Here is a 130,712-nt window from a genome sequence, read left to right on the forward strand (position 1 = left end):
CCCGAGACCGGCGTGGCCGCTGCCGCCCCCTCCCTCCTGCACTCCCGCCTGCCCCTCGGCAGCTTCGGGCTGGGACTAAGCACTGGGGCAGCGTGCTTGCATCTAAAGGGACTGACACCGAGTTATCTATTCTGTTCTGTTAGCAATTTTAACAACTGCTGTTGTTTTCTGCTTGTACAGTTAGATATATTAGTAAAAAAGCTGTTATTCCCACCCCCCTTGTCTCTGCCTCAGAGTCCTTGATTCAAACAATTATAATACTTGGGGGGAGTGGAACTAAAGACTCTATTTCAAAGGGAAACTTCTGCCCTTACTGGCAGTCACCTGCCCTTTCAAACCAGGACATATTCCTACACACATGTATGCAGCAGAGATTCTCACAGAAGTAGAAGAAGGGAATTTTTTTTTCCTTCATCCTGGTTGTAAGACACAGACATTCTACTTTATGAAATGCCTTAGAGCAACATACGCCACATGCTGATGCTTTTCTCTCAACCACCTTAGACTATAGTAAGTGCTTTCCTTCTTTTTCAGTTATTTTTCTTTTATAAATTCAACTTCTACAATTTGTGTACATATGTACTTTTTCTTCCCATTTTGGTTTTTTATAATTTCTATAGGTTTATTTGCTGAAGAGTAAAAGAGGAGCTTCAATTAGTTCTCCCCTCCTTTTTGTTTCCTTCTTCCTGTGGGCCCATCAAGCAAGTAGCAGAAGTCTTTGTGAGTGTGTGTGTGTGTGTCTGTGTGTGTGTGTGTCTGTGTGTATTCTAATCTGAGCCAAATGACCACAAATTACTCTGTCTGGCCTGGGCTGTTATTAGACTTTGCAGCAACTGTGGCTCTTTTGCAGCTAGTTTTGTTGATTTTCTAAAGATGCAAAAGCACAGCTCTCTCCTCCCTGCAGAAACTGCTTACCAGATAAAGGGATGTGTCCGGATCTGTTGCAAGACTACTAAGGTAGATCTGCTATTGCTGCTCAATCTACCTCCTGCAGACTTGTTAAAGCCTATCTCCCTTCCTAGATACCTCTATTATTTACGCACCTTTATCAGGTATCAAGCCAGTGATGTGTAGCATTTGATGAAAAACCTCTAGAGCTGTTTATCACTTGAAAATACCAACATAAATTAGAAGTGAGTTAAAGCTTACAGACAGAGCATGGATGAATGCATTTGGGACTCACTAGGAAATAATTACTTGAGGCACTTGAAATCTAAAAACCACTTCCAAATTTTAATGCTTGTGGCATTCCACAGGGGTCCATATTGCTGTTTAATATCACTCATGTGGACAGTGGCACTGAAGGTACCCAGTGAGTTCAGCAATGAACACCTAGCTCTGTGGTATGGTTGACAAGCTGTAAGGCAGGGATGCCACCCAGCGGGACCTGGAGACACTTGGGAGGTGGGTCTGTGCAATCCTTCTGAAGTTCAGCTAGGCCAAGTGGGATGTCTCACTCCAACCTGGGTCTCACAACTGGGGTTGGGATGATCCCAATGGGCATCATGGGCAGAGAATAAATCAAGACCACCCCTTGGGAGAAGGACTTCGGAGTGTTTGTGGATGAGAAGCCTGACATCTCAGCAATATGAGCTTGCAGCCCAGAAACCCAACCATATCCTGGGATGCATCAAAAGACAAATGGCTAACCTCCCCTAGTATGTTGCTCTGGTGAGACCCCACCTGGAGTGCTGTATCTGGCTCTGGGGTCCTCAGCACAAGAAAGACACAGACCTGTTAGAAAGCATGCAGAAGAGGGCCACAAAGATAACCTGAAGGCTGAAACACTTCTCCTATGAAGACAGCTGAAAGAGTTGGGGTTGTTCACCCTGACAAAGAGCAGACTTTGAGGATGCTGCACTGTGGCCTTCCAGTACTTTAAAGAAAGGAGGGAGAAGGACTTTTTGCATGGGCAGATAGCAACAGGACAAGGCAGATTGGCTTTAAGCTGAAAGAGGGTGGGTTTCAAGTAGATACTAGAAAGAAATTCTTTAATGAGAGGGTGGTGAGGCACCACAACAGGTTGTCCAGAGAGGCTGTGAATGCTCCATCTCTGCAAGTATTCAAGGCCAGGCTGGATGGGACTCAGAATAAACTGGTCAAGGGAAGCGAAGTTGCATTTGTCCATGACAGCTGGGTTGGAACTGGGGACAATGATTTTTAAGCTCCCTTCCAGCCTGACCTGTTCTTTTGTTCTATTACTGGTACACTGGCAGTGTGAGCATGCCTACAGATAATTACCCTGAAAAATTCTACCTACTAGTAAGCAACCTCCTTTTAGGGGGATTGAGCATTATTGAATATTTTTTCAAAAATTTCAGAAGTACGATTCAAGTATGTTATTGAATGTTGCCTTGCATTTTAATTTGTTTAAATGTTGTGAAATTTTCTTGTTTCCAGGAGTAGTGATTGGAAATTGTTTCTAGTAGTGTTTACAGGAATATGTTGGTTATTGCTACCTGTTGTATCCACATATGAATGGTATTTTAGTTTGATCTCTTCCTTTCTGGTGAAATCCATCTTCAAACAGTTACAGGCATTTTTTGAGTGGCTCTTCTAGCTCTAAATACAGTCACTGTTCCTTGTCCATTTCCAGTTGGCAGAGATTGATACCTTGGTCAAGAAGTTGCTTCATGGATTTTATCACTTTCTATAATTTGGTTATTGCACTTCAATTTTTAAATTGGACTTTCCCAGTGATCACTAAGGATGATTGCCAATGTTAAACGCTCATGATCACTCTATACTGTATTATGTGGTATTTTTGAGAATATTTTCTTAGTAATAGCTGGAGCTACTCTGTTCAGCCTGATTTTCTTAGGCCTAAGTTTTGTCCAAATATATTTTCCAATTTTATATGCTTGGAAGCCTCTGTTTCAATTTCATCAAGAGCAACAAAAGGAGGTTTAATCCAGTTTTTGAGGGCTTTTTGAATTTGTGTTATGTTCTATGGTTTATTTCTGCTTTTTCCTTCATAAATAATTTTATATTATATGAAGTTTCCTTTCTGCCAAACAGCAGTGAAACACATAGTATAAAAAGGAGATATTTGAGAAGTGGAAAGTGGATGGCCCTTGTTGTTCTTTGCGGTTAAGTGGAGTTTAGGAGCTGAATACAGGTGCTGCATTTTGGCTTCACAGCAGAGAACGAGAATACAAACAACACACAATTTGTTTTACATAGAAGAGTCTCTTCTGTCTCTCACACATGCATATTCCAACAGTATGTACCTATGACAGCAGTGCTTCATGTTGATCCTGCACTGAAATTTGTAAGGTGATTTCCTTGGACTGTCATGCAATCTATCCATGCAGAGGTCATCCAAAACATGAGGTTTTTGAGAACACATACCTGTATTGGAAGGTTTCATTTGTCTGTTCTACAGTCCTGCTGTACATTCAGTTTTATCCCTGGCCTTACATCTTTTTACAGTACAAAGCCTTATATCCTTCAAAGCATAACTGTTATACCACTTGAACACTAAGAGCTGCAGTGGAAAAAAGCCTCTTTTAAGGAAAAATGATTGCAAAGTCAAGCACTGAAACACTAAAAATGCACAGACAATCATGCATTGATTTGTATTCATGCATTATATATTTTTCAGTTTTACGATGGCTTTTTTTTTCAACCTGTACAATATGCTTTAATCGCTGTGAGCGTAGAAGGTGCTCAATGTATTAGCACAGATATTGCTCAATATTAGGATTACTCACTGTTTAGTTGCATCTTCCTGCTGTAATTTGTGGTCATATTTACATACCTACAAATTATATTGGTTTACTGATGTGATAATTAATAAAAGATTTGTGTTATTCATACAAGTATTGGGGTTTGTATAAACCAGAATGCTTAAGTCTGAAATGACGCATGACACTAGAGAAAGGAAAATATTTTATTAAATCAGTCTGTTTTAAATCCCCTGTTACGAATATTATGTTTTCTAAATAAGTTGTATCTACCACCAGTTTGCAAAACAAGGCTTTCCCACAGCCCAATAGATTTTGCAAGATCAGATTTCCTGCCTTTGTGTAATCAATTGCTGCCTATCTACTAAAGGCCAGACTTCCCGACTTCTGCTGCTCTGTATCTGCCAAGACCAGATGATTATCTATGAGACTTGACAAATCACCCAGAGACTTCACATCACCCAGAGATCTCACAGATGTTTTTTGACCACCACTGCTTACCTGGCAAAATTTTGACGGAAAAAAAAAACCCCAAAAAACAATTTTTGATTACTATGAGAAAACCATACTATAAAAAGTTGCTGCAAACTGAAGTTTGACAGATTGTGGAGTGGGCAGTGACCCCTCAGGCCTCCCCAGTGCTGCATTGCTCTGTCTATATAAAATAAAGCAATCTAAATTTTGCTGAATATCAAGACTTTTGTTTCTCATTTATAACAATTTTGGTGCCAAAACCCAGGACGTCTTTGGAGTCCTGAGAGGCACTATGATTTTGGGGAGGCGCCCCACTACTGTGGCCCCAGTTCATCAGTGGTTCTCGGGACCTAATGACCCCACAATATAAACAGAGCAAGGAAAGAGCTCCTCAGAAGACCGTGACAAAATCATCTGTAATTCTTGTGCATGAAGACCCAGACAGGAGCATCGAAGCTGTAAGTAATTGTCTGGTTTGGTGAAGATGACTGTGTGCTTGCCTGAATGAGATGGCTTTTGCCCACGAAACAAGAGTGGAATCCTTCTAACCGTGGTTCCAGTATCCAGCAAGGGACCCGGCAAGTGAAGGGACAAAGCGAGTGAGGAGAGGCTCCTAGTCCAGGCAAAGGCTAGGTACTTTTCCCAATCCCAGCCCAGGCAAATATTGGACCCGAGGTGGGGGGAAAAGTGGAGAGCAACTCATGAGTCACAGGGGGAAGAGGGAAAAAGCTGCTTTTTCCTATGCCAAGCCCAGGAAGAAGCTAAAGTTCATTCCCACCCTGACCCAGGCAGAACACAAGGAGAGCACAAACACCTCAAAATAGTCCCTTGAGGTAAAAATAGGTTTTAAGTCCAAACGACCGACAAAAGGGTCCAAGTTCCTGTGGTCCACAAGAAATCAAGTGAGTGTGAATGAATGCATATATATTGCCAATTAAAAATTTATTTTCTGAAAAGGTAGATTGTATTGTATTGTATTGTTAGAAAAGTTTTCTCTGCTGGGGGCTGGGAGGGGAGGATAAGTGATGTTTAAATTACCAAAGAAACTAGCTAAAGGGAGGCTAAGGCCAGGGATAAACCAACTGGCAAATATTCCCCCTGAGGCCTAAATTTGCCAGCCCTTAAATGTATTTGTAAATTCACAAAAACCCCAAGTAATCCAGAGAACAGGGAGTATGCCATCTGTGGGGCAGGAAACACAGAACTCATAAAGGTAAAAGGTTTTAAAATATCAGAAACCCCACAGACAGAACAAGAAAAGAAAAAGAAAAGAAAGGACTGAGACCCTCTAAAAACATTGCCTACCCTGTTATTATCGGGTTTCCCCAGCCCCGGTGTTTTTCCCAGTCCCGACACTGAACCTCTGGCGGCTTCCCCAGCTTCAATCCCAGCTGCTGTGGTTTTTTAGCTGGTTGCTCTGGCCGTGGCCCTGGCTGCCCTGGCCACCCCGGCTGTAGCCCCGGCTGCCCTGGTCTCCCCGCTCATGCTGGCATGGCCCAGGCTGGTTCCCCTGCCCCATCACTGTCCCTGCTAGGCACCATAGCCCAGGCGCCATGAGCCACATGTGCCCGGTTCTATGCACTGATCTAAGTTCTAACAAAAAGTTCTTTGGCGGTTCTGGCACCAGGCTCTGCCCCAAACCCTATACTTTGGAGGACCAAATCTCGATCCCTCTCTAAACATTCGTGTTTTAGAGATGAGGAGGGGGACTGAGGCCCTGACATAGTTGGGAAAGAGCAAGCTAAGGATACCTGTTTCTGCTGTGAAAAAAGGTGTTAAGACTTAGAGTAAATACGAGGATGAAAAGAACTTGTGTAGTAAATATTATAAAAAGATGTAATGTGTATAGTAACACTGTAAAAATAGCAAGGGCAAGGAAGAAAAGGAGTTTAAAGTTCCTATCCTTAAAAGTGTAACAATTAAGAATGAAACAAAGTGTAAAAAAGAAACGTCTTGCTGGTTCCTTATATAAGTTATATAATTTATATAACATATTGGGTTTTATTAATAGTAGTAGACCATCTGGCTAACTAAGTGAAAAGCGTAGAGTGTGTACAAGCTAGGAAAAAGAATAATAGTGTAGTGCCAATTGCCATTGTACACAAGGTGAAAAGTATAAATGCTAGATATGAAATTATGTGTGCAAATAGTTAAAGAGCTGGGATCAAACTTCTAGAAAATAAATAATTCTTTACAGTCTGTCAGTTCTAAGAAATACACCATAATTTTGAATAATGATCAAATGTGTGTTTGTATAGTTGTGCTTCTCAAATAGTGTAATCTTGACTGCCTAGTATGCTGGTTTTTGCGTGGAGAGAGGTTGCCTGAGAGGAGGAGCACAAAAGGACAGAGACACAGAGAGGCTGTTTCCTCTATCACAACTTCCTCTGTGAGCTGCAGGGACCAATTGGGAGGGCTGATTTAGTGGTTGACAGCCCGGGTAACCAATTAAAAAGTTATTTCACTTTCATAAATTACACTGGTAAAGTTAATCTGTCTCTTTTCACTTCTATCTGTGGCGCAGTGAAAACCAGCTGGCCTCCCTCCAGATGCAGTCTGGCCGGGCCGGGTTGGTGGAGCCCACCAAGGCTCCCCTCCCCCTGTTTTTGGCTGGGGGCCCTGGTGGCCATGGGGGAAGGGGTGGGGAGGCCTTTAATGGGGTCCTGGCTCTCCCCCAGTGTGGCCACGACTTGGCCAGGGCTTCTGCTGCTGTTTTGGAAGCAGCCAGGAGAGGGAGAGGCCCCCAGCTGACTGTGCAGCGTGGGGAGGTGCAGCTAGGCTTTGCTGTTTTGACTGGCCTCCTCTAAAGGCCTGTGAGGCCCGAGAAGCTCTGGCACATTTTCCAGCATAGCCTGGCCCAGCTCCTTCACCTTCTGGGTGCAATTTTAACCCTTCTAATGCCTGGATAAGACTGCAGATCTCATGAGCTCCCCTCAATGAGAGGAATAAAGCAAGGAGTATACTGAAGTCAGTGAAATGAAAGCTGAGTTTCCAGATGGTAAGAGATTGAATAGATACCACTGACAAATGGCTGAACAAAGCTTTTTTGTGGGCTATGGGGAACTGGACTACACCGAAATTCCTTTAAACTGTGAAATACTACCTGGGGGGTTTAAAGTGCTTGAGGAAAAAGATCCTTTGCCCTGGGGGAATGGGGCTGTCTGTTCTGGAGACCGGAAAGATGGACAGAGACATTTAATGGAAAAAGAGATGAAGAGAATTTTGTCTTTGAATAGCTTGCCCTTAAACGTAATATCCCATGTGTGTAGTATAACCCATAACACAACTCTGGAAAGACTGTGAAGATGGGAGAAAGTCCCACAATTTGCAAGTTTTCCCCGGGCAGATATGAGTTGTGAAAGTGAAGACATTCTCTCTGCCTAAAAAAACCCAAAAAACAAAAAAACAACTTTTCTCTCTAGAGTGAACTGAAATGATTATTTAAGTGGATAACTGGCTGAAGAGTTCTCTGTATGTTGCTGTTAAGAAATGTGGAAGGTGAGGAAGGGGGGAGGAGGGAATGTTCTGGAAATCTTATTCTGAATTTCTTATTCCTGTGTTATTAAAAAAATTCTTCTATATACCCTTTTAAGTTTTAGGCTTGCCTTGTCTTTGCTCCTAAATCCTATATCTAAAAGAAATTGAACATATTAAAATTGACAAACCCAAATCAAACCAAGACACCTAGCCAGCACTTGGAATCTGTCTGCTTTAGAATGTAAGCTGAGATACTCGTGTAGGACAGCAGCAGTGGAATGTGCTGCATTTAGTGAATCATAAAAATCACAAGATAACAGAATGCGCTGAGTTGGAAAGGACACATCAAAGTTAAGTCCAATTGTGTCTCTGTACAGGACACCCGAACATTCCCACCACGTGCTGAAGGAGTTTGGAAACTTCTTAAACTCTGTCAGGCTTGGTGCTATGATCATTTCCCTAGAGAGCCTGTTCAGTGTCCACTACCCTCTGGGTAGAAAATGTTTTCCTGATATCCAACCTAACCTACCCTGAGGTTTTAACCTCTTTCAGCTTCATGCCATTGACTTAAAAAGTCCTGGCTTTTGTGTAAGGTTTGCAATGATTTGCTAAGTCTTCTGTGAGTGCAATGCTACAGATAAAAGTAAATAAATGTGCTGTGCCATGTGTTCTAAACCCACCCTCCCTGAGCAGGGAGATAAGACCAAATGACGCACTGTGGTTCCTTCCAACCTGACACATTCTGTAATTCCCTGATTCCTTGAAATGTTTTAATGTTTACAGGAGAGTGTGTGTAAAGCACAGGAGCATCTAGTGCTCTGTAAGCACATCAAACTGATGTGGCTTATCCTGAAAACTAAATTAATGCAATAAATGAGACAATGCTGAAGAAAAGTTAGCAGCAGCTGCCCCAGGTGAGGCTGCATAGAATAAACCTTATAAGAACAATTTAAGAAACGGCAGTTAAAACTAAGAAAGATCTTGGAAGTTTCTTGCTCCTTGCAGTGTGCAGGAAAATGAGAAATAGGAGATGTTGTATTAGCATGACACACCTGCTACATATAAACTGTGATGGCTAGTTTAAAAGTCATTTCAGCAGCTTTTGTACAGTAGTTAAAATTCTAAGCAATTAGTGCTGTTAAATTATCATTTTTAATGTTGTTTTATGTGTATTTACTATTTCAAATGTCTTTAGCCTCAGTACTTGGGTTGCCTGCCTGTTTTGTGTACAAACAAGAACAATAGCAGCTGACTTTGAGCTTTTGCATCTGAGGAAAATTACTTCCACTCCAAACAAGAAGATCAGGACTGTTTCAGTCAGAAAGTTATCATATTCTGGCCTTAACCTATGACTTATATAATAACTTTGCTTTGTAAATGGAAATTTCTAGTACCTGTTGAATGGGAAATACCTAAGAAACAGTAAAAATCTACACCTGAGAAGTGTCAAAGATAATTTACCTGAAAATTAGCAAAAAAGTGTATCCATATTGTACTGAGTTGTGGTGGTGTCATTCCTATGGTGGGTATCTCCCATTCGCGTTATGTGTCCAGTGAAAAAGAAATTAATATAAGGAAACTGTTAAGGTACTTAATACCCTATCAGCACAAGGAAAAATGGAAATTGATGATCATAACTGGTTGGAGTTATTTAAGAATGGAACAAGAGGATAAAAGAAAGCCAAAGCAGAGATATTGGCATAAGAGTGCTGGAAAGGGTTGCATATACTGTATTATTACTGATGTACCTCATACTGGAATGTTAAAGCTAAAAGCTGGGACAAAATTAAGAAACGCTACCAAAAGTGGAAGACAAAGTGGGAGACCCCAGGACATATCCCCTGCTGCCAAGAAGATTAAACAAATCTCAGCTACTGGTAGCAACCCTGTAGGCCTTGAGGGAGGCAGAGGAATGAAAATAGTCATGGGAGTCATCCTATTGCTAATTATAATAAAAGGAAATAATGCTGATGCTTGTTCCAAGTGTTACCAGACAATTAGGTATGGCAGAGCACAGTATCCACCCTTACTTTCCACACACATATCAATTCGGCCTGCTATAATAAGCACAACTTAGAAACCTGCATGTCATGAGGAAAAGTTACTGGATAGCCACCAATTTGCGAGAAGAAGGGTGGGCTCTATAAGCATACCAAAGTTACACAGTAGGAGAAGCACACGTCTGCTTCACAAAAGAAAGTATGTGGGGATATTCAGATCAGGGAGGAGTGCAAGATCACTACAAGGAGAAATTAATAAAGAATATAACTAAAGTGTTCAAGGGAACAAGGACAAACCATGAGGGAAGTTTTAACTTGTACGAAAAATTAAAACAACTCAGCAAACTGAACTTACCCACCTTGGGAAACAAATTATTTATGGGATTAATGAAAGAAATTACTACTGAACTGAATTTAACTCACTGTTGAATCTGCGGGAAAAGATGGAAAGGGACATGTACTCTAGGGATTATCCAGCCTGCGTTTTTACGTTGCCAAAAAGAAAAAGGTAATAAAGTCTTAGGAGTTCGTTTGTATGAAACTTTGTATCAAAACAAAAAGAGCCCCTCCAGAGGGGGAACACAAATCGAAAAAGATGATGAGTGGGGCTATCACACTCCAATTTATATGCTAAACAGAATTATCAGTCTACATGCCGTAGTAAAAATTACTTCCAACCAAACAACCTGAGCAATGGAAGTGATAGCTAAACAACTTACTTAAACTAGAGCAGCAGTATATCAAAATCGACTAGCCCTATACTATCTATTAGATGAAGAAGAAGGAGTGTGTGGGAAGTGCAACAATTCTGAATGATGCTTAGAAATTAATAAAAATTATGAAGTAATTACTAAAATTACAAAAGAAATAAAACAAATAACCCATGTACCTGTACAAACACGTACAAAGTAGTTCAAACCACGGTAATGAACTCAGACCAAGATACATATCCTCCTAGCTGTGAACCAACGTTGGGGGTTGAGTGTTTTTCTATTACTTGCCAATTTAAAGACTTTTTCCCATTATCATGCTAATGAGCTGGCCGGGTTACACCCAGGACCTTTGATGACTCTAGACAAAAAAAGGGGTAGGTGGGAGTGGCTTCCGTAGGGGTTACTCGTGTTTTCCGCGAGCGGAGCCGAGAGGACTCCTCATCTCCAGCCACGCAGCTGAACGCAGCAGAGCCAGACGGTCTGCTATAACCTGCCCTGCATCTGCCCTGCTACAGCCTCCTATCTCTGACCACCAGAACCGAAACAGTGAGCGAGGAGCCGCCCGCTCCAGCCCGTTCCCACCTGAGACGAGCATGGCCGCTGCCGCCCCCTCCCACCTGCCTTTCTGCAGATGTCGGGCTTTGCTGCATCTGCAGCACCGGGACCGAGTGCAGAGGGAGTATGCCTGCAGCTAAAGAAAGGACTGGAACCAAGTTACCTGTTCTGTTTTGTTGGTAATTTTAACAACTGCTGTTGCTTCTGCTTGTAAGGTTAGATATATTAGTAAAAGAGCTGTTATTCCTACCGCCTTATCTCTGCCTCAGAGTTCTTGATTCAAACAATTACAATACTTGGAGGGAGTGGAATTAAAGTCTCTATTTCAAAGAAAAACTTCTGCCTTTATCGGCAGACACCTGTCCTTGAAACCAGGACAACCACAACTGCTGCAGGTCAAAAGTCTGCCTGCCCCCAACCCTCAACCTGTATATCAGGGCCACAATCTGCTGCACCTACAATTCCCCAGTACCGGGGCTCCCCACTTTCCAGATACGCAGTGCAACTGCCCTTCTCACCTCACAGAATCACAGAATTGTTAGGAAGTCATCTAGTCCAACCGTCCTGCTAAGGCAGGGTCATCTAGAGCAGGTGTGTTAGGGGTTAGGTTTCTTTTCTTTTGCTCCTTCTTACCTATAGGATTTTTCCCATGGGTTGCTGGGAAACGCTGACTGCTGGTACTTGCGGTTCTTAAGAAAACGAAGAGTTGGCTGGGCCCGGGTATAAGGAGGGTAGGGGGCAGCTACTACCTCTCCCGGGCTGCAGCTTCAGAGAAAGGACGTTCACTGCTGCTTGGGGAAAACGAATTCGCCATAACCCAGCACGGAGCTGCTTTTTCTTCTGCGAGGTGAGCCTCTGCTCGTGAGAGCAGCCACTGATCTGGGACCTTATTAACACCCACCTCCCGAAACCAGGGACCTATCAACCGGGAATCCTGAGCCCACCTCTCCCTCCTCTGCTCGGAGCCGATCATCGCTGCCCCAGCCCCGCCGCTTCTTCAGCACCGCTCTGGGTTTCTCTACGCTGTCGCCCCGCACCGCCCTGCCCTGCTGGGACGTCTGGCAGTTCCAATTATCGCCACGAAGTTTCTGATGCATGTCACCCACCAGACCGGGATCTTTTACTCATTCCTGCCGTTCCATCTTAGTGCTCTTCAGGGCACTAGGTTCTGCAGGGGCACTGGGATCTACTGCCCCAGCGCTTTGTGAAGCAAAGCCTCTCCTCCTTCCTTTTCCGTCTCGGCCGAGAAGGCTGTCACGAGGTCTCCGGTTCTGTTTGTTATTGATTTCATAGTTGTTATTGTTTTTGTTTGCCTTGTTATACATACTAGTAAAGAACTGTTATTACCATCCTCATATCTTTGCCTGAGAGCCCCTTAATTTCAACATTGCAATAATTTGGAGGGAAGGGATTTACATTCTCCAATCTAAGGCAGGGTCCTGCCTTCCCTAGCCGACACCTGTCTTTCAAACTGAGACAAGGTGACACAGGACCTTGTCCAGGTGGGTTTGAGTGTCTCCGGAGAAGGAGACTCCACGACCTCCCTGGACAATCTGTTCCAGTACTCTGCTACCCAGAGCGTAAAGACTTTCTTCCTCATGCGGAGGTGGAACTTTTTATGTTTTAGGCCATTTAGGTCATTGCACCTTGTTCTGTCGCTGGGTACCACTGAAAAGAGTTTGGCACCATCCTCCTCTTGGCAGCTTCTTGCCCTCGTTACGAGGGGAGGCACACCCCGTACCCTCTCACCGGAAGTCGTTTCTCACTTTTACGAGGAGGCCGCCTGGGTTCGTACACCCCGCTCGCTGCTGGGCGGTGCCGCCTCCGGGCCTCGCTCGCCGGCCTATCGCCGCGCGCTGCCCGGCGGAGCTGCCCGGCAGTGGCAGCCGGGTACCTCCCCCCGCGGACGCCTCCTCCACCCCCTTTTGTGGCGGTGCCAGGCGGCTGCCGGGCTTCCTGCTGACGCTGGAGAGCCGCGGATGGGCAGGAAAGGGTGCCTTTCCTCCCGCCTCGCCCCGGCGACAGCAGCGCGGAGCGGTCTCCGGAAGAAGCACGGCGGAGAGGGCGCAGGTACAGTACGGGCCCGGCGGACAGGAGGTCCGTGCGGCTGCCCCGAGGGGAGTGTGCCGGCCATGGCGGTCCCCGCTTCTTAAATGCTGCCAGCTGCCCCTCCACCGCCGATGGCCGAAGCCTGGAGGCTAGAGGAGGACGAGGAGGAGCTGTGGGAGCTCGGCAGGAGGCACCGGAGGGTTGCGCTGAGCTCGGCGGCAGGTGAGCGGGGAGGGTCCGGCGAGCCGTGGAGTCGGTTCCTTTAGGCTGTCTGTGGCCCGCTCCCTATGTCTGGATTCCTGTCGGGGGCAGGGCGGCATTGGCGGTGGCGCCCGGAGGTCTGGCGGCCTCGCCGCAGGGCAGCTCGGTTCAGCTCAGGTGCATCCAAGGCGTAGGCGTGTGCCCGCGGGCCGCCCCCAGAGCCTGATCCTGCTCCGAGCTGATCGTAGTCATATGGTGGTTTAAGTTAGAAGGGGAGTTAAAGATCACCTGGTTCCAACCCCCCTGCTGTAGACAAGGATGCCTTCAACTAGACCAGGTTCCTTAGAGTCCCATCTAACCTGTCCTTGAGCACGCCCAGGGACAGGGTATCCACAGCTTCTGTGGGCAACCTGTTCCACTGTTTTGCCACCCTGAAGCTAACATGGGTACGTGCTGACCAGCATAGACGTGTGCAGGTGCATAGGGTGCCCTATCAGGAAATTAAATGCCCTTGAAGTACCAAGGTAGAGGAACATCTAGATAGGAAAGTTGTTCACATTTAGCTATTTCTATGTATGTATAGACAACATGCCCTGCTGAGCAGGCAAGGACCAGTGCATGTGAGAAGGAACAGAGCTAGGGAGTGAGCAGATTGATGTGTCTTTGTAGAGAGACCTGGACAACAACAAGCTTTTGTTTGAAATTATGAACTCGAGTGGACTCTGGCAGCCACTGAAATGATTTAGTTCAGATATCATTGTCAATTGAGGTTCAAAGTGCATGTCACTCTCCTGTAGTCACTGGGATGTGAATGCAGCATTTCTTTTTCTGTCAGTGTAAAATCCCTTCCAGAATTAATAATTTTCATAAGGTCTGTTTCCAGTAATCTCAGCTATGCTATATATTTGAACTCCAAATATGCTGGTTTTTAATAATTATGATACAGCTGTAACAATATAGCACCTTGTGCAATTAATGTGAGTTTGCATCCATTTGAGCAACAAGAAATTGAGTGTCCCTTTGTAGTTGACAAAAACACAGCAACATGAGGGATCCTAGAGGAAAACTTTTGACGGGCAGGCCCTGTTGCATTCAGTGGCTCAAGTTATGTCAATGCCTATCTGTGCAGGTGTAGGTTTATCAGGACCCTATTGAAACCACTTTGGTTCGGCATGTCTGCAGGGTTTTGCCTTATCTAGGGTAGTGTGCAAAAAAACAGTGTTTATTCTCTAATGGTTTCCTCAACAACAAAGTGTTCCTGCTACTGGTTATGATATCTGTTTTCTAAAGGTATTTCTTCTAGAGGTTTTTATTAGCAGAAAATAAAGAATTAGTTCTACAGTTTGTGCATGTATATAAGCTTTGCCACCTTCTTGTGGAACAAAGCTTGTTCCCAGAATTTGTCTTTCACACAATGCTATTAAGCCTTAATGAAAGGTGGGTTTTTTTTCAATTTTTATTAGTTTTTTTTCCTAACAGCCACCCTTTGAAATGAGGCCAACATTCTTTGTTTACATTACTGGTGTAAGGTATGTGTGAATGAATAGCATTCTGCTTGAGCTGTCTCAGCTTCTTCCCATCTGTTTGCACATCTCTATGCTGGAAAACACCAGTAAGACTCTCAGCAGAGTATTCTTAAGGCCTCAGTGAAGAGCATTATCCAAAGCAGATGAGTTTGCTGATTTTCTAATACTTGACCTTTATTTACATACTTTAATTTACAAACCTATTGAAAATGAGTGGGGCTTTTTTGCATGTAATGTGTGGTTACCAAAATGGTAATACAAATAGGCGTTAAATAAGCCTGTGAGATATTTTGTTGTAGGGTTTAAAAGAAGTAGCAGATTTAAGTATTTCAGTCTGTTAAACTGATTGTGAATGCAAGCAGCTTAAATTCCTGTTATGTTCAGCCTGTGCATGGAAGTGCATAAAGGCAGTTGATCACCTTTGTCCTGCTGGTGCAAGGCAGGTATGCAAAGTGGGAGCTGAAAGGTGAAAGTTTGCAACTGCTTCTGACTTACTAAATGCTAAGACTTACTTAGCAGTGGTTTATTGGAGAAGCAGAGCAGAGGAGGCTCTGGAATGAAGTAGTATTTTCTCTTGAAGCCAGTTGCAGTTGTGCTGCTCCATGTACTGTAGGATGAAGCCAGCTAGACTAAACTAACAGCTTGCTGCAGCTCTGGAGGTGTGATCTCTTTTGGGGATGTGCATTTCTGCTGTCTCTTGTCTGTCAGCTTTGCTGCTTATCCACCCTGTTCGTGGGTAAAGTCAGTGTTGTGGTTTGGCAGTAACCTGGGCTGATGTACTGAGTGGCTGCCTCACTTGGAGCCCTTGTGCTTACTAGAACCTGCACCAACCTGTTCTGGTGTATTGTCCAAGCAGGGGGATATTTTCCTAGTTTTCTTCTGTCATTGGGAGTCTTCTGATTCAGCTCACTGAAATGGTTTTGAGTGAATGTTGAAGCTGGTGCAAGGGAAAGAGTAGGAACATGCAGCCAGAGGGAGGTAAGAGCCTATGCCAATCAGAAGTTAGTTTGGCTTAGATTGCTGTGAGACTGCAGCCTGAGAGCTGTTAGAGACATACTCACATGGTTTGGTTTTGTTTGTGTGTTTGTTTGTATTTTTGTTTATGTTTTTTAAATGTGATTCACTGGAGGGTTGCTTTGTTTGATTTTTTTGTTGTGTTGGGGTGGGAGCTTTTTTGCTGATATTATGAGCTGAAGATGCTTGCTTAAGCACTAGACTGCCAGAGCAGATGTTGAAGCAGGGAAACTTGGAGGAATGAGATAGGCAGAACCATTTATGCCCATGGGGTAGTTGTAGATAGCTCAGGTTACTTGTCTGACTGCCTGTATCTACCACACTGTGTATCATGATCCTATGTCATGGCATTATTTTCTCTGAATTCAAGAAAGTTTTTATCTGGCATTTTCTGGAAAACCTGTGGGAAGATATTAAATAGAGCAATTTGATAGTCTTCTAGATAAATTACTTTTTCTTTAAGAAAATGCTGGTTGAATTTGTGTATATATTTATTTTTTTTAGGCTATAGGGAGAAGAAATACACCATTTTCTTTTGAAATTGAGAACAATGAAAGTAGCTGCATGTTGGTGAAGGAATAGCAAAGACTTATGAATGCCTAACAAGTAGTTCTAAAACAATAGATGAAATAGAGATGTTAGCAGTATTTGACATAGATGCTGAAAATAGTTATGTTAAGGTTTGAGGCCTCTTCCTTTGTTTAGATAATACCAAATACCGCACATGCCAAAGAAATAGCAGATATCCTGTCCCAAGCATGGCAGGAAAGGTCAGAAGATAACGGTAAAGCCATAAAACATGGTAATTTAGTTGTCCCTATAGGTTGCATGCAAATATTAGGAAATTAGTATATTGTATTAGATTGGTTATTGGAACTTAGAATATTCATTATGGAATAATACTTATTGTACTGCAAATGGAAAATTCTTTTCTTCCTCTCTCCTCTTCTCTCTTGACTCTCTCTTCTTATCTCTAATCTCTAACCTCTCTCTAAGGTCTCTCTCTTATACCCATGCCCTATAATAAAATACAACCCTGACGAACAGAAAATAATAAGCTCCTGACTCTGTCCAGCAACCATCCAGAAGCCCTCCTCCCACAGCTGCATTGGTTCATTCAAACAGAATAATCTGGTCACCAGCTCTGGGAAAGGAAGCCACTTTTGTTTGAAACTTTTGAGGTTTTTTACTGCAATATCAATAATATGATAAATTTCTACCTCTCTTGTTGCTTATTTCTGTCACATGCATTATTGTTCTAAGAAGTTATATAGACCACAGGATCTTTACTGGACATTTTTTTGTATAGAATGTTAGTATTTTTACTTGGTTTGTTTTCAATAAAATGGAAACAAAAAAATTCCAAACAGATGAGAACAATCTCACTGCAATGCTATTTCTTCATAGATTTACAGGTTCACTCCAGTCTAACTCTGGGCCTTAATCTGATGTGCTTTCCTGTTTTCGCTACCTTCTTATTCTGTGACTAATGACTGAAGTGGACTTACAGGGAAGTTTATAGTGAATATATTAGATTTTAGTTATGAACTGCATTGATTGATTATCTGTCCTTGCTGTCAAATTGTGGCTGAGTAGCACAATATTCTGATATTATTTAAAGCACACAGAAAATTTTTCACATATTCAGTATCTGCATTATTTCACTTTGAATTCTGGCCAGTGTTCCAGAAAAATTAGCCCATTATAGATGTGGCAGAAATTTCCTTACTTAAAAATAAAATGAAATTGCCAAATATGGAAGACAGTATTGAAAATTATTTGAGTTGATAATGAAGTCCTATGTGATTTTTACTTTAATGTGTGGTTAGAAGTACAGGTGGTCAAGGCTTTTATTTAACTTAATATGACTCTGTTTTACGTATCACAAATGCTTGTCAGTGGTTTGTTCTCATACAATGGCTGTAAATTTTGCACGAGTTTTGCTATGCTTATTGAAACTTCTCTGGGGTTGAGTTTTGTTGGGGATTTTTCCTCTTCCTCTATTTCTGTTTCTCTGTATTATTCAGATGTTTCCTGGATTTTTTTCAACTCTGATGAGCAGTTTTAGATTATGATGAAATAATCTATTTTTGGTTTCTTGATTGGCTGAGTGCTTTTGGGGTTTTTTATGCCAAAACAAGATTTAGTTCAGAGTTGGATCTATTCATTACACCCCCATGACTCCCACATCAAACTGGCCCTGACTTATTTTTGAAGAAGAGTGAGCTATATCCAATATAACAAATTAAGGTTGAATATTTCACTGCTCAACATGCTGAGAGGTTATGGGAATACATTTCTGTAGTGTGTCTGACAAAGTTCAGTGGACCTTAATTTGCAGGTATCGTGGAGTTTTTACAGATAAATAAAGAATTTAATATAACAATGTTCAAAACTTGTTCCCATGTTAATGCAAAACAACGTATTTGGCCTTAAGAAGTAAATAATAAGGTGGTCTGAAATTCTGTATTGAATTCTTGAGTCTGAGACTGTTTTGGTGGTGATGTCCTTTAGGGTTCACTGAATTGTGACAAGAACAGCTCAAGCTGAGTCCTTCCCAAGAGGTGCCAGTGACCCTGGAGCTGGGAGAAAGCATGATTAAGAAAACGGTAATTCAAAAACTTAGTTGCTTAACCGACTCATATATTTAAGAAGTGGAAAGATCAGCATCTTGCAGAAGAGAAGTCAGCATTGTTCAGCTAGAAACTTCTTTATCTGCGTGTCTATGTCCTTCAGTGCTGATCTGGAAATTGTTATGCTTGTCCATACCAAGTGTTACAATTTAGCCTCTTTTATTAAGAGAAGAGAAAAAAAAATCCCCATAACCTATTGAAGTTACTATGCATATCTCTACTATATTTCATAGTCTTTGACTGTAGTTTGCTTGTGGTAAATATAAATACTAACTAAAGCTTTTCTGGAAGTTAAATAATGTAGCCTATACATGGAAATCCTCCAACATACCTTGAAATTCAAGTCAGTGGCAAGAAAAAACCTGCTTGCAGTTACTTGGCCTGGTGTGGAGACTGAACCATAAAGAATATTGTGCCTTCTGAAGAAACAACTCTTCTAAAAATGAAGGTTGGTCTTAGGAAAATAATTGCAAAACTTCTGGTAATCAATGGAGTGATTTCCTAGCCAAGGAAACTGTAGAAGGACAAATCATCATTATTAAGTGATTAAATGGGCTTTCTTCATTTAGATTAGAGCCAAAGCAAGGCACAGAAGTATGTAATTGCTTAAGGAGAGGTGGGTGTGTACCCAGTGAATGACCCATAGAACTATGATTTCCCATAGACTTTGCTGTTACTTGTGTTGTAAGCAATCATTTCCTGTCAGCACAACAAATGATAAGTCTGGGTTGTTGCATAAAGAATGCAGATGGGCAGCAAAGCATAAAATGAGTCATAACCTTATTGTATGAAGCTTTTACCGAGGTGGTTGTTGTTTACAGATGGAAAAAATGTAATATTTGTAAATAAATTTGTAAATATTTGCTTTTGAGAGTATAGCCTTTGTTCCATAATGGGTTCCTTCACCCAGTGTGTAAGAGGCCATTCTACACAGAGTCAAGGTATTTGATTTATTTCAAATACCTTTCAGCTCAGAAAGGGGTCCTAGATGGCAAATTCACAAAGCCAGTACACCAATTATCGAAAGTTTTTATTATTTATACATTTTGACAAGTGAAGGCATTAATGTTTATTGGCTATAATTTATACAGTTCTCTTGGTAATTTAACTAACAGAAATAGAGAACTAATTAATTTCTTGCTAATGCTAATCAGTTCACATTCTCAGTCTTCTTTTGAGTATGTGGATTTCTTGAGTTTGTGGCTGTAAGTGGTTGTGGTCTTACCCTGCCAAAGTTGCATTTTACCCAGTTAGCACATTAATTTGATGAGTTGGCTTAGTTTATTCCTCCTAATCTGGTTCCTGCCAGCATTATCTTGGACATTGTCCCCTGTATACTTGCAGTCTATCAGTTCAGCATTCTATTGTGATTCTGTTTCTCAAATTTTGTACGCTGAGGTTCTCCCTTTTTTTCTTTCTTTATAGCTGCAGTCACTGAGGAATGTTAAACTGCAGTTACAGAGATGTTAAATATAATTTGTCTATTTGGAAGCTGTGAATCACCTTGATTTAAGATCTGGAAACAACAGGGTAGTGGTGTTGATGCTCTCCACTAAAAGTTGATGAAGTTTTGTTTCAATAAGCATCTCACTAAATATGTGCTGTATGAAATTTTATTTCCATAGCTCTAAAACAATTTGCCATAAACTTCTTGATGTTAGTTATCTATAATGAAATATAATGCTTTAAGCATTCTTTAGTTTCTTTGCTTTGCTAACTTAGTGTTAATGGAAGTGTTGTTTGGAAGGGAATTCTGAGTCACCTAATCCAGCCTCTTTCTTGAAGCAGGCCTGTTGCCAAGGCTAGATCAGTCCAGACAAAGCTTTGTCTACCTGTGTCTTGAAGTCTCCCAAAAGAGAAAGATTTACAGCCTCTGCAGGCAACCTGTTTCAGAGCTTTACTTATTTCCTAATGGAAGAACTTCTGCTCATCTACAGCCTGAACCTCCCAAGTTACATTTGTGACCAGTCAGTATTGTCCATTAACACCAGGAGGAGTTTGCATTTGTGATCTTTGTTGCTACCCTACAAGTAGCTATATGCTGTAATTAAATAGCTTCTTTGCCTTCTCTTTGCTGTGGTAAAAGAGTCTGACTCCGTCAGCCTTCTCATTGCACAGTCTTGCCTTGCTTATTCAGATCCTCAGATTGTAAAAAAAATGTAGTGGAAGTGTTGTTTTCATACTCTGCTCTTGAAAAACAGTATGCACAAAAGACACTGAAGCATTCCAACAGCAGATTTGAGAACACAGTGTATCATCTGTTGGTCTGTGGTTTATGCTTGGCAGACATTTTACCTTTAGAGAAGGACAAAAATAAGTTTTATGGGAAAGCTTAGATTTTTTGGTTGATGCTGCATATCAAGAAAAATTCCCATTTTCCCACTCAATGTTATATAAACTTTGAATGACACAGGATCTTATGTATATCAGTATTTTTTAATTGACCACTTGATGTACTGCTGGTACAGTAATTGCTTCAGGTGATGTTTTAAAATCTGTAGAAATTTGTCTGGATTTTATATATTATTCTAAAAGGATAAATTTGACATTGCTACTTGACAATTTAGAGTCTTCTGTAAGAAGTTAATGGAATACTAAATAAGGTGTTTCAAAGATGAACATAATTGGTTTAGAAATTCTTGCATGTCTTGCAAAACAAATCTATCCCATGCTTTCCTGCTTTCTATGGCTATGTTGGGTCCAGCTTGAAGGGCTGGATGACAGCAAAACTGAAAAGGTTCACACTGGAGTAGAAGCCGAATGCAACAATTTTTTCTGTCCTTTTTTTTTTTCCCTAAGCTTTTAAAGAGGTCATAGCATTTATTTTCTGTGTGTATGTTGCTACCTCAGCCAGGTTGTTTATGCTTTTGAAGAAAATGCGATTGGATCAAAACATGCTAAAGATTTCAAATTGTTGACATCATTACTCCTGTGGTTAATAGTGGACACACTGTCATGTCAGCCTTTCAGAGCTGTGCTAGTAGCGTGTGCCACAGCACGCAAACTGAAAAAACAAATGTCTTCAGGAAGGTACACAAGAAACACCTCTGAGGATACCATTATTACTTCCAAGAGAAATTCTTTCCACTCTGCAGTCCATTTCTTAGCAACTTCTGGGAGGCTGCATATGAAAGGTCCTGCTAAGTTGCTGCTAATGGGATTATCTTTCCCTAATTCAATTGCTTTTTTGAATCCACTTACACTTTCAAGTCTTCAAATCTTACATGGTAGTAAGGAACACAATCATTCACTATATGGAATCAGTTACTGCCTTTTACATACTGGTTGGTACTTCTGCTGGATATTCACTGGTTCTTGAATTATGACGATAAATTTCTTATCTGTGTTTTGCTTTTTAATGTGGTCTTGATTGTGGTGATTTACTTCCTTAAAAACTTAGGTGAGTTTTCAAGCACTGTGTTTGATATAAAAGAGTCTCTGGTCCATTCTCCTTCTAGACAGAATATTGTATGTATAAAAGAAGCTATTTGACTTTTTTTCTTAAGTTAAAGCATTTTGATTCTATTTATAAGAGATAAGCTAAAATTAATATAATTTGTTTTCTCAAGGTGATAATTTTGTATTCATCATTAATTCCCTCTTGCATTATAACCTGAGTGCTCAATATCAGATCTATACATGAAAATTGGTTCAAGTTGAACACATCTCTGCTAAATAATTTGCAAGAATTTTAAGTGTATGGTGTGGTGTGATCTTGTTTGTTGTTAAAATACTGTTTCTTCATCCTGTTGGAGAGGTGAGATGTAAATGTCTGGAGACAAGATCAGCATTTCAATAACTGTCATATTAAATGACTCCATTGGAGTCCTTTATTCATTTTATAGCTGCACTGTAAATTTAGGGTACAAAACTAATAGAAATGTGGTACTTGTGATCAAAGTAGAAGATTTATAAGAAGTCTCTCTCCTTCTATCTAGTACTTGAAGAACAGCATTGTCAGGTACCACAGTTTAACTGATGTCAAATGGTATACCTTTTGTCATGTGTCTTAAGCTTGCCATTCTTTGCAACACCCAGTGAACTACAAAGCGGGATGGTAAAGTTCAGCTGAGAATGGAGTTCCTTAAGCTGGGCACCTGGCAAGTCCTACCTAGACAGTTTACCGTGTTCATTGTTTAAGCATGTCAGATCTGTGCTTGGGCAAGCATCACTGCCGGTGTGGAACAAGTATAACTGAATGATGAGATTGGGATAATGCTGTAGACCTCATGTATTCAGCGCTTATCAGCCTAACTGATATGTATGGAAAGAATTAGTTTTTTCTGTTCTAGTATGCAAAGCTTGCTGCAGATCACCGGTATCATCTCTGGAAATGCGTGGTAGCAGCTGCCATGATATCAGGCACGTTTCATTTCTGTTATTGTTCTCCACTAGCTTATGTTTGTGGATCTGTTATCAAGAACTGTTTGAAGTGTGTCATAATGGTATTTTGGCACCATAGCAATGTAAAGGTACTTACTAGTGTCTTTACAGAGACTGAATGCATCTGACAGGATTTGTAGGCCTTTTTGTTGAGTAGATAGGATTGGGGAGAGGTCTAGGAGTACATGACAGGGTGGTTATTTCCTCCAAGGTACGAAACAATTGGAACTGTTTCTGCCAGCATTATCAGCGTGTCCAGAAAACTGTTTATCTGTGGTAAGCACAGGATTCTTTGTTTTGGGAGTTTCTGAATGCTTAATAACTTTGCCACCCTTTTTCTTGGTCATATGAATTTTGAAGCCTCTGATTGAACTGTAGGTGAAACTGCTTTGTGTTGCCATGAGTAGCAAGTGAATGGATGGAATTTGCATTTAGAAGACTGAGAACAAGGTGCAGTAGCTTCATGTCAAGGGTAGAAACAAGTGAAGAATTACTTTCATAATAGCTGCACAAGGTAAATCATGGTGCAAGGAATCCAGCTGTATATATTGACTGACATGTCACTGGATGTCAACTGACATCCTGACTACTGGTCAGGTTGGTCTTCCAGGACCAAAGGGCACACGTGTAGATTTACATGCACACATTAGGTCAGTAATAAAGGACTCTGAGGTACTTTAAAGGGGATTTGTGAGATGTTTAACACTTATCTTGGAGTACATCAGGATAAATTCCGTGCACACCTCAGTAAAATGTCTTCAGTATGCCAGGTGATTCACATCTTTAAAAACTGGATGCCTATCACTACATTATAAAATAATATGCATTAAAGCATTATGTGGACACTGCTGAAACCTTGTGGAAAAATCCAATCTTTCTCAGCTGCAGCCTGGACCTTTCCCAGGCTGACGATCTTTCTCAGAGACAAAACAAGGGAAGGAAGAAAGAACAACACAGATGAACACCTGGTGCTGATCACTGAGCCATGTGTCTCGTGATGTTTTTGGAGAAAGTATATTTTCAAAAAGGTGTTGCCTTCTTGGACCAATGAGTCTTTTCTACTTTCTTTCTACGATGTCTCTTGTATAAATGCCATGGCTTTTCAATAAATTGCTTCTTCTTGCAGCTTGGAAGAAGACATGTTGCTGCATTATTTACTGTTCGTAATTAGACAGTGACAGCATTACTTGCTTTAATAACAGCAAAGTGCTGGGCTTTCTGTAGTATGGAGTAGTGGCAGAGAGTTGCACAACTTTTAAGCATGTGCTCAAAGCTGATGGATGAGGGTTATCTCAGGGTACAACAATTTATTCATATATGCCACCATCATTAAATAAATCAGTTTTTTGTATCTTCACATTAATCCCTTTTATGATGTGTCTAGATCTTGTAATATTTGTTTGATGATAAAGTGTAAGAGTCCTTATTGGGTATAATCCATTTTATGGTACTTCAGAAGAATCCAGTGATTCTCACAACTGTGAGAAGCAATTGTTACATTCAATGTCCCAGATTTTTTTTATTTCTGTGTTGGGCAGAATTACCACTGTCACCGGGAGGAAAATATTTTGTTAATAGGCTAATTTCAAATGTGCTTCCCTAGAAAATTAGTACTTGTAACAAAATCAGTGAGATTTAATACTCTTCTTATTAGGTGAACTGAGTAAACAGCTTGGGGATTCTTTAATTATAAACAGTGACAAAGGACCACAAAATATTCCAAGAACAAGCTACTGAGTATTTCAGTGGTATCTTAAGAGAAATCAGTACTTTCATTTGCCTGGTACATTTCTTCTGTTTTTTTGAGATACTACTTTTGTTATAGTTGAGTATGTTACAGTCCTTTCTTTTCATACATTATTTTTTTCCTCTCTGTGTCATTTAATCTCCCCAGTCTCCAAATTCCTCCCACAGTGCAGACCTATGCACTTACACTCACTATCATGTCTGATATCTAAATTGGAAGTAATGTCACCTTTATTCTGTCAGTAGCTTTGTAGGATGAAATAGTTAAGAAAGAAATTTTCTTGTTTGTTTTAAAGCCAAATTAGTTTCCAAATATGCGGAAAGAGGAATATCTTTTGAATTGCTATTCAGCATTTTATTGTCAATCCATGTCTTGTCCACGTTGAATATGACAGATTCCAAGTGCTTAATCCATAAGATTACACTGGAGACTTTTGTTGTTGAGGTTTGCCATTTGAACAGTATGTTGTGACAAGTGAATGTACCTACATACAGGTGTTCAAAGCTGGAGGCGCTTTTGGTGCTGGTTGTTCTGGTTCTCAAGCAGGGCAAACCCCTGAGGAGGAAAATAATGGAATAAATTTGGATCTTGCATATTGTGTATGAATGTTTATAAGGTAGTCTGTTAACACAGTGTCAGAAGGACAAATCTATTCCCACGTCTAACTATTGGTATGTACTGCATGTGTATCAGCATCCTGTGACAGGCAGACATGGGTAAGAGTGAGGTCTGTGGTCTAACTGAGGAATATGCAGAATCTCTGCAGGAATGTTAAATCTCCAGTTTGGAAAGAAGAAGGCAGTACAGTGCTCTTGAAAGATAATTTCATTTTAATGGCAATGCTAGCAACATCAGAGAATTATTTTTCTGAAATGTAAATTTAACATTTCTCAGCTGCCTAGAGAGAAACGTATTTTGTGGTTGTAATTCTTCTGTTAATCAAAATGTTGAGTTTCCATATTAAAAGACAATTAAGTAGTAGGGCTCATCTAGAGTAGCTCCTGCAGTGATTCTGATGGTATGCTGATACCTCTGTCTAGTTATACCTGAAGTACATAATCTAAGAACTACATTGCACCAATTAGCTGGGATGTCTTTTATGAAGATGTGGGGATTTGTAGTTTTAGGAGTTGCTAATTTTTTGAAAAAAGGGTTTTAGAAGCAGCTGTATCCTAAATTTCTTATCAACTTTCCTATCAATTCTTACCAGCTGTGGTAGAAGGCAAAAGTGGGGTAATATATATATGTAGTGGGTGTATTTGGTTGCTTATATACTTTGTTTATTGTTTATGGCTTAAGAAAAAGCCCAGTTCCCCCGTGCTGAATTTGGTCTAGGTTCTTGCAGCATGAGCCATTTAGAGAAATGGTGAGAGCTTACATAGTCTGTTTCCATTCTCTCTCTATTCTTCAGTCCCGTCACACATGCTCACAAGTGATGTGCACACACTTCCACTGTTGCAGTACAGGAGAAATGTAGGAGCAAGAATGTGGAAATGGAACTTCAGAGTCACAAAAACAAATCAACAGCACATGTAGCATTGGCAAACGTGACCTCTGCTGTCCAGTCAAATCCTTTTTTCACTTATGTGTTGTGTGCTTAAAAGTGCACTAATGGCTTTAAAGGTGGTTATAGTTTAATTTTAACCTTTTTAGCAAGGTAAAGATACTATAACTTAAAAGTCTTTGGATAATTACACACTTTACGGTGGTCAGTAGGGTTTCAAAATTAAGTACTCAACTGCAGAGGGTCAATGTGTTCTCAGCTGTGTGTTGGGGTACATCCCCAGCCATCTATCAGTTGTGTTTAAGAGTGGGGGGAAAAAAAAGCATTACTCCAAATATCAAAAACTCCAGTAATGCTTTGTTCTTACAGACTCATTTACTGTTTTGCACTAAAACTGACAGACTACTATAATTTCATTTTAGGGCGTGTTATAATGTTGTTTTCTTCCTGGACTGTACTGTTCTGGAAGTCAACAGAATACTGTAGAATTTAAAGTAAGTATAAAAACTGTCTGCCTTTACAATTAAAAACTCTGAGCATGTCCTGATTTTTGTAGCCTTTTGCAGTAAAGGGAAAGCTATACATAAAGTAAATTTTAAAAGTTTCTTCCAAGCATCTCATTAATCTCTGCTTGAGCCTTCTGCTTTTTAAACAACTGATAAGGGACTCTTCTGTTAAAATATTATAATACATAAACAAATGTTTGGTTTTATGGGTTTTATTGTATGGCTATTCCTAACAAAATCGACCAAAATTTATAGTAGACTCTACACAGTGGAATCAATTTGCATTTTTCTGATTCCTTATCCCAGGAAAGTGCTGAAAAGAAGGAAGAGTGGCTTTGAGTCACATTATGCCTTAACAGAGGCAAAAATGTGGCAGTATCAGTTATTGTTTGTCTCAGCTCAAATAAAGCAACTAGGGTTGAAAATCCCACACAAATGCATATCTTTTTCCCAGAAAATGTGCAATTCATTTGAGTGAGGGCCTCATCTACACTGCCAATTAGAAACGAAAATTTAGGGTTCTCAATGTAGTTGTCTGTCAGGGACTGGTGCACCATTTAGCGATGAATACCTGGGTCTGTATGTATATGACTAAAATAGTGGCAGAAGCCATCACATTTCTGTGTGATGCCTTGTAAACCTGCTGTATTGGTCTTAGCATCTGGGTTTGTTAAATCCTGTCAGCCTTCAAAGCTCATTGGGGATTGATGCGTTCAGATGAATCATCAAATGAAAGTTGTACAGCCTCTTTCAATAATTTGCTTGTCCTGAAAACATCACTTCCCTCTACATTTTGGAGTTTCTGGCACTGCTTAAAAGCCCATGGTTCACATTGCTTGGTTTATCTGGAGGTTTGCCATTGTTACAGTAGCATGTCATGCTTTCTTTCCTTGTGAAACCACTGCTGGGCCATCTGGGGCTAAAAATTGCTGGGATGGAAACTACTGGTTGCTCTAACTACCTGCCTTCCTGAAGAGTGTTAGTGTCCTGTCTCTTTTGCTGGCTGGTCAATTCAACAGGTGTGGTTAAACCGGAAGATACAATATTTCCCAGAAATCAGAATGGTATGCCCCCTTTTCCTCCCTTCAGCCAATTCAGCTTTTAAGTGATCAAGCTATGAAATGAGGTTAAAAGTGAGAAGTTACCGGCCTTGGGGAGGTAATTGCATTGGAGGTTCCCCAGTAGTTTTGCAGTTTTGAAGTGGAAAAATGTGTTAGCTTTCCACTCATTTTTCAGCAACAATTTGTGTTTATACTTGAATGTTTTTCCAGTGAGGGCAGACTTTTCAGTTGAATTCATTCTTAGTAGCAAGATGCTTTCAAAATAAACAGAGGAAAATAATGTCTCTAATTATTGTGAGTTGCCTTTTTCCTTTGCTTGTCTTCCAGAAACAAGAGTGATTGGCTTAAAATATACTGTTTTCTGCATTGGTGGTCTTTTTGGCAAAAACTTAAGATATTTCGAGTTTGTGGAGCAACTGAAATGATGTTGACCCAGTTATTTTTCTCCTGATGTTATGTTTGTATTTTCCCTGAGAAGGAAAACTGTTCTATCATATTAAAAGCAAACAACAAAAGAAGCTAATTTTCTTGAAATTGGAGTGTAGGAGAATCACCTTTTTTTCTGAAAGCAACTGGAAGTGGCATTTCTGTCTGCCACTCAACCTTTGAATGCAGAAAAAAGGCACAAGGTGTCCATGCTGCTACTGAAAAATAAAGAGCATGATTTTGTCATGAAACGCTAGATTTCCCAGACAGTTGTGGTATGAAGAGCAGATTGTTGTGCCTTAACGTTTTCCTTGATTCTTCTGCTATGCTTTGAACTGGGCAACAGTCTTCCCAGCTTCAGCCAGTCTGAGTTCTTCCACTTCATCTGCTCCTCCTGCTTGCTGTTTGGCTTCTTGCACGATCTCCTGCTGCTGAGCAAGGCTGTAATATTCTCTTGTATGGCTGTAATTTTATGAGGGCAAGAAAGGAATTGTAAAAAGTAGATGTGAGTATGAAGTGGAGAAAATCTTACAGTATGGTCTGCAGGAGGTTGGAACAGTTCTTAAGGATTGAGAGACTGCAGATTTCTAACTATGCAAATTGTGGATTGGAGGACAGTCAGAAAGAACTTGATTAACTAAAATAAACTTATGATCCTACAATCTGGTTCTGTTTCTTGTAAGTACTAGCTGCTTATGAGCTCCTAGTGTATTTTGCTACTGCTACCTACACAGTAAGGAGTTTTAATTAACTTGAGCATGAGAGCTTTTTCAAGTCAAGGATTTGGCTACAGAATGGGGAGATAAGGTGTGTGTGTGCGTGTATTTTTTAAAAAAATATGCCTGTTTTTTTAGGCTTTCATATTCTAGTGTTTCTAGAGGTGTGTCATTATTTGAAATTATGCTTGTACCTAATACCAAAACAACATTTAGAATTGCAAAATTTACAGAAACACAGAATCAATTAGGTTGGAAAAAACTTCTGAGATTGGGTCCAGCCTATAATACCACCTTGTCAATAAGACCATGCACCAAGTGGCCATGTTCAGTCTTTCCTTAAACACCTCATGGGACAGTTACTTCACAACCTAGTTGACTCCAAGAACCTAAATGAAAGATTGAGCTCTTTGAGTATCTCGTTACACTTGAAACTAAAACAAATTTTAAAGGTTAAGGTCACAGCAAATTTAATGATGTAGAGGTTTTAGTTCTGTTTTAATATGTTGGCTCTTTGCATGTTGGATTACAATTCATTCTTTTCAAGAGGATCAGTATGCATTTGGCTGGTGTGTTCTCGCTAAGTTTATCAAAAAATCAAATGTGCAAAATCAAATGTAATATTGAAGTGTTGAAACAGAAATAAATAGAAATAAACAGAAAATAAAAGGGCAAAGGGAATCTCATAGATTTCCTGAGTGGGCAGGTTGCAGCGGTATGGGTGGGCTGTGGTGGATCTGCTGACTGGACACCGCCTATGTGGGAGTTGTTCCCATGTGCTGTGCTTACACGTGCTCTTGACTCCTTACTGATTTATTCACATGATCAGTTATTTCAGCAGTAGGAGGGCTTTGTCTGAATACTGTTAGATTGTGGCTGCATACAGAACAGGAGGTACTGAACAAGCAACACATGGCAAGTGGATTTAATTAGGAAGTCCGGTCTCATTTTTTTTCAGTGCTCACAGGTAAGGAGGTTACATGGTAAGGATGGAAGTTGTGTATATTTGAAGAACTGCTGCAAACCCTGGTTTGACCTATTCCAGAGCTATACCATGCTGCTTCTGCTAGCAGACTTGCACACAGTGTGATGAAGTGGAGATTGCTGAGACAGGAGGACAATAAATTATAACTGTGTAACTCTGACAGCTCAGTAGGGTCACCTGTGGATCCGAAAAGCATTAGATACTTTTAAGCACCATTGACATGAGATAATATTTTGCCACCTCAATGAAAACTGACTCAAATGAACACATAAAGCTTGGAGAGGAAAGTATTTCTTTTATGCAGGAGATAAAACTGCACAAACAAATGTTGTGCTGTCAGCACAACAAATTTTATTTCAAATGCAGAGCTTTAAGATTGAAAGTACAATCTGTGAGTATGAACATTTCTTTAGGAAGACTCTTCTGTATAGATAAGCTTTTCAGTAAAGCGTTTATTAAAGCACGAAAAATAGCTTTCTGTGTAAAATACACAATATTATCAAATTAGAAGCAAAATTACCATGGTCAATGCAGATTATATGCAGTTATAGGAATTACCTTCTGCTGTATAGTGTATCTTTCTGCATTAAAAGATTAATCCCCCCCTCGAATTTTAGAATATGTGCATTTTAGGTGGACAACAGTCTTAATTTTTCAGATACTTCAAAAGTTATGCAGTAAAAGATATTCTGGACCTAAAATATTAATGATAATACATGAATTCTAATACCATAGCACTGTGGTTATTTTGTAATGCATGTATGATAATCATAACTCCTGGGAGAAGTATTTTATACTTTCATCAGGTACTGGATCTTTATGTGTAGTTTATTTTTTTGTGAGTCAATCTGATTAGTCCAAATAAGCTACTTGAAATACTTACAGGATAAACAAAACACTTTATAAAAACAGAAACATTAAATGTTTGGAACCCCCAGAAGCTGGAGAGTTAATGGTGGGGTTGCACTGGATTAAAGTTATTTTCAGATGTTGCTGAAACCAGCTGCTGAATTTTCTTCCATCCTGTCAGGGAACTTTGCCAGCTATGATTCATAGAACAATTTTTTTGCGCTGAGTAATCTGTTTTTTTTTCTTTTTTCCGCTTCCCTCTCCCTTATTTTTGTCCTGAACCAAAGCACTGCTCATTTCAGCTGAAGGGAGGAGAAGCTTCCAAAGCATTAATACAAAACATTAAGTACACTGTGTTCTGAGTGGAGGAGTTGTAACAAGTGCTAAACTTCCAGTAATTTTACTTGGTCTTAGGCAGTCTAGTCCAGTGTGGGAAAACAGTTTTGAACAGAATCAGCTTTTGGTTTTGCTAGTCATACAGTTTCACAGTGCTTTTAAGATTTCTATATTAGTATTGCTAAAGAGCATCCAACTTCTGTGCTGATATTATGCCTCCTTTCTCACAGATCGCTCAGAAAGAAATAAACCAGACTGCCGCTCTTCAGGGTAAGAACTGTATTTCTCTATTTATTCTTCCCTTCCCTTCTCTTTCTTTTTTTTTTTTCCCTTATTTTTTTCCTTTTATTGGATGAACCAGAAAATTGGGCAGAAGTATAAGAATATCATTCTTCTGCTTCTGTTTTGGTAACAGTAATGTAATACCAAAATAAGTTTGTGCTGAAAAGAATTGTTTTATATTCCTTGTGGGCAAGGAAATTAAAAGGACTTGTTACATTGTGTACACTAAACTCCAAATGCTTGTTTATGTATCATGCACAGGGTTGCTTGTTAAAACTGTGGTTTAAAACAGGCTCTTCATTTGCTACTTTGAATTGCTTGCTTCTGTAGCAAGGAAAATAATTCTTAGTTCAGTCAAAAATAGTAACACTTTATTATTTATTCCATTAACACTGATCCTATCATACCTAAGGCTTCACAAGAAAGAAATGAAAGTGTTTTAAACAAAACGTTTTAAACATGCACACACGTTGTGTTTATTTAGAATTTCCATCAGGACTTGTCATGAACTTCTAGGCTATTAATTTGCAAGGCCATACTTTCCCTTAAGCTTCTGAATATTCTGTATAAGTTATTCTTATCCTCTGATTTTTAAATAATCTTTTTCTCTATTCCTCATTTTCAAACTCTCTCTCTCTTTGATTCTCCATGAGGAACCAGGATGTTATCCATGACATGTGGTAGATAGTGGAATTTTAATGAACTAAAGCGATAGAGCAGACCAGTGAATATTGGCTCTCCTATTCCTTTGTGAAAAGTCTTTCCAAAAATTGTTCCTATTTTCCAGGATTTTGGCATGACCTGACCTTTTCATTTGATTTTTACAGTCTACAATTTTTGTATATTTTTACAATACTGTAGGCTAGCATTTATAGCTGGAAGACAGTGTAGCATTTTCTTACAGCTGATTTGATGAGTTGGATCTATTGTGCGATATGATGAGAGAGGATGTTTTTCCCATCTCTCCTCCATCAGCCACAGCGCTGTAGCTGATTCCAACTGTGTTGAAGTTGCAGGGCAGTATTGCCTTTGTCTTTCAATCCTTGTATCTGCTTAAAAGCTCAATCACTGCATGTACTGTAATCCTTTAATACTTAAAAATACTACACTTTTTTCTTCAAAGTCTAAATGTTAGAACTTTCATTAGATCATGTCATATTCTAGTAATGTCAAATTAATCCAAACCATTATTAAAAGGAAATATACTTTTAACAAAATGTTTAGTTTAAGGTTGAAACAGCTTCAATCTCTTCCCCTTTCTTCTCTTTAGTCACCCTCACCAGTACCTTTTTGCTCTGGAGTGTGTTTTAGAAGTTTGAATTTGGACCAAAAATAAAGTAAAACACCAGACTTTTTTCCTTGGAATTGGAAAGTCAAATGTGGACCAGCCTTGGCAATAAAGCATTGCCCTAGGTTGCCTGGGCTACAGTTTACAAATTCTTATGTGAAAAGCACAGAATAATTGACATTACAATGTAGATTGCTCATAGTGTTGAGAGAAATGCAGCTTTCAGTAGTCTTTCATTCTTGTTAGTAGTGCATGTGCTTTCTGACTGTATCTTCTGCCCCCTTTGCAGTTTCACTCCATTATGTCATGAGCTGTGAGGAAGAAAAGCCACCATTTAAAGGGTAGCGTTGTTTTGTGCACACTTCTCTGCTGTTTCCAGACTGGAACCAGGAGCAGCCTGCCTTACTTAAATGATGTACTGTGCTAATTGGTATTGCTATACTCAGTGGTTAATCTTTCATTATAATTGGAAGCATTATTTTGATGAGACAAATTGCTGGGAGAGATTCTTATCCCAAGTCTGGCCATTTCATGCCCAGAAAAAGACTTGCAATTCCATCAAGGCCAAAGCCCCTTGAGATAAGATTTGAGGGAAAACTAAATTGTGAAATATGCAAGGCTAAAACTGAAGTGCAAAGCATACTTCTCTTGTGACATGGGCAGGATTTCTGAGCTGTTTGAATTCTACTGGGGACAGGTTTATGCTATTTTATGATGAGCTACTGCACTTAGTACACTGTCCTTTCTGGGAGCAATTCATGACAGGGGAAGAAGAAAATACAGTGGTTCAGAGGCATCTTGGCTACTTATTTCTTAAACTGCGTGTTGAGGGATTCATATCTTAAAAGCACTAAATACTATCCCTCTCATGGTCTCAAGTGGAACAAAATTGACACTGCAGGTCTTGAACTCAAGGTCTAGAAATAAGAGTTTCTGCACTAGAATTCCTATGAAATATTGGAGGTGGACATGGGGAGACCAGTTGACAAGATGCAGGAATAAGCAGTGAGCCTTAAGAAAAGTAGATAACCTGAGATGAGTCAGCAGATGCAGATGCTTCCAAGAGAGAGCTAGAGTAGCAGTTTATTGTTTAATACAAAACTCTGCTCAGATCTTACCCAGAAGTCTGTCAAGTCTAAGTAAAAATATGGAATACTGGTGTAAGAAGAGACAAAAAAAAGGCCCAGATACCCACCATTAACTCTTCCTCATGCATTGTAAGGTTAGGCTTTTGTCTGAAACATGATCATCATAATAAAAAGGTCACATAACAATATTTCTTATGATTTCAAGGCTCTAAAGTTTGCTCTTTCCAACCTCCTGTTTTTATATATTTCTCTACCCGTGTATTTCTAGATATATTTCAAGCTTGTGCTTGAGTGTTTGCAGTATTAGGGATGAAGAGTTTATATACAGCGAGACAAGGATCAGTTGTAAAACACACCTTGGACATAATTCATTTGCAATGAAAGATATATTAAAAAAAACCTGTTCTAGGTAGAACAGTATTCAAATGGTCATTAACATAGTTATTTACTATAGGGTGATGCCATTTAGAAGAATTTTTACAGCAGTATCAGGAACTCTGACAAATATTCTGGTTTGATTATTAGCCTATCAAATTGTAGCATGGGAGAAATGCTACAGAAAGAAGAAATGTTGACCCTCCATTCAGGAGGGTGATACAGGGATCTAGCACAACATGCGCAAGAAATCTGGAGAGTGGATGAACCAAAGATCATAGATAATGATTTAAAGGGAGGGAAACAGATATTAGGTAGCATATAGAAAATATGCATTATTACATTATCTTCTGCCTCTTTTGGTAACCATCTGACACTCAGGAGAGTTTGGAGAAAGCAAGGATTAGCAGAACAGGGTCTGTGTGTCTATTTTGTGTATTGCTCTGCGCTGATTTTTTTGTTAAATATAGCACATTAGTAATATCAAAACAAATGTTTGCTGAATCCAAATAAAACTTATTGCTATGTAAAATTTTTATCAAGAAACATTTAGTTTCATGACCTAATAGCCATCCTTCAGTTGTTACATTTCAGACAGTATTAAAATATATCTCTACTGGTAACAGTGGTCTGTAATTATAATTCTTGATTTTATGATCAGGTCATACTTGTACTGCTGTCTTGGATAGCTTCACGTCATACACTGCTGTAACACAAGTCAGTTAGGTCAAAAAGATCTTTATTCCTCTAAATGTTTCCAAACTGAAAGTTATATGATAGTAATAGAATAAAAGGTTTCAGGCATCTACATATTTGATTGAGTTAATCCTTGAACATAAGTAAAGCTTGTAGTAGGAATTGGATTTGTTTTTCTTCTTTTTGTTAAGGATTATGGATGAAAAAATCCTGAAATGCAGTCCTATAATTTGGTATGTCATTGTAGTTCCCTTGACCTTGGAGATGAGAGAATGAAGGTAGCTAACAACTGCAGCAATTTATTGAGAGTAGGGTATCAATCACTTGAAGTCAAGTAAGAAATTTTGATTTTTAGAATATCAGTGTCTTCTGTGAAAAATGGGGAGAGGGATGAAAATAAGTAGTTCATTTCTAGAAACAGATCCTAGGTTTTGTTGCATATACTCTGCATGCTGACTGTAGTATGCTTAAGTTCTTTTACAGCTGGTTGCCTTCATTTGATTGCAGTAAACTGATCTTTTTTATTTAAAATTCATCAAGTAAACTAGGCAAGTAGAAAAAAAGTCTTTTGTTCCTTTATAAACAAGCACTTACAGTGGCTAATCAAAGGGTCTACTGATCCCTTTAGTGAAGTTCTGGTAAATCAACTAATTGTTTTTATGAACGGTATTTTGTACCCAACATCGGTTTTAGTTGTTTGGGTTTTTTTTATTTTTTTTAATATAGCAGAATTCCATTAGCGGGAGCTTTTCTGCATTTATATATAATGGTGATTTTGTGAAATTGCATTTAAGAAATACCACGGTAACAGTCTGATTAAATCATCTGTAAATCCTGAAAAGACACCCTTGAATGAAGATCTTAAGAGTTTAACAGAGGATGAAGGGAATCTTAAGGCACTGGCTTTGCAACTGTCCCTACGTTATAATTAAAATGAGGTGTTTTTACAAATCAATATGCTTTTGAGGTCTTGAAAACAGACAGTAACAGGTTTTTTATGTTGTAACCATTACAGTCAGTCATTTAATAATTTCACAGGATCATAGAATATCCTGAATTGGAAAGTGTCCACAAAGATCATTGAAATTCAACTCCTGGCCCTGCACAGAACCATCTCCGAGAGTCACACCGTGGCCTGAGACCACTGTCCAAATGATTCTTGAACTCTGTCAGGCTTGGTGCTGGGACCACTTCCCTGGGGAGCCTGTACCAATGCCTGACCACTCTAGGTGTGAAAGAACCTTTTCCTAATATCAAACCTAAACCTTCCCTGACACAACTTCTGGCCATTCCCTCAGGTCCTGTCACTGGTCACCATAGAGAAGAGATCAGTGTCTGTCCCTCCTCTTCCCATCATGAGGAAGGTGTAGACTGCAATGAGGTCTCCTCCAGGATGAACAGACCAAGTGACCTCAACCACTCCTCACACACCTTCCCCTCAAGGCCCTTTGCCATCCTTGTTGCCCTCCTCTGGACACCCTCTAACAGCTCAATGTCTTTCTTCTATTTTGGCACCCAAAACTGCCCCTAGCACTCAAGGCGAGGCCATCCCAGTGTAGAGCAAAGCAGGACAACCCTCTCCCTTGTCCAGCAAGCAGTGCTGTGTCTGATGGCCTCTAGGACAAGATTGGCCCTCCGGGCTGCCAGGACACAATGACTCACATTCAACTTGCCATGGAACAGGACTGCCAGCTCCCTTTCTGCAGCACTGCTCTCTAGCCTCTCATTCTCCCAGTCTGTGTGTACATCCATAGTTGCCCTATCTGAGGTGTAGAATCTGGCATTTGTCTTTGTTCAACTTTATATTGTTGGTGGTTGCTCTGTCTTAGTTGAAGGGGCAGGGTGAAGAGACTTCTGCTGCTTCGGTACTGAGAAATCACAGAATAGTGAGGAGGTCGTGCAGGTCATGTAATCAAGCATCATGCTCATAGTGGGAAGATGCTGATACTAGATGAGGCCAATGATGTTTTGTTATAGCCAAGATTTGAAAATCTCCCAGGAGCAAGAAGTATTCGGCCCACTCAGAGGCTGCTTGTCTCTCATTTAGTAAGTTTATTTCCAATTTAAAGTACTGTGGGAAACACTACCAAAAGAAACAGTCTAAACACTGGACTGCTTAATGTCCAGGAGAACTGGATTCCTTCACACAAGCATCCTGGAGTACTGTTTTTCATCACTTTGTTTAAAACCCTTGTGTTGTCTACTAGCAATGTCTGGACAACCTTGTCAGTTCTTCTGTTTTACATAGAAAAATTTCAGACTTTTGCCCATCTTGCCAGTGTTACAGACCATAATACACATCTGAAATTTGAGACTTTGAACATTGCTGGCACTCCATCTGAATGGGAAGAGTTGTGTGTAGACAAATGAATGAATGTTGGGGGCTGTTTTATTGTGATATTCTTACTCGTTATATTTAGCTTTTGCAATTTTTAAGGCTAGGGAGTATCAGGTTACCCTTGGTGTAAGCATGCTTTTAGGCTGTGAAAATAGAGATATCCTGTTTTGTACCCTCCCAGGAGGTCAGAAGTTGGGGTAGTTCTAAAGAGTATCTAGTCTCCTTTCCAAATCCTTGGGGTGCAGTTTCATGATTGCCCTGAGCTGAGCTACGCCTGTGTTGCTCTGAGAAGGAAAGGTCTCATTGTCTCCTTTGAACTGCTGTCAGTGTTCATGTGATTAGTTGGGTCAAAAGACTGGTCTCCAGGGAAAAAAAATAGCCGTCTCTCTACTTCACAGATGAAGCAAGTTCAGCATAAGGGGGTAGAGTGATTTCTTGCAAGTTCCATGATCAATCAATGGCAGAGCTGGAAGCAGGGGCTCTGAGTTTTGGCTTTCTTGTTGTCATCTTACAAGGAGGGGCATTTGACTCCTTTTTTTTCATTGAGAGAAATACATTTTGGATTCACTCAGTGCAATCCTATAGGCTAAATAGAGATTTAAACTGCTGCAATTTGGATTTGGAATCTCCTTATGTGTCTTTCTTTTGTTTATCATGTGTTTCTCATTATCATGTGCTTTCACATCGGCACTGTTTCTTCTGGGAGTGGTATAAGCTGGAGCAATTTTGTGCAGCATTTTTGTTTGATTGCTTCTTTGCCACAATACATCATTATGCTTAATTTTTGATTTGCAGTGTGAATTTTTACTCCACTCAGCTTCTACTTACCTGTAAGTGAGGGAAAAAAGAATCACAGGTAGAGCTAAGGAATAAATGGCAGATGGGTTCAGCGTAATTTTTGGTAGTTAGGGATCACAAGAGTATCTACAGCCCAGTCCTTGGGGTGTTTGTTTTAATGTTGCCAATTCACCATTGTTGTTTTTTTGGCTATTCTTCTCACAGACAGCAGTGAAGAGTAATTGTGAAGGGTGTATCCTAGCCAACATCCTAGATCCCTTATTCCTAAACAGAGAAGAGGGATTTGTTTTAATTAAAAGAGTGCCCTGTTCCTGGTTTCTGCAAAGGGATTTCTGAAGGAAGACTGTTTGCTCTGGTGCCCTGAACAACTCCTTCCATTGTCTGGGCTACTCTCCAGTGCTTATTCTAATTCATAAAGGAAGATAATGTTGCAAATGAGATGGTTGTTCAAAGAATAAATAGAAAAAGTCTCACCCTCTGTCTTCACTGAAAGAGTTTCACTGCTTGTTTAGGCATCTTGTGTACATAAGCAAGTTTCACCATCCCATCATCTTTCAGAATAGACTCCTATATAAAGTAGTGAGGACCATCCAGACATGTGGCCACACTCCCTGTGCATTAGGAGAATTATCAGGGGCATGAACAACCATGATAGATATTAGTTCTAACAAAGGTGGTTTCAGGAAGGACACAATTGCACATTTTTAAAGCCAAATTAATCAGTCATGGTTATAATTCTGCTTCTTTATAATTATTTTTTTTCTCCCAAGATTTCTTAATGATGAACAGCAGATTAAATTTATGTGGTAGCTGAGAAGGAGGGCTGGGAGAGGATTCTTTCCAAAGGTATTTGTACTGTTCTCAAAGAAAACAGAAAAGGAGGAGGAGCTGCTAAGGGAAACCTACAGGATACGTGTCAGGGCTCAGGAGGCAGACTCAGCAGATTGTAAACCTGTAATGCAGAAATAGTAATTGTTCAGTTGTCTCTGAGAGAATTTCATGTTGATATTTTTAAAGTGTTGGAGCTTTCGTTTATTTCCCTAAGGATATATGTTGGTTTCTGTCTAGGCTTAGTATCTGCATTTTCCTTTGCCTCTGGAATTTGAGTGGGAGAGCTCATTTTGCAATTATTATATTCATTTTAAATGCCTCTTACTCTGATGTGCACAAAAGAGAAGAGATTGTTGTTTCATTCTTTTTTTCTTTTTTTCTATACTGCTCACCTACTTTGTAATTTCATTGTAAGTTATTTCTTTGGTGTATTTGTTCTTTATTCTAGTACAAGGAATCAGTTACCTTAAGTAGCAGCATCTGATTTGGCAGGTTGAACATTGAAATTATTAATCAAGTACTCTTAAATAATATTACATTTGCATTCTTAATGACATCATGGGGCTAAATTATTCCTGGTGAGGCCTGTCACATTGATAACTTCTTCCTCTTAAATGTATTTTAGTGTAATGTACAGTACATTGTGCAGTTTGCACTGCCATGGTTTAGACACTGATCCTGTTGTTTGTGAGAAATTGCATTTCTGATTTTGCTACAAAATTTCTCTGTTCAAAAGTGGTATTTTGCTCAGTGCAGACATCACCATTTGAATTTAAGCCATGTTTGTGTATTGACTCTGTCCTAGTTTTGGCCATCTGTGACAAATCACAGGCTCAGCTGAGCTCAACAAGGATGAGTTTGGTTTTCATCTGTTCCAGCTGCTTCAGCCTCAAGAGAACTAAGATCCAGTGATACAAAAAGTCATGTAGCCTATTCCCTTGGAGGCTTACAACCAAGACAGGTCGCCAGCAGGTCTCTTGCCACAGGAGGGTCCCCTGCTACAGAGTACTGAAGTTAAACAGTGCAATGCTAAATGTGGAAAGTATTCATAGTGATATGGTCTTTATAATTATGCATAGCTGCATCTTAATTTGAGGAGCATTGTCACAAGACTCTTGTCATCTGACTATGGTGGACATTGCCTTCTCCTGAGGATTGAGGCAAAGGTTGACTTCTAATTAAAGAGAAGGTCCAAATCTAATCAGGGTGTTCCAAACACAAGCAGTAATTACTTTGTTAAATCTCTCTTTTGATCTATAGCATAACATCTGGGTGAAGCAAAAGAAGTACCTCAATGAGATTACATTTTATTAGGCAATACTTTTGCTTGGAATAAATGCTTAGTAAAAAGAAACAGCTTTGGTTTTACTATTAGGATTCTTTTATTTCATGTCATTGGACTTGTGTTTCCCCATCCCCTCAGACACTGGTATCTGGTATCTAGTATTAGAACCTGAAAAGAGGTTGTAGAAGTAAGAGGACTAGAGGAAATGGCCTTAAGCTGAGACTGGGGACATTCAGATTAGATATTATTTTTTTAAAAAAAATCACTGTTATGGTAGTCAGGCACTGGAATAGATTGCTCAGGGAGGTAATGGAGTCTCCATCCCTGCAGGTGGCCAAGAGATGTCTGGATCTGGTGCTGTATGATACAGTTTAAAGGTTTAGTAGCTCAGGGGTTACAGTGGTGGTGTTGGGTTGACAGTGGAACTTGATCTTAAAGGTCTCTTCCAGCCTTGATGATTTTATGATTTTGTGAGTGCAGTATTAGTTCAAACTATCCAGATACCATTCTGTGATTGGACCAAGTCAGGAAGTTTCTTTCCTCTCCCAAAAACACGGTTTCTTTGGACAACTATTTTTAAAAACATTGTGTTGTTTTACTGCCTTTTTCCCACAACCAATTCTAAAATGTCCATGAATAGCTAAAAGCATGTAGTGCTCCTGACAGGTGAAGGCTGCACAACTAGGAGGAAAGAGAACAGTATGATGGGACAAGTACTTCAGTGACAGCTTCAGGAGAGGTTTCTCACCACACCTTACTGGTGTATAGGATAAAAGATTATTTATTTTGCTATTCAATCTATCTTCTTCCTTCCAAGGCTGTTGACAAGGACATGAGTTCTGTTAAATGAACTCTTTACAGTGTGAACTGACTAGAAATGATTTCTGTTAATAACCGTTTTTTTTTTTTTCTCACCTAAGACAGATCTGAAATGACAACACAGTTCTCTGGTGCAACTTGAAGCTATTTCCTCTTGTCTTTTTGCTTGTTATTTGTCAGAAGAGACAGCCCCTCACCTTGATACAACCCATTTTCATGTGGTTGTAGAGAGCAATAAGGTCTCGCATGAGCCTCTTTTTCTTCAGGGTAAACATCCCCAACTCCCTCAGCTGCTTGTCACAAGATTTGTGCTCCAGACCCTTCACCAGTTTTGTTGCCCTTCTCTGGACACTCCTAGCACCTCGGTGTCCATCTTGTAGTAAGGGGCCCAAAGCTAAACACAAAATTCAAGGTATGGCCTCAGTAGTGCTGTGTACATACAGACAATCACTGCATTGGTTCTGCTGGCCACACTGTTTTTGATACAGGCCTAGAAGGCTACCTGGATATATTGTGGCTCATGTTCAGACACTATCAACCAGCATCCCCAGGCCATTTTCCACCAGGCAGTTTTCCAACCACTTTTCCCTCTGCGTGTAGCAATGCCTGGGGTTGTTGTGGACCATGTGAAAAACCCTGCTCAAGCAGAGTCGTTACAGAGCACATTGCAGGGATTGCTTCCACACTGTTTTTGAGTATCTCCAGTGAGGGAGATTCCAGAACTTCTGTGGAAAATTTGGCCCAGTCACCTGCACAGTAAACAAGTTCTTTCCCATGTTCAGGTGGAACTTCCTGTGCATCAGTTTCTGTCTCTTCCCTCTTATCCTGTCACTTAAAAGCACTGAGCACAGCCTGGCTCCATCCTCTTGTCACCCTCCCTGCAGATACTGAGACATTGATGAGGTCCCCTCTCAGTTTTCTCAAAGCTGAACAGGCCCAACTCTCATCTTGTTATTTTAAGGGAGATGTTCCAGTCTTATCATCATCTTCATTGTCCTCCTCTGGACCTGCTCCAGGAGCTCTATGTCACTCTTGCACTGAGGAGCCCAGAACTGGACATAGCACTCCAGATGTGCTTCACCAGAGCTGAGCAGAGGGGCCTTGCCCTGCTGGCATTGCTCTCTGAGGGAAGTGATACTTTGTATTTATTAGCCCACAGTGGGTTTTCATTAGGGTTTCTTTAAATTCATATACACTTCTAGTGTGTTGTGGCAAGCAGTACCAAAGCTTAACCTCACGTTGCATGTTGAAAAGTCTCTTTGACTGTTTTGAGCTTGATGTCTGATAGTTTTCTATAATGCTTTCTACGTTCTGTAGTAGAGAGTAAGTAGTAGAGAGTCGTAAGAGACTGAGCTGTCATTCCCTATAGCTTTGCTGCTTCTTGAGATAGTTAAAGTGGTGTTTTTCTGCTTTTAAATAGATCATGTAAATCAATTAGGTAATCTTAAGGAAAAGGTCACTATTCCTTTCGAAGGCCTAGGGGCATTTTAGCAAGAGGTAAGAAGGCTGACTGATACAGGATAAAGGAGGGGAACGATTTACTGCCTTTGGAATTAAGGGCATCACTGAGAGCAGAGATAAGAGAAATTACCTGCTTATGTTATCTGTATCCAGGGCCTTTAAATTGCACTGGAGATTGAAAAAAGGTAATATTTACTGTCTATGTCTGTTCCTGTAAAAATTACTGACCAAGGGTTAGAGTTTAAAGATGAAGTGGTTGTTAGAAGAGAAGGGTAACCCCACTGGTCCCTGGTTTTGCTGGTTTTTTTTCAGTTGTTGGAGTAAGCTGATACTTTGTGGCTCTTTTTAATTTCCTCTGCCTAATTTACCTGATGACATATGGCACATTGATTGAAGTACATGGAGGAGCATGTGATAAAGCTATGTGTTTGATGAGGGAAGGGTACTAATATCTGTGGCTGTGAAATGTTTTGGAGAGGTATTTCTTATGGCTGTTGCTCTGACAAGGTCCGATTCAATCTGTTCTGCAAGGTGTTTGTTTCTGAAGCTAAATTTAGTTAAGTGGCAAAAAATAATAGTGATTGTTTCATCCAAGTTGTAATCATCCATTAGAGACTGCAGTATTTACTGACTTGCCATATAATTTGAGGTCCATGATGTTGTAAGACAGCCAGCATATATGACTGAAGGTGGAGGAAGTTCCTTTTGTCTTGTAGTATGTTTGCATGGTGACTTGCTCAAAGATGAGCTGTCCCCAGATGTTAAAGGCCTTTTCTCAATTGTTGAGGTAGGTATTTTGTTCTTACAGCAAATTCAGTGCTGTTCCCAGCTATCAGGATTTTGCAGTGAGATAGATGCATGTTCTGTAGGCATTGGAGTGATTTTAAAAATTTCTTTGGCTCTGTGGGTCAATGCTTCTATTTCACTCTTAGAAAAAAATTTGAGTATGTGTGAACTTAAATGCTTTTCCCCAGCCTGGGCTAGCAAAGATGTTAACTTTACCTATACACTATACCAACATTCTTGTAGAATCAGAATTGAAAGACTTGAAAAATAATCTTTGATGCATATCTTTTTAGAGTGGTTGACCCTTAATCTCAGAGTTGCTGGATCAATGTGAGTGTATAAAAAGGACTGAAGTTTAAGGTCATGTTTAAACTTAGAGGTAAACATTGCAGACCTACAGATATGTGAAATGTATGGTTTGTTGTTATGTAGCGCAAATTTTTGGTGAATAATTTTCTGTATTTTGTGACTAAAAGCTTTGTCAATATCTGTGACATTAAAGAAAATGAAGCATTTCAAGAAGGGCAAGGGAAAATTGTTCAGGAAAACCTGCCACTTCTCTGACTGAACTGCGTGCAGAGTATCTTCTGGAAAGACAGGTCCAGAAGGTTAGGAGATTTCATTTGACAATTTCTGTGCCCTGTGCATTCTGTAAGGGCCACTGTTACAAGATCATGGATCTCACATACTGTAGGGTGTAACTGGGTGAGTCAGCAGTACATTGCAACAAGATGTGATCATGCACGAAGATGGTTTTACTTTTGCGATATTTTAATGTAAGAGGATTGAAAATTAGTGTTTCTGCTCCTTTTAAAATTATTTATTTATAAGTACAAACAGCCTGTTTGAAACCAATATGTTTCTTTATATGGATAACCTTGTAGTATTAACCACATCTTTTGGCTGTTGGTTTGTTCACATTTATGTTGTGGAAGGGGTTTAGGTTTTTCTTTGTTTCTCATTTTTAAGCACTCAGTTAAAGCTTCACTATGTTTGATGCAGATGTTTTAATATTTCTGTCATGTAGGCTGTCCCTTCACAACAAATGCCTTTATTCTCAACAGAGATCTATAATTAAAACAATGAGGAAATTCCCTTTGTTTCCTCATTCAGCTAAAAGTTAAACTCCAGCATATTTCATGCTGCTTGTTTGACTCGGCTGGCTTATAAAGAGAGTCAATTAGGCTGAAGGAGCACAGAAATCTTATGGCATGGGACTTGTCAAAGAACTGAGCATTGGCAATTGTACTTTAAAATTCTCAAAGATGCTCAGCTGATCTTTTGGCACTGAGGTCATGCCAGTACGGAATGCTTCTTGTAATCCAAGTTCTGTGGGTTAGGTTGAACTTAACATTTTCGATCCAAAAGGTCTGGTTCTGTCTCACAGTCCTGGAATTGTGCTGCTAATCTTTGACTAGGCAATATCCAGATGCTGTTTCAACTGCTGAATGTAGAACCTATTAAGTAGTGTTCCCTGGGAAGTAAGACTCAATAATTCACCTGTCAGAGGCCTCGGTTGCCTCAAGATTCCCCAGGAGCTCCTTCCTTATTACTTTAGATTCCTCTCAAAGGATGCACAATAATTAAGGAAATGGGCATATATTTTACAGATTTTTACACAGGAAATAAACATATCTAGGTAAAATAAGAAACACCTATAGGTTGTTGCCTTGGTCTGATTACTGCTGTGATGACTTTGACGTCTGTATACTTGCAAGCACCTGAGCTTTTTCCACTGGATTCCTATAGCATATGCATCATCTGGGTCCTGCTGAGTTCTTGCCCTTGCAGTCAACACCCCTTTATTCTTGCCTATTTTTCTCTGGAGCAATGTTCTTTTGTGTTTCTATTCTGAAGCTTCTCTGTTTTCAAAAGTCCAGCTGAAATATACTCATCTTTTAATTTATTTGGGTGATTTCCCCACCCATGCTTTATTGTTTTTTCCTTACTGATCTGCAGATAAGTGATTTAATAAGGATTTAAGATTCTCAGTGCTATAAAAGTAGTGTTGTCTATTTTATTACAGTTATTATTAACATTTCTTATCAGATAAGAACATTGACAAGCCACTTTTTCCCTGTACAATACTTCAAAGATAGACTTACCACTATACTCATTATCTTCTATGAAATATAGAAACTGTTTGAAGAAAATCTAATATTCATACACTATAACAGTTAAAGCCCTATAAAGACACCTTGGATCCTATGGATCCATATTTACTGGTTTTTTTAATGCCTTTGTCCTGCTCATCCTTCATGATTAAACCAGGTTTTATTCATCTGTGATGTCAATTATAGAGGTTCTGGAGCTCATTTAACGACCAGGTTATATTTGATGTATGGAGATGTATGAAGCAAGCAGAATGTGCTGTCAATGGCTAGAGAAGGCTTTGATTTACTGACTGAAATGCAACTTCAAGTAGTTGAATAAAAAAAAATTCTTCAGAAATAGGCTTTGTTTTGTACTCTTTAACTGTAAAAGTAGGGCACTGTCATCTTTCCCCATGTGCAAATGCAGAAACTCCGTCGACTTTCATGATAAAGTATTCCCATCAGCAGAAGCTGCACTTTACAGCTAAAATGTTCTATTTGTAAGCACTGGTTCTTCCCTTCTGTTTTTCATGGTTACTTTTGTGTCTGAATATAATGCTGGCTGGGTCCAAATATCCTGTCCCTATCACTATAACAATTCAGTGATACTTTTATTTGCATTTAGAGTGCTATATTGCTATTATGCTATTATTAAAATTATAGATTTTTCATACTCATAATTATTTACTACCAAGATTAAATTGCCATTAATCATAAATACTATTTACTGATTTTAGTCAAAACATACTAGCAGGCTTATCATAACAGTGAGTGTGATAGATGGCATATCAGGGTAGCCCTTTTAGCTGTTAGAGGAGGGCCAAAGTCTTCCTGTAGAATACATTTTATTGGGAGCTGAAATTAGTCAATATGCAATGAAGACTGGGAGTGACTTGAATCATGCTCTAAGGATTTGCCTTTTTTGGAATGGCTGTGTTTATAGATTCATCTTAGGGTAAGGGGGGCAGTTCAGTTTGGGTTGTTGACTGAAAGAAAATGCTGTAGAAAATCTATCTAGAATGTCTGTATCTCAAGATCAGGAAAGAGTTCAGGGTGCACACAGGCCAACTGACTCAGATTCACAAAAAATTTGGGAGGTGTTTCAGCTTCAGCATCTAAGCTGGACGTTACTAAACGTGGACAATGTTGTAACCTCATGACTTGTAGACTGCTGTGAGAATTGAAGTGTGAAATATTATCATCTGCCGCCATGATTTGCTTTGGCTTCCTGCTTGTATTCTGCCTTAAAATTGAAGGTTTGGTTGGTAAAATATGATCCCAAAGTATGACAGTGACAAGACATGAATATGTAGTAAGTGGTTGAAGAAACAGCTAGAGGAAGTTCCTGAAAGTATTTCCCTATGCTGATCAACATGAGCTATTTTAATTAGCAGAGCAACTGGACTTTAGCTGCTGCTTAACTACATCTTCACTTGTTCAGACAGTGGAAAGTTGCTATTGTGGCATTCATGAAGTGAGGCAAAAGCAGAAATTCTCAGCATATTGATGAGGATTTAATTGTCATTGGAATTAATTGCTGGTTCAGGATTTCTTGCTTTTGGGGCTGAAACCAAGAGAGAAGTAAAGTTGTGTGGGTTTGTCTTAATTTCTAGAAAATCTATCTATACTATTGAGCATGTGATTTCTTAGGTGTCTAGGTCTATTTAGCTTCCTGTACCCACAGGGCCAGGACTTGCATGAGCTAGCAGAGAACATATAAGTTTTCATTTTACAGAAAGATTGTGGGGACAGGCTGCTGTCAACTGTGTTTTTTGTGGTGATTGTCTGATCTCCTAATGAGTCAATATGTATCATCACCACTAACAGAAAAAAAAAAATTGATCAGCTCATACTGAAGGATGAGAAGAACAGCTGACATGAGGTATAGCCAGCATTTGGTGATTTGCCATCAGATTAGTGGCAGTCATGGACTTAAAGGATTGTTTTGTCAGTGAAGGCTGAGCTGCTCACCTCAAGGACTGCTGCTGGCCTCCCTATCCATACCCATCACTCTCCGGTGCCACCCTTATGGTCATGTGGCTCTGCAGCCAGCTGGAGCAGGTGGCCTCTCTGGCTGAAAATTAATCAGGATATTTGGGATAGGATTCTTTTTTGTAAACAAAATACTTTATCTAATCCAGCAGACTTGTGACCATGCCAGAAGTAACACAAGAGAGCTGGTGGAAATGGTGAGTGTGGGGAATGGCGAGCCAGGAGTACTGGCTGTGCAATGTCCGCTTCTCTGACGGTGTTGGGGAAAGTGGACCTGGGCTCCATGGGCCATGTCAGCTTATTTACACTATCAGCTAGAGGACTGGGGCTCCTCAGCAGTTGAGGCTTTGACCACAGTGGCTGCATTTTCAGTACAAATTGTCTTCCACAGGATTCATAAAATTCTGTCTACTGCACCCACATAGTGAATTTGGGATAGTTATGAGTCTTCTGTTTTAGTTTTAGGAGCTTTTTTATAGAGCCAGTAAGTCTGTCTCTCGCCTGCAGTGGTGGTAAATCTGATCATTTGCATCACCCCTAATTTAGCTATAAAATTATTATCATCTTTATGTAATCCAGTCTGCAGTGAAATAATTTAGGTGACATTTAAACATTTTGTGCTTGAAATAATGTCTTCTAATAAGTTTTTAGAATGTTGCAGTGTAGTACACTAGCTGTTAAAAAGATGGCATGATTTCTAAAGTAACTGAGAGGAATATATGATGCTTTTTATTAAACTAGTGTTTTGCCTTACAGTAGTTTCAGCATGAGCTATTTTAAATTCTTGGCTCACATTCCAAGAAGTCACAAGACATTAAAAATAGCAACATTTTAATTCTTTTTGCTCTGTGTGTGAATACAAAGTAGGGTCAACAACCATCACAATTGCACATATGTTTAACTTTTACACGGGTATATGAACCTAAGGACTGATACTTTATGAAAAGCTTCATAGAACTTGACATAAGGAATACATTTTGAGACCTTGGAATAGATGGTTCAGAATATTAATTTTTTGGAACAACTGATGACTCTTTTTCATTATTTTTGTTGGCTTTTTTCCCCCTTAAGGCTTTTATGTATGTCTAGACTAATGTATGAAAAAAGTGCAATCAGTTTTCCTGTAGAATATTAATTGTTATGTTAGTTTAGGTAAATAAAGTAAAGGTTCTAGTTCTGATAAAAGGAGCAGGAGATATGAAGGTCTATTCAGTTCTTGCTGAGAATCCCATGCAAGCCTATAGGAAGGTGTGGAAGTAGATGGCAAAAAGATGATGAAGCAGTCTAGTAACTTGGGATGTCTTTTTTTTATCTCAAGCAGTATCACAACCTGTAGAGCAGAAGACTGTAGATAGCCAAGGGAGACCCTCCCTAGATGGTTGTGGGTAGGCTCACATGCAGGAAGGGGACAGTCAAAAACCAGTCCTGTCTGTGATCTCCAGAGACAAATAAAATCCATCAATCCTCTACCTGTTTGCACTCATGAGCCAAGCTGCTTCACAGTCAGTCAGCTTGTGGGAATGTGCCCATGTGGTACCCTCCATTGGGCTGGAGATTCTGCTGCTCCTGAACCAGCTAAAGGACTGGGTGGATGAAAGGATAGCCCAGAACCTCTGGGCCTCTTGGCTTAGACAGCTGTCCTGCTCTGGGTAGACACAGCTTCCTGCCTGCTCCCTTGGAGATGGCTATGTGATTTCAGTTTTATTCCACTTAAACAGCACCTCCCCTTCTCTGCTCTTTGGGGGCTGCCAAGGTGAGTGATGCTCATGCAGTTGCTGTGTTGGGTCAGGAGTCAACCCTGCAGGACCAGCCTTTCAAGAAACCTGGTAGCTGCACTGAAATTGTTTTTGAAGAGAGACAATACTCAGTCAGTGAAGTGTCGAAGCAAAGCCCCTGATGAGGGAGAAACCATGGTTTATGCACAGTAAGTGCACTTACTCCACTGAACGGTTTACAACTCTTTGCCTAGTCTACCTTGTGGCAATTTTATTTACCTAATGTACAGATCCGAAATAGGCTTTTGAAGCATTTTCCCCAAGTATTTATATTTGGGAAACCTGTCTTTGAAACTCAGAGCACAGCCTACCAGAAAGAATGAGTAGGTGTTTAACAACTTGAAACACACCACTACAGGTTCTTTATCTTTCAGAAGTGGTGACCCATAGTACCCTTTTGATATTACTGCCAAATTTGAAGTGTCCAACTGCTTTCAGCATAGCAGGCACAGCAACTTACAGATCCCCTCTGAACTTACTGAGTGCAAAGTTCTGGGTGCAAAGTGGATTTTGAGGAGCTGGCAGGGGGAACTCATCGAACTTACTGCCTTAGCCGGAAATGAAACAAAGTTTGTGATTTAAATTAGCAGTTAGCAAGGTCTAGGATAAATGTGCAGATGTCAGAGGAGTTGCTATGGTTATCTACTCCTGCATGCTAAAAGCAGGGGTGAGGGGTGGAGGTGGTAGAGGAGAACTAGCTTGCATCTTTAGTTATTCTGTATTAGAAATGACTCTGCTGTTGTTGCTACTGTTTATAAGATTCCTTAACACTTTGAAACTTCCTGCTGTCTGCAAGGTTTTCTTCCAGCAATATGTGTTTGGACTTCACTTGTGTACATTGCAGGGCGGCACAGGAGCTGCTGTCTCCCACCCCCACAGCTAGTTATTGTCACACTGTCCCCTTGGGTATTCTCATGTAATTGTGGGACAAGTTGTGTTTTGGATGGATTAATTTTTCCTTTGCATGTGAGTTTGTGAGGATTTTTTTTTTCTGCCTTCTGGTTCATTGCTGTGCTGTACGAGCAGGAGGAGGAGCTGAAAAAGAGGCAAGGACCACACAGTATAGTAATTGCTGCAGCTCCTACCTCAACAAATAGGAAAATTAAATTTGATTTGGTTATATTAATTATTTGGATGGCTTGAGTGAAAACATGTTATTAACATGTGGAGCAACGTAACCTTAACACTTCTTTCTTCGCAACACAGAATAGGAGACCAGGAATTGATTTCTGTGGGGCAGGGACAGATAGGCTCAGCATAAGGTATGGGTAAAATCACCAGCTGCCCCAAGAACAGCATCTTATTTAAATTACTGGGGTTTAGTATATAATGAAGTTAGAAAGTTTGCAGTTTCTTTGCATGGCTTCGTGGGGGTCCAAAAAAAAAAAAAGGTGTCTACTGTCATTTCCATGTTTTTAAAGGGCTTAAATAATTGTAAGCTAGATGTGAATCAAACTTTCCTGGGGGTAGGAAATGTAGTGCTTTGCTAAAAGGTTGTCGATGAGTGACCTGTTAATGGAAAGTGGAGAAGAAAAACTGTCTTCTAACAGCTGGTTTTGCCTGTAAGCTCATAAATTTTCTAATAGAATTATCCTGGGTTCTAAATCACGGATAGTTGCATATTTCAGCTGCCTTGCTGCCCTTGATCTTTTCATTCTTCAACTTTGCTAGGTTGGTTTCATTAAAGGTTTTACTTCTTTGTTCTTTGCATTTTGATTTTAAAAAGTATTTCTATGTATCCTTTTGGACCTTATGCCATATAAAAAGCTTGAACTTGTGTCTACATGACGACTCCTATTATTTCCAGCCAAAAGTACTTGCTTTTATGTGGAAGTGTTTATCAGATTCTGAGGCAAATTGTGATGGGTCAAAGGGCTTTTGTTAGTGGAGGAAAGAACTTGCTCCTTTTCGTTCTTTTGTTCTGATACTTGAATGTGCATACTTCATAGATTTCCTAATTTCTGCCTATAAAACTTAAATAAATTCTGAAATCTTTGTATAATAAGTTATTGCTGCTCCAGAAGATTTCAGATTCATACTACCAGACTTTGGTCTTATTCCTCTCCCTGTCCGATAATAAATATGATTAAAATCCTAAAGATTGTAGTTATTCAGAGAAATGGAAGCAAAAGAATAAAGATTCAAAAATGAATATGCAAAAGAGACTTGAGATACAAGGAACTGAGAAAAGTCACAGGGTACCTCTATGAGGAACTCGACTAAAAGTGTTTCTTAAAGATAAGGCTGTGTTATGATCGGATACTTTGAAGGAAAATTAGAACCCTTTTCTGCTAAAAATGCACAGCGAAATATGACTGATAGAAATGTTTTCTAAAGCTGCTTTGTGAGCAGTGTGGATCAGGTCCAAGCAACATTTGAGCTGTTTCTGAAACCAGACAAATAGGAATTGTTTATCCTAGAACTAGCCAGACTGTTTCAGAAAACAGTTCAGTCATGTGGGAGCCCAGGGCGTACCCCTGGCCTCCTTGGGGGTCTCAAAACCCCCCTGGCAAGGGTCTCAAAGGCTCCTGAGTGAGACCCTGGTGTCACAGGTGCTGAGTTCTGACCCCTGGGGGAAGTTGTCAGCACAAAGAGAATGGAAACAAGCTACCAAAATTAGTGAAGTGTAAATCAGATTGTTAGAACGTAGATAAATAGGTTTTTTTGAATGTTTATGATAAGGGTCACGTGGCCAAGATGGAGAATTTGGGGGATGGGCACCTTTTCCTCCTTCTTCTCCATGTCATCCATGCTGGGTGACACGTTGGCACTCTTGGATTGGATGGGGTCAGGGCTGGACCATTTAATAAAATTTTATTGTATTGGGAAAATTTTGTAAACATGTAATACGTAATACAAACTATATAGGATAATCCCTGCCTTCACCAGGCAGATTCCACCATGGATGCCAGGCTGAGCAGACCGCTGCTGGCCAGGCAAAAAGTCCCAGAGATAAGAAATAATAAACAATTACTGGAACAAGAAAACACTGTCGCCAGCAATCTCTCTTCCGCTGCTTCAGAGAAAACCAGGGTTTGAACCACCTTCGTGTCCCTCTGGGGTGATCTCGGGGCAAAGGAGAAACCCCAGACTGGGACACAGTCAGAGCAGCATTTGTTTTAAGTCTTAGTTTCCAGAATGACTGTAGAGGGAGAACTTTTTCATCCATGTCTTTTTTGACTGCATCTTTCTTCTCTCCTCCAAATCCCCCCACTCTTCATCACTCTGGAGTAATTGCAGCCATCATGTGCCCATGGAGCTAAACTGAGCCCTGAAACAGTTGGTGTGCTGCATGCCAGCAGCCACCAACAGACTTAAAATGCACTCCCTGTACTAACATTCCTGCTGATGAAGTCTGGTGCTGGAAGGTTTCTGGAAAAGACTTGATTAATATACCTTCATTTTGTTGTTTAGATACTGTATTGATTTGAGCCAGATAATGTCTATTTCTTTTCAGCCTTTAAAAAGTCAATTCAGCACTTCCAAAGGCTTCTCACCAATAAATATTTTTTATCTCTTGTGTTCAAAAGAGAAAAAACCCTTCTTTACTGAACTGGTTGGTTGGTTGGTTTGTTTGTGTTGTTTTAATTCCATTGTAGCTTAGCACAAAGTGGTAGGAAATATATTAATACCATGTTCTTCAAATTGCAGCATTTCTGAAAAGGACAATCACAAAATAGATTTGATTTTTAGTTGCAGACATAATAGGGACTGCTGTATCTGTTAAAAAGGACATTCAGAGGAGAGACATCAGAAGCCTTAGTCTTACTAAGGAAACCAGTTGGCAAAAGGAAACATATTTCTGTCCTTGTGTATCAACAAATATTTGGTCATGTTGTCTTCCTAACCCCACCCACCAATTTATTACTGAAAAATGTTATCGCAACTGGAAGGGAAGACAAGTTGTTAAGTAATTGTTTAAAAAATATTTAGCAAAAGGGTTGTAGGTTTTTACTTCACTGTGTAACCTTTATTTATTTACGAGAATATTAAGTCATTGAAGGCTTATAATCTGTGAATATGCACACACACATGAGACCGAATGTGAACTTCAAGACAGAATTGAAAAAAATAATGGATTTAATAATTGGCTTTCTATCTTTGCAGAGTCTTGTAGCCAAGCTGTAACCTGGTTTTCATTAAAAGGGGTTGGGTATGGTTGTATAGTTCAAGAGTTTTGGACAAATTCCTGTAAGATAACATAGGGGAAAAAACAAGCTTGGCAAGCCCTTTACAATATATGAGGAATTTTTTCATTATGTTACTTAATTGTTTTCTATTTGAGACATTAACCATGTTTTAATATTTTTTTCTTCAATAAGCCAAGGACCTTTGTCATCCATAAGAGCAGCAATCAGGAGATGTAAGTTTACTTTTCCTTTTTGAGAACTATATGTTTTGAGACTGATACATCTTTTCTTTAGTAACTGTTTAACTTGGTATGCGAAAATGAGGTAACTGTGAGTAAGTGAGCAGAAAGATGAGGGGCTGTAATTTCTTTCTCTTTCTTTTTAGACCATCTTTTTGTTTCTTCTTTCCAGTTCCTAACATTTTCTTATTTATGCACTAATGCATCTGTGCACAGATGTGATCCATCACTGAAGAGCTTGGGTTAGATGTGTCCAATTTTTAGTTCATTTGACAGAATAGAAATTGTTTTATTTTAGTAGAAATCTGCAGCAGCTGCTTATTCACTGTACTAGGGACAGAATTAGACTCATGTACTGGGCTTGTTTTGAAAAATAAAAGATTGTTTATGAAGCTTTAATGGAAGTCCAAATTCTTCTTCCCTGGTTTCAGCATTTAAGTCTTTTTCACCTTTCCCTGCTCATGATGTATATTTCCAGGCAGAGAGTTTCTTCAGATACATCTTTCAAGGTATTTTATGCTTTTAGTTTCTTCCCATGACTTTAATTTCGTATTAATGAAACAACTCTCAGGATTCTTCTATGGGAAAAAATAAATTAGTATATTCTCCTGGACCTATTAGTCAGGGACTCATTATTGTGGATTAGATTGGAGGTAGTGAAAGGGCATCACAGAGCAAGTCTGCATGATGCTATTGTTAAAGTACAACACTTTATTTATGCTATTGCTGTCACAGATGGAAACTGGAAAACAGAGAGCACCAGATTATGGAGGGCCTTCTGTGGGTGGAGTCAAAAATTGGTAAGGTACTGTGACTTAGGTGGTCTGAACAAAACTGAGACATCATCTAAGACATCATTAAGCATTTTAGATCTATGTTTTTGAAAATGTAGTAGCAAGGGATTCTTTGTTTTGAGGCATAGTCATGTAAAAATCCAGTCAAGAAGGTGTGGCTCATGTTATTTACTTATATGAATAACTATGATGAAATGTAAGTACCATTTGAATTATTTAGATAATAACCTAGCAAAATAATATCCATGTACATATGTCCTGGTTTAGGGCAAATTTGTAAGAAAATCTCCAAAGGGCCCCCCCAGGAAGCAAACCCAAGTGGCTCCTCCCCCAACCGGTTCAGAAAGAAATTTCCTCACAGAGAAGAAGGAAAAACCTGCATATTCAACAGGCAAAACACTGCCCAGCACAAAAAAACAATACCGAACAATGAAACTTTTTGCTGCTCTGAAGAGATGACAAACTCAAAGTTTGTCATCTGTGGTGTTAGCTCAGCTCAGTCTGTTCTCAGTCCCTTCGGCACTGGAAAATCCACTGCCCAGTCCAGAGCAAGTTCAAATAATTCTAGGGGAAAAAAAGGAAGAAAAGCTTTCCAGGGAACTTTTCTGCTTTAGTGAGTGAAAAACTAACTAAAAGCAAAGGAGAGCTGTTCACCACAGTGGCTGTCCAGGAGAAGAAATGATGGAATTCCTATTTTTATGTTTTGAAAAACAGCCACCTCAGACATTCCACTGCTGCTTCTTCCCCCCACCCCCTTTCACCCTCAAAGCCAGCCTTAAAGGTACAAAACTTATTTCTGAGCTACGGACAAACTGGGATGCAATTCGATATGACAAAGTCACCCCAGTACAACATAGCAAGGCATTGTACATAAAACTAGGGGGTTTTGTACACCAGTACCCAGTGCTGTTAGGATGGACCTATATTACAATGGACACTGAATAATTCCTAACTCCCCTTGCCATTAATCTGAAAAAAGTATGAGATTCACTGGACAAGTGTATTTCCTAAACAGAGTTAGAAATCTGTCTTTCTTAATTCCTGATTTTTTGGGCTCTTACTCTCAAATTTTCAAGAAACATAAGTATGTCCAGGGTTTCAGTTTACCCACCTGTGGACAGTGCTGTATATCACTTTGTTTGATAAGTCTCTCCATTTCTTGTGGCCAGAGAGAAACAGGGTTTATTTTCCTTTGGCACTCTGACCACAACTCCACATAGAAAGACGGTGTGGTTTTCAATTCTTTGACTGATCCATAGGGTTCAGAAAAGTGAGTCCAATGTAATTTGAAGGAAGCAAGCATGTGAACATGAGATCTGCTCAGAAGTAATGTTTTGATCTCAACTCCTAAAAAGTTACCCCAGGGTCTTTAATGGTGGTCTCAGCCCGGACACACCCCTCTTATCCAACTGCCACTGAAATCAGTGAAATTATTTCCATTGATGGCAGCACAAAAAAAATGTGCGCTAAAATGCCAAAGAAAGCAGAAAGAGGCAAGCCAAATGCTCCAGCAGTGAGACAAAGGGGAACGAAAAATGTTTTCACTCGCTTTTTCACTCTTCCAGACCCGGATGTTGTTAGGAAGCAGGGCTACAGAAGCAAGTCTTTTTCTATTCTCTTTCTCTCCTAAGTAAATACATGGCTAAATGAAGGATGCATAACAGCTTATATGCACTCTGAAGCTGTGACTTTCCATTTGGCAGTTTTGCAGCCAGTTTTGGCTGTGTCTTTTGTTTTTCATTTTGTTTGTTTTTGCCTGGGGGCTTCCTAGATTCTTTTGGCTTCCACTTTTTCCCTATCAGATGAATTCCCTGACCTCATTCTCTTCCCCATCTGCACAAATATTTGGGCTGGCGTAATGTAGAGAATGGTGCAGAGACAGGAACATACAGCCCAAGGAAAGGTGTAGGAAGGAATGAAGTGCCTTCTTAAATCATGATTGTCAAATTTGAGTAAAACTACAGGCTTGCTCTAAGGGTGTAATTATGAAGATTTTATTCAGCAGCAATGCCAGCCTCTATGTCTAACAGTTAGATTAGCTGTGAAAAGAGTATAGAGGACTACCCTGGGGATGGGAAGAGGAATCCCTGTTACCCTCTTAGATTTTTTTTTTTTTTTTTTTTTTTTTTTTAATCCGTTCCCTCCTTGAAGTTGCACAAAGAAGCGCTGGAGCCAGGAAACAGGCAGGAAAGAGATTGCTATTGGGGGTGGCATGTTCCTTCCCCTGTGCTGCTGGTGATCTGAGCCCGAGTTGAGCAGGTCCAGGGAGGTAAAGTGAGACAAAAACTCTACAGATGGCAGATTTTTTATCACTGTGAGCTCACCATGGGGTCAAATAAGTGCTAATGTTCATTCAAGGAGAATCAAAAATCTGTTTGGAAGGGGAATTGGACATCACCATCTCTTTAGCTACATTCAGGCATTAAATTAACCTACCTGTAATGTCAATCTGATATTTCCTTGAGGTGCCTGGAAAAAGAACCAGAAAAGGAGCAAGGCCTCCCCCTTGTGCCAAGAAACAATTTGGGAGAAAACAGACATGCATCAACATCTTTTATTCACAACCTTTCCATACAGAAATAGTCTAATCAGATGTTGGGTGAAATGAAGGCTCTTTTTTCTGGTGGCTTGAGAATTATCTGATTGTTTTAGTGTTCCCTGAAGAAGGATCTCTGCAGTCATGTAACACCTTTGATATTTCAACAACTGCAGGCATGGCCTCTTTCAGTTCTTCAAACTGCATTACTTGGCCCAACCTTGAGGCCTTCCTTGAGATAATAAATAACCTTTATTCCTAAGCATCTATATAGTGAAACAAATAGATTCTTAATCTAATAGTCTCTGTATTTCGTAGATTTGAAATAAATGTCTAGCCTGGTTTTAGAAAGCATTGAATGAAGGTGTGTTTTTAAATATTAGCACATGTCTTTGTTGCAGAAAGGCTTGGCCTATCTGAGGCTGTCTTTCCAATCTTTAATGCAAAATTAGACTTGTTTTTAAAACACTCTGCAATGACAAAACTGTTTAGTATTTCATAGAGGTTTGTTAATGGAACCACACAAATATTGTTATACAGTGTATAAACTGTGGGAGTACTCAGTGCTCACAATAGAACCTTACCTCTGAGCAGATCCTTGATAACTTCAGTTTTCTTTGTGTTGCCTTAAAAAGTTGCCTGAAAGACTGCAATTTCTAACCCAGCTCTCTTCCAAAGGCTCAAATCTGCATGTCAGACTTCCGTTACCACCGGTTTGTCTGTAGCATCGAAGTTTATGGGTTTGTGGTATAATGGTTGTTGTATTTATACAACCACGATTATATGACATTTTGATTCCATAGCTTAAAAAACCCCCTGCACCATAATCTGTATGTTTTTCAAATACAAATGACATATTAAGTACACTTGAAAAGTAGGACCCTGAGAAGAGACAGTAGAGGAAAAAATTTGAAACGTAAGTGTGCAGCACAAATAGAATACCCTTTGCCTCCACACCTTTAAAAATAATTGGGAAAAGCCCACTAAACAGTTCTGAGAAATATGTACAAAAGAGGAATCTATAAGTCACTGATCTGCCCTCTGTTTACAGTATGAGATGATAATGAGATGCCTCACTGACTAGCTAATAAAGTGCCTCATTGACACTAACAGAAATTAATAGTGACAATGGTATGAGTTGATTTGATTCCCAGCCGCCGTCCCCCCTCCCACCCCCGGTCAGTAAAGTTATATGAAAAAGTGAGGTTTTTATACACTGAGATTTTTGTCTCTTTCCCCTAGTGAAACTGCTTTGCTTGTTTTAATTCAATATTCCTAAGCATAAGCTTCTGGAAATACTAGTCGTACTCACCCTGAGCATTTCTTATTGTTGAAGTTGTGAAGCTAACTGTTTTCAATTGTCATTGACTCCCTTGATGTAGGAGAGCTTTTTTTCAGTCTTAAAACTTTCTTAATTTGAAATCTGAGGGGAAAATTAATAGTATATTTTTCAAGACAATACACAAAAGGAAAGAAGAATGGACTTAAAGGATCGAAAACCACAAGGCCAGAAAAATAGCTGCAGGCTTTTTTCTTATGTTTTTTTTAAGTCAGGTGTGTACAATATTTAGCAATTCATGTCTTCTTTCATGCACTTTTTAATTTAAATTAATTTCTTTGGAGTAGTGAAGGAATAAAAGCTGTGCAAGTCAGGGACAAGGATTATTTAGAAAGTTTCTATTTTCTTTTCCATAGCATTTGTGGAATGCCTGAGAGCAGAAGATGCAGTAGCTTTTATCTCTGTTTCTACTGTAGATTTAAATCCTCTTAAGAGCTTCCAAAACAAAATATGTTCTAAAAGTGTGGTTGCAAAATAATGTTACAGTCAAAGTAGAGAAGATGTTGACAGAAGAAGGGAAGACCTTTGTCAGTGTCATTAAAAAGTAAATGTTTATATTAATTGTTTGTATATACATAGAAATAATTTGATTTCATTAATGCTTGAGAGATATTTTTTCCAGAAAAATGTGTACATTCTGAAAATATACATATATTAGTCCTTTCAAGAAGACATGCTTATACATATATATAAACTAGTAAAGTTATTTTTATATAAATATTTTAAATATGTTGTTTTCAAGAGAGTTTATTTGTTTACTTGAATTTTGGAGCTTGATGGGTTACTTAGGTACCTCACTGGATGTTTGGGGTTTTTTTTGCCTATGCTAAGAAAGGAAAAAGGTCTTTAAATGGTTTTTAGGTTTTTCCTGTTTAATAACTTTGGTAAATAGAAGCACATTTAGAGTCTCACAGGAAGAAAGAGCTTGTAGAATTTATCCGGAAATTAAGAAATAGTGAAATAAGGTGACAGGTTTATCAATTCAGTTTTACATTCCTCTTTAATTAGCTTTTATTTCTCCTCCCTTTATCATTAGAACTGTGCTATAACCCAAACAGTAGTTGTATTGACTACATTTACCAAAAGAACACTTTTTTCCATCATCTTTGCAAAAGTAATATTGGATTTGATTTGAGTCAGTTTAGGTTTTTTTCCTCTGATGCGTGTATTAGATCAGTGCTGTGTTGAGATCTCTGAAGAAGAAAGTGAAAGCGAGGTGCATATTTACTTAGTTAAACAATTTTTACAGAACTGATTTAGATGTGAAATTATTTGAGGTATGCCTCTTGCTGGGATCAACCTTCCTGCCCATACCTCTGTGGTAGGTAAGAGTATAAATTATGGGATCCCAACTTCTTTGCACCTGTATCAAGTCCTCATTGTAAATTATTATTTTTGGAAGGAAGAAAAAGGACCCAAATAAACCAGAATTTTAAACTAGAAAAAAGCATTCAAAGAGATTTGATTTCACTCTGCTCATTCCCACCGTGTTTCCTTGTTGAGCTGTACTGTGGACATTTCCATGTTCAGTTATATTCTTCATGGTTAATTTATTGCAAGGAAAACTTCAAAATCACCACTGTCAAAATTGGCATGCAACTAGAAATAAAATGTATTTTTATTTTCATTTTTTAGGACACTATGTTGTGAATAGATATTACAGTTATCCCTTTACAACAGTGGCATATGCACTACCCTTGCATGACTAACCCATTTGATCATGACCTCTGGCACTCTGAAGCCTTGTTTATTCTCCTTCACCTCCTCTTTGTCTTCTGTAACCCCTTCTTTTTTTCCTCTAGCACTCATGAATAGTGCACATCCAAAATGCCCTGTCGAAGAGGTATGTCTGACACAACACTCTGCAACTCTTCAATCAAGTATGCTTTGCTGATTTTGGCCAACAATGCTGTGATGTTGCACAATAAGATGCTACCATTTCCTTAAATTGCACTTGCTATGCAAAAAATTTATCACTTGGATAATTTGCTTTTCTCTCTAAAGAAATCCAAATGAAAATGCAATGTGGCCATTGAGAAAAATTATTTGAATGTAAATAAGGCAAAAACCAGAAAAATTAAGATTTGCTTATTTTATGTAACTTAAAACTCATGGTTAGAAAATAAAAATGTTTCTGGCTCTTAATCCACAAATGATTTAAACTTCAAGAAGTATCTAGTTGAGAACATGTAGTTATTGTTTGGGGTTTTTTTTACATGAAGGAAGGTGAAATATCTTTTTGGGTTCTGTGCCTTAGTACCTTCCCCTTCTATAAAACAAGCAGAGACATTAAATAAGATTAAAGAACACATCTCAGAAATTATCCATCAAAAGGAAAAGCTGCTATGTTTAACACTTCTTTTTGTTTAATTCATGTATCATTTTAAAGAAAGGAAAAGAAGTTTCATCTCTAGGGTCCCCACAATGCAGAATATAGGAAGGTGTGGGAATGAAGAAGACAGGACAGGACCATCTCTCTTGGTGGTAACTTGGACATAGAGAGACTTAAAATGATTATGAAACTCCACTCTGAATATTTTAAAAGACTTCTCATACTTAATACAAATAGTGTTGTTTTAAACTTGGCTCATTTTATAATCTGGGATTTAGGATGAAAGGCTCTATTTTCTGCATTTCATTGGTAGTGGATTGGTAAGGGCTATTATCCTCACATTGTTGTGACAGTATATTTTAACCTCTTGAAAACTTTTGTTTCTTTTCTTTGTATAGCTTCTCGGACCTCTAGCCATAGTGATCAACAGAGGGATAGAAGGTATGATGCTGTTATTTATATTGCACATAGGTGTTACTGTAAAACTTGATAGATTGTGTCACAGTATTGCTTTTTATGCCTTTCTCCTCTAGTTTATTTTTTTCCTTCTCTTTCTCCTTAGTATGTTTAGAGTAGACTTGGAAAAAAAATGAAATGCTTTGATTTTTAAGCACAATAGATTAAGAGTTTGAGGAATTCTCTCATTAATTTCTGTATGTGTCCTCAAAAAGGGAATACAACTAACCATCAAACCTCTGCAGAACTGTTTTATTTTACTAACATGTATGTGCGGGATCACTTCACAATGAAAATAAGGACACTTTCAAGCCTTCTTTCAGTTTCTCAAAGGTTATTGAGAAAGGAGGTCACCAACCTGGATGGCTGGTGAACTGAGTCTACCAGTATTGTAGATGTGAGAAACTGTACCCTTATTTTTATAAATTGTTTTTTAAATGGTTTTAGAATTTATTCTTCTGAAGCTTTTTTTCTTTCTTTTTTTTTCTTTCTTTTAGCAGACAGAAGCTTCTGTAGCAAATGCTTTGTCTATTCACCGTAGTCCCTTTCAAAGTGAAAGTTTAGTGAGATTTTGGGTGGATCAATGATGCTGCAGGGACCATGGCCTGGGAGCATGGGCCACCCCTGCAGCTGATGCTCTGAAAGAGCTGTTAAAGTGATAAACCAGGGGTGCTACCTGTGGGTCCTTTACTCTCACAGAAGTCTCTGTAGTCCTGGGTTATGGAAGCAAATAGCCCGTGTCCCAGAGGCCTTGTGAGGCTTGCTCTGCCCCACTTTAGCACCCTGGAAGGTTTCCCTTGGGGTCCGAGGATACACAAGTTTTTAGGTATCTAGCCAAGAAGCAGTTTTAACTACCCTACTGTTTTCAGATTGTAGCTGGCTAAAGGCAAGCATATGATTAGTTCTCATAATCCTGTGAAGACTAAGACTTCTGCCATCTAATTGAGTTACACTTATGTTTAATTACTTTGAGCATTTAAATTACTTCACTGAAGCCAATAAACTTACTTTTTGGCTAAGAGATTTAATTAGGAGCTTTGAATGGAAGCTTAAGTGTTTGTTAGAAAGGTCAGGTAAGTTTCTTTTAAATCATGGAGAGACACCTTTAGTTAAATCAAAAAAACTCTGAGCTACTTTTATTTCCTGTACTGAGAAAACCTTGGTCTGTTATACTTAAAAGAACTATTTGTAAATGTTTTAGGTAATTATTCCCCTTTGCCTCCATTTCCAGGCGTCCTGAAATTACAATAGTTGCTGCTGAACCCCTCCGACCATCCTCCTGGTTTCCAGGTGCAAGTCCTGTCACTCCTCAAGGATTGGGATTCCTTTCTGCTTCATCTCATGCTCAGTGGAGGAGAAATGAACATCTTCCAGCTGAGGTGAGTGTGAATTTACATGAGGTATTGTTTGATTAACAAACATAGAAAGCTCATTAGGAACAGTTTTTGCTTGCTCAGACTTTCATCACATTGAGTAGAAGATTACAACAGTGTTCTTTTCCTCTGTATCTGTTAGTTTAGTATTTTTTTAATTAATATGCCAATTTTTTTAAGCATCATATCGGGATGTACCTTAATATTTATCTCTGTTTTGTAGCTTCCACCATCATATGAGCAGGTGATAAAAGAAATCAATCAAGTGCAAGTCAATACAACAAATAACAATAATGCTGCTGCTTCTAGACAAACCACTACTTCTGCAACACAAACTGACTTTCCAGAGGAGCTAATCAGCCATTTGCCAGGAAGTAATGTAAAAACTAGTGTGTCTACACACTGGGAATCAGACTGTCAAGGTGAGGCTGGTTTGAATTTCTCTGTGGTGAAAACCTTACTCTGTCTCCTGAAGATGCACTTTATTTTTGGCCTGTGCAGGATTTAATATGAATAACAGTTAAATTTCTGTGAATTATTGCTACTATAAATTTCTGTAAAAATCCTTTCTTCTGAAAAGCTACTATTGCATTCAGAGTATCATTAAATCTTGAAAGTTTTCTTCAGCTCAGCCAAAATGACAGTCAGAACTTTGGGGTCAGAGGAGCTCAGATACCTTACCAAAAAACAGCAGCACTGCATACATTCTGACTGAAAAGCATGCAAACCAAGCTGGGGAAGCTACTGTACTCTTCTTTGGTCTGGGTTTTGTTTGCATGCTCCTCAATACGGCAAATTATCAGGAGGTTTTGAGCTCAACTTGTAGATATGCATTTCAGCAATCTTCAGCTAAAATTTGTATATTTTTCCATTAATCTTTTTAGGAACAGAACTGTATTTTTACAAGCACCAGTGGATTTCTCAATGAAAGCCATACCTGATGTCTGTCAAAAAACAACACAAATTAAATATTCTGGAATGGATAAGTAAAACCTTTTATTTTCTGTTAGCAGGGCAGAGTCCTCTTAGACCTCCTAGGCCTCCTGCATCTCTTCAGGGTAACTCTCCTGCCAAATATGAGAATCCTTTAATGATCTTTGAAAATCATGGAAGTCAGAGGTGCCAAGTAAATCCCAGTGCTGTGATACGTCCTGTGCCAAAGCCAAGATCAAGAAGCAATCTCAGACCTGTGGTCAAAAGTACTGAAAGTAAGACAGACAATGAAGAAGAAGTGAACCAGTCTACTGCAAAACAGCAGCAACCTCCAATTCAGCAGTCACCTCTTCTAGATGAAGACAGCTTACTAGACAAGCATATGGTGATACACAGCATGAGTACAGAAAGCAGCCAAAACAATTTTGTTTCAAGGATCAAAGTTTTTGAATCCCAAGGCATTAATAATACTTCAGGATCATCCAAAAAGCCAGAAATTGCCCCCCGTTCATTTGTCCCAAGATCTGTTGCTACAAAGAAGCCCGTGATTGCTCCAAAGCCAGGGGTAGACAGAATTTCAGAAGAGTGGGATACATGGACTGAAAGCAAATCAATACCTTTCAAAGAATTGCAGCCTCAGCCTGAAATAGTTGGGAGCAGTGTTATAACCAAACCTGAACTGCCTAAGAAACCAAAACCCAGCCTTGTCAAAAGTAGCAATAGTGATGTTCTTGATGCAAGGAGTGGATCAGTTGCAGAAAACAGCAATGGACAGAAGAGATTTCCTGTTCCTGCTCCAAGGCCTCTTGTTCCTAAAAAGTCATGTTACTCAGAAGATCTTTCCCTTTCTTTGGCCTCCCTAAAACCAGTTGCTGCTCCTCCACAGCCTTCTCTATCTGCCCAAGAAAAAGTTTTAACATCTCTGGGGGAATTGTCCCCTGCAGGCAACTCCTCAGCACCTGCTTTGCAAAATAAACTAGATGTGGAAGGAGATCTGATCAGTTTTGATGATGATGTTTTGCCGCTAAATCCAGTTTCTGTAGTTAAAGATGGCATCAGTTCTGAAGCTACAGCAGGTAAAAAGAAAAAAAAAATTAAACTGTCACTATGGCTATTCTTTGCAGGTGTATCCTGTGTGAATTACATCTACTTGTCTTGTTGGGGTTTGTATGTGTGTAAGGAACTTTCGTTTTTCTATTGTGTCAAGATCATTATCAAATTACATGGATTTTGAGACACAGGAGGTTTCAAGACTAGATAAATCTCAGAACTTGTTTGCTGGATATATTACATGATTACTAAAATAATGATAAAAGACTTGATGTTATATGCTACTTGTCACTTCCAGAATGTGTCCCAGTTGTCTCTGGGAACTTGGGACAACTTATCTCTCACCGTCTAATGTGACTAATTTATTTGCATGCCTTAAGTTCAGTAGTGGAAACTAGTCATCTGAAGGAGCAGTGTTTGTGGCATATAGGAGCACTCACGATCCAACATACTGGGGTGGTCTGTCCATCTCACCAATGCCTATTTATTTTCTCTCTCCTGTCTGTCTTGTCATGTGACTGCATTCTGGTAACACAACTACAGCTTCAGGGGTTTCTTAATAAATGAAAATAATTATTTCATGTGGACAGATCGATTACTAGAACTACATTCGTTTCATAAGCCTTGTTTGATACTATTAGACAATTTTTTTTAGTCCTGTTTTAAGTAGTTTAAAACACAGGTGGGTGTTGGGCTGTGATTACATTTTATAGCATAGGTTTTGCCCTCTTAATATTCCAGACGTCTGGTTTAGTTCACCAGCCCCACTACAATCCAGGGATAATTCTGTTTTAAAGCAGAGGGTGTGACGTACAAAATGCTTATTTAAGGAACTAGCTGTGATTTTAGTTTTTTTTTTAAACCTCACCTATTGGGTTTGTGTGGCCAGATTTTAGTATTGGGAAATCTACTGTTGGGAGGGGGTGGCTTTTCTGAGAAGCTTCCACAACCTTCCCCCATGTCCGACAGAGTAGGAGAGATCCCATGTTGAAATAGGGTAAGAGTGTGGGAAGTCGTCCTGTGATGAGAAGGGAGCAGTAGAGACAATGTATAATAAACTGACCACAGCCCCTGTTTTCAGCCCCCTGTGCTGCTTCAGGCAGGGGGTTATGGCCACTGCAGGCGGCCATAACAGGACTAGGCCAGCCAGGGAGTCTGTTGCAGAATAAATAGAGAGGTGGGAACAATGGAGTTGCCAAAACCAAAAGACTTCTAATGTAAAAATGACAAATGTAGAAACCGCATGGTACAAAGGCAACCTCCAAATACATCGAAACTTGGAAAGCATGGAGATATACATATGGGTTGGAGGATACAGGATCTAATCAATAACGAGGATAAGGAACAGAGCCGTATGTAGCTGACAGCCAGCATACCATATATGAAAACCAAGAGCAACAGCTTATTTGTAATAAACTGGTTAACATACTAGTTCCCATGAGGCAGCTCTTTGTTGTCTCGCCACAACATAAAAGGATGTCCTTCCTCTTAGCTAGGTGTCTCCCAGGTTTGAAGCTGAAGTTCTCTACATCTGCAGGTGAAGCCACCTCCCTGTCCACCTCAGTTTCCACAGGAGGTGAGAAAATTGCAAGTTGAAGACTTGCAATTGAAGTTGAGACTGGAAAGAGGGGAGAGGTGAGAGTAGATGTTTTTAAGATTTGGATGTATTTTTCATTATCATTCTCTGATCTGATTGCTAATAAAGTCAAGTAATGTTTCTCCAAGTTAAGTCTGTTTGTCCATGATGGTAGCTGGTGAATGGTCTCTCCCTGCTCTTATCTCTGCCCAAGAGCATTTTGTTACATTTTCTCTCCCTGTTCTTTGTAGTGGAGTGATAGAGTAGCTTTGGGGGTCACATGTCATCCAGCCAGGATTGACCCACCACACATCATTTGTCACCTTAACTTTAACAAAAGAGAAATGTAGATGCTGTGTAGTTGTCACAGTAAATTAATATTAATGATGGTTAACAAATGAAATTTCTTCACGGTTCGTGAATTATACTGTCACATGAACTTCCAATTTGTTATCTCCTCTGTATTGTCATAAAAGCTCCAAGGTAGATGTAGAAAGTTCCCTTAAAGTTTTAAATTGCTAAGATTAGTACATACAGACATACAGTTCTCAGGGGAGCTTATAAAAGTAGTGAAAATAAGACCACTAAAGATCCTGCAGGAAAGGTGATTATTTCAACATGGATGCAAGTCTATTTTTTCTTGGGCTGACAGATTCCAGGAACACTGCAAAAATATCACTAAAACTGAAAGGAAGCAGGAGTACAGGGTGACTGGAGAGGTGTTTTGTATTTACATCAAGGAAATGTATGACTGATGGTGTCTAGGTGGGAACAGAGGCATGATCATCGTGTCTGGAGACTAGGGTCATGGAATAGGTACTATACATGTGGATGGTTTTAGAAGAAAAGCTGATTAGGGTAAAACTTCTGTCATTTCAGTAATTTTATTTTGATTAATAAATGTAACAAATAGAAGGAAAATGTACCTGTTCTGATTACTAGGCAAGAAAAAAGAATATTTACATTTTGAAAATGCATAAAAAAGTAATGTTTTAGCTATGCACACTATAAGACAGACTTGCCTCCAACCTTGAAAAATTCTCTAACATTATTAATTCTTCCTTTAAATCGGAGGTCGAGTGATCACAAATTAAAATCACCTGAGAAAAACAGCTTTCATGATGAAGTGATAAGTGTCATTCTTACTCTTTCTGGTTGGTGCCCCAGGTGTCATTCTACATTTAATTAAAAAGAAAATGCTTTCTATCCTCATGGTTAAAGAGGAATTATTCATATAATAGTTTCCTGACTTCTTAAGTCATCTTAAGATGCCCGTGATTTTCTTCATTCAATAAAATGTCATCTGCACTGCAATCACTTCTTGCCTACTAAAGAGAAAAAGGTATGGCAGTATTACGACTTTATTATACTGTAAAATTAGGACTAATTCCAGATTTTTGCTGACATTTTTGAGTTCAAGATCATATCCTGTACCCTGAATAACTAATACTGTGCAATGTCTTGACAGAGTGTCTGCAAGAACAACACTGGCTCTGAAAATGAGGCAACACAGAGCACTGACACTAGCTATTTCTCACATTCCCATAGGAACAGCTTAGGATTTGCAAGATGAACCCGTGGTAAAATGTTTTGCGAAGGCAGGAAGAGAATCTCTAACCTTGCTCTCAGTTCCCCAGACCTTTGCATTTCTAACATATTTGTCACTGTCATTACTTTGCAAAATGACAGTGATCTGCTTGTTGTTATGACAACCCTAGAAAAGCAAGAAGGCTTTTATGCAGTGGCATTGGAAACCAAGCACCAACATCTTGTTTGTCAAAGAGCAGCATTACATCACATATTGCAATGTTACCAGAGCTTCATTTTGTCTGGTACACCACAGGTGCATTAGGCCAATGTAAACAGAGATGGAGGGATCAATCCCTACTGCTGATGACTCCTGCTGTGAATGGGGGAGGGGGAAGTATTCAGTGGATGATGAGGAGGGTGCAGAAGGAAGAAGTTGAAGTGAGCATATGAATGAAAAGATGAAACAGGCAAAATAAAGTTCAGAGTCTCTAGAGTGATTTAATTGATTGATGTAAGACATCAGCTTCCTCTAGCAGAAGGCTACTATCTCCACAGTAAGTGAAAGATATTTGAATACTGTGTATGTGCTAATATCAACAGTGTTGGCAACAAACCAATTTAGTTTCACCAGTCTAAATGTCAGTGTTCAACCAGTAGTTCAACTACCAAAACTAGCTGAATGATTTGTTTACCTCAAGCAATCCCTTGAGTTTTGTCAGTGTTTGACAGCATCTCCAGCAGCATAGCTGTTAGTTGAGTGAATTTACCCTTATCTGGACATCAATAATTTTATTCTTGTCCAACCTATATGTAGGGGAATCAAATACAGACTCTGGATACTGAGATTTCTTTTTAAGGTTTCAGCATCCACTCAGAGTTGAAGTCTAAAGGAGCTTTGGAAGCTGCAAAATTCAGAGGTGAATTGTGACAGTATCTCGCATCCAGCTCATGATGCTGGCCCAGGGAAAGTGCCAGGAAGGAGAAGTCAGGAATGACAAATCTGTAGAACTGTTTTGTCATCAACTGAAACAGTTTTAAGTGCTATAATTTTTGACTCTAAGGCTAATGTTCACAGCCATTTCTATCCTAATGAAATTACTTCTATTTAAGTCAGTGATTTAAATGTGGAGGCTTCTGCTTGGGACTCTACACCTGTCGGGGGTGAGGGTAGTACCCAACAATACTTTTTAGGGTTCCTCTGATATTAGGGCTATTGTGGCAAAATAAAAGAAGAGTGGTGTGACAACCACGATTTGCAACATAAAATACTTTAGTAATAGTGAAATCAAATGTGGGACAAGGCCCAAAAACCAAACACTAACCAGAATAGGAGTCAGTGGTCAAAGACAAAGATGGAGGGAGGTCCGGGATGTAAATGTGGGGCAGGAAAGGGGATGGAGTCAAGGTTAGGATCCAGTGGGTATAGGGGAAAGTGGTGCAGAGGTGGAGTAAGGGAAGGTAGGGTCCAATGAAGTAGGCTGGGTGGGACACTGCATCAGACGAGGGCAAATGGGCACACAAAGAAGGAAGAATATTCTAGGGGCAAGGAGACAACTCATATTTTGATATATTAATGACGTTCAGGTTGAACAGGTCAGGCCATCTACTGCAATTCTTAATTGTCTTATCTGTCTGTCTGTTTAACTACTTTATCATAGTATAAAGGTTCATTTCTGTCTCTGCTGAGAAAAAAATCCAACCAAAACATACTTAAAATACAGATATCCTTTGTTTGTCGAGAAACAACAAAATGCTTATTTTAAGGAAAATATTTATAAATGCCCCCTTTTTTTTTGCTGAAAGCATGTGATTCTTGCCAGAAAGTAGTGAAACAGGGGATTTAAGGGTTAAATAGAATGAGGAGTAGAACATATGTTTTCAGTTACTGTGTGCTTATAAGGAAAAGAATGTACAACAAGAGACCCCTGATGTATAGGTATCAGTTACTGTGTGCTTATAAGGAAAAGGAATGCACGATAAGAAGACCCCTGATGTATAAGGAAAGGGGCCCCTCTTTGTAAAAGTGCAAAGTCTGCAAAATATCACGACCAAGAGGCTAAAAGCGCATGCGTGAAAAGACAAGGTGAAAAGTTCAACTAGTGAGGAAGACTGTTACTTCATCATTTTCCGCCCACAGACTCATTTGAAGACCACCGACTCAATTAACTACGCAGCCGCAATGAATATGCAACTAATCTCCATATGAAGCGGGAAACAGGCGGGGCAGATAATCAATATGTATAGGCGATTTAGAATATGCATGGACTTCCTAGATAAATAGAAGGTTAGAAGCATGAACGGTACGCAGGATTTGGGAGAATGCTCTCCCCCTGCGTCCAGCGCTGAATAAAATACGTACCTACTCCACAACTTTACAGGTTGTGAAGTTTATTTTCCGCGCTTCATTTGGCACCCCAGATGGGACCTTCCTGTCTGCCTGCGGGATCGAGCTGAGGGCCGGACGACTCCACGGCGCGCCCCGGGATTTCCTGGAGGAGACGCCGACCCCGGCTCGCTTACTGCAGCGACAGAAAGGACCACTGGCTGGCGGATGAAACGGTACGTATTAATTCTGGGGGGTTTGTAAGACATATGCACGTGTGATTGGAGGGCTGTTGATAAATCGCAGGAGACGTCCTGCGTACAACAAAGTCCCTGTGGAGGTCAGGCTTGCAAGCAGCGGGCCGGTGGAGTTACCGGCAGAGGGACACCGGTAGGGCCACTCCATTCCCTTAACCTCCGGGTCGAGAAGGGAGGAGGGGGGCCGGTGAAGGAATTCGCTGACTGATAGAGCAGCCGCGGAGCGACCCTAGAACGCGGGTCGAGTGGATTCCTGTTCCCAGGTGGTGTGTGTGTTGGAGTCCGGACATTGCGAGTGAGGTGAGTGACTGAGTGAGACGTACCCAGGAGGGGAGTAAGTGTGGGGTATTCTTTTCAGAAAGGCAGAATTGTGTAATGTGCGGCGTGATGCGAGCGGGACTGTAGCTGTGCTGAGAATATAATGATTGTTGGTAGAAAGTATGAATAATAAGTGTGCTGTGTTTGTACAAGAGTGAGCGTGCCGTGTTGGTGCATTGTGTGCTTCGTTTGCGTACTGAGAAGAGTGAAAAAGGGGGTCCGCTTTTCAATGGTTTGGGCGTGATCCTTGGGAGTTTGTGAACCTAATAGACTGCCAGATAGAGAGAGGAAACAAATTGACTGATCTAGCAGTTGGTATTGTGTGTGGGAAGGAGATTGGAAAGAAATTTTAAAGTTCAGTAAGGTGTAGCTTAGGTGTAAAGTGGGCAGGGGACGAAAAGAGAAGAATGGGATCTACACAGAGCACAGAAGTCCCTAAAGCCAGCCCTTTAGGGTGTATTATAGCACATTGGAAAGAAGTTGCAGGAACTGGCGGCACTGAAAATAAATCCACCCTAATTAAATATTGTAGCCAGTGGTGGCCACTGTACAGACTAGACCACGGACTAAGGTGGCCACCTACCGGGACTTTAGATTATGATACTCTGTTGCAACTAATGTTGTTTTTAAGAAGAGAGGGCAAATGGAGTGAGGTTTCCTATTGTGACATGTTCTTCTCTCTCCGAAACCACCCTGAATGGCAGAGAGACTGTGGGATTAAGGCACCCTCTGACCCTTTAGTTCTAGCCCTTGAGAAGGAAAGGAAAGCAAATAAAGGGAAACTTGAAAGGTGTTGTTCAGCATGTGATATAGGTGAGCGGTGTACCAGATTAGACAAAATGCACAATTTGGATATGCAGGAACAGGGTATGAGTGACCTATTCAAATCTCCTCCTCGAGCTCGGAGAGAGGGAGAGGATGATTCAGAAGAACTACCTGGTCTAGCCCATTCTCCTCCCAGAAGCCCTGTGTCTTCTAGGACGAGAAATAAGGTGCTACAATTCCCTTTGAGAGAGGCTGTGGGACCAGAAGGAGGGAGGGTTCTAGCAAAAATACCCTTTTCTACTATTGATATAGAAGCATGGGAAAAAGTTGCTAAAAACTACCGTAGTGACCCAATAACTACAGCAAAGCGTTTGCGGTATATTATAAAACAACATAATCCAGATTGGTCTGATATGCAATTATTGCTGGATGCATTAACTGAAACAGAAAAGCAATTAATCCTGAAAACAGCAGGAGATCTAGCAGAGGATTATTATAAAGCCCAGCAATTGGATACAAAGGACTATTTTCCCCTCCAGAATCCACAGTGGGATCCAAACAGGACAGCAGAAATGCAGAAGTTAGAAAGCTACCAAGAATGGATAGCAAAAGGGATGGAACGGGCAATACCTAAAACTATAAATTGGTCAGCACTATATGCTGTTAAACAAGGTCCCTCTGAAACACCATCTGAATTTTTGGATCGATTAAGGGATGCAATGCGCCGCAATACATCTCTGGACCCTGGAGCAGAGGTGGGGATTCAACAACTAGTGAATTTATTTTTGGGTCAATCTACGGGGGATATTAGGCGTAAGCTTCAAAAATAAGAGGGCCCGAGGCAAGAAATCTAGAGAATTTACTAGATGAGGCGTGGAGAGTATTTAGCAATAGAGAAGAGGGATATAAGCAGAATGTGAGGAAATTGGTGGCAGTGGTGAGAGAAGAGAGAGGAGGACAAAGTCGTGGGCAAGGTCGACGAGGGGGACAAGGGGGCCCACCTCGGTTGGGTAAAGATCAGTGTGCGTTTTGTAAAGAGTTTGGGCATTGGAAGAATGAATGCCCTAAACGGAGGAGAGACAAGAAAAAAGACGTGATTGCATATGCAAAAGGAAACTGAAGGGGACCGGGAGATCGACCCCCAGCAGATCCCCTGGTTATAACAATGGAACTGGGGGAGGAGGGAAAGGAAGTAGAGTTTGTAATTGATACAGGAGCAACATATTCAGTATTGAATAAGGCCCTGGTGCCTGTGGGAAAAGATTATGTTACAGTACAAGGAGCCACTGGCCAGTCTGAAAAGGCTTATTTTTGTAGACCTCTAAAATATAAATTTGGGAAACAATGGGGCACTCATAAGTTTTTATACATGCCAAATTCCCCAAAGGCGCTCCTGGGAAGAGACTTATTGGAACAATTACAAGCGACCATTGTATTTAAGAATGGGGAGATTACTTTGGAGGTAAATGATGAACAATATATAGAAGTATTGAGTTTAATATTGACAATCATTGAAATTAAAGAAGAAATTAGAGAAGAAATAATTAGTCAGGTGTTCCCCGGAGTATGGGCTTCCAATGTGCCAGGGAGAGCGAAAAACACACCTCCTATAATAATTAAACTTAAAGAAGGGAAACAACCAGTTAGGATCAAGCAGTATCCTTTGAGAAAAGAAGACAGGGAAGGAATTAGGCCAGTGATTGAGAACTTCTTACAACTAGGATTACTAAAAGAATGCCAATCTGATTTTAATACTCCTATTTTACCCGTTCGGAAACCTGATGGGTCATACATGGTGGTGCAAGATTTGCGAGCTGTTAATAAGATAACTGAAAATCTTTATCCAGTAGTGGCAAACCCATATACTTTATTAACATGCTTAACACCAGAGTTTACTTGGTTTACTGTTTTAGACCTAAAAGATGCCTTCTTTTGCCTCCCTCTCCATGAAGCCAGTCAGAAAATTTTTGCATTTGAATGGGAAAATCCTAAAACTGGACGGAGAACTCAACTCACATGGACAGTACTTCCCCAAGGGTTTAAAAATTCTCCTACTTTGTTTGGAGAGCAGCTTGCCAAGGACTTAGAGGCTTGGGAGGCCCCCCCAGAAGAAGGAAGGCTGCTGCAGTACGTAGATGATCTTTTAATAGCCACTAAGACGGAAGAAGCATGTGTGGCCTGGACGGTGAGTCTCTTAAACTTTTTGGGACTCCAGGGGTATAGAGTATCAAAGAAAAAGGCTCAGGTGGTGAAGCAGAAGGTTATCTACCTGGGGTACGAAGTTAGTGCTGGACAACGGACCTTGGGGCAAAATCGTGAAGAAACAATATGCCAAACTCCACAACCCCAGACAATAAAGGAACTGCGAACCTTTTTAGGGATGACAGGGTGGTGTAGGTTGTGGATCTACAACTATGGGTTGCTTGTTAAACCTTTGTACACGCTTATGGCAAATGGCAGCAAAGATCTCAAGTGGACTAAAGAAGCCACCCAAGCCTTTCGTCGATTAAAGGATGCTCTTATGTCAGCCCCAGCCCTAGGACTTCCTGATGTAAGTAAACCATGCTTTTTGTTCTCCCATGAGAAACAGGGGATTGCCCTGGGAATACTAGCACAGAACCTAGGGCCATACCGAAGGGCAGTTGCTTACTTCTCTAAACAGCTGGATGCAACAGCCAAAGGATGGCCAGGGTGCCTCAGAGCGGTGGCAGCTGTTGTGATGAATATTCAAGAGGCACGCAAATTCACCCTGGGCCAGAAAATGACTATATTAGTGTCTCACACAGTATCTGCAGTATTAGAGGTAAAAGGGGGGCACTGGCTTTCCCCCACAAAGGTTCTTAAAATACCAAGCTATTATGGTGGAACAAGATGATGTGGAAATAGTGGTGACTAATATTGTCAACCCAGCTTCTTTTCTCAGTGGAAATCAAGGAGAACCAGTACACCACGATTGTCTGGAGACTATCGAAGCCACCTACTCCAGCCGACCAGACTTGAAGGACACCCCTTTTGACGATGCAGAAACCTGGTTTACTGATGGAAGCAGCTACGTCATCAGTGGGAAGCGATATGCTGAGTATGCAGTTACCACCAGTAAAGAGGTACTGGAATCTGGACCTTCGCCAATAGATACCTCTGCTCAGAAGGCCGAGATAGTTGCCCTGATTCGTGCCTTGGAAATGGCAAAAGGGAAAAGAATAAATATATATACAGACTCAAGATATGCATTTGGGGTTGTGCACGCACATGGAGCTATCTGGAAAGAGAGAGGACTGTTAAATTCACAAGGAAAGAACATAAAACATGCACAAGAAATAATGCGATTATTGGAAGCAGTCCAGATGCCTGAGAAGGTAGCAATTATGCACATTAGAGCACACCAGAAGGTGAGCTCAGAATTGGAAGAAGGAAATGAGCTGGCGGACAGAGAGGCAAAAGAGGCAGCAAAGGGTGAGATAATAATTGAGGCAACCTTAATTCCAGATGGACAGATATCCCTTGAAGGTAAGCCGATATATGATAAAAAGGATAAGGAATTAATTGAGGATCAGAAAGGAACATATAATGAGGAAGGATGGGCTGTCACTACAGAAGGGAGGCTGGTTGTCCCCTCCCACATACTATGGTCCCTAGTTAAAAAGGAACATCAGAAAACACACTGGGGAGCAGATGCTCTATATACCCATCTAATTGAAAAGATTACTGCCAGAAATTTATATGCTATTGTTACCCAGGTTACTCGGCAGTGTGACCTTTGCCTCCAGACTAATCCTAAGAATACCCCTAAACCAAAACTTGGTCAAATTGAAAGAGGACAGGGGCCTGGGCAGCCGTGGCAAATTGATTTTTCAGAACTTCCAAGAAAAGGGGGGTATAGATACTTATTGGTGATGACAGATACCTTTTCAGGGTGGCCAGAAGCCTTCCCAACTAGAACTGCCAAAGCCCGGGAGGTAACTAGAGTGCTGTTACAAGAAATAATACCACGCTTTGGAGTTCCAGCCACTATATCCTCAGACAGAGGACCACACTTTATTTCAAAAATAGTGCAACAAATTAGTCGCCACTTGGGCATAAATTGGGAACTTCACACCCCTTATCATCCTCAGTCAAGTGGCCAAGTAGAAAAAATGAATCATTTAATTAAACAGCAAATTGTGAGGTTAGGACAAGAAGTTAATTTGCCCTGGCCCCAATCACTCCCATTGGCATTGATGAGAATTCAAACTAAGCCAAGGACTAAAGAAAAGTTAAGTCCCCTTGAAATGCTTTACGGGAGGCCATATGGAGTGCAAAAGGGAAATTCTACCCAAGTCGGAGAGGAGACATTGGCCACCTATATGGTGGCTTTGAGCAAACAGCTCAGAAAAATTGAAAAACATGTGGCTGGAACTCGGGGCAGAGGTCTGGATGGACCAGTGCATAATATACAGCCTGGAGATTATGTATATGTTAAGTCTTTTACAGAAAAAACCCTTGAACCACAGTGGGAAGGACCATTCCAGGTGCTACTTACTACCTTCACTGCAATTAAGATCAAGGAACAGAGCGCTTGGATCCACCATTCTCGGGTGAAGAAAGCTCCAGAAGCTCCTTGGAAAGTAATATCTGGTGATAACAGACTAAAGCTCAAGTTTACACGAACAAAATGAGCATATTACAGTTAAGGGTGTTTGGTGATTCAGGATGTAGAAATGTAATTGTTTTGTTTGTAAATATAATTATATTCCAAGAATTGGAAAGTACCTTTAGCCAGAGTGATGTTGAATGGCCTTGGTCCCAGGCTTTTGTCCGGTCTACCGGATATATGGGGAAGGTACAAAATTTGAACCTGTCAACTGTAGTCATGCATGGAAACCAGGTATATGAAAAGCACGAGTGGCAGAAACAAGGGTTGTGGTCACTTCAAGGGACTGTGGGAGAGACCATCAGAGTAGGATGTCGAATGATTAATGGAACTAACCATGAGAAACCAACTAAAATCAGTGTCTCATCTCCCCCTGCAGGCGGACATAATGAGATTTGTAAACAACACAGTGGGCCACATTGTTGGTATAATTTTACATTAGATAGGACTGTTGAGGTGGTATGCCTTTGGGCTTATAGAGATCTTGGGCTCTCATTTAAATTTAGAATAAATACCATAACTGAACCTGTTCTGGTTCAGACTCAGAGTAACTTAAACTTATGATTTATGAGGTAGGCCCATATATAGTGAGAAATACAGGACAACAGCAATTATTATTCAATCCAGAATGGTCTCTCAAGCGTGTTGAATTGCTAATACAAACCAATATTTCAGAGATTCAACCAGCCTGTTCCCCCTTCCTAAAACCATCCCTAGAAGGGTGGACAAAATGGTTACAGAAGCAAGTATACCTTAGGAATAGGATGTGAAGAGATCTAACGGGAATGTTTGGAACAGGGTTAGGAATATTGAATGGAATTGACTCTGAAATACTAGCAAATAAGTTAACAACTGCAACAAATGATTTGACAAAACTGAGGCAACCTCTACAATCATCCTTATTGGCATTAGGAAATAGCCAGTGGCAGGTTTCAAAGGTGTTACCAAACTGGGAAAAGGCTGAGGACCAGGACCATAAGTTAATAATAGACGCACTTAGCACGGTTCAAGATAATGTGTCTTTAGCTTTCAGTTATGTACAAGCGCAGTTATGGATTCAATCCGCAGCTGCCTTGGCTATAAGAGAAGGGAATGAAGGCACTTTTCCAATTGAGGTCCGAAAAGTTGTTTGGGACAACGCTAATGATTTTGAAAGAAAATTCCAATCCTGGTGGACTCTAGTAAATTTCACCTATGATCCTGTTACTAATATGGCCACTACCTTCGTGCTTACCATACGTAATGCTACAGTTTATGCTATTCACCCCATCATTGCATTGGGACTCAATCATGAGGGGACGGTGTTGTACCCCTCAGAGCATAGGGCGTGGGCCCGGACAGTAAATGGGAAATGGCAAACTGTAAATGTAGAATCTTGTGTTACTCGAGAACAACAAGGGTTTATCTGTGAAAGCAATACAATTGATGCTCAAGACGTATGCCTTGACACCGAGCAGGGTGTATGCCACTTTGAAATTCATCCAGATGCTGATCAAAAGACTATGCTTATATATATTGGTCAAGGATGTGTATGTTTAAGAACCACTTGTGTTTTTGTAAACATAGACAACGAGAATGTAACCCTGCCTGTTAAGAATAACTCTAACGTCTGTATTTGTAATTTCGTTAAAATTATGGGATGTGATTTTTCATATTCGTCACCAGTTACATCCCACCAGTGATAAGGTCTAACTACACGACATACCACAAACTATCACCTACGCCCATTGGAATGAACCTCACATTGGTAAAGCAATTGGTAAAACATCAAGACTTAGCAAAAATTTTGGAAGAAATCAAAGAGAGTGGGCAAAAGACTTTAGTCACTGTTCACCATGATATCCAAGAAATAAATAGAGTCTTAGAAAGGGTTAAGAAGGATGCAAGCCACAATTGGTGGGATGCCCTTTTCGGGTGGTCCCCAACTGCAACTGGAATTTTAAATACATTATGTCATCCAGTAATTGTGTTATTGGTTTTAGTTAGCCTAAGCTTACTGCTGTCTTTTGTACTACTTATTTGGAATTGGAAGATGCTACAACGGATGGCAATACTAACTTCATTGTCGAGAGTACATGGGAAGGCATTAAGAGATACATATCGTAAGGATGTAGAAAAAGAAATCTTGTATTAAGTAAAAGAATTTACTAATTTTCTAGAAAAGGGGGGACTGAAACAGGGGATTTAAGGGTTAAATAGAATGAGGAGTAGAACATATGTTTTCAGTTACTGTGTGCTTATAAGGAAAAGAATGTACAACAAGAGACCCCTGATGTATAGGTATCAGTTACTGTGTGCTTATAAGGAAAAGGAATGCACGATAAGAAGACCCCTGATGTATAAGGAAAGGGGCCCCTCTTTGTAAAAGTGCAAAGTCTGCAAAATATCACGACCAAGAGGCTAAAAGCGCATGCGTGAAAAGACAAGGTGAAAAGTTCAACTAGTGAGGAAGACTGTTACTTCATCATTTTCCGCCCACAGACTCATTTGAAGACCACCGACTCAATTAACTACGCAGCCGCAATGAATATGCAACTAATCTCCATATGAAGCGGGAAACAGGCGGGGCAGATAATCAATATGTATAGGCGATTTAGAATATGCATGGACTTCCTAGATAAATAGAAGGTTAGAAGCATGAACGGTACGCAGGATTTGGGAGAATGCTCTCCCCCTGCGTCCAGCGCTGAATAAAATACGTACCTACTCCACAACTTTACAGGTTGTGAAGTTTATTTTCCGCGCTTCAGTAGATAGGTATTTTAAACAGCATTATAAATTACCTTGTCCTTCACATTTTCAATTAAAAAACAAAAAAATTGTATGTCCAACTGGTTTCCATTATCTACTTTGGCAATTTCCCGCATGCCTGTTTTGGGCACTTAAATCTCTTAGGGAAAAAAAAAAAAAAATCATTCATTCACCTGGCAAGAATAGACAAGGCTGTTGTCCTGGTTTGAAGGACAGATACTTTGCCAAGAAAGGGAGGAACTCCTCCTGAAATGGAGAATGTAAGCCCTCTCCCTTCCGATTATTATAATTTTTGAATCGGGGACTCTCAGGCAGAGATATGGGGGTAGGAATAACAGCTCTTTACTAATATATCTAACCAAACAAACAAACAATAGCAGCTATGAAAATTAACAACAGAACAAATAACTCAGTTCCAGTCCCCTTTTGGCCGCAGACGCTCCCTTTCTGCGCTCGGTCCCAGTGGTGGAGAGCGGGGCGGGCCCCGCGCAAGCTGCGCAGGTGAAGGCGGGAGCTGGGGGGGTGAAGGTGGCAGCGCCGTGTCCCAGGTGCGAGAAGGATGGAGGAAGGCTCCCCGCTCACCGTGTGTGTCCTGGTGCTCGGCTGCGTGCTCGGAGGTAGCAGGCTGGAGCGGAGAAGATGGCAGTGCAGAGTCCCTGGCTCCCGGCGTTGGGCTGGCACGGCCCCCGGGGTACCCCTCAGACCCCGCCAGCGAGTGAAAATGGGAGCCTGCCCCCGCCCATCTCTTTGTCTTGAGCCATCAGACTCTAAGGTGATGCCTGGCAGGCTTCCTTAGCATAATAATGGGGAAAATTCTCCAGAAAGGGGAAAAAAAAAAAAAAAAAAGGTGAGGGAACAAACCCCAACCCCAACAGCTGTGTTTCTTAATCTTCAGGGTTATTTGGGAGTATATTTTCTTGGTCATCCATTGTATGTCCAAATACCCTCTGGCATATAAAGTCAGACCAGGTTACGCAACCAATTTCTAGCAACATGCCCTCACAGCTGACCTGTTCTGGGCAGGAGATTTGGTCAGCGACTTCCTGAAGGCTCTTGCAATCTGAACTATCCTGGTCTTATTTCAGCTAGCAAACTAGATTGGTGATAGAGGAGTAGCCTCCAAATTCTCCTGTAGTAGCTCATGCTGGTATGAGCAGTATTTTTGTGCCAAAGACTGTATAATTTCCATCACCTTTAGTAGTACAGATAAACAATGAACCAAATGGTTATGCTTTTAGATGCACACTGGTGGGCATTCCCACACTTTGAGAGAGAAACACTGAAAGCTCAGAAAAGGTCCGCCTGTATCTGTGTATATGTACAAGTAGTATGTGTGTCGTTTTCTGAATGCTTTTATTGCCTTTAGGTGTTACAAAAGTCCATGAAGTTTTGCTATTTTAGTAGCAGATTTTATCTGCTCTCCAGCTTTCTGACTATATGGATGAGATTTCATTGCTCAGTTAAAATCAGCTTGCATTTTCATTTAAGTCAAATCTTCTGTGGCATGTCTTGGCAATTTTTTCTGTACTTTACTGAGAATACAAAACTCTATAATTCTTTGGTTTTGTGCACTTTTGTCCCTGATGACTAGGCTCTTTCTGCAAAGCAGATTTTCTTGTCTCTCCTCCAATTTTATGTCTGAAGCAGTAGTAAGTCTCCTCCCAAATTATACTGCATTCCTTTTATTTGAATGAGCTGGTGTAGTGGTGGAGTCTTCTAGCACTAAGAGAATACCAAGAATCCTGAATGTCACCTGAACTTACTTTCAGGTTATGTACAGATCACATGCTGAAAAAACCCTGTGTCCTATTGTCTATTGTCTCCCTCTCTCTCTCTCTCTCTCTTTTTTTTTTTTTTTTTTTTTTTTTTAATTTATTTTCTAGTCTCTTAGAAGTTACAGGCATGACCAGATCATGACAATCTTCTGTGCAGAGGGAGTTGCAAATTGCTTATTTTGTGAAAGGTAGTGTAGTTCACATTATTCTCTCTGTGTCAGAAATCCATTTCTAAAAACAGTGAACTGTTAATTTTCTTGATGAAAAATACTGTAGAAAACAGATTGGTAAAATTATTCATGCTGGAATTTGGATACCATACCTGTCTAATACATCTCTTTATCATTGTAAATAGGTTGAGATTTAAAATGTCTGAGTGAGCATAAAATTTTTGATTGTGACATTTCACAGTGTTTCTTGAGCATGAACCCCATTCATTGAGATGTCAGCTGTTAGATTTCTGTTGAATCTCTGGCTATATTACTAGGAGGGGCCTGTTGTTGAGAATCTTCCTCCAAGTATGGGCTGATTATGCTTCCATAAACACCAGAATGCTTTCATGGGGACAAGTTTAAATAAAACCATTTCTTGATGAGGTCTCTTCCTGGAAGACTCTGGTAACAATAGTGTTTCGTGTGAAGGTAATGTGAGAGTTTTGCCTTTAACAACTGATTTAGGTTTTATAATTAAACCTTGAAAGTAGACAGAGTTACATACTTCTGTAGTGACGAGTGTTGTAATATTAGCACCCCCACCTTTGTACTCCGTTGTACTCATCTTCACAACCGATAGTACTATCTGGGCTTTTAGCTTTCCACTTACTATTTGTTGTCCCCTTATTGCTGCTGAGGTATCTATTACCATCTTAATACCTCTCACTTAAAGACTACCAATAAATATTTCAGGAAGATACCTATGTGTCCTTCTTATATGGGCAAAATGTACTTCTTCTATAACTTCATTTATTTTAAACAAGGGTGGTGTATGTCAGTGAGGGGGTAAAAGGGCGTTTCTCCAAAACTGTTAAATGAGAAGATATTATATATGGTTTATTTGAATACATGGCTTGCATTTGTCTTTCGTGCAAACAAGCACAGTAATATATGTTATCACATAACCCTTTGAAACAGAAACTCTAGAAAAAGATGAGACTAAGGAAGCCACAGACTACTAGCATTGTTGTAAAACTTAAATTTAAAAAATCAATAGAAGTCTGTTGAATGCGTCTTGCAGATTAATATCCTTGAGCTGAGAAGCTTTAAATGTTTTCACACCTCCATGAATTATGCCCAGTTGCTGTTAAACAACATAAAGTTCTGATATGTTGTCAGTTCCATTGCAAAGCAGCACAGTAATTTTCTCAGCTAATTTCTGCTCAAAGTCCAGCACTGAGGAATAGAATAACACAAACAGGGTAATGAGCTTGAAACTAATTATGGGGTGACAACAGTATAATTGAACATAAGATAATTAATGGAAAACTAGTGTTTATCAAATGGTTTTCTCAGCCTCAGAAATTGCTTGTCTCAGACTTAAAAATTGTTACATGTATTGATGTAGAGATAATGTATCTCTGCCAACTGCTGAATGGTCAAGAAAACTTTCTATGCATAGTGGTGATTAACAGCTGACAAACAGCAATCTTTTACAATTTTAAATCTCCTTTAAATTTACAAGACTACAAAACTGTGATTGTTTGGGTTATTTAGTGCATTTCTAGTCGGTCTCTCAATGTCTGTATTTTCATAATATGGAGGCTTTGGCAAATTATTTCCTCGTTTTTCATGCAGAGCTTCCTTCAGCTCCACATAACCTTACCTTGAGGTGCTCTGTGTGCCAGTGTTCCTTATGGTTGTGCTGTTTCAAGGAGCCCATGACTTAGCCCCGCTCACCTTTCCTCTGCTCATCGTGTGTCTCCAGCTTCCCAATAGGTAAATGCAGCTTGGAGGCCTTGCTTACCTCAGTAGGGTCACTCCTTAAGTCTGATGTAGAGTTGACAGATAACTGAGAGAGAACAAAACGCAGTTTCAGGGTTGGTTTTTTTTCAACTGCACTGAAAGCCACTCTGAACAACAGCACTAAGGTTAAGGTTTGATAAATCTTCAGGTTTTTTTAATGCAGTTCAAGTGTTAGCATTGTAGCTAGCAGATGGAGGTATAAAAGAATATTGCAGGCTTGCTCCAGTGGTGGGATTTTGATTTCCTGTAATGACTGTACTTCCAGAACGCTTCCACCCCACATGTGGTCTGTTTTCAAATCCTCTACAAAAACTTGAAGTGATGCAGCTTTCATTGAAGAGACCTAAACCCGCTACCTTTACTTAATTTCCAGATGCAGTGGATATCTTTGCGCACAGTGTGATGGAGCCATCTTTTGTCTAGATGGTAACAGAGTTTATTTTCAGCTGTAGCCCGTATACCTTTATTTGCAGATAAATTGTTGACCTGCCATGATTCTTTTTACCGGAAAATTTACACTCACAGCTGTTGTATAAGCAGCCTGACAGAAGGAATTTATTTGCTTGATTCCTGATTAAAATGTGAGCACAAGGTACTCAGATGGGTTTCTGGGGAATGTATGGGCAGGTTGGCTTTAAGAGGCCATGGCACAAATCCACAGAGCACATCCATACAAGAGGGATCTGCCTATGAAGAAAGCCTTAAGTGGGAGGTGGACATCTGAGCATGGTGGATATGCATGGGCCCAGTGGCATGTTGTCCCTGCTGTTGTGACAGCTGCATGCTGGCAGCAGGAGCTGGGAGCACTGCCAGAGGGGTCTGATGGCAGATGCACTGGTGAGGGGGAGCTGTGGTCGCCAAGTCATGTGCATGTGGGAGGGCATGAAGTTGTTCACAAACAAGTACTGCATTTCTGGACTTTCTTAAATCTTCTGTGAATTGCCAGGCACAGATATATAGTGCCTTGCTTGATTGGATTGTATTGTTCAAAATTGTCCCTAAGGCATAATGACTTCATATGACATATCTTCAACACATAGAAAAACAGTTAAAATTTTAAAAATAACAGATTTTTCCAGCTTTGTCAGGAAGTGTGGCAGTAGTTTTTGGAAAGGGTATGCTTTTATTAAAATCACAAGGAGTTCAAAGAGATGCCCGGCTGTGGACACTGCTTAAATCCAACTCAGATTTTTCCCAGGCTGTTGGCTTTCTCAGCTCCAGCTTGGATCTTTCCCAGGCTGGGGACTTTTCTCAGAGACAAATAAGAGAAAGGAGAATGAGTAACACCTGGTGTTGACCGCAGAGCTGTGTGAGTGTCTTGTGATGTTTTGCAGAAAGCATGTTTTCCAAGAGGTATTGCCTTCTTGGACCAACGAGTCTTTTCTACTTTGTTTTGTACAATCTATGTTATATAAATATGATGGCTTTTCAATAAATTGCTTCTTCTTCCTGCTTTGAAGAAGTCACGTATGTGGCTGTATTATTCACCTTTCCAATGACACCTTGCATACTTCCTCTCTTAGACTATAACACTCCATAAATAACATATCATAGATCTACGCATCTGAAGAGGCTAGCAGAAGAGATGAGACTCAGTTGTTGTGGCTATGAATATGTGTCAGATTTATCATCCAGAGTCCTTCTCCAGTTTCTGCTGTATACTTTTTTGATACTGTTAAGCATTGCCATTTTACTGCAGAATTTGATAATGTCAGAGAAGGAAGTAGCAGTTGTTAAAAAGAGAGAGGTATTGCTCTTTGACATGAAGGCATACTTGAGAAAGAACACATTAATTTGGTCTTTATTTATGTTCTAGTATTACAGCTGCCTTCAACATGCACTTATATTCCCATGCCTTTTAATAAGAGACTGGTATTTAAGGTAATGAAGCATGGGGAACATTGCTCCTGTCTTACCAGTGGAATGTTTGGGCAGGCTTGTAGAGGAATGAGTGATATAGGCAGGGGCAGAGCTCAGGCACAACTCCCAGACTTTGGTCTGAACCAGTTCCCTCCACATCACCAAATGTCACATGTCAATGTCAGCAAAATGATGCAGAATCTCCAAAAGAATTAGTTGTTCTATAGCAAGAACATTTTGTAATCAGTATTATTTAAAAGTTTTGTACGTTTCAGTAGATATTTTATCAGCTGCAGGGTGGATTGTTTAGCTTTGGCAAGATTGTATTGATTAAAACTTATCTGTGACTGTGTTGACAGCTATGTCAGTGCATTAGATCAAGTGCTTTGTAAACGTTTCTCTAGAGCCATTCTGATTCCAGGTCCCTATTACCAAGCAATGCAGTTCCTCTTGTTCAGTGGCTCATATAATCCCAGAAGGTATCTGGAACATGTTTATGTTAAATCAGCTATGAAAGCAGATGTACAAAGAAGGCCTGTTACTTACAAAGAATTGGATATGCTAGTTGCATCAGTCTGATCTATCTTTTTTTGTTACTGTATTGGGTATGAAATATAAATATCCTTAATAAAGCAGTATTGGGTAAGATTGGTGTTCAACAAATAAGTATAAAAGATGTTGGGTTTTTTTCCTCCTTTTAGATCCATTTCAGTTCCTCACCAAAAATGAACCTGCCAAGGAACAGATGCCTCAACCAGCTTTAGCTCGGAAACCCACTGTGATCCGAATCCTAGCTAAGCCTGGGAAATGTAAGTTCTTCTCCCAAATGTCTGAGAAATGTGTTAGAAAACCACTTCAATTGGGACTTAACATTTAGTAATTGATTTGCTGTATTGTAGCTAATATCAGCTGCCAAAGGAATCTGATGGTACAGTTTGACAAGATGGAAGAGCCAACCTAAGGGCTGTTGTGGGAGGGAGCAGTAGATGAGCATCATGTTCCACTCTTGTGGCTGCCTCATTGGGCTCCTTCTCAAGTTTGATGTCTCTCAAACCTGATGGAGCTGATGCATGTCAAAGGTGAAACTGTATGTAAGGGGCAGATCTAAAGGCTGGAAAGGAAAACTTGGAAGAGACCCTTGCAGCAGAAGCAAACTTGTTTTTTCTGCTAAACCATATTCTTTGGCCAAACTGACTTTGGTGCTGACCTTATCTGAGGTTTAGTGCTGCTCCCAAGTTTCCTTGTCAAAAGAAAAACATTGGTGCATTAAGCTTTTCTTCAAATACAGCTTGGTTGGGATGTTTGCCATAGTTTTCATAGTTTAAATCAAAAAGTGCCATTTAAGCAAGAATGTTTAGATAGCAGTTTGAGGGACTAAAAAAAGGCATGTGAGAAGTGGGATGCAGAAACCTTGTGTTCAATTTAATGTCAGGTCTTGACTATAGTTTTCTGAGGGTTACTGTATTCCTAAAGCCTGCCACCTCTAATCCTCTACAGCTTTACAAATGACACTGATTGTGTCTCAGAGTGGAAATTTATCAGAGTGCCACAAGGTCTTTGTGTTTGCCTTTGTACGCTGGAGTACATACTTACAGAATTCTGTTTCACCTTATCTTTGATCCTCAGAGCTTGGGGAAAATGTCAAAAGATAGCTCTTACAACTCATGTTTCAAAATCATGTTTTGCCACATTTAGTAGGTGTATAGTCAACTTGTAGTAACCTCATGTCCAGGTGGTATTTCTCCTAAGAGCTTCACTCATTATTTCCAATCTCTCTCTGCCACCAACCCACTGTTAAAATATTAAATTTTCTTTTCCCATGCATATAGGAGAATTGCAGTGGAAATTATTAAAAAAGGCAAAGACTGAAAATAAAGCTGTGAGGAAAAGTTTTTCTGTTAATACCTAGTTAAAAAGAAAAGGTTTTTTCAATTAGAAGAATATGTTTATAGACTGCTGTAAAGAAACTATGACATAATTCTCTATAAAGAAAATTTTAACTGCAATTAAAAATAAAATGAAACAAAAAGCCAGCCAACTACTTGACTTTTTTTTTTTTTTAAACTTTTTTTTTTTTTCTTGACATGTATTCCCTTTTGAACATGTAGATAACTGGTCCCTTGCTGCTCTCTAGTGGTAATTGAAATTTCCACAAAGGACTGCCAGTTCTGTACTTGGCTGCAAACAGCAGGAGGTTGAGGAGGACTGCCTGCCTTATGGAAATCAATGGGTGGAAGATTAATGGGATAAGGAGGAAGAGAAGCAGATTCCAAGAAAGCAGAGTAGCCTTTTGTCACATAGAAGCTCCTGCAGAAATATAACCTCTAAAGTGTTAAAAGAGGAGAACAATACAACTGGGCTGAAGTATAAGTGGATATAGTAGGATTTACATTGTAAATAGGCCACATGATCTCAGTACAGGAGAGTCTTTTGCCATCTTGTTTATAGAGGAGATAAATTTTGTCAGGAACCTGTAAAAATGGAAAATAAAAACCCCAATAAGCAAACCCAAATAACAACATTTTAAAACTCCCCAAAAACAGCCCACCCAGCACTACCAAAAAGGTGACACAACTGCTTAAGAATTTGAAGTCCAGTGAAGTTTTGAATTAGGATTAGCATTTTTGTCGAGATGTAGTTAGAAAGGAAACATTAAAATTCCACTTCGGTTACTACATTTAGAAATCACTGAAAATAACGTCTACCTTCTAGTTGGGGGTTATTTTTTTGTAATTGTTCCTCTAGTTCCTTAAATTCTGACCATAAGAAAAAAATAAGGGAGAGAAAATTAGGCTGTCTGTGTATATAGCAAGATTTGAAGTAGTAAATAAATGTCCCATGCTTTTTATATCAGTAAGACATGATAAGAGAATATTTCTTTTGGAATTACTGCCAGGTATTGTTTTTACTTTTCATCTATTGCAGTACCTTAGAAAAGTGATGAACATCCCAATTTTTTTCCCCCATGCCTGGTAACTGCTAACACAGTAACTGTGAGCTTCTCCTTAAAGTTGAACTGATCCATTGAACTGATCCTTTTTAAACATCACAGCAGTGTTTTATGTAACAGTAATGCAACAAAGGTGTTGACAATAAACAACACTTCTTATGTACTGTTTCTTTGTTGAGAGTAATTTTCATGAACGAGCAACTGAAGGTTTTGTTTTAGATAGCATCTCTCTTTTTTTTTTTTGGTCATCAGTCTATAAATATACAGGTGTCTACACATACTTTTATGTAATTCCAGGTTCAGCTGGAAGTCAGAAGAGCTTAAGTGTTTGTAGTTCTTTCTATGAAATTAATTTTCTTGATATACAAACCGATTGTAAAATAGATTACATGGTTCCAATATGTAAAGACAAAATGTTTGGTAAATATGCTGGCAGAACCTGTCCAAGTGCTTCCCAGGTTTCAATGGCAGAGACATTGAAAGAAAATACCATATATTTAGGAGGGTTTTCTATTCTTTATTGAGCATGAGGACATAATCACTCTTCCCTAGTAAGATCTGTAGTGTTTTCTCTTCCATGTCCTAAACTTGCTTTACTTTTAGTCTTTAAGACCACTTCGAAGCTTTCATCTCTGTTTTCTGTCATCCTGAATTTTGTGGCAGGTAATAATTTATGTTTTTGCCTTCACCTTTCTGGTAATTCTTCCATCCAAGTCTCCTGATCTTTCAGGGTTCTTTGAAATAACCCTCAGCTTTTTTCCAGCCTGAAGGATATTCCAGAAGCTGACAGCTGGAAAAAAAAGTGAGCCAGTTTAGAAATGTGATGATGGCACTTCAGGGTATCCAGTAATGAATCTGACATTCCAAGGGGTAGAAACTCTCCTACATATCTCATATTATATCACCAAATATTGCAGCTGAAACCCTGAAACTCTGAAATTACTTGCTGGTGTCCTGAGAGTAAAGTAAAGATCCATTATGCAGGATGGGAAGTACTTAAATCAGCCTCATAGTTAGAATGTTCGCCTCATGTCCCTTTTCCCTTCACTGTTTAAGTGATTCTTCCCTTTGGCTGTTCTGGCTTTGAGGAAGGAAGTTGCATTCACACAAAAAATGCCTCAAACCAAGGTGGATTCCTTTACCTGTTGTTGATCCATGTAAGGAAGGTATTAATTAGACTTTAATTTGGGTTTTTTTTGTTTTTTCCAGCTTTAAATGACATCCCACATAGCCCTCCACCACTTCCTGCTGAGAAACCTATTGGGAACACATCGAATATCACAGTGGGAAAACCCAGCAGTGGTGACCTAGTGGAAAGAGGGGTAAGTTAGACTTGTTTTCCTGTATTATACCTTTGTCTGCTTTGTTTAAAAGATCTTGTTATACTCAAGCATTTGTAAAGTAAGTTGTTGGAGGGATCAGAAGATAAAAGCAACTACTCAAAAATATAAAGCTTTTTAATTTTAATTCTGTTCTCTAATTAATTTGGTAATTTAGACTGCTGTCAGTTTTGAAAAGCACTCTGATGATTTTACTAAATTTTGATCACATCTATCTTCAATTTTCTGTATTCATCATCTGGGAGCAGGATATTCTACAACTTATTGTCAAAAACATTGCAAAGTGGCTCAAAGTCCAGTGAGATTTACATGGTGAAATGCTGTCAAAGTGCTTCAGAAATGTATTTTTTACCTTCATGCACACAGTTCCTCTTGGTGTCTGTGTTAGCTTGAAGGCAGAGGAGACTTTGCTGAAGAAGAATGAAGCTTGGGGGGGTTTTTTTGAGCTCTTTCCTTCTGGTTGTTTCTGCTGAGTAAAACCACCTATTTTGGGAAGTAAGGTTCTGCTCCTTGCTCCAGAACACATACATAGTAATGGTAGTTGTTGTAGCTAAATGACGTTTGACACAAATTTTCTAAAGAGAATTAAAATAAACTAGAAAATTACAGTAACATTTCCAAATATTGAGTTTTCTGATGGCAAGAATGGCAGAGAATCCTGTGAAAGCCACAGGCAGTAAAAAAGGTAAAATCAAATTAAAAGCCCTTAGTAGATGGACACTGCCAACAAATTTCTTTGTAGCTACCTCTGCTATTCAGATAAAGGGTAATAAAACATCATAATTGAAAAGGATGATCAGAGAGGTCTCACCTTTTCTGGATAATGCTGAAAAAATAATTTACGCATCAAGTCATTAAGTGACATTTTATGCAGTGGAACACCAAAACTTTTACAATGTCATCCAGATTATTGTTATAAGCTTCAGAGAGTGTATTTTAAAGAAATATTATATTGAATCCACTGGAACATTGAAATCCTGTCTTTGGAAAGGTAAGAACCATGTTTCTAAAACTAGTATTGTTTGTCAGTGGAAGTGATTAAACAGCAACAGCAAAAATTGTTGACCATAAGCAGCAGTTGGCACAGATTTCTTCCTTTTCACACAGAAGAGGAAAATTTTTGATATGAAGATACCATCCTCATCTGAAAGTGGCAGGTTGTTTTCTAGTAGGGTCATTTAATCAGAAAATCAATCTGGGGACTCAGTCAAGGGTCAGATTTTGTCACAAAATATATCTGGGCATTTTCTAGGTGGTCAAAATCACAGAAATTGTTTCTGATCTGTGTTTATGTTTATTTCAAGCACATTCAAGCACCTAATTAAGTAAACAAGACTGTTCAGACATATTTAGAAGTACTGTTTCAGAAAGGGCTCTTTTGAACTCAGATTCAGTACACTGATTTATGATGATGTTCCAGAAGCTGCTGAGCTTGTTCTGCAGAGCTGGCAGAACTTTCTGTCACTGGGATGGAAACGAACAGCAGAAGGAATAAGGATGGTCACTTGTTAATCCATCACTGTTGTCCAAGCCCTTCAGACATGGCACATGTCCTCCTCTCTGACTGCTGTGTGGTGGTAATCTCTGGCTGGGCTAGTACCGGCAGCTGGGAGGAGTGATGCCAAAGCAAAATTCACTGGGATTTGTCTGTTAGATCTCTAGTAAACATATTTAGATGCCTTTTTTAATGGGAGCTAATGTTATTTACAAGAGATGCTGTCCTGTGTGAGTCACATTAATGTCATGCTTTCTGCTTTAACTCTGTTCAAAGTGTCAAAGTTAAATCAAAGTGATAATGCAAATTCCTGGAGACACTGTAATTGTACGTTTGTATGACTCTCCTGAAATTTGCTCTTAAGTCCTTACTGCCATGTAGTAGGAAAGGAGGGGCTGAGTCATACTTAATGCACAATTTCAGCTGTGTTTCAGGTAGTAAATCAGGTTATGTACCCTCCATATTTTTCTTCATGTTCGACAACACTTTAAAATTGCAGAATCACACCATAATACTGACTACTCTACTCACAGACCTCCAGAAACTCTTGGTTTTCATGTCCATAGGATATAATTTAGTATAAGAATTACATTGTTTAAACAATATTTTTTATTTACCTTAGGCTTAAAGAAATGTCTTTTTTCTTTTGAATGGTTGTAGGAGTTGCATCACTCAGAACAGTGTGGAGTGCCTCAGCTAGAACCTCTGCTACTCCCAAGGTGAGTATGTTTTTTCAGACTCACTTTAAAGTGGTGTTCCTGAATTAATTTGCATGGTTAGTCTCAATCTAGACACTACTGACTCCAGCCATAGCTCAACAGTCTTGGCTGGCACTATGCTCACTAATAAATAGGCAGGACCAAGTTGATAACTGTTTAATACTTGTTTGTACATTACGGTATGAGCAAGATTATAGGGGAGCAACTGTTTGACTTTTTGGCTGCTGGCAGTCATTCCTTTCTGAATCTTGAACTTTTTCACCCACAGCACTTGCATGTCATGGGGTTTGGGTTGTGAAGGAATGGAGGTAGCTGATGATGCTGTGCTGAAAAGGGCGGATGCTGGCCCAGCAGCTTCCCGGAAGCATTGACTAGTTTATACAGTTCAGACCTAAAATGCAGGTGCAGGATAACTTGGGGGTTTTTTATTCTTGTGAACTAAAAAGAAAGAACATCTGCAATGGCAAAAGTTGCTGGACCAGCCTTTAAATCATGTCCATCAATGCAAAAGACACTAGTGGATGGAGATCTGGCATTGACTAGCTAGCCCACTGTGGTTATCTCTGTTTTTGCATTCTAAATCTGTGACTTTAGGCAAAGAGTATACTCTGTTGTGTTAGGACAAGAGAATCTTTCTGTTACTGAAATGAACCTATCAATAGTAGTAAGTATTGTTTAGCAGGAAAGAATGTAGACGTGCTATATGGAAACACCTCATTATTGCTTCTTAATGGCTTGTTCCTTCCCCACATTCAGTTTAGCATAACATTCCTGATTCTTATAAGGGTCTCTGGAACTGCAGTAAATATTTTGGTTTTTCACTCTTCTGCTCAAATGGATTCTTAATTAATTCTTTTTTATAAGTAAACAGTAATAATTCACTGAATTACTTGTTAGGATCTTCTTGTTTAGTTGAGTTGCTTTAAAAATCTGTGGGTTGGTCTGTTTACAGATTTAAAGTTGTTTAACTTGGAATATCCCCTTTTGTCAATATTAAAAACGCCTAGTTTAAGATGAGGCAAGAAAAGGGAGGAATGGGTGATGAAGAGAAGTGGAAAATTTTTTTGACATTTTAAAATTGTTTCCATACTCAAATAGTAATAGAGAACTCTTTTCAGAAATTACTAGAGCACTAATATCTTCTCAAGTGATGGATGACACTCACAAAATGTGTTAGACTGATACTTCAAAGATCCACCAATGCACTCTCAGGGTTGATAATTTTTGCAGACCCATGAGAATTGCATGTGAGACTGCTGGTCTGCTAATAGGAGTGTGGGACCTCCAGCCAGAGAATTTGAGTATTTTCACCACTGTTTTCTTTGTGTGGTAGACATTGGTTGAATAAAAATGGTAAATTCTGCTATTGATGGCAACCTGCAAAGTGGTGTGATATATCGTGAGTTTCATCAGAGTCACTTCAGGTGAGTGACATCCCGAGGAATGAGCTAGGTTGATTCCTAAAGACAAGCTTTTACAAAAGCTCTCCAACAGCAGAACTTCATCCTGCAGCAGCTACAAAGAAAGCTCTTTCTAGAGGTGGATTGCTGGAACAAATCCTGCTTATTTAGTGGGCTCCCCAGGAAGCTGGCAGAGTGTTGGTGAGCAGATTTGGAAATATATAGTCAAAGAATCTGTCAAAGGATTTAATAATCTGGTCTCAGTCAATATCTGAAGAGTTCATGTATTCCTGGTAAGCTTTAGATACTTATACACGGTACAGCCCAGATCATCATAAATCTTGTTTCCTTACTGCACACTTTGTATCTAGAATGATGTGGGCAGGCTTATTAATATGCATATTTCTCTGATGATTTGCACAATTTTTAGGCCTGTGGATGGAAAAATTATACCTGCTCGACCTCCCCCACCTAAAAGTGTTCCTGGAAGGCCACCTCCACCAAAATTCCTTGCAGCCAAGACCTCCCAGAAGGATGTTCTTTCACGATCTAGTTCTGACATCGCTGCTGATAAAGAAAACAACAAGTTCAGGCTGGGACCTAAGAGAGCAAAAAGTGCAGTCTTTAAAAATCTAGATCCAGCATTACCTCCTCGACCTAAACCAGGTCATCCTCTCTACACTAAATACATGGTGAGAGTTGAGATATTCTGAGTACATTGTTTTTATAAAACAGTACTGGTGAAAATAGTAGAGAAAATACTAAAGTAGGTTAGTATTATGTGGCTTTCAAAGTGTATCTATCAGCATAATCTTCCCTAGAAAATGCTAGTAGATAAATAGTAAGAAGTCCTATAAGACAATACTGGAGAAAGCAATAAAAGCTTGTAAATTATAGATTTGTGTGGTACATTTTTGTGTGTGTATATATATATGTATATATGTATATATATTATACATATCTTTAATACATAGTTCTTTTTCCAGTCACCGGCTCTGAATTCTCTTTCAGTAAAATTATTCTGAATAATTGCATTTGTTTATTGGTTTACCCATACATATCAAAATGCTTAGGGAAATTGGAGAAGTATTGCAACTTTTCAAGTATTTGACCTTACTTAAGCTTGCAAAGAGTGAGGAATTATAAAATGGTTTTGGTATAGTATGTTTACTAGGGAATTTTAAATACAAATGGATCAACACCACAAATAAAAACATGAAGACCTTTCCCCAGAAACTTGAAACTGATCAGTGATAGAGCTGGTGGCTGCTTGAACCAGTGCTGTTTTCAAAAAAAGCAGCCACGCAGCCATAGCATGTACAGCATCAACATTCCATCAGCATGAAGTGGAAACCTTCTGTTGCCACCTGTTTGATCTTTAACATTTAGAGTTTTGTGTATGAGTTTTTTTTCTGCAGAAGATCAGTCATAATTCCCTGCCACAAAGTCTTACTGTCAATGAAAACTTCCTCTCACGGTGTTTTTCTAGTGCCCTTCATGACAAATATGTTTCTGCATCAGAGTGTCTTTCTGAGTATCTTGTGCTGTATGATGTGATACCAGTTAAATGTCCAAGACACTTTCAAAGGGGGTGACACCTGAGTTTCTCAGAGTGCAGTTCATATCACCAGCAATCTGTTCTGAAGACCTTCCAAAGGAACCTGTCCTTTTCCACTGGAGTCCTAATTACCTGTAGTAGGTGGTTTGAATACTTACATTATCTGACTATTATCACTTGCAGTGAAAATTTGAGGTACTTAGAAGTGAGAAACACTTTCCCATTTGCCTGTTTCTCTTCAAGCTACCTGTGCCTCATGGAGTTGCCGAGGATGACTGTCTTCCCAGCAACACTGGAGAACTGTTCTGTAAGGTGAGGTGCTTTTTTCTGCTGGCTTAAATATTCAATGAATAAGACTCCTATTGCAGTGAAATATCAAATGTTTTAGTCTTCAGAGGTCACAATGAGAAATGTAGTAGTGATTTATAAAAGCCTGTGTTTCTGTAATCAGAACAAAACAGCTGCCAAATAAAAACCTGATAATGGTGATTCGCCTCCAAGCACAGGGGCATTCAGCTTATGGAACAGAACAAGAGTAATAACTTGGAGTGCCAGAAGGGAGAGGAAACTGGTAAAGTTCCTCTGTCTTCCTTGGCTGAGTATCTGAGAATTCAGCAAAAGATAAACGAGTACTTTATGAAGTGCTGTACATGATACGCTAGTGAATTGGTTTTGACATACGGACTGGAAAGTATTTTCTTCTCTCTGCTTCTAGAGTTCCTGACTTGGTTTTAGGGCATTACCCTATTAATATTCAATAGCTAGTGGAAATCACAGCAATGAGCAGCCTTTTGAACTATTATCAGAATCCTACATAGCTGAAATAGATTTCTATATGCAGTATGTTGTTGTCTGTTGTAACTCATAGTACTCTGACCTTATCTTTACCTATGTTGGGCTTTATTGGTGGTTTTTTTTTTTGTATGCAGTGAATTATTTTGAATGTAATTCACACACCATCATTGTCATCATTGTACACCTAAAAATTCCTAGTGGTTGGGACAGATAAAGTGGCTCAGCATTTTGAATATAATTTCCCTTTTATGAAGCTGCCACAACAAAACTGTCAGCTCCCCTCCGTGTTACCTTCATGTAAGCAAAGGCATAGCGACTTCCTTGCTCCTCTTGGAATGTTGGCATATGTGCTGTCCCTGCTGAGTGTGCTGGGGAAGAGTTGGGTTGCGTGTTCGCTTGAGCAAGAAGAGTGACTGGTGGCAGACAGTACCAAGCACCAGTGCAGAATTTGTCCACAGCCCTTGCAGTGAGTGTTGTTATCAGTGCTACAAGATTTCTGGCCCACAGAGATAGCTGAGATTTTTCTGTAGTTGGAAAAGCTGCATGCTTTCCGTTCCTTTCACTGGCTCAAAAGTAGATTTTGGTGAAATGTATTCTTGTTTACACTGACAAAAGGCATACCAAATTCAGACCCATAGTTGTATGACCAGTAACATTTCCTTTTAGCAATGTCAGAACAACTCCATGGCCAAAGTCAGAAAATTAATTAAGGAGTACATAACAGAGAATCTGTTAGATCTCCCATGATTTATAAACTACTTGGATTTATTTGTTGTTGTCAGGATTCAAACCACCTTCCAAAAGTTTCTGACACAAGTGCACCTCATGCTGTAGTCCTGCATGATTTTCCTGCAGGTAAGTAAATCTGAATATTCCGAAAGCATGTTTTACTCCAAGACTTTCAAATGGAAATTTTCTTAGAAATTAGAGATTAAAAATTGTGTGGAAGCTCAGTCTGCAAAGTCTGCACATAGAGTTGTTCAAATCAGTGGATTTAGCTGTAGATGGGTCAGTCTTTCAGTTAAAGCGGATTGATTTATCAAGTAAAATTAAGACTTTTTAAAAACTGATTGTGATTTTGTCTGTGGTATTTGTATTAAGAAGGTTTTACAGAGAGAAAGTCAGTGAGTGTGACAAGTACTGTTAACTGAAATGACGTTGTCTTACAGAGCATGCTGATGACTTGGACCTTCATTCTGGAGACACTGTTTGTCTTCTGGAGAAAATAGATACCGAATGGTATAGAGGAAAATGTGGGAATCGCACAGGGATATTTCCTGCCAACTTTGTTAAAGTGGTTGTATGTAGGCTTTGTATACATTGCTGCATAAGATCCTGTTGCATTTGTTTTGTGGTTCTATTTTACTAAGGTTCCTATGAGTTTAACTCCATTATATGTTTAGATAATCTCATACCCCACTGTCAGCATAGAAGACGCATCAACTTGCTTGTGTGATATTAGAAAGATGCTGGAATTGGCACAACCAGCTTGTGTTACGGGGAATAATTAGCTGTGGATTTAAAGCCAAGTGAGAAAATCATTGCCCTTACCAGATTCTCTTCGGAAACGTGGCTTGTTTCTTGGGGTCCTCAAAGCAGATTATTTTTTTCACAGCTGCATGTCAAAAAACACACTTGGTGAAAGATGGTTGATTTTTGTGCCTCCCCCCAGCTCCCTGTCTTCTGTCATTTTCTCATCCCTTGAACTTTGCTGGAATCACTGCTTTTTTAGCCATGTAGTGAACTGTGTCAGAGTAGCAATTAGGCCCAAAAAAAAATGGGGGTTTTTCCCTAGAACATTATTTTTTCCAACAGGATCAATTTGCCTCAGTGGTTTTCTAAGTGGCTGCACAATTAGTTGTGCTGGCACAGTGCAAGGATATTGTGTTGTTGGAAATGAGCAGCTTAAAGCAATCCTCTTCCTGAATGTGACACTTGACAGTGAGTGGAAGGCAAAAGGCGTGTGCTCTTTTGGAACCCAGTGATTATTAATTTTAAAGGGATACAATATGGTTCCCTGTAATCAAATGCTAGGTCAAACCTATTGCAAGCCTGATTCTGAGACTGAAGGCCATTTTGTGAACAGTGGAAAGGGCATTGGGCTGTCCACACCAGCTATATGTACATGGAGGAATGTCAGAGTGACACCAGGATGCTGGGAAGGTGCATGGCTTGGCACTAAAGACAGGAAGTGTCTGTGGCGACACTTCCTGGGCCAGCACACCTGGCAGAGTGAGCCCTGCTGCTGCATGGGCAATACTAAGGATTTGGTAGACATCAGAGGGGGTAGGGTGTCTGTTTAGTTTGTAACGGTGGTATTGGAGAAAAATTTTAAGATCTGAGAAGTGATGAAGAATAAAAACTGAACTCCTAGTTAGTAGTACTGGAACTATGCTTGATTCACTTTCACAAGAAAGATTTGTTAGCTAAATTGATTGGCTGCCTCTACACAGACCAAGAGTTTCATTTAAAAGCTCTTCTGTCTATTGATAGCTATGGAAAAGAGGTTTTACGTTAAAGCAGTGGAGTGAGTATTTGGGGTCAAATTCAACATTGATACAGATGGATACAACTTCATAAAACCTTGGGAAGATGCATTCCTATTTTACTTGTAAAAGGTGATTACTCTTTGAGAGCAAAAATTGTTTTAGAATTTGGGGTTTTTTTAAAAAGAAAAAAGAGTGCAGTACATGAGGCTAAGTATAATTCAGTAAATTCTGTTAATTCATATCAGATTTCATCTTGATACAAGGTGATAAAATACACTACAATCTGTTTTACAGTATTGAGCTGAGTAGTAGCTTAAGTCTGGACAACTGACAATAATAGATAGTTATGACTTCTCATAGAACCTTCAGAGCACCACATATACCAGCTCCTTCAGCAAGAGTAATGCAAAGATTATTTGTCCTAAAAGGCATTGTGATTTCCCCCAGTGCTTCACACAATGAAATGAAACATTCCTGTTGATTTTATGGGAACTGGCTTATACAATAGTGAACTGTAACCCAAAGCTCTTCATCAGGGCCTCTTAGCTTGTAGTCCTGTACATCTCAGATCATCATTCATGTCACACCAAAAATACAATTGAAGTCCTCCTGTGATAAAGGATTTGAATGTTGTCTGTTTGATATATCTGTATATTGATTTTTTAAGTTTTATTTCTCCGATTCTAGTGAGATTTGTGAGATGTGTTTTTGTTAGGAGAGCAGTTGGCTACCAAAGCACAGAAGGGAAAAGTGTAAACAGTAGTTCTGTCTGTTGTGATACACTGTGCTAGTAAATAATTGAGAGCAATTACCAGTTTAGAATTGGGATCTAAGTTTAACATGTAGTAGCATCTAGTCACATATTCTATCAGTCATGTCACAAGTAGAAACAATAAACCAGCTTCATAAAACAAAACATTAAATATTGTTCCTTGTTTGCATAAGATCAAAAAATTAGAAAACGTGCATAAATTTACATTAATGTGGTCATATATAAGAACATGCCTATTACAGAGTGTCACATGTCTGAGAAACGGATTATTTTAACCAGTTTCAAGTTTATTGTTAGTTCAAGTTTATGGTTAGTTGCCATGAGCTTGTAATGGAAGATATAATTTATTGTATTGTCTTATTAGATTGATGTTCCAGAAGAAGCCAACAAGAAAAAAATACCCTCTTCATCACCATGTATCAAGTGAGTCAGATGAATTTTATTTGTTTTCTCATGTTGATTTACAACTGTCCTAGTTTGAAAGGACAGGTGTCTGCCAGTAAAGGCAGAAGTTTCCCTTTGAAATAGTCTTTAGTTCCACTCCCCCCAAGTATTATAATTGTTTGAATCAAGGACTCTGAGGCAGAGATAAGTAGGAATAACAGCTCTTTTACTAATATATCTAACCGTACAAGCAGAAAACAACAGCAGTTGTTAAAATTGCTAACAGAACAGAATAGATAACTCGGTTTCAGTCCCTTCTTTAGATGCAAGCACGCTGTCTCTGTGCTTGGTCCCAGTCCTGCAGCTGGAACAAAACCCGGAGCTGCAGAGGGGCAGGCGGGAGTGGAGGTGTGAGGGGGCGGCAGCAGCCATGCCGGTTTCGGGTGGGAATGGGCTGGAGCAGCGGCTCCTCGCTCACTGTTTTTGTCCGGGTGATCAGCTGGAGGCAGGAGGCTGGAACGGGGCACACGCAGGGCAGGTGATGACAGAGGGTCTGGCTCTTCTGTGTTCCCCAGCGGGGGCTGCATATGGGGCATCCTCCTCTGAGCTCGCTGGAAACACGAGTCCCCTCCGGAAGCACGAGAGGCCCCTCTGGGAGCCGCTGCCACCGACCCCTTTTGTCTAGAGTCATCAGAGATCCTGGGTGTAACCCAGCCAGCTCCATTGGCATGATAATGGGAAAAATTCTTTAAGTTGACACAGCAATAGAAAAACACTCAACCCCCAACAACAAGGAATGAAAAAGAAATATAAACTTTTGAACCAGTGGCTCTCTGCACTGAGGTTAATAGGGTTAACAATTTATTCATCAAAATATATTGTAAAAATTAAATTATATGTTTTAAAAACCTGAATGTTTATGATGTTTTGTTAAGGCTCGTATTTAGGTAAAAAAAAACCCTAAAACTGTACTGACATGAAAACTGGTTCCAGAAACCGTGAACCAATCTAATAATTTCCACAGCAGTGTACACTCCTCTCTTTGCTTCTGGCCTTGCTGCTTTCTTTCAATGTCCTCACAAGAGGGAATATGGTAGGGCTTCTACTTGTGTGCAAGACCAAGATACAACAGGACAGAATATAGGTGTACTTTAAGCAGAAAGTCTGTCTGTCCTTAAGGTGTGAAGCTGTATGAATAAATCTAAAGTTCCCACCAAACAATCATATTAATTGCCAGCACTTTAATTTCTTATTTTCAAACAACTTGTACTAATATTTGTGGGCAAGAAATGATTTTTCATGCTCTGTATTTCTCGGTGATATTTATTGGCTTTCATAATCATTCATTTCAGGAGTTAAAGCAAATTCCGGCAGAGGCGGGAGCAAATACTGTCCATGGGATCATTCAGTTGTTCTTTAGATGAAGTGTGGTTTGTCAGGAACAAAACTTTATTTTAAAAAGCTGCTTCTGCAGCTAAGAAAGAAACAGAAAGTTCTAGCTCTGTCCTGGAAGATACATCCTTGCAAAGATACCAAGTGGGGGACAGGGGTGGGAATCAAGCTTCTTACTTTGTTTGTGTGCTATGAATATATAGAAAGAATTCAAGCCTATTACTCCTTTTTTCCAGCATGGCATTTCTGATAAACCAAAGAATTTTTTTTTAGATAAATTTCCTAAATTTAATTTGTTAGTTTCTTAAATAATAACATTTATTTAAGCTGGGGTGAAAATATTTAGGTTTTTTCAGTACTGTACCAAAGCATATTAAATTTCTCCGATAAATTGATATTTCTTTCTTTGACAGGTAAACTTTTTCCCCTATAAGATTATAGGGATGGATTGTACAGAATAAAATACTTAAAAGTAGATAAAAACTAGCTTCTTCCTATGAAACCTCCATGTATTTGGGACAAATATACAACACTCACCCTCCACCAGTTTGATTGCATCTAAATTGGATGCTAGCTCAAAAAACAATCAAACTCTTAACAAAAGTGTATCAGGACACTTGCTTGCATATAGGCAAACATACAAAATTGGACAGGTGACCCAGAAACAAGGGGGTTTATTGTTGCTTGGAAGCAAAATAAGGTCTTTTGCAAAATACTGTAACAGCCAGCAATTGGGGTGCAGAAATTGCATCTGGCTCCTCCAGACTCTGTACTCAACCTCCTCAGAAGGCAGAGATGAGAACCAGGACTGGCCCCCAATTTTCCACCTGTTCTATCTTCAGTGCATTTTTAAAATAATTTCAATTAAAATATCAATCCATATATTGCACACAATGCTGTCTTACAATTAAGTAGTAATAATAAAGCAAAGTAATTTTCTCTTTTGTTTGTGCAGAGGTCCAAGATGTGTAGCACAATTTGAATACACTGGCAATCAGAAAGATGAGCTCAGTTTTTCAGAAGGTGAAACTATTATCCTGAAAGAATATGTAAATGAAGACTGGGCCAAAGGAGAGCTCAGAGGCACGTCTGGAAATTTCCCCTTGAACTTTGTGGAAGTAATTGAAGATCTGCCTGGAACAGGTATGAATATACTTGCAAAAATATTTTAGAGCATGGTTTTGTACTTAATGCAAATAGGCAGCATATAGGAAAAAATTCCAAAAGGACAATGATTGAAGAAAGGAGGTGAAAAGCGGGGGAAGACCAATAAAAAAAAAAAAAAAAAAAACTCAAAATTAACAGTAGGATTCTTAAGAAGCTATTCTTAATAATTACTTCAAATACCTAAAATCTGTCATTAGTAATATTCTGAATAGATATTGCTAATTTCTTAAGTTGTGCTTTACTTATGTAGGTACACAAACAGCACTGAAGAATGAAGTGGAGTTTTCATCTTCCCTTTCTCAGGTAGTAAAATATAGGCAAAGGCCAGAATTATGTATAGATTTACAGAGACTATTATAATGTGAGAGTAGCTGCAGAGCCTGACGTCACTCCCACAGAACACAATGCTGCATTGTTATAGCCTCAATTCTGACACTTGGCCTAAGCTGATTGAATTCAGAGCTTCTGACAAATTAATATTGGTAAATTTTTATCCTTTGTGCTGAAGGAAATTCCTGTTAGCTCTATTTTAAATATTGCTGCAGTGATCTAATTTTGAATTTATTAATTCTTTCCCCTGCCACTAGAGATAAAAAGGAGTGTGGTTGAGCCTAGATGGAAAATCTGTGGTGGTATTTGCTGAAATGCCATTCTAGTCTACATCTGCAGCAGCACTATTGTATTGGGTGGGTGTCATGACACCCATGTTCTGTACAGCTGCTTTCAGCAGCATCCATCAGTTTTTGGGCTCCATTCACACTTCCAAAATTAATGCATCTCTTCTGTTAACTTGAATAGAACAACAGCCGTTCAGTAGAGTGGTGTGAAGCGCTTCATGATTTTACAGCAGAAACCAAAGATGATTTATCCTTCAAAAAGGGAGACTACATCCAAATACTGGAACAAGTGGATTTGGAGTGGTATAGAGGAAGACTGAATGGAAAGGAAGGGATTTTCCCAGCAGTTTTTGTTCAGATCTGCTCAGGTACAGTGCTCCTACTAGATGGCAATTCATTAATCTTTGGGTTGTGCCAGTCATGACAACTGTGAGAGAACACAATGGCATCAGCTGCATCACAAAATCACACACCACCACAGTCTTTAGTATTCTAAAGCTAAACTTAAGTTTTGAACCGACCTCTCTAATAATGGCAATATAATGTTCTAGTCAGTAAGTAATGTACTAGGTGACACAGACTCTGGAATGTTTTCCAGGGTGATTTGGGCACAGGCAAAATAGGGCCATTGAGCCACCTTTAAGGAAGATTGATGCTGTTTCATCTTAGAGCAAGAAGGAAAGTCAGCATTTATTATGTATCACCATTGGGAAGATCAAGTTAAGTGAGTTTTAAATTTAGTCTGCTTAGAAGCAGAACTCTGAGACTGTTTAATACTATAAAATCAACTGGTGGCAGTAGAGTTTTTTATTCCTGTAGTACAGTGAATTTGTTACAGCAGTAGCAATAACATTTGGACAACCTGTAACACAATAGTGGGGAAAAAACATGAGAATGGCAGGAAACTTCTCCAGAAGCAGAGACTTATTTCACTCCAGTGCAAGTAACTTCTCTTTTCCATGTCCTGTAGCCAGGGTAGAACTGGCACAGCCTGGAGGACGAAAGAAGGGAAAAGCCAAAGCCCTTTATGCTTTTCATGGAGAAAATGAAGATGAGCTTTCATTCAAAGTAAGTACCTCTCTTATTTCCAAGACCAATTCCTAAGAGGTCTCATGCTTCTAAGAAGTGCTAAAAAATGAGGTTCATCCACTGTGAAAATAAGCTTTACATAAGAAAGATGAAGCACATAGATATTAATATGCAAAAATATTAACACATTTGATAAGTGGTCTCTCTAATAAACATTTTTTTTTCCCTTATCACTCCTGTTTCCTATCAGCAAAAATATTCATTAAAGACACTGAAAAGAGGTCAGGAGTTGCAGAATTTCCAACTTCTCTGATCTAGTTAACATGACAAGATAAACCTTCTTTTGCAGTACATTCAGTTCCTGATTGGTTGATATGGTCAAGGGAGCCTCTCTTTGGACTAGAAAGAAAACTCTTGAGTAGGAAGTAATGGTGAGAGTGACAATACTGCAGCAGCCAAGCCTCTAAGGGAAACCTAGTACAGCAAAATCTTGAACTGGCAACACAATAGAGTTGCCATGGGAACAAGGGGAAAAATTAAATACATGCTGGATGCTCAGATCATACTAAGCATGAACAAGAAACAGAGTGCTCTTGATATTCAAAGTCATGACTTACGTAACCATGTTCTCAAAAGCAAATTTCTAAGAAACAATAGACTTTCACAGGAACTGAAACACACGGTATTTTCTCTTCTAAAACTAGCAAAATAGTTTCAGCATTAGCAGCTTGCAATGCTGAAAGGATAGATGATTCTTTAAAGCAGAGAAGGGGAATAGAAGGGTGTAGGATGGGACACAGTGAGAACAAGAACCAGGATCAAACATAGGAGCTGCAATTTAAATGGCCATACTGCACTCTTAGATTGCTTTTCCTTTGTTTGGGAAAGTTTCCAAGTGGTAGAAAATACTGGGACTAAATTAAAAAAAAAAAAAATTCAGTGTTTTAAAAATACAAACCCTAGAAACACACACAAATAAAAAGTAAGGCAGGGGGGCAATGAGCCAGCTCTTAACATACCTGGAGAGCCAAACCAATTTGAGAAGTTATCCAGCAGTGTTCTTCTGTCCCTCCAGAAGTGGTGATTTTTCAGCATAGACAAGTATTTAGCCTAAGAGAAGCTTCAGCTGGTTTTGGTAAAGTCTCCAAGAGATGTAACCAATAGAAGAGACTGGCCAGATCTTATTCCTCTTCTCTTTGACACTAATTGCTTCTAAATAGGATCAGCTCTGCATGCATTAACATGGCTCAGGAATATTACATAGTAAGCTGTACTGACTCACGTTACTTCTCTTACAGGCAGGTGACATGATAACAGAGCTGGAATCTGTAGACAAGGACTGGATGAGTGGAGAGATACTAGGAAAGTCTGGGATATTTCCAAAAAACTTTGTTCAGATCTTAAAAACATCATGAAGTGTTGCCTTTGTACTACTCCCTTCGTGCGGGAATGTTTTCTACCCTAAAGGCACAGCAAAGAAATCAACGAGTGTTGAATATCTGTGTTTTGCACTACTTTTTCTAGACATTCATAGTAATATCTTGAAGTCAGATAAAAAAAATTGAGTCTTTTATGACAGTGTGTGTCATAATGTGTGTCATAGTGTAGTGATGTTTCATGAATGCTCAGAGAGCAAAACAAGCAGGCTTTTTAGCCATTTCCGACTAGAGAAATACTGTGGTGCAACACCATTTTAACTTACATAGCATTCTAGTGTGTTTACTCTCTAGTATTACATTTATCATGCACAAGGATGCATGATAGATAACATGCATAACATAAGCTGCTTTGGCCTTCTTAAGATCCAAACTTCAAAAAATGTTTATGACATAATTACAGCACTCAGTATGTAGATGAAGTTTGATATTCAGGTTTCATTACTACTTGAGTTCCACATTAGCAGTAGAATCCACTTTTGTTTTATGAGTTAGAGGATAAGAAAAATAACTTGTATTTCATAGTAGAAAGGTATCAAATCTAATACTAGTAAGAGGGGAAATGGAGTTATAAATCCTTGTGTAGTATCCTTCTGTTCTTAGCCCAAGCTGCTCATACAGCAAGATCACAGTAAAATTAATAAAATTTTAATGTATTTTGCCTCTTAATGAATTGTTTAAATTGGTATGAATCATCTTAGACCTTCCTTGCTTTCCCCAGCATACTTGGCAAGTACAGGTTTAGCATTTTCCTACTGCCCACTGTTTTTTGAGCACCATCATACCCTTCTTTCCCAGCTGAAGTTAGCGACAGTGTTTATTGAGCTTTCTCAGATCACAGCCATGGAGCAGCTGCATTATTCCAACTATTTGCCCCTCCACTCCCCTCATGGAAGTGGAAAGCCAGTGTTCACTCAGTCTGCATTTTATTTGTCACCCCAGCACTGGAACATACTTCCACATTATTTCTATCCTTAACATGAAGTACATTATACAGCCTTGGGTTTAGTTTTCAGCAGACATGGTATTCGTTTCCAGTTTGTTGGCCACATACCAAGTACACTGAGCATCCCTGTAAATGGTCTGTTGAGGCCCTAAGAAAAACATGCCTGGCAAGACATTACTCCAAGCATCTCTAACCAAGCACTTGGTAAAAAGCAGCAGTGTAGCTTGACTGACCAAGATGGACATGATGAGGTACTTCCACATTATAGTGGAACTTCTAATAGTCAATTCCTTTTTGTAACACTTGGCTTCTGACAAAACAGTTAGATAGAATCCTGATTAGCTGCTAATTCCATCAGACTGGAATAGAAGAAATTATGCTGCAGTTGGTTCTTTCAGTGTTGCCAGTATTCCACCCCTGTATCACAAAAAGGAACCACTAGGCTGATGAGTCACTGCTCCAGAGTGCTGCAGGTCACTGGGTATCAAGATACCTTCAACAAGACTTTTATTCATGTGCTTGGAAGTTCAGGTTGCAGAAGAGCCAATAGTTGGAGGTAGATGGAGACTAGAAACCAGAATCATTGTGATGACCTTGAGATAGTTTTGTCTTAGTCACATACCTGGTGACAACTTCACTAGTATGTGCTCTGAGCACCACAGCAACAACTGCCTGCTGCTGTGAGATTTGGGTGCACCTGAACTGGGGCCTAAGTAGGCTGTGGAGTGTCACCGTGCCCTCATGTGCTCTGGTTACCATCACAACAGGCAGGAATAGGCATAGCCAGAACTGCAGGCCTCCCCCCAGCAAGGAATGGGTATCCAGTCCCAGTGGGAGACTGGAACTCACCTGAAGCAAGCCTGAGGGACCATTCACTCAGCAGTGGCACTAAGCCACAGAACTTGGTAAGACAGACACAGCTCTCCCACACTTTGTGTTCTGTTGTGTTCACACACAATCCTGTTTACACAACTGGGGGTGAAGATGACACAAAGTTTTAATGAGCTGAGGAACTGGAGTTCTGCTTCCATTAGGGATTAACACGATAAACAAAATGCTGAATTATGTGCTGTTCTGGAACATTGGAAACACAATGGGTACAGCTGTTACTCAGTTTTAGCAGCCCCAGCAAGCTTTTCTGCAATGCATGTGGAATCATGTGACATTCCACAGCCAAGGACAATCCTTCCCATTCTCCCAAGTTTTCCTGTTAGGAGATTCTAAAGGCTCTTGTTCATTTCAAAAAAACAGTAATCTCCCATAGAAATCCAAGCAATAGCTAGGTCCTTCAAAGACGTATCACACCAGTGTGGTGGTAGATGAGGCAGAAGTATATGATGTTTACTTACTGTTTGTCTGACAGTTTTCTAAGGTTTTGATACAAATCTCAAAAGCAGAACTGATTTTTTTTTTCAATTTCCTGCTTCCCATTTTTATAACTGTGTCTTGACCAGTTGTTTTTGTAACTTCACTTAATGATCAGTCATTTCTGTTCATTGACAAGACCACTCTGCTGTATGTAATCTCCTCCCTGTAGGGCAGGCCACTAGCAGCAGCAAGGCCTTTTACTCACAGCACCATGTGCCATCTAAGGACTGTTCACATCACTGCAGGCAGGTGAATGCTGAAACGAGGGAGATGCTCAGCTTTTACAGGACAGGATTTTCCTAAGACAATGCCCAACACCACCGTGAGAGCACGTACAGATGACAATTAAAATTCCCAAGTTGTACAAAAAAGGCAAGAATGAGGTGGAGTGCAAATCTTAATTGCAATGTAGTAGCAAATTACAGCTGTAACCTTGAAATCCAGATAGATCTCAATGCATTAGAATAAGTCTCACCAAAATATTTTGTTTGCACAATCCTCTGGAAGTATCTTCAGGGAAATGTCTTTGTTCTGTGCACAATGAACGGTGTCCCAAATAACCCTTTGTTAAGTCCAGTAAGATTGTTATGGTACCTCTGTAAATTAATAATGTATTTAACCAATAAAGTTTTTGTAATTAAGTGATGAGGGCATTTTAGTTGTTATACTGAGCTTTCCATTTGACAGTTTTAGGGATCTGATTCTGCTTATGTATTTAGTCCAGCTGCAAAATAATACCCCACCCCACCCAAGCAGTCTAAACCCCTCAAAGAATCTGGATGATTTTAACAGGCTATTCAAGCCTTTGGACTTGGATATGCCTCACACTCACCGCCTACAGAACATACAGCATTTTGCTACCTGCAGCAAGCAGCTGTCACCACAGGGTATCACACACACTGTGGTTCTCACTGTGACAACATTGTGAGGAAGACGGGTTGATCCTGCATGCAACTCAGGTGTGCTTTGCTGATCACTGCTTTCATACTCCATGATTTTTCAGATGGTATGGAAGAAATACAGAGGATGCATAGTATTTTCCTTCCTGCTTTTCCCCCACCTGAAATCACATTACAAAGCCTGCATTTACCCAGAACACCTACATGGCAATGTGCTGTTCCAAACAATACATTTAAAAACCCGAGAACTTCTTTCCCCAAATCCTCTTGACTAACCTTTTGGCAACATACAGTCCTCAGATACACAAAACCTACAGCTTCAAAAATGTGGCTGACTGGGATTCCTGGAGGCAGGTGACACCTGCAGTAGAGATGGGAAGAGCAAAGCAGCATGATTCCTTCCCCCTGTTCCAATGTTTTGAGTGCTGAGCACTCACTACTCTTTCCTTCCAGTACACAAAATGGAAAAACCAGAACATGTTAAAAGTGTAACTTAGAATCACAAGACAAAAATCACATCACGTGCAGCATTCTGAAGTTCAAAACCAGTCTTCTCATTTTGCCTATTACTTGGTCCACATAAGAATTGTCAACTAGGAAAAAGTGAAAATCCCTGACGGGGAACAGTACAGCCTTCATGGGTAGCAGGACCCCTTTTCCCCAGTAGCTTTGTTGGAACAGTAACATTTTCACTATTTTCCTTTATTTCTTGTCCTAAACTCTGTGACAACAAATTGCAAGAGCCAGCACTCTCAGTATAACTCTGTATTTTGTTCTCAGATTTTAAATCACTAACTTACCAACAATTTAATAGGATTAAGTTTAGGTTTGCTGCCCTATTCTAAATAAAACACATTGATAGCACACAAAACACATTTTAGGCAGAAAAAACTCTTGCATTTTTAAGCCCACATAAGTTGAACAAGAAAATTATGTTAGATAGAAAACAGTCTTAAAACTACTCAGCAAAACATTTAAGTGCTTTGTTTTAAGAACACACATTGCCTCTTTATAGCATTTTTCCCCCTGATGGTCCACAGGTTCTCCATTATTACAGTCATCCTTCAGTTCTGACAGGTTAAAATCCAACACCCAACTCCACTGCTTGAGCACATTCTGGACTTCTGCACTGCTCAAAATTAACACTGCTTCCATCATCATAATTACACCTTTAATGCCTTCAAACACTTTTCGACCACCAGAGACCACACCTATCCCATAAGAGGTCATATTAAATTACCAAGAAATTTAAACATAGGCACATTACTCTGAAGCAAGTAATATGGATAAATGTAAGACTTCCCAATAAGACCAAGTTCTGACACTGGTTTCCCTGTCCAGTTTCTGCCTTCCTTGCACTCTTTGAGGCACCTGTCAACACTACAATTTCTGCACACATATATGAGGTTTCCTTCATGAGGACTAAAATTACTGGGTAAAACCAACATGGAGAATCCACAAAAAGGACAACTCACCTTCTTCCACCCATCTCCACAACACAACTGAAAAAGTACACGAGTACTTTTTATTTTTAAACCAAGGCTGTAGGTTTACCTTATTGAAAACTCATCCACACATCCAGTACCAATATTGTCCAGAAGCAATATAGGCAACCAAGCATTAGTTCTGTATATTAAAACTTTTTATTTTCCACCAATTTTTACTTTCACACAGACTCTTGCACTGGTGGCTCATATCCATCAGCTCGCTCTACCTTAGTGCCTGCCTCATCCCCAGAGGGCTTTCCAGCACCACCACCTTCACCATGCAGCTCCATCAGCTTGCCCACTAAAAAGGAGTGACAGAAACAGTGAGAGATGGATGTGTTTAAACAGTTTTAAATTACTCAGTTACTCAACATACACATATGAAACCACCAGAACATTTTCTGTAAGACTAAGTCCATTGCAGACAGCTCATGCAGTGGCAATCAGACAAGAAACAAGCAGTGAAACAAGGCTATGTAATGAAACTACAAACGACACCTTTTTCGGTGGATATGGACTCAAAAACTACTGCTGCTGCATTACACGGGAATGTCAGAAAGAAAGGAAATGGAATCATTCCACATCATCTGGGACCGAAACATTTTGTCATCATTCATTCCCAAAGCAAAGCTTTTAAACATTCAGCAGCAGTTCCAAGTGAGAATTCAAGAAACTCCAAACTGAATGCTTACTGCTTGGCTTTCAATCCTGAAAGACACACATGGGGACAAGGACACACTGTTTCCCTTATACAACTACTTAAACTCATTGATGGTACTGTAGCATTTTTATCCAAAAGCAAACACATTTAAAGTAACTCCTCTCCAGGCCCTCCTTCAAATGTCTGCAGTAAAAGACTTACATTCAAATTTGGGCTTCTTGAGCATCTTCACCTTGCGGACATAGACATCGTGCAGAGGGTAAATGGACTGGCAGGCCTTCTCGATGTCCTTGCCAATGCTGTCTGGGATCCTGAGAAATGACAGAGCACAACAATGCTAAAATCTCTGCCTCCTTCTGCAGCAGCAACAGAGGTTTAAAAAAGTCCTCAGGAATACAAAATATTCTACAAAAGTTTATACCATCACTGACAATTTTCTCCAAGTACATTTAGACTCTAAGATGTCTCCCTTTAATTGTTACAAGGGACATACTGCAAGTGTGCTCATTTTGAAAGCAAATCTGCAAACTTTTGAAAGCAATCAGCACACTTAGAAAAATTCTTGTATCAGAAGAGCTCAGAGCATTCACAGCATCAACAGATCAGAACTGCAACTTAAGTCTGTAGAAATGCGAACCACAAATTTTCTGAAGAATGATTTTACATTCATGCATATGTGACAGTGGATTGAGGTCAGACAACATACAGAGACTAAAAGAAGTCATTTGCAGAAAAGGGCGATGGGTTTTTCTACATGAGGGGCTCCTTGCCTGGTCTCAGACAAACAGCTTGGGATGCATTAGCAACTTCCCAGGCACTCAGCAACAACTAACCCCCCAACAACTGTAGGGAGGGAAAAGAACGCAATCAAAGCTTACAGCTTATTGACAACTTCCTTCAGGTCATTGGTCTGCACCTCCCGGGTCATGATTTCCATCATTTTCTTGCGGATCTGCCGGACCTGCTGATGCTGGGCATAGGAGGTCTTGCGGATTTGGTTATTGCGCTTCTTCGTGAATCCCACGCAGAAGAGGCGGAGCAGATACCCATCCGTAGTTTTGACATCCACATGAGCTTCAATCATTGTCTGAAAGAGGAAGCACTGAACATTTACCACCCACACAGCAAACAAGCTGCCCAACCCCACACACCCCCCAGTCTGATGCTGACTTCAAATACGCCTTTGTCAGGCACCAGCACTTCCCTCCCTCTTTCCCTGAAGGAACCAGCAGCAACACAGACCTTGCTTCTCACACACCTGCCATTTTTTGACCATGGAGCACATTTTGTCCCGTGTGAGGTCCATCCCGTGGAAGTTGGTCAGACAATTTTTGCCCTGAACGTCCTCAGTGATCAGTTTAAATTTGCGAAAGGCAACCTCATCATTCTGCAGATCAGCCAGGCTCACTTCAAATACACGGCCCTTCAGCCCGTCAGAGGCAATTTCTGTGTGACAAACAGAATAAAACACCTCAGATTAACATAGAAGCACATTCTTCAAATCAGATACTGAATTCCTGCTGGAATCCTGTTCTCTGATGTTTTCTAATGGTGATCACAGAGCCACAACAAGGTTGGAAATTTCTGCCTTTGGGAGGAATCATTTTAAGGTAATGGTATCATGTGTGGGATATGAACAGCAGTATACAGCAGTATACAGCATATATATGTAATAATTTGGTTTGTTTCAAGCATAAAGGGGTTACAAAATATTTGGAAATTATAAATAGTAATGAAAATATTAAGCATAAAATGTCACAAGCGCTCAGCAGAGACAAAGCAGCAAAGAAGGTTCAGTATGATGATTTCACAGCTCTTCCTTCAACCATTTTAACAACAGGAACCATCACCATGTGAACCACTGGCTGGTTCACACTTCATTTGGCACTGACCCTCATTTTATGTTTCACATGTTGCAGTTCAAAGTAGCAGTCATCATCCTAACTTTGAGTGCAACCAGCAGAATATCATAAAGCAATTTAGCCACTGTACATGGCTAAACTTCCAAAAATAAATTACCTCTATTATTTGTAACTGAGGGGTCCTCTTCATAAGGTGTGCCAGATCATATAAAACCGAATTTACCCTTTAGTGATACATCAGTACTTACATTAAGTCAACAATTCCGGCTTTAATATTTACCCAAAACCTTTAAATTTCAGATATTTCAGTGTCTTAACATACTGGTCGTTATCCTATTAGGACTGGTCTCCTGTCCCACATCTCCTTCTGTGACAATGAGAACTACTGCTTATTTCTTAAACTTTTCTCAACTTGCCAGATTACCACAAGAGGCGCTCATTAGAAACTATAGGCCCTTTTTTTAATGGTTTGGCATTCTTCCACAAAGGCCCAATGTCTGAACGTCCCTACAGTTAAGCTCACTTATTGAAACAACTCAGCCAACTCAAAAAAAAAAAAAAAAAAAAAGCTTTCAAATTCGTGACACTACAAGAAAAACCAAAATTTCAGTAGTTTTTTATCCAAGTAAGTTCTTTAACCGCTTGGGAACTAGCACATAGAGCAAACACGATCCCCTGCACTGCACCGACCCCAACTACTCACTAGTTCCTTGAGTCCTGGTGACAAGCGTCTTCCCGATGTTTCGGATATTGAACATAGCCGGTGCTTTGACATCGTACCAGTCCTTCTTGGAGAAAGGGTCGACCCTTAAATCAAATGAAGAAGACTTTTTGACCGACTTTCTCAGGCCACACGGCTACAGTAAGACTTTCCTCTCCGAATACCCGCCGCTTCTCCCGCCCCGCCAGGCCCACGCCCGCGGACGCCATGACAGCATCGGCTCTGCTCCGGCCAGGCCGCCGCCGCCGCCATCCGCCCCGTATCCCCGGCATCCCGCCGCCGCGGCGCCCCGCCCGGCGCTCCCGGGTACCGCCCGCCCGTGCCCCGGCGGCCCTCACACTTTCTTCTTGGCGCCCTTCTTGCCGCCCTTAGTGAGGCGCTTGTTCTTCCCGACCGCCATCGTCCTGCCCGCGCCGCGGAAAGGGCGGGGCGCGAGTGCTCCCGCGACATTATACGAGACCGGTGTTCGCGCGAGACCTGCGAGAACGGGGCTGACTCCTGCGGCGGGAGCTGGGGCGGCCCGCCCGGGAGGTACCACGACGGGACGGAACCAACGGCACGAGGGGGACAGGGGGAGGGAGCATCGGCACAGCCTGTGAGCGCCCCCGCCTGGAGCTTTGCGGAGACCCCGGCCCGGGAAAGCCAATCCCTGCGCCCCGGCTCGGGACTCCCGGCCGGAGCACACCGCAGCGTCGGAAATGGGGATGCCCTGAAATGGGGCCGGTTGTGCGAACGGGCAGAGCCACAGCCCGAGTTCCCTGCACTGACTGTCCCCGGGTGAAGGTGGGTGCTACCTCCTGTCCATTCTGATGTCTTCAAGCTGAATTATCTGTCCCCAGGCTGAATCTTGTCACCTTTTGTAAACGTTACTGATGTCGTCTGGTATTTTCTACAATGGAAGTTGTTTAATGAAGAACTTTGTATTTCAAGCATCTCGTAAGAGTACGTCATATAAATAAATATGCATCGATAGACAATGAATATGCATTAGACATTAGGGCTCTTGTAAATTTTACTGTACAAAAGATGTACTTGTTACCCCATGGTGTGTTTGATTTGTCAAACCTCCATCTGCATCCTGCGCAGAATAAATGTCTCCTTTCTAAACTAGACTCCGTGTTTAGAGAGTTCCTAAAATTGACAGCTTTCCCAGGCCTTGGGTCGCCAAGGCTACAACCAGAAACTGGTGGTCTGGGCTGCCCCGAATACCCCGGCCAATCGTACCTCTCCCCACCACACAGCGAAGGAGGAGGCTCCGCTCAGCCCCCTGCGTGGGCAGGGACGGGACATGAGGAAGTGGTGCCCAGGACAACTCCAGGCAGTTGGGACTCCCCTGGGACAAGAGGTGACCACAGGCTGTGTTTCACCAATGAGCTTCACAGCAGCCTCTGGCAAAGATATGCCTGAGGCACTGACAGGTAGGATGGGATCCAGCACAGGTACCTGCACCATGCCAGCTAGAGACAGCCCATTGCCAAGCATCCAGGCTTGTCCCTTCTCATGTGGATGCCATCTCTTTTCTACCCACAGCAGGACAGTGGAAAGCAGAGCACATCTGAGGGGTCGTGATGAGAGTCCCCATCCTTATTCCCTGCCCAAGAGAAGGGTACTGAGAGTCAGCAAGAGGTGACTATGCTGACCTTCTGTGTCTGTGAGGTTTTGGCCAGGTGCCTGAGCTGCTCCAATGTAGGGACTGTGCACCTTTGAGGAAGATTTCTTCAGAGGCTGTAGAAATGCCACCAGAGCCTAGGGCAGGACCAGACTCTACACCTTCACTGTGGCCAGTCTTGGAAGTGTTTCAACTCTTTTGGAAAAAGTGCTGCTGAGGACCTCATTTTCTCTTTGCCACTTCCCAGAGTCTCTCTGATGTCTTAGAAGAGGAGGATGGAAACCACTTGCACCCACTCATGACAAGCTCTCCTGGGCACTGCATGCCTCTCCCTCTGGAGAGGACATGCTGTACTTGGGGCTTCATTACAATGGTCAATGGAAAGGAGTATTTAATGAGCTCAGGCTGGCTCCTGGCGCTTTGCTTGTCTCTGCATCAGTGGAACTGCTGAAGTATGGGACGTAGCAGTGAGGAAGAGTGCATCCTGGCACTTTCTGGGAGTATGAATTTCCCTGCAAGGGGACACAGGGAAAAGGAACACATAGCACTTAGCTTAGTCCTTACCACTGCAGAGGGGCTATGGATGTATGACATTTTTCCAAGAGTAGTAGGAACATCTGCCAGCCGCCCCAGAGATGTTGGTGACATCCTGCCCCCCACCAGGGAACCATGTATCTTGCCCTACCACTCTAAAGGACCCAGGTATCCTGCCTTTCACGGGACAGGTGGCCAAGGCCAGGGTGGCCAGGGGCCACCCAAGGGGACACATAGAGACAGTCACATGGTTTGTTAATGACTACCTAATGACCTTGGGGCTATGAGGGTGAGTGGGGCCTCCTGGACGTCTGACTCCCCTCAGACATCCACTGGACCTTGCTCTTTATCCTGCCCCTCCTCCTGGATCCTTGCCCATTGGGCACATCTGGGCCAGTATAAAAGAGGTGCAGAGGAATGGGAAGGATCCTGGAGACCCTGAGGCCGTAAGGGAAACTGAGGTGCCCACACAGGTGCAGGTGAGGGGTGCATAGGGCACCAGAATATCGGGGTGGGGGGGGGGGGAAGGGAGAGGGGAATGTCTATGAGGAACCCAAGCATCCAGTGGGGAAGGGAGGCTGTGTATGGCATCTGGGTGTTGGGCCATGGGGTGGGTCTATAGGGGAGCCAGGAGTCTGAGGAGCAGGTAGGAGGTGTTCCATGGGGGCCTGAGGCTTTTGGGGAGTGCATAACTTTAGAAGACCTATGCACGCAGCTGGAATCCACAGATAGCCCAGCTGTCCAGAGATGGGCCCCCACATACTGTGGGGGGATTTGTATGGGACGCAGAAATTTCGGAGGGGCAATTTGTAAAATAGGCAAGCACCCAGGGTGGGATTTCTAGTCGGGGACCCAGAGGTCCAGATGGCCCTAACCCCACCTTCCCCAGGTGTCCATGGCAGGCTGGGTGCTGTGCATGACCCTAGTGCTGGCAGCACTGGCAGGGGCAGTGGGTGAGACCCGCTATGAGAAGTTCCTGCGGCAGCACGTGGACAACCCCCGGACATCCACACTGGCAGCGCATCGCTACTGTGAGACCATGCTGGCACGGCGTCGGGTGACAGCCCCAGGCAGGCCCTGCAAGCCCTCCAACACCTTTGTGCATGCCCCAGCTGAGGACCTGGTGGCTGCCTGCTCCCAGGCGCCTGACCCCACCACAGGGTTCCACAGCACCCCGAGGGCCATGAGCCTCACCACCTGCCGCCTTCGCGGCGGGGACACGCGGCCACCCTGTGCCTACCGTGCCCGCCAGGTGCAGCACCACGTGCGCGTGGCCTGCCGTGACGGGCTGCCCGTGCACCTCGCAGGCACCTATGTGGCCCCGCAGTGAGGCCATGGACCCTCAGTGCAGGTGTGGATTCTCCCTCCTATCAGGGACTCTTGTTAGTGCTTGAAATAAAGGTGGTGTCAGAGGTACAGCTTCTGGGGGGACCCTGCAATTTATACCTCTCCCTAGGTGCCCCCTGAGACCCTTGGGTGACTCCAACCCTGTCCAAGCTGTATTTGTGTGCAGTATAAATCCCTGAGTTTTCACAGCCTCCTGGGTGTCCCATAGCCCTCTGGGGTGTCTCTGCTCTCTCCTATGCCCTCTCCCATTTCTTGGGTGTCCCACAACTCCCATGGGTGCTCCATAACCACCACCACCCACCCTCCCAGCCCAAGGCCCCCCAATCTCCTGGATGTGCACCCAGCCCTCTCCCCAGTGTCCTGACCCTTTGAGTGTCACGTTTTCCTGGATAGCCCAGAACTCTCACAGGATTTTCCAACCTCTCACATGCCTTATAACCCCCCTGAGTACCCCCAAATTCGTCCATATCTGACCCATAACCTGTTAGATTCCCTGTCTCCCAGATGTCTCTGACCCCATCTGTGACCTCTCTGGGGCTGAAGCTGCTCCCTCTTGGGGCCCCCACAGGACTGAGCCCCCACTGGGGCCACACAGAACCCTGAACCACCATCCCACACACAATGCACATGAAACATGCAGAGTGCCCACATTGTGCAGCCATACTCACAACACAAAGCATTCAACACTCACACCCCTCACAGCACACAGCATTAGCACACCCAGGACACATATACCAGCACATACACACGGTATGCACACACATATAGATGTCTTTGTGAATCTTTATGGGATTTCACACATTTCAGCTTGTGTACATCACCTCTTGTCCTTCATTCTCCCCATCAATACAAACAAGGTTACGAAGCTTCCCCTATCTGAGCCTTCTCTTCTCCAGGCTGAACAGTCTTTGGTCTCTCACCTTCTCCTCTGATCAGACATGTTACAGTTGCTTCACCATCATTGATTCTTTGCTGGACTTTCTCCAGTATATCCATGTCTCTCATGTACTGGCGAGTCCACTATTCCAGGTGTGTCTCAGTGGTGCTGAGCAGACTATAATGATCGATTCCCTTCACATCCTGGCAGCATTCTGCCTAGTGCAGCTTGGTAGACTGGGCGACCCCTTTGCTCTAGTCCTATTGCTGTGGGAGATCTGAGAAGTCCCATGGGACTGCTGACATCCAGGTGTTGTGCTGCTGCAAAAAGGCAGCCCAAATGCATCCAGAAAGTGTAGCTGAGGAGGAAAAGGAGCACAGAAAATGGACTTCCCAGTCCTTTTCCTCTCTCCCCAAAACACCTCGTGCTCATGAGCCTCAAGTAACTCAGGTACTCCTTTTCTGAAATTCAGATGAAAGGCATTTTGAGGGCCATCCATGGACCAGTGAGCTCCACCTCTCAGCACTGGCCCAGTGAGGAGAACACTACTCTTTGTGCACTGGGAAGGAATTGGGGTATTTCAAAGGAATTTATTTGGGGCATTTCTGGACCAACAACTTACAGCAGAATCACTTCTCCACCCTGCTCACTCCTTGCCATAGGAGGAGCTGACTGGCTCAGGAGGGAATACTTGGGGTCTCTGCAAGTACAAGAGTTTGATCTCTGCTTCTTGTTCTCTGGTAGCTGAGATCATCCTGGCAAGTGATAAAGGAAAGTATCATCACTGTGGTTTACCCCACAAGCTTTGCACTACAGGCTCTGAAGAATGTGGGAGAGGTGGCACCCATCCTGGGGAGGCAGCTCTGAGCTGCAGTCCCAGAGCAGCAATGCCATTTCTGGGATGCCCAGCACGCTGCAGCTATCTAAGTCTACTGGAAAGTCTGGAAGATTTGTCCCCATTTGATGGCAGGGCAGCTCCACCACTTCAACCGATCCCATCCCATCCCGTCCCATTATTGCACTGTTGTTTTACTCCTCTACTGTTTTCTCCTAAGACACAGCTGTTTCTTCAGCATATGTTTGTCTCTGTTCTTTGTGAAGGCTAAACGGAAAAAAAAATAGCCACAAAGGAATCAGTATCATCCAGAGGGTGTTGTGGCCCTTGCCTCAAGCAGCAGTGGGCCAGCAAATTTGTAATGGCAGCAAAAAGCCAAGGAGTAACTGGTGCCTGAAAATAAAGGAAGAAATTTTGCAGTATTATGTTTGAATAAATCATTGCATTTATTTTTTAATTTCTTCCTTGTTTAGGTATTTTAATTTTCTGCCTAACACAGTAAAACATAAAGTTGCAAAGTTTGGGGTTGATTGTGCTTTGTAACACAGAAAATTATCATCTCATTTTTGTGGGTGGGAGTTAAGCAGCTTTCCTAAGATCACAGACAAGTCTGAGACAGGAGCTCAGTTCAGACCTCTTCAAGCCATATTTGATAGACCCCCTTCTCATTTATGTGCTTTCTTTTTCTGAATAAAATAAAAAGATGCAACCAAAAATTGTTTCGAGAACAGCACTATATGCCTAAAACTTGTCTCTGAGTCATATCTGCTTGACTTTCATGTCCAGTTTGCTTTGACAGTCGTCAGCCTCCTCTGCTCACTCACTCTATTTCCAAACAATTCCTGCACCACAAACTGGCTGTCACTTGTTTAGCACAGGGGGATGAAACAAAGCTGGCTCACAGGCTTCATTATGGCTCAAAAGCTTCCACCACCCAGCCTTTGATGGTATAAAATGAGGGGCATGAGCAGTGTGTCAATATATTGCTACTATAGAAATTTGTTCCTGCTGCCTGAAAAACCAGGACATTTTTTTTCAGAACCATAGCAGAGAATTGTTTAAGCAGCCATTGCAAAGACCTTCAGAAATATTTACACAGCAAAGTCATATATCAGTTCCATGGATTTGGCAGAATGAGTCCTTTGAAATCAGGCTGTTGCTGTATGTCATGCACGCCAAAATTGACATGAAAATAAACTTCTTTCCAGTATATTGCTTTCTCATAAAATATATCCTGGCAAATACAGCAAAATGCATGACAGTTTCTGTGCAGCACATCCACCTTTCTTGTGCGCTTGGACCACTCGGAAAGGGGCTGCCAGGCTGCCTGAGGGCATCAGGAGACAAGAAAACACCCCTTTCCACCTCCAGCAGTACCTCTGGGATGCTGGGGACTGTGGCGCTCCTCCAATCACTGCTCCTCAGCACTGTCCCTATGGTACATGGACCTCAAGCTGTGTTTCCAATCAGATGTATCCTGCAATCTTCCTTCCCCTTGAGTGGGTGACACACTTGGCCTCTAGGGTGCAGCATCATCAGTGTTCCCTGTGTACAGGGAATGATCCATCCCCTCCACCATTCTTGCAGAGGTTCATGGGCATGGGGACAAAGATGCTGGCTAGGAAAAGGGGAACTGCTGCTCATGGAGTGGTGGGGACAGCAAAGAAAGGGAGGACATTAAGACAACTAAGTCCTCACACTCAGCTGCGGCACTCATCTGAGGCTTAGGCGTTACTTTCCCCACAACAGCTACACATCAGAAATCCTAATGCACTTCTCCAGTTCAAGCATTGACCCTAAGACCTAAAACCTAGGACTGTTCAGGCTGGAGAAGCATGAGTGACCGTAATAGAAAGTACCAGGAAAGCCAGGAGTTAAGAATTTTTGTTTATATGAGAGGCCACCCACCCAATTTAAAAAAAAATATAGCTGAAAAAGACTACTGTTGGCCTCTGGTCTGCTGGGAATGCTGCTGCAAGGTGCCAAGGCTAATACCAGAACCAGACTCAAGTGCCCAAACTCAAGGGAAAGAGTTTTGATCAAGTTAACATCCCATACTATGCAGGCCCTGTGTCAATACCTGTAACGGTGTTTGTCATTAAATTGAAACTCAGTGTGCTAAATGGATCCAGTCTTGTGTTTTGTGGGCTGGTTGAATGCTTGGCCACCTCTTGAGTCAGACTGAGTACCCAGCTAAAGCTTTGAAAACTACTTGCCCTGCAAATTGTCTTGCCAGCACAACATGGATCTGTGATGACTGGTCCCATCTCCTTCAGCGCACTCCTGCAGAGCTGCCGCCAACCTCTTCCCTATATTCATGCTTAGAAACTGAGTCATCTCTCCATCTTATCTCAGAGAAACATGCTGGGATTCTTCAGCTCTTTCATCACTCTGCTGCCCCATGTGAGATCACATGCAGACCTTCCAGAGTGTTGTGGCCAGGATGATCCATGGGATGGACAGTGGTTCCCAAGCCAGAAAGCTCCTGCTACCTCTACCAGAGAGAAGTGGACCCAAAAGTCAGATGCAAGAAAGCCAGTGTATAAAAAATTCCCAGCAGTCACAGCTGAAGCCATCCCACATTCTTGCAGCAGGCAGGGACATGCACAGCCTCCTCCCTAAGGGGATACGGGGAAATTAATTGCAAATGGGTGCCCAGCCAAGGAGCCATCCAAGGAACCAAGGAACAAAGGCAAGTTCCAACCAAGGAACTATCCCCTCCCATCAGCAGCACCCATAGCCAAACAGATTTTTAAAAAAAAGAAAAATCCAGGTGAGAAGCCTGGAAAAGATTCACAGAAAATACACAGAGTGTCAAGAAAACCTGGGCAATTAAAATTCCACAAAAGAGCAGGCTGTGTCTGGAGGTGAATCAAGGCTGGAGGAAGGTGCTCATGAATTTCTCCTTATTAGAGGTGGGAGATGAGTAGCTCTGCTAGTGACATCCTGTCTCAGATAAGGTGATGATGGTTCTCTCCAAATGTCCTAAATTTACTGCTTCTCCAAGGGCTGTAGAACTGATGTCAGGACCAGGGCAGCATATCTCTGCCTCATGTTGGGGTGGGAGAGTAAAAGAAGCCTGCAACCTTTGAAAAATCTTTTTTATTTTCTCAGCAGCACCACCTCTCTCCTAGTCTGAGTAGCTGCTCTATGTCTGGATGGAAGGAAAGGGGCTGAAGGGAGCCATGCCAGTTTCTCCACCTTTCATTGTGCTGCTTCTGGAACCCATCTGTTGGAGAAACGTTTACAGCACACCCAGCCCCATGCACTTCTAATTCAAATACCAGCAGCAATAAGATCCTGTGGATATGAGTAATGCAAATGAGACTGATAGTACTGTAGATTTAATCAGCATATGCAGCTTGATAATGAGGATGCCCTGGCAGGAGCAAACAGAGCTCTGGCTGCAAGAAGATTGAATCAAGTCTGGCTTACATGAAATAAGATTTTACTAAGTAGAAATGTAAAGTTTGTCTATGTGATGTTTAACTAGATGATTGTAGTAAAATATTACCAGCCTTCCTGTAAATGGCTGTTCTGGTTTGAAGGACAGGTGTCTGCCAATAAAGGCAGAAGCTTCTCTCTGAAATGAAGAATGTAAACCCCCTCCCTCCAAATTATTATAATTTTTGAATCAGGGACTCTCAAGCAGAGATGTGGGGATAGGAATAACAGCTCGTTACTAATATATCTAACCGGACGAACAGAAGCAACAGCAGCTATAGAAATTAACAACAAAACAGAACAAATAACTCCGTTCCAGTCCTTTTTCAGCCGCAGGCACGCTGTCTGCCTCCAGTCCCGGTGATGAAAGGCAGGGCAGGATCCGCACTGCTGCGGAGAGCAGATGGGAGCGGGAGGAGGCGGAAGCGGTCGTGCTGTGCCTCCGGTGGGAGAAGGGTGGAGGAAAAGCTCCCCGCTCACCGTTTGGGTCCTGGTAGTCAGGTGTGTTCTCAGAGGTAGGAAGCTGGACCGGAGCAGATGGCCGGGCAGTGTCCAACCAAAGAGAATCTCACTTCCTGGCATTCGGACGGCGTGGGCTGAAAACCAGCAGTCCCCCTCAAACCCCGCTGGTGAGCAGAGACAGCCCCCGCCCCATCCCTTTGTCTTGAACAATCAGGAGCTGGGAGTGCCCGGCAGGCTTCCTTAGAATGATAATGGGAAAAATTCTCCAAAAGATGTAGAAAAGTAAGGGAAGAAACCCCAACCCCCGACAATGGTATATAAACACATGTAGTGCTCGGTAAAAATTGGATTCTGATCACCATTTAGTGTCCCCGTCTCTCTCTCATTGTCGATAAGAGACTCTGACGGCCGGCAGTGGCCCCAGCCTTTCACATGCCAGTTCATCTCTCAATAAAGGAGTTAAATAAATGTTAGATACAAGAGATAGGTGAATTACCAGGTGAAGGTAGGGAGCTGGAGGGATGGGGAAAGCAAAGCAACCTGGCCCTGACTTTCCTCCTTATGGCCTTGGAGGTGAATTGGGGATTTTCCATTTCATTAGCTTTACACGGGGCAATTCCCAGCATCACCCTCATGAACAGACTCACCTAGAGCTCACTCTCACCCCTTCACATCCAACAGTGATGATCCATTACAGCTGCACCACTAGACAGGAAAGCCAGGCTGTATTAGTATCTAATGAAGGTAACAGACGGTTGTTATTGAAATATCCACAGAGAAAAAAGAGAACTGATACACAGAAACAAGCAGTAATTTTTGTTTTGAAAGGGAGAAGCAAAATGGATGCCAAAACTCACAAAATATATGAATTTGAAAGCCCTGGGTCTTCCCTTGCAAAGAAGCACTATGTGAACTGCTCTTGCTCCTGAAGAGAACCAGCCACCCGTTCATCCCTACTTCCCACTCTGGAACGTGCTGTTGTTCCCAGGCAAAAAGGTTCCAATGCTTTAGGAGAGGTGGGGTTTGGAGGACTGTCCCATAGGTACAGAAATCAATTCAGTACAGTGAGTTCATTAGAAACATGCACACACACAGGCAGGAGTTTATTAGTCCACATTTACCATACCAAAAACAAAAAATCCCCCGAGATAAGGGTGGGTTCCCAGTTTTGCCTGCTCACAAACTAGCAGTACTGAGGATACTAAACATGCCTTGTGCACTCTGACTGGAGTGTGGGGCAGGAGCTGAACGTGCATTTGCAGCTGAGATTCAAACCTCTCCACATCCAAAGTCAGAGCAGCTGCAGCAGTTTTAATGTGTGCAAGAGAGAGGCTGGCTTAGCAGATGCTAAGTACTGGCAGCAAAGCCAGTCCTCCAGTTCAATGTTCCGCTCCATGTCCACGGCCCTCTCTGCAAACTTCATCATGAGCAGGGCACGCTTCATATCCACCCAGTTCTGCAGAACCTGGCACAGGGTTTCCTCATGGCTGAGGGACTGCTCCATGAGGTCTTTTCGGGGCCCCCAAAGCAGACACTGCAGCATCCGCTTGGCCTCAGTAATCCGCACACGCTTGATGGGATCTGCTTCCAGTAGTAGGCGGGCCAGCTGCTGGAGTCCCTGGGAATAGATGGACAGGCTGGGTAGAGCAGGGAGGTCCTCAGTGCTATACTCCTGTTCCCTGAGGTGTACCTTCTCCTCGAAAGGGTTGGGCTGGTGCAGCAGTTCATAGATGAGAATACCAGTCTGAAACTCATCAAATTTATTGTACTGAGAAGCTGACACAATCTCTGGAGCCAGCCGGGCCTGACTCTTCTTCAGCTTGCAGTCTCCAGTTCCAGTCTTCTGTTTAGCTTTCAAAAAATTGCTGATGATGAGGCGGGGTAGGTGTTTGTCATCTTTGGCTTTCACACAGCTCATGGGGGGCTTGCAGGGCACAAGCAGTAGGTTCTCCAGGCACAGGTCACGATGGATGATGCCATACTCTTTGAGATGCTCCAAGCCATTGCAGAGCTGGAGGAGCAGAAAGCAAACGCGACGTTCATACAGCTCTGGCTTGGCTTGGTGGAGCACCACTGAGTCCCTCACAAAGTCAGCAGTGGTCTGGCTCGGCACCTCGCGGGTGATGACCACCACACAGTCATGCTCACTGGCAGTGTGGGAGGGATGGAAGCCATCTCCAGGCATACTTTTCCCCACATCTGAGGCCAGCAGCATGCTAGAGGGGACAGAGGCCACAAAATGCCCACAGTCCTGTTGGATGTTGAAGTGAACTGGCACTGCAGGGCTGCAGTATGAAGCAACTACCTTAGACTCCTGGGTTTTACAAATCTGTGAAGAGAGATCAAAAGAAAAATCTCATCAGCCAGTGACAGAGACAGGGTAGAGACCAGAATTTGAGAGGTGGGGTGTTAAGCTGTGATTTGCAGATGCTCCTGAAGACAACAGCAGAAGCAGGATCCCTTAAACACTGGTCACTTAAGCACTTTAAATTATCTCCAGGCTTGAGGATTATTTTGGTCCTCCAACAGCCAAACCTTAGCCATCAGATGTCTGGGTAGCATTTCTGGACAATTTCCTTTGCCAGGCAATGTCCAGTAATTGGAGGAAAAGAGGACAGTAATCCTACTGTGAATGATTTTATGAAGATTTTGTTTCACTTCCAACAGAAGCAACATAGCTTTTACATCACAGATATCATTGAGATAAACTCCCGCAACCCAAGAGACATTCCTGGAGGGAGAAAAGTAAAGTTTGTGGCAGAAGACATGCTGTCTCTATCTCTGGAGATAGTTAACACTCCTGGATGAGGCCCCACACAATATGAGGTAATGGTGAGCAATAGTGCTGTTTATGGTGACGGGTGGAGAGACACCTCCAGCACTTTCTTCCCACCTGATCCTTCTCTGGTCCCAATCCCCAGATCCACTTTCACATCCTCCTTAACCATTCTACTTCCTTGTGTCAGCAACTACTCTCAAACCCCTGATCAATAGCTAAGGGAAACCAGCAACAAGCTCTACTCCTCAGCACAGGCAAAAAAAAAAACACCAAAGAGAAAATGGAAGCTTACAACAGGCCTAAGAAGAAGTGAGAGTGCAGCAAACGCTAGGGAGAAAAATGCGCTTTATAATTTGGATTCTCTTTAACCTACATGACTGCTACCTTCATTTGTTTCCATATTTTAGCTTTATACTGCATTAAAGACTCAAACCCAGGTTTATTATAAGACTGTCCATTAGCTTAAGGGGCCTTCTGGCATTTCGATTATACGATTTTCCCCCTTTATTTAGCAATGTGTTTATATGTCATCCACAGGACTAAGCAACAGGCTGAAACTCAGCATAAAAGGTTTCAAAACCTAGAGCATGCCAGTGCCAGATTTTGCACGCATGCAAAATCATAGGAGAAATCAATTTTGCCTCCCAGTTAAAATATACACAATAATAGAGAGGAGCTGAAGAATAGGGCTGCTTTTGTATTCCTCTAGCAAGGATTTGAATCTGGGCATTTGCAGATAATTCACTCAGATGAGACAATATTGTGGACATGGGCATTTCAAATCTCTATTTCCTTTCTTTTCTACACAAAAATACCCTGACCTGGCTTATTTGTGGAAAAATAAGCTTTGGAGAGCTAGGCAGAATGCAGGTGAGTGTAGTGGGACCCAAGACGATCCAGGAGGTCCCCAAATGTAGAGCAAACCTTCCACCCCTCTGGCCAACAAACCTTCTTGTTCCTCTTCCCAAAGGAAAGACATGTAAGGCATAGGAAAAGGGGGAGAATTTCTGGCAAGAGAGAAGTCTCTGGAAGAACAACTACAGCCAAATGAATACAGGGAAATCTTCCCCATCCAGCCACTTTTCTTGACTTTGGCTGCCCCAGAGGCATCCTCCCTGCTGAAAGCTTCAAGTAGGAGCCTGGGCTGGCTTAGTCACACACCTCTAGTGGAGAAAGAAGCCAAGGCATGGAGCATACCTTGGCTTAATTCCTCTAAAGCCATTTCTAAACTCTTTTATACATTGCCAAGTCTGTCTGTGCATAGCTCAGACTCTGGCTCCTGCTTCTCAATAGGCTCCTTGGCTCAAGTGTGATTTTCTGCCCATTTTGAGCTCTCAAAGTCTAATTTTAACTAGAGGTCTGTGATCTCTTTCATGTCAAAAAATCTATATAGAAGCCAGGAGGGCCAGTTAGGGATCAGCCAATTGTAATGTTTCACAATTATTAATTCTCTACTTTGGCTGCCAAAGGGATGGTAGCACACAGGAATCATACCCATGCACATGGATAAACATCACTATGCTGGCACAGAGTATGGCCTTGTTGCAGTGGCTTTGACTTTGTTAAGACACTCTGCAGTGTACCTAGGGCACAGAGTAAGCCCACTTCACACACAGGGAAACAAGCGCAGTCCTGTCAAGAGGCTGAAATGTGCTGTTTCTGCCTTGGCAAGAATTAATGCGCTACAGCCATAGAGCTGAGCTACCCCAACTAACACACCAGGCAAAAGAAAAGGTGTGGGTGTGCCACAGGGAACTGCAGATTGAAAAGGAGCACAGCAGTTCACTACATAGTTCTTGACTTCAGGAAGAAAGTTGTGATGGATTTAGATATAACACACAAGAAAAGCAGCAGCTCTGACTGCTGGACTAAGGGTACTGGTGCAAGACGTCATCTAATTCAATTCTGGTTATTTGCAGCCCTCCTGTTGGGTTGACTGTACTTCCTTTAGAATGAACTGGCTTTTAATCTATGACTTAACTAGAATATCCCTTAGGAATGTGTAAAACATCCTAGAACAACCCTTAGAGTTCATAATGGTAGAAATGATTCAGCAGAGGGTTTTTTTCCCTTCCTTAATGCATCTCTGACAGTGCTTTTTTGGGAATTACTTTAGGCTTTGAAAACAACCTGAGGAATAAGCAGCAGTGAGATGTCCCAAGCACTAAGTCAGAATGGAAATTAAAATCTCTGTATTCAAACAGTAACATTGATCAAGAACCCAAAATCCACAGGATGTCTATGGAACCGGTTGAATAAGCTTACTTACCCAGATTTCAAAGAGCTGAACTACTGCACCTCAAGTTTCCATTTCAAAACATGTATTCCATTGAGTTGCAGGAAAATATTTCAGACCTGACCTTACACAGCATGTTTGGGTCAGCCTTGCTTTGTCTAATTGGGATCTGCAATATCTTATTGTCTGTAGTTTCAAGATTATATAAGCACTCAGAATCTGGGTCAGAGCTTCCACTTAAAAGGCAGGCAGAGGCAAAAAAGCTGTCTTTTGAGCAGCCTTTCATAAGCTTATGTCATCAGAGCCAAATTTACAACAGAGTATTTGCACAAAGATGTTTTCAGAGAGAAAATGGTTGGGTTTCAGACCCCTTTAGCAATAAGCTACATCTGACTGGCATTTGTTACAATGAAAACTCCTCCAAATTAACCTTTGCAAACACTAGGGGGAAAGTGGCAATTTTGGAATGGGTTTTGCTTGCCTAACTTCACCTGCAAGAAATATGAACAGAGAAAACAAGTAATTCATTGTATGAGACACCATGTGCTGTAGCGCACACATCTCCACCTAGAAGCTAGAAATATGCCAGAATACCTCCTGGCTATGGACTTACCTTCACAGCATAGGTAGTAGAAGGGTCCTTGGAGCAAGTGGCACAGTAATAAATTGCATCCCCTGAGTCACAGCAGGGCTTGTTGCATGTCAGCTTGAAGAGCGACCAGTTGTTCTCGCTGAAGTGCAGCTCGTTCTTCTGCTCCCGCATGAAGCAGTCCTCACACTTGGTGACCAGGCGGCGCAGGGATTCAGCGTACAGGGCTCCCAGCTTGCTGTACACCCCCTCCTTGCTGTCGATGTTGCTCAAAAGGTTGTGGAGGCTGGAGGCTGAGGACACCTGAGTGGACACACTGAGCTGCGAGGAGGAGAGGGACTGTAGGTTTCTGCTGGGGCCGCAAGCCCCTGTGCTCTTACCAGTGTTTGAACTCCAGTAGCTATTTTCTTTGGACCTTTTCTCCAGGGACTCAGAGGAGGAGAAGATGCCACGGCAGTCCCCCAGGCTGGCTAGGTGAGTGAAGGGAGGCTCCTCTCGGAGGCACACATTGCTCTCAGAATGGCTGACATTCAGCCTGGGGCTGGCAGCACCAGCTGCTTTGCCTGAAGATGCCTGTCCCCCAAAAAAGCCATCTGGAGAAGACACAGTTCTGATTACTGTCTTCTTCTGGGGCAGAGGCGGGGGGCAGCTGGGGGCAGAGGAAGAACCATCCACAGTGGACACAGGAAGGAAAGGGACAGGGGGAAGCATTTGGCTCGCAGCTGGAGGAGGCGTGTGGTTCGGCTCAAATGAGTGTCCTAGGAGATAGCAACACATAAGAAAATACCATGAGTGGCCCTTGCAGGCTGAGAGCACAGGTCTTTCTCCACATCCCTGCTGCCCCCAGGGCCTTGGCTGGGAAGAAAGCAGCAAGCCAAGTTACATGTGAACCCAGTGCACAGTCTTCAGCTATTCATAACTGCAAAGTTCCACAGCAGGGGGTAAGGATTTATCCAGTTTAACAGAGCAGGTTTTGCAACGCAGGCTCCAACCAGCCATCCAGAGAAATGCACTTCCCCACCCTTGAAAACCACTCCCCTATGAACTGCATATCCCGCAGTAAAAAGGTAGTAGAGGGTAAATATTTAAGCAGTGATGTCATCCACAGGGAGGTAAGAATGAAGCACTTGATACAAGGACAATTTTTTGAACACAGTCTCTCTCACCTGGGAGCTGCCACCCAGTGCTTCAGCAGCAAGGCATGATAAGGAGAGAGTGATTCATGACACACAGTTCCAGCCCTCTGGCTATACTAGAGTACTCAAAGTATATGACCCTTTCTCTCTGCTTCACACTGGGGAAGGGTCGCTGAGCAAGCCTGAAATTTGGCAATTTCTATCCTGCTGAAAAAAAAATCTGACCTTCTCCCCGTTGCCTGTTTCCCAGCTTATTGCAAGACTTCCTTGCTCAGAAGGCAGGCTGGTCCCACAACATACCACTAAAACCCAAGCAGCTTCACATGTCAAATGCACATGGAATTTGGGTTGGGATGGCTGGATCATTTTTGGCAGCCATAGGAGCTGCTCTCCTACCTGGGCCAGACAGGAGATGAATAATACATTTACATGACATGAAAGAAGTGGAACATTAAAAAAAAGGACAATAGGTCATCTGACATTGAAATAAAGAGCATTAATTTCAGGTGATAGAGACAGAAGTGAGGAGTGGAGAGGAAATTAAAAGAAGAGAGACAATGATTTGAAGGAATTTATCTATGCCATTTGAATGACAAACAGGACTCTGCTAACAACTTGCATGCAAGTGTAAACCTTAAAAGGTGGAAAGTGGGGGTTTGCTCTGAGCAAATAGCAAATTATTTAGGAGATAGCAGGTTCTACTGCTTTCTTTAAATCTATTTTCCAAAGCTTCAGAGTGGTAGCAAACAGACACTTCCTCCTCACAAAGCTGCTGCTGAGCGTTCAGCTGCCAGCAGGCACTTTGTCACAGTGGCTTTCTGCCTGCTCCAGAGGAATGCCCTGGGGCAGTTTATGTGTCAGCCCGCAGAAGGCACTTGTCTCCTCACAGCCCAAATGACTCATTAGCAATTACGTATAACCATACAACCACCAACAAGTGCAGGGGCCCAGATCCCTGAGCTCCCAGCCTGCTCCACCTCCTGAGACCACATGAGGTGAGGGCAGATCCCCTGGTTCTCATCTACCAGAGTGGATGCTGGCATCATCTGGCCCTATCCCTCCTCACCAGATTTTGGTAGCACTGGTCAATTTTCATTTGTCTCCTCCAAGGCTCTCTGTATATACCTCCTGTAATCTATCCCATCGCACCAACATCACTGAGGGATACCTCAGGAATGAACAGCACTGATATCAGCTTCTGCAGGTTTCCCATGCAAGGCTGTTTCAGCAGCCCATTTCTGACAATATGCTCAGAAACAGGTCTGTAGGAAATGTGAATCAGTATATGTCTCTTGCCCCAGTGCTTGAGTGCCGAACTATCTGACTCCTGTTGGACCCTTGCCCCAGGTGTGTGCCTGCACTGTACACCCAGCTGCCCAGCAAGTGACTGCTCTCCAATTTCAGCTGAGAAATATCTGCCTTAACAATTGAGATTCATGCCCCAAGCTTTAGTGAAAACCCAGACATCCACATCATACTCTGAAGGGTCACAGGAGAGATTCTCTCCATTAAAACCCTGCCAAAAGCCACAGGCAGAGATCATTCAGCATGGCACCTCTTGCCACTTCCATCCACAGGGCTTTGACGGAGGACAGAGCCAAGAGAAACTCTTTTGCATGCAGTCCACAAGTACCTTACCAGAGGCATCTCTGCCAGGACATGCAGATGAATCCGTTTCATGAGACAAGATTTACTTGAGTCTTAAGAAACAATTATCAGGAGTGGAGTCTTTGGCAACCAGTTCACATGCCTAGCCCACAAATGCCAAACTGTTCTTAAGTTTTTTTTTATATGCTGCTAGGCTCTGCCCCAAGCAGAGGGTAATGAATTAAACTTTTTCACAATTCTCCTAACAGTGTTCTGCACCTTCAGCATGGAGTCCTTCTGCATGTCAAGGGCTTAAAATCTCCCCTCCACTTCATAATTTAACATCTGACAGCATATCCAATTAATTTGAGCTCACCTCACTCAGTGACTGACCACACAGCTTCTTGCTTGCATCAGCAAGACAAACTGCATTCAAGTACTCATTTAAAAACTCATCTTCTCCCTGATGAGTTTAAACAATTGTTTCTTTTAGTAAAGGCAGAGGAATTCTCTTGTCCCTATCATTTTTGACAGCAAATTGCTTCTGTGCCCAGTAAGTAAAGATCCAACATATTTTGGGGGTAAGTTTTTCTTCCCCTGTACAATTTCCTGGCAAGGTCTCACTCTCAGACTCCAAGCTAGCAGCAGAAAAATGGAGTTTCCAGAGCTCTGACTCCTAATTTTATTGCTGCACATTGTTGCTCTTGCAAAGACAGAACCTCCACTACATGAAGGTTACTCTTGCAAAGAAAATACTTTCTAGGCTGCTGAACATGTTAGTGCACATCTAAGTTACGCACTGATGAGAAAAGTGACTTCACAGTAAGTATTTTTTAATCTCAGTTAAACGAGTGCAGGCAGATTTTTTTCCCTTAAGAAATAACTGGCAACACAATGAGAGGGAGAGATCACCTCTAGTACAAAACTCCTTCTGGTACTCCTCAAATCTATGTAGGACTTTCTACAGCAGGGCTACGTGTGACATTGTGGAATGCATTAAGCACAAGCAGGATTGCTTTTATGTGGAGATTTTATCCAGATCAGAGGAGATCTACAGGGTGAATGATACTGGCATGTTCTAAACGAAAGAGGAAAAAGCCTGTGATGCTTGACTCTGCCATATTCATCTAAAGTGCATCAAGAGGCAGAAGGGTAGGAGAAGTGGAGAGATAAAGGGTCATTGGAGGAGCTGAGGACTGAACCCTTGTGATCCCTGCCCTGAGGATGCTGTCCCAGCAGTGGGCCTCAGGTACAATGCTACCTCTCCAGAACGTGGTGGTCACTTACTGCCATCACTCCCAGTCTGTGTGTCCGAGTTGAGGCTGTCGCTGGAGCCAGCCGTGAAGCTGATGTGACCACTCCTGAAAGGTGGGCTGAGGCTCTCTGCAGAGCTGTTGCTGACTGTCTCCAACTCAGTGTTACTTGGGTTCATTTTCAGCCTAGAGAGAGTGAAAGAGAAGTCAGGAGACAAATGGCAAAAGGATATCCTGCATGCATTTTTCCATGGAGACTTAAGCTGAGAGCAGCCTTAGTTTGCTCTCTGCCTACTCATATACTGCACAGTCTCTTATAACACTAGACTACATCATTCCAGTGTACTTTTCTTCTTTCTCCATTATCTGGAGAATTGCATCCCACAGACTCTGAGCAGGTTATAGGCTTGCAGTCCCCATGCCAAACTAGCTGTCCTTGAACAGAGAGGGAAAGCTGGTGAGCTAAGAGCATTCAGCCCCAGTCTGCACCTCCTTTGCCTAGAACATGTGAGGTCCTGGACCACATCCCATTTTGGCCATTGCCACTTGGAAGTGGGGACCCACCAGTGTTTGCCTTCAACAAAGTTCTCAAGGGAAGGAAGTAGCATCACTCCTCCCATTTTACAGAAGGCAGGTCAAGACTGTGTGTCTGAACCCCATTCCTCCATGATAGAGGCATAGGTAGCAGAAGAGTCCACCATCTCCAAACATGCATCACAGTAACAACCACCACCTTACAAAAGAAGAAGCATCTCTGCAGAAAACATGAACCTACCATACAGTTTTTAATGTAAGACCTACAGTTTTCCATGCAGTTTCCACCTAAAAAAATAAATAAACCAGGCTTATAACCTGCTAGGTCAC

The 130,712-nt window shown here is 41.0% G+C and overlaps 4 protein-coding genes across 15 annotated transcripts in view; 2 read left to right on the forward strand and 2 right to left on the reverse strand.

Moving 5' to 3' along the window:
- Positions 1 to 12,765: 12,765 nt before the first annotated feature.
- Positions 12,766 to 106,171, forward strand: SH3D19 (SH3 domain containing 19). 7 transcript variants are annotated; one of them, XM_079305379.1, is made up of 21 exons: positions 12,766 to 13,176; positions 31,072 to 31,111; positions 53,071 to 53,111; positions 59,589 to 59,629; positions 60,517 to 60,559; positions 61,806 to 61,953; positions 62,171 to 62,369; positions 62,961 to 63,956; positions 84,375 to 84,482; positions 87,833 to 87,945; positions 90,119 to 90,177; positions 92,008 to 92,269; positions 93,379 to 93,447; positions 94,713 to 94,785; positions 95,100 to 95,230; positions 97,556 to 97,614; positions 99,923 to 100,110; positions 100,385 to 100,437; positions 100,933 to 101,119; positions 101,722 to 101,819; positions 103,079 to 106,171. In XM_079305379.1, exons 4-21 carry the CDS (start codon positions 59,614 to 59,616, stop codon positions 103,193 to 103,195), a joined length of 2,919 nt encoding a protein of 972 aa, XP_079161505.1. In that variant the 5' UTR covers positions 12,766 to 13,176; positions 31,072 to 31,111; positions 53,071 to 53,111; positions 59,589 to 59,613; the 3' UTR covers positions 103,196 to 106,171. The 7 variants fall into 7 exon arrangements, with proteins under 7 accessions (XP_079161505.1, XP_079161506.1, XP_079161500.1 ...); XM_079305376.1 differs by having other exon boundaries at positions 13,117 to 13,176; positions 62,958 to 63,956; XM_079305374.1 differs by lacking the exon at positions 59,589 to 59,629 and having other exon boundaries at positions 12,802 to 13,176; positions 62,958 to 63,956.
- A 1,780-nt stretch (positions 106,172 to 107,951) lies between these two features.
- Positions 107,952 to 111,654, reverse strand: RPS3A (ribosomal protein S3A). The gene is made up of 6 exons (XM_079305476.1): positions 111,499 to 111,654; positions 111,143 to 111,246; positions 109,836 to 110,023; positions 109,456 to 109,664; positions 108,779 to 108,888; positions 107,952 to 108,217 (listed from the first exon to the last, which is right to left on the reverse strand). Exons 1-6 carry the CDS (start codon positions 111,558 to 111,560, stop codon positions 108,096 to 108,098), a joined length of 795 nt encoding a protein of 264 aa, XP_079161602.1. The 5' UTR covers positions 111,561 to 111,654; the 3' UTR covers positions 107,952 to 108,095.
- Positions 111,655 to 113,645: 1,991 nt separating this feature from the next.
- On the forward strand, positions 113,646 to 114,716 carry LOC306801916 (ribonuclease CL2-like). 2 transcript variants are annotated; one of them, XM_079305479.1, is made up of 2 exons: positions 113,646 to 113,782; positions 114,193 to 114,716. In XM_079305479.1, exon 2 carries the CDS (start codon positions 114,199 to 114,201, stop codon positions 114,631 to 114,633), a length of 435 nt encoding a protein of 144 aa, XP_079161605.1. In that variant the 5' UTR covers positions 113,646 to 113,782; positions 114,193 to 114,198; the 3' UTR covers positions 114,634 to 114,716. The 2 variants fall into 2 exon arrangements, with proteins under 2 accessions (XP_079161605.1, XP_079161606.1); XM_079305480.1 differs by having other exon boundaries at positions 113,650 to 113,776.
- Positions 114,717 to 121,337: 6,621 nt separating this feature from the next.
- The window catches only part of PRAG1 (PEAK1 related, kinase-activating pseudokinase 1), a 23,989-nt gene continuing 14,614 nt past the window's right edge, over positions 121,338 to 130,712 (reverse strand). For all 5 annotated transcript variants that reach the window (XM_079305365.1, XM_079305363.1, XM_079305364.1 and 2 more), the window contains 3 exons: positions 129,883 to 130,034; positions 125,897 to 126,630; positions 121,338 to 122,597 (listed from right to left, as the gene is read on the reverse strand). In XM_079305365.1, coding sequence (XP_079161491.1) covers positions 121,560 to 122,597; positions 125,897 to 126,630; positions 129,883 to 130,034 — 1,924 coding nt within the window. In that variant the 3' untranslated portion in view covers positions 121,338 to 121,559. The remainder of the gene's footprint in view (positions 122,598 to 125,896; positions 126,631 to 129,882; positions 130,035 to 130,712) is intronic.

Source organism: Erithacus rubecula, assembly GCF_903797595.1.
Source record: "Erithacus rubecula genome assembly, chromosome: 5".
Taxonomy (NCBI): Eukaryota; Metazoa; Chordata; class Aves; order Passeriformes; family Muscicapidae; genus Erithacus; species Erithacus rubecula.

Coding starts and splice junctions, on each gene's coding strand:
- RPS3A (XM_079305476.1), bottom strand. CDS start 111,560: ATGGCGGTCGGGAAGAACAAGCGCCTCACTAAGGGCGGCAAGAAGGGC. Junction 111,247..111,498: donor AAGGGCGCCAAGAAGAAAGT/GTGAGGGCCGCC, acceptor ATTTGATTTAAG/GGTCGACCCTTTCTCCAAGA. Junction 108,218..108,778: donor CAAGAAGCCCAAATTTGAAT/GTAAGTCTTTTA, acceptor ACTCCTTTTTAG/TGGGCAAGCTGATGGAGCTG.
- LOC306801916 (XM_079305479.1), top strand. CDS start 114,199: ATGGCAGGCTGGGTGCTGTGCATGACCCTAGTGCTGGCAGCACTGGCA.
- SH3D19 (XM_079305374.1), top strand. CDS start 13,059: ATGCTGCCAGCTGCCCCTCCACCGCCGATGGCCGAAGCCTGGAGGCTA. Junction 92,270..93,378: donor CTCTCTACACTAAATACATG/GTGAGAGTTGAG, acceptor TTTCTCTTCAAG/CTACCTGTGCCTCATGGAGT. Junction 101,120..101,721: donor TTTTGTTCAGATCTGCTCAG/GTACAGTGCTCC, acceptor CATGTCCTGTAG/CCAGGGTAGAACTGGCACAG.